Source organism: Nelumbo lutea, chromosome 1 (genome assembly GCF_056320005.1).
Source record: "Nelumbo lutea isolate HS-2025 chromosome 1, American lotus-T2T, whole genome shotgun sequence".
Lineage (NCBI taxonomy): Eukaryota > Viridiplantae > Streptophyta > Magnoliopsida > Proteales > Nelumbonaceae > Nelumbo > Nelumbo lutea.
In genome coordinates, this window is record NC_142684.1 from 215,452,408 (window position 1) to 215,596,586 (window position 144,179).

The window sequence follows — 144,179 nt, forward strand, 5'->3', positions numbered from 1 at the left end:
TTCAAAACAAAACATAGCCTTAGGTAGGGTGGATTCGAGTCAAGCCAAGCCGAATAGTACCAGGCTCGAGTTTGGCTTGAGACTATTCTACAAGGCTTGAGTAAAAAATTCATAAGCTCGAGCTCAATTTTGAGAAAAAAATATTTTATAAAAATAAAAAATTATATATAAAATATATTTTTATTTGATATTTAAAAAATTAAGAATTATAATAATTAATAATTATAATATTTTTATTATATATATTATTTTCTATAATTTTATTATATATATTTTAAATATTAAATATGTATAGATATATTCGAATTGGATCACGAACCGAGCTCTAATATGCTCGAGCTCAACTTGTTTAATAATCGAGTCAATGAATTGTGCTCGAACTCAATTTCAGTTGAAACCGAGCCGAACTGAGTTTGAGCAGCTCATGAAAAACTCAGCTCGTTGCCACCCCTGGCCTTAAGGTAAGACTGCTACCATTGCTTAAATATGCAACCTGACTATAGTTAACGGAAAGTCAAAACTTCTCCTTTATCACTTCATGATGGACAAAATCCTTTCAAAGAAAACCTTAGTTGAAAGAGGATGAGCCTTAGATCCAACATGCTTGATGTGTGGTTAGGAAGTAGAAGATTCCCTTCATCTTTTTACTCAATGCAGATTGGTTAGACAAGTATAGCAACTTATTGATCAATTCTCATTAGACCCGAAATATGATAAAAACATTATTGATTGGCTGAAAAGAATTGTTGAATCTTCAAAGGCGAAAAGTTTTTGAGAGAAAAGAGTATACATAATATCGAACATTTGGATCCAAAGAAACAAAGCTTTTTTAAAAAGAAATAGGTGGATTTAACCAAGCTTATTGAAAGGCGTAGCAATTGAACTTATAAAATATCAAAATACTAAAATCAACTCTCAATCCCAGCTTAACTAAAAAAGATCAATTATTTTAAATGGTCTTTTCCAAGATTCAATCAAGTCAATTATGCATCTTGCAAAGTGGGAGGCGAAGCTGCTATAGGATGGATGTTGCTGGGTTTCCACGGTGGAAGCTACTATATTCAAGATTTAGTAGTGTTGTCCTTAAGAATAGTCTCTTCTCACCATTAATTGTATTAAAGGGAAAATGACCCCACTTTGGAGCACAATCAATATTATAGAGGATGGCCTAAAAAGTATGGAAGCTATAAAAAATTTGTCAAGTACATTTACTAAGAAGCAAACCAACTGTTGGATTAATAGGATAAGATTGGAAGATTTTTCATTTTTAGTGTGGGACTACCGCCCGGGCTTTGCTACTGCTTTTCCCCCCTTTTTATATATAAAAAAGGGCAGTCCGATCAAGTAGGCACATACTATGATTAAGCTGAGTAAGCATTTAGAAGTTTTTTTTGACACTTGCCCTTAAGAAACCCTAAACAAGTGTTTTCAATCTGATGTCATAGACGCCTTGCCCCACTATTTTCATGAAAAAAATAAAAATCTCCTTTTTGCCTCAAATTACAATTTTTATTATTCTTATAAATAAAAAACTAAAAATTGAATTAAAAAACATAAATTAAATATAAAAATACACATAACATATTTAAAACATAATTATACATTATTTATTGATAAAATATATATTTATACACACACACATATATATGGGATAGTCGGATTTGTTCAACCTAGACGGCCGAACCAATGACCTACAACCTGGATGCAAAAATGGTTCGACTTTCTAGTCGGTTTTTAAAATATTGCCCCAAACCTATCCATCAAAAAGATTAAAATCTAACTTTTGATACCGATGTACTCATTCACTTCTTTGTTTACAATACTGTGCTTAGATTCAGACTCAAAAATAGACTTTTTTTCTTTTTCTAATGTACTCGCAAAATTCAGTTAATATTTAGTTTTTTTTTAATGTGCAGTTATTTGGCTGTCTCAGTCGAGCACACATTGCAAAGTGAGAAGCTGCCACGTAAAAGCCCACACATTGTTAATAGGGGTTTACTTGTTAATATGCTTTCTGGATAGGTCCTCACAACAACCTCACAGACACATCCCATCGTGCATTGGAGACATCTCCCATAAATAATAACACATAAGTACAAGAGATGTTCCCAATGCACGGTAGAATGTGCCTGTGAGGCTATGAGGTCAATGTAATGCACCATGTGTGAGGAGCAAATTCGGTTTCTAATGTTGGGATCTGCTCCTCATATAGAGCATCTCACAATGACCTTAGATGCACATCCCACCATGCATTGGGAACATCTCTTGTAAATAATACGGAGAAGTACGGATAGGCCCAAATTCTGACCCTACCATCATTCTCCCTAAATAATAAGTCATGTGTGAAAAGCAGATCTGGTCTCGTGTTGGTGTGGTAAGAGAAAATACCCTTTTTACCATTTTCTCTAGAGGTGTAAATCGGGCGACCTAGCATGGCACGAAGGCCTACGGGCCGTGCTAGGCCCGACACAAAGGTCCATGTTGTGTTAGGCCGAGGGTTCGAGGCCCATGGACAGGCACGACACGGCACGAAGCATGGCCTACTGAGGAATATAGCCATTGGGTCCCCCCAAAGGGGCCCAATGGCTAGTTTCAGCTTTTTGGGGGGGTTTACAGAAATACCCCCCAACAGCTATAAATAGCCATATTAGGGGGTATTTGTGTATTTTGCTTATGGGGGTTGAAAAAATTACATAAATGCCCCCAATGGCTAATATAACAACTAGTTTAGAGGGGTGTTCGAGTCATGGTTGAGCTGGTCCTAAGAGATACGTAGCCACCCAGCCATTACCCGACCATGTCATCCTATCTCGACCAAGCTACACTATTATTGTGGCCCCCATCTTATCCTTTCAGCCACATCAACTACACGTCACATGGATGAGCACAACTACGGATAAAGAGGAGTAAGAAAGACAACTTCGCTGGGGAGTAGGACTCTATCCCAAATACTTCGGCGGTTAACCTCATCCTGACAACCCCAGAAGCCCAATCCGACTAGGACACATATCTTCAGCTATAAAAAGGTACTCTATGCTCAAGGTAGGGGATCCAACTTCTAAAACCCATATTGCTACTTAGCTCGGACCAACATCCTTATAGCTCAGCCCGACCATCCACCACCTCTTACTGACTTGAGCGTTGGAGTACTTACCCAGGGATAACTCCTCGGGCCTCTAACTTCTCCTTTCTTGATTACAGGTCTTGTAGTGCGGCCTCGCCCTTGTTGCTCGGCCCTGCCCTACCAACAAGGACTATCTAGTTGCTCTCCTCAGTTTGTGCACCACCTCACATTGAGCAACATCAGATTGACATTGTCTGTGGGAAACACACAAAATCTTTTCTCGAAAATCTTTTCTTCCTCACCGTGCAATCAAGAAAACGATCCAGATGCCCAAGAACCAACCCGAACCATCAATAGGCCAATCCCCATCTCGGGAGTCTCGGCACCGCAGCCCTCCGCATCAAGAAATTCCACAACCTCCAGCTACGATTGATCCTGTGCAGTTCCGAGCAATGCAAGAAAAGGTCGATAAGATATTCGAAATGACGTGGAACCTAAGATCGTGGCACCGCCCAGCAAGACCGTCCCCTCTTATGCCCAAACGCGTATGAAGGATGATCCTCGCCTCGAGGACCCCAAATCGCGTCAAGCAAACAAGGGTGTAGCGCGGTCCAACCAAGAAAAGAAAGATACAACAAGAAGATCGGCCCCCTCTGCCCACTCTCATAGTAGGATGCACCAAACCACACGAATCCCCAACAGGGAAAGGCTCGGAAAACGAATGCCACCTCGCGTGGTCTCCATTGCCAAGTCTAGCTCCGTAAAAGACCACATCGTGCGCCCCAAGAAGGAAAGGGTAACGGACATTGCAGTTCCAGGCCAGAAGGATAATGATATTCGAGAACTCCGATAGTGCTTGGAAGAGCTGGAGCGCAACTAGAGAAGCACAACACCGGATGTAGATCAGCCCGCACAACCAGCTGCACCCACTGCCAAGGAACCCCCTTCACCCAGGAGATTGTGGACGAGGTACCTCTCACAGGATGGTGGGTACCTCAGCTTGATAAGTATGACAAAAACACTAATCCTGTCAACCATATCGAGGCATTAAAGGCTCAATTAATGTTGCACGGATATTCCGAGGGCTTGATGTGCAAAACCCTGGTAGCCACCCTCACAGGTCCAGCCCTAACCTAGTATTCCTCTCTGCCTCCACGCTTGATAACTCTGCATTTTGATGCCTTAAGGACATCATTTCAGGGGTACTTTCGGTCTTAGAATAGTCAAAGTATGCCCTTTTCCCAGTTAAGTTCATTGTTGTGACCTCTAAGGATCTCTATGCAAATTATGGGGAAAACTATGAAGTTTTCATGGCTAAAATGGAGATTTTGGGTAGCTGGAGTGAAGTCCAACTGAGAGAGGGGTGTTTTTGTGAAAAACTGAAAGCAGGAGGACGCCTCCTATCTGTTAAACCCAGTTTGGCACCCCTCCTATTGTATTAGCATGCTCCCCACGCCTTAGCAAACCCTAAGTCATCTTTTAACCCATTATTTTCATTCTTAACAAACCCTAGCCATCCCTATTTGTTAAATGCTCACCTTCCATCCCTTCTAATCTCCACCATCCATTCTAGGGCACTCTCTTTTTAGCATTCTAACCCTATGAGCCACATAACTTCTAATCTTCACCATTCAACCTTTAGCCGATAAATCTCAGCCCTACATAATATTGGGTGTTTTCCCCTTTTCTTCTCATCCTTAGGATCACCCTAGAACCATCATAACCCTTCATTCTAAACCTTAGGGCACCCATATTTTTGCTAAAACCCAGCTGCCACCCCCCTCTTTTTCTCTATTCCCAGTTGTGTCCACCCTTCTCTATAAAAAGAACCCAGGGGCCCTGTAGAAGGGTTGGTCAATTCACCCAATTAATAAGGCTAAGGTTTCTTGAGGAGCTCAAGGGTTGTAGAAGGGGAGGACGCCCAAATCTTGTGAGGAGGGGTTCCTACAAGCTGTTTAACCATTCTGCAACTACTGCCACTATATCTGATAAACCATTATTTTCTTTTCTGTTATTTTTATTTCTGCAATCTCTTAGATTTAATTCTTATTTGTTTCTCTATATTGCAGATCTGATTTCGCCCGGTTCAAGGCTAAGGTGTCTCGAGGGTTTCGAGGGTTGTAGAAAGGAAGGACGCCCAATTCTTGTCGGGAGGGGTTCCTGTAAGCTATTTGGCTGATTTATAGCTACCACCACCGGATCTGGACTCTGGATCATTTTTGTTTATTTCTTTTGTTAATTTTAGAACTCTGTTAATTTTTGAATTTTACTTATTGTCTTGTTTAATTTTTGAATTTTTAATTTCAGCATTAATAAATTTTATTTTATTATTTTCTACAATTCCCAATTGTATTCTCTTGTCTGGATCTAAGTATATTTTAAAATTTCACTTGCTTCCCTGTGGATACGATCCATTCTCACCCATTTACTACGTTAGTAGTTGTTTGAGAAATGGTAAAAATTATAAATGTTTAAACTGGTGTTCCAAAGTGTTTAGCGACGCTCTTTTGTACACACCAACGCTCAATAGCGTCGTGAGAGCAATTGGAAACTCAGTTTAGTGCATAATTCACAGCGAGTCAAAAGCATTGGAAGACCTCGTCCAGCCTCATGCAGGTGTGATAGAGGAAAAATGAGTCTCTCAGGGATTACCTGGTGAGATTCAATAAGGAAACACTACATGTCAAGAACATGAACCAATTCGTGGTTATCACTGCTATTCAACCCAGCCTCTGCCCATCTCCATTCAACTTCTCCATCTCCAAGAACCCTCCGCAAACCTTGGTTGCACTGATGAACCATGCGCAGAAGTATATAGGCACAAAACAAGCACAAACACAACTGTAGGACGAGGAAGAGAGGCCCGACAAGAGGAGGAGAGAGACTAAGGAGCGAAAGTCAGGAAGATCAGATCGGGACCATAAGAGACAAGATTTCTGACCCGACCATAGACAACGAACACCCCCACCGATCTACCAGAACTTCACGTCACTCAATTTGCCATGGTCTGAAGTCCTAATTCAAATCCGCGACTGCAACTACGTTCGTTGGCCCGAGAAGATGAAAACACAAAGCAACAAAAGGAGTCGCGTATTGCGAGTTTTATAGAGATCATGGCCACGACGGAGAGCTGCTTCGACCTACACAACCACATTGAATACCTAATCAAGCACAGATAACTCGATGGGATCACCGACAAGAGCGAGAAACCAGCACAGGAGGAACAATGCATGGAGGATGCTCAACCACTGCCTCGAGCTCCCCTGTTGGTGTGGTCCACGTCATATCAGGTGGAATTGCCGTAGGAGGGAAGAGTAGCTTGGGGAGCAAGAAGTATGTGCGATTGTGCAAGATCGATAACCGGGGGCACAAGAAGAAGCACAACCAATCTATCACATTCGTCGACGATGACCTCTGGGGGGTTCAGACCCCGCATGATGACGCCTTTGTAATCACAGCCGAGGTGGCTAACTTTGAGACAAGACAAATCCTGGTTAACACGGGTAGCTCCGCCGATGTACTCTTTGAGGACACATTTGAGAAGCCCGGCATCAACAAAGAGCGCCTCACCCCCATCAACACTCCCCTAATGGGCTTTTCTGGAGAGTCCCTCCTGCCTACTGAGAGAATAACCCTTCCCCTACTGATCGGAGATGGTGGCATTACTACGACGACCATGGTAAACTTCATTGTGGTTCATTGTCCCTCTTCGTACAACGCCATCCTCGATAGGCCGACCCTTAATGCTCTACAGGCTATGGTCTTTACATTCCACCTCGCCATGAAGTTCCCCACTGATAATGGCATAGGGGTAGCATGTAGGGACCAAAGAACTGCATGACAGTGCTACTTGCGCTCCTATTGAGGACCACACCCGGCCGTAGAAACATTAATGGTAGAAGCTTATGATCTAAGGGACGATGTGAGAGCACAACGTGACCAACCTATTGAAGACCTCACCCATGTGTCGCTTAATGATGAAGACCCCGAGAGGGTGGTCCAGGTCGACTCTCTCCTAGATGACCGCCTTCGGGAAGAGCTTATGCAACTGCTGAAGGACCATGCCGATGTATTCTCCTGGTCGGTGGCAGATATGCTGCGAATCGACCCCGAAGTCATCATGCACCATTAGAACGCCGACCCCCGATACCAACCTATCAAGCAGAAGAAGAGGAGCTTCGCAATAGAATGGTGGCAAGTCATCGCAAACGAAGTGCAAAAGTTACTCGACGTTGACTTCATTCGGAAAGTCAAATACCCCAATCGGCTGACCAACATGGTAATGGTGAAGAAAGCCAATGGGAAGTGGAGGATATGCACCGACTTCACCAATGTAAACAAAGCCTGCCCCAAAGATAGGTTTCCTCTACCAACGATCGACCAACTCGTCGACGCAACGGTGTGCCATGAACTCCTGAGCTTTATGGATGCCTTCTCAGGGTACAATAAGATCCGAATGCATCCCGATAACCAGGAGAAAACAACATTCATCATTGACCCGGCTTATATTGCTACAAAGTAAGGCCCTTCGGCCTCAAGAATGCCGGCGCCACTTACCAATTGTTGGTGAATGAGGTGTTCAAGGATCAGCTTAGCTGAAACATAGAAGCATACATCGACGACATGCTAGTGAAGAGCAAAAAGGCTGAGCACCACCTTGCCAACCTAAAAGAATTCTTTGGTACCCTCAGGAAGTATAAGATGAAGTTGAACCCGACCAAATGTGCTTTTGGGGTCAGTTCTGGTAAATTCCTAGGGTTCATGGTGACATAAAGAAGGATTGAGGAAAATCCAGAGAAAATATAGGCCATCCTCGACATGCAATCGCCCTGAACTCACAAAGATGTACAACAATTCACCGGTAGGGTAGCCGCCCTTAGCAGCTTCATGTCCAAATTCGTGGACCAGTGTCTGCCCTTTTTCAAATCCCTCAAGCGACCAAAGGACTTCCAATGGACCAAGGAATGTGAATGGCCCTTTCAAGAACTAAAGCGGTACCTAAGCTCACCACCTCTCCTCACCAAGCTGAGCCCAAGGGATGAAATATTGCTCTACCTCTCATTCGGGGATGAGGTCATTAGTTCGATGCTAGTCAAGGTGAAAAATTGGGTACAGAGGCTGATCTACTACACTAGCAAAGTCCTCAGTGGTGCAAAAACTCGGTACTCCAACTCGGAGAAAATGGCTCTAGCTCTAGTCACCCCAGCCGGAAAACTCAGGCCATACTTTTAGGCCCATAGTATTCAAGTGCTCACTGACCAGCCACTCAAACAAGTCCTCCAAAGGTTGGAAGCATCTGGCCGCTTGATCAAATGGAGCGTAGAGTTGAGTGAGCTCGACATCGAATACGCACCCCAGCTTGTGATCAAAGCTCAATCCCTGGCCGACTTCATTGTTGAATGCACATTCTCTACCGAGGATCCTGCCTCACCACCGCAAGTACGGACCCTGCATGTGGATGGACCATCCAACCAGCAAGGCAGCGGGAACGGCCTCATTCTCCTCAGCCCAGATGACACGGTATTAGAACATGCTCTCAGGTTCGAGTTTAAAGCATCCAGCAGCGAGGTTGAGTATGAGGCCTTGATCACGGGACTATACCTCACCCTAGACCTAGGAGCTCGGAGAATAGAAGCCTTTAGTGATTCTCAGTTGGTAGTCAACCAAATCCATGGATAGTTTGAGGCACAAACGCCTACAATGGAAAACTATCTACAAAAGGTACAAGAGCTCATCCACCGACTTGAGCACTTCAACATCCAGCAAATTTCTCGAGCCGAGAACATACGAGCAGATACGCTATCCAAGTTATACAACTCTCCAAAAATTGACTTCGAAAAGATAGCATGGTTGGACACACTGGCCCAGTCGAGCATTGCAACGATAGCTCTCCTCATCCTCCCTGTACAGCATGACCCATCTTGGATGGACTGCACCGTATAGTACCTTCGAGAAGGAACACTTCCAAAAGATCGAACAGAAGCGAAGAGACTCCAACATAGAGCAGCCCGGTACTATGTTATCCAAAGTCAGCTCTACCGTCACTCACACACTCTCTTCTACCTGAAATGCCTCTCCCCATACAAGGTAGACTATGTCCTCAAGGAGATCCACGAAAGTATTTATGGGGACCATTTTGGCGCACACACCCTGGCACACAAGGCACTCCAACAAGGCTATTTCTAGCCGACGATGAAGCAATATGCAACCTAGTTAGTTTGGAAATGCGACAGTTGTCAACGACACTCCAATCTCCATCACCAGCCTGCAGTCCCCCTGAAGCCGATCACCAGCCCATGGTCATTCGCACACTGGGGGATGGACATCCTCGGCCCCTTCCCCACTACTGTTGCTCAGAAAATTTTCCTCCTGGTGGCGGTAGGCTACTTCACCAAATGGGTGGAAGCCGAAACTCTGGCACGTATTGTTGCACACAATGCTTGGAACTTTTTTTGGCAAAGTATTGTTTGCTGATTCGGTATACTGCACATCCTCAACACAGACAACGAGATAGTTCACCGATCAAAAGTTCGAGGCCCTCTGCTCTGACCTGAAGATCGACCATCAGACCACCCCTGTACACCGACCCCAAAGCAATGGGCAGACCAAGGTAACCAACCAAACCTTATTACACGGCCTGAAAACTTGGTTAGACTAGGCCAAGGGGAGGTGGGCCAAGGAACTGCCGAGCATACTCTGGGCATACAGGACTACTCTGCCAACAGCCACCAGTAAGACACCCTTCAGGCTGACCTACGAAGCCGAAGCCATGGTACCTGTAGAGATTGGCTCTCCAACCCCCTGGATCAAGCTCTTCGATGAAAACCAGAATGACGAGGACCTCTGCGCAGAGTTAGACATGATCGAAGAAGCCCGAAACTGAGCACATGCCAGGATGGTAGCACAACAGCAGAGGATGACAAAATACTATGACACCAAACTGGGGAAGGAAAGCTCAGACAGGTGACCTCGTCCTCCGCAAAGTCATAGTGCCCGCGTTGGGGAAGGAAAGCTCGGACCAAACTGTGAAGGGCCATATAGAGTCACCAAGGTTCTTGATCCAGGTACCTACAGGCTCGAAGACCTAGATGGCCAACCAATATTGAGGAGCTGGAACACAAGAAACCTTTAGATGTACTATCAATGATTCGATAATAATAAAGTGCACCTTGTTCAAATAAAGTGTTGAGTGCCCGACAAACCACATGCACGCACACCACCGCACGAGCATCGCACTACGTGACCAAGCTACATGACCGAGCTATATGACCATGCTATGTGACCACACATGTGTAGCTCGATATAACTCATTGACTCGGATGACCTCCGAACGGCCTGAGCCCAGAACACATAGCTTGATAGCATATTGCTAACTCACCTGACTCAGCTGACCTCCGAATGGCCCGAGTGCACAACGCATAGCTCGACAGTGTATTGTTGACCAACTTGACTTGGCTGACCTCTGAATGACCTAAGCCTAAAGCGGAGAAGAATGCCCCACCCATCAGGACCTAAGGACGGTCAATCAAACTCCGCTCACCTACCGACTAAGTCAGCCGGAGCTGGCCGAGCAATGACTAGCCCTCAAAGGGCCCCAAAGGTTCCCGAGGCCAAAAATTGAGTATCCCAAAGATGAGAGCTTGGAATGCACTCCTGCTTCACCAGTCGGAGGCTGAAGATCTCGGCCAACCCAAAACTCGACCAAGGCAAGGCTGAGGAACAAAAAAATTGGTTGCACACAAGTTTATAACTTAAAAATTTCATTAAGTTAAATAGCAAGTACAACAGGTGAAAGCTCGACATACTGAGCCATTACAGGAGCTACAAAAAGAAAAAAGAGAAAGGAACTCACAATAGTTCAATTTGTGGAAGGGAAGTTGGTGGCCTCGTCATCTCCATCTTCATCATCATCGTCGCCTCTGCCTTCCTCATCAACAAGCTCATCCAAGGCCAGGGGCGTTTCATCATCGTAGGCATTCCAAATTTGTGCAACATCTTCATCATCATTGTCGCTTCTGCCTTCCTCATCAACAAGCTAATCCGAGGCCGGGGGCGTTTCATCATCGTAGGCTTGGTGCAGTGCTCTCCACCGGAAGACGTTGAAACCTGCTTCGTAGAAGGTTGAAGAATACTAATCCGTCTTTCCGAAGCTCCATCGAGTTCTTGTACCGCGCCAGTGCCACTGCCTCCTCGGCATCCTCTTGTTTCAATCATTCCCTCTCTGCCTTCAGCTCGATAATTTCGTGGTTCAGGTCTTGGATCAGGTCCACTTACTCGGCCACCTCTTTCTCTATTGTGGCGGACTGCTCCCTTGCCACCTGAAGCTTGACCAATTGGTCCTTCACCTAAAGGTACTTGCTATGCTCTTTCTCATACAATCGCTGCAACTGACGAAGACGATCAACCATGGCAATAGTTGAGCATGCGTTCTACAGACACAAGGAGCATCATTAGTACGGAGAAGCGTGCTCAAAACAACAAAGACAAGTATGAGCTTACTTGAGCTGCAACCCAAATAAGTGAGCACTCCAATGTGCTGTTTCCAATACTCCCAGCCTCTTCAGTGATGTAGGTCGTCATCATCCACGGAGCAGCTGCTCGGGAACTTCGAGGGTCTCTAGCCCAACCCGACTACAAACTGTCTAGCGTGGTATATGAATGTTCGAGCTATTGCTCCCCACCTCAACCTGCGGAGGGAAAGTCGCCTGGCAAGCTTCCCCGGGTTCCATGACCACAACATCCTTGTCGTCATTCCCCGCCGTCGAGCTCTCTTTTGCTGACGAGGCGCCCTCTTGGAAGATCTCGGAGGAGGAACTACCTTAGGATGGACCTACAGTGTCACGCCAACCCAGTTCTGCCTCTAGCGATTCTCCTTCATCCGACGTATGATCTCCTCTTCACTTGTCATTTCTACGCTTGCACCGCAAAAGCATGACAGTAAGCACAAGATCAAAGAAGCAAAGAAAGTACAGGCAGATAAATCAAAAAAAGAATGGACTAGCCACCCTATGTATCAGCCCGCTGAGCATCAGCATCTCCGAGCATGTATACACAGCTACGTCTATCTCGTGGATCATGCTCAGAGCTGACCTTTCCTCCCAAATAAGCCTAGACCATTGAGGTTGGGGCACTCTCATTCTCGGCTCTTGTAGCACGACTAAGAAGGGGAGGCCCCTAGAACAATGGACAAAGAAGAAAGTCTCCTTCCAGTGCTTTACAAAGGAAGGGGCCCCAACCAACACTTTGACGTTCTTCCTAGTTGAGAAGTAGTAATAGCTTTGCTGGTGAGGTTTGAGCTGAAGAAGGAAGCTCACCATACCCAGGGTCAACTTGATATCACGGATAGCATAGTAGGACAGAAGGCTGACCAAAAACCTAAAGGAGTTCAGCATCAGTTGCATCGGCAGTACTCGTCGGTACCATGCAAGTACCTTGGCAACCCCTTCATTCAGAGGAAACCTTAGCCCGACTTCCAGACTGTTCTCATACACACAAAGTTCGTCAGGCCAAGCATCGGTTGCCATCTCATCGTGCTGCAGGCACCTCATTCGAAAGTCCTTGGGGATGTCATACATAGCTTGGGTTCGAGCCATGTCCTTGTTAGACAGTTCTGTATGCCCTTAGCTTCAATCAAAATGATGTACTTTATGAATTTATTGTAAATGAATAAAAGTGCATATTTGATTCATGTTCCATTGGTATGTTTCTGTGTAATACCCTTAAACTGGACACTTAATGAGACTCGTGTTAGTTTAGAATGTTCACAGCCAGTGGGTCGGTCTGGGGAGACCTATCCTGACAAGGCTGACACTATGGTACCACCAAGTCGGTTGGGGTGGCTTGTCTCAGCTACAGGGTGAGACCCTAGGCACACACAGTGTGAGATTAATTGAATCTTTGAACTGGACCAGATTTTTAGTATTGCCCTGGACCTTGGAGATTGATGGGCAAAATTGGAAAGTTACACCCGACCCCTAGACTCGATTATGATATTGCACTAGGTGTCGGATTGGGCTGTCTTTGATGTACCAATCAGTGATATCCTTAGCGTGGGTCAAAACCTGGGTATGTTGGGATAGTCTGAGAATTCATCTGAGTGGGTGATCATAGTGACAGGATCAGCCCCTTTGTCGGACAAAGGTAATGAGATATAAAAGTATAAAAATTATGGTTTTGAAATGATTTGCAAAAGGTTTTAATTCCAGGGATCCATACATGAGAGAGTGCAACACTGTTCCTTGCAGCCGAGGGAGAGATCCTCTCTTGTCAGGCAGTGTATGATCATTATGGGCTGAGAGGTTAAGTGTAAGGCCATTGAGGATAATACCTGATGGGCTAATCTTGCATCTGCCCACAGTCCCTGGGTGTTACAAGGTGGTTTGGCCCGGGTACCACTTAGGGTAAGTGTTGGGCCCATTGAGCCCATCTGATGGGTTTCAGGGGGTGCACTGTCCATAACAATGTATTCAGCCAGGCCTTGTAACAAAGGTTGGGCTGAACCCATGTGGCTGATGTGTAGATCAATGTTTGGGTGCCACACCATACAAGGAAGCCCAACTGGGCAGCAGTTTGGAAGGCTTAATGAATACATAACCCTAAATGGGCCTTAAGCCCATTTCAAACTGGGATAATTTGATTAGTCTTTAAGGGGCGAATTCTGAGATAAGATCAGCTGATAGGATTGGGCCCACAACCTATCCACTCAGAGAGTCCAAGATCTAAATGAGATTTAGATTTGGAAACTTCTTAATTAGATTAGGAGCTGGCTGATCTAATCTGTAGATAAGATAAGGATTATCCCTTATCTTAAAGGGACTTTTAATCTAGATATGATTTGGGTTAGCAACTCCTAATGGGATTAGGAGCTGATCCCTTTAAGTCTATAAAAGGAAGAGGGGGCGACAGCCTTTAGACATCCAAAAAGACTCACCATCAACAGTCTTGTCTTCAAAGCTGAGATCACAGAAGAGAGAATTCTGCACCTTGCAAATTCTCTCTAGCCGCTGCCTATAGCAGTTCGATCTCCATTGCTTGGGAGAAATCAAGATTGGATCTTGATTCCAATCTTTTGGAGAAAAGATTGGTAGGAGTTGTATTCACAAGCCGTCCAGGTGATTTTGGGGAAGAATCAAGTTCTTAGGAAGGACACGGGTGATTCTGCTCCTCCTTGCACTGCGCCATCTTTAGTGGGAGCAGATTTTGGTTTTACCTTGGGCGTGAACACCTCCATTGAGAGATATTATTTCTCTGTATCAGGTATTATCTCTCTCTCCTCCTTTTGGTTCAGATCTGGTTCAATTTATGGTTCAAGAATGATCTTTGAAAATATGATTTTCTAAATAGGGAATTTGATTCCCAGTTGAAGGGAAAGAAAAATTTTTGAAATTCGCCCCCTTTATTCCGCAATCTTGGGCGTCAATGTGATGGATTTCATATCCTTTCAGTCCTCGAGGTTCAACATGCAGGGTGTGGTCCCAAACTGGCGACCGGCCCACAATGGAAGCTCGGCTTCTACCATTGACATACTCGAAATCCCCAACCTCGGACTCATAATCGGACCCACTAGAACAAGAAGAGCTAGAAGCGGAAGAAGAATGAGAATATGAGGAAGACATCTTACCGAGCTTGAAGTTAAGGAATAAAAACAAAGTGTCGAGCAATGCTAACAACACCCCGCCGAGTTATCCAAGCAACTCCTCTCGCAAATGGCAAAGGGGAAATGCCCGTCCACCCTTTCTTATAGCCCACAAGAACGCGAATCGACGCTAGATCTACGGTGAGGATCAAGCACCTTCCTAACAAAGCTCGAGAAGACCAATCGACGCAATTGTTACCACATGCGCAAAGCCTTGGGAATCAAAGTGACGACCTTAACAAGCAACAACCAGGGCATTAATTGCTTTGGTCCACCCTATAGTAGTGGTCCAACCACCAACGTAGGTGCTCAAGGTTCGCCCAAGCCTACTAGGTCAACCAATTCCTCTAGATTCCTCGGGATGCCCAATAGCAAAGGAGGCCTCACTCTGCCTCAGTCGAGCATCCCACTCTTCGATTTCAAAACTGGGGGAGTGGTGCTCGGATCCCGAAATTTCAAGTACAAGTTCCTTAACCAAAGAGCATAGTCCCTGACATCATAGCTCGGCACACCGTAACTGAGCATCACAATAGCTCAGCACCTACGAGGCCCCCAACTTCAAAGCTCGGCAGACTACAACCGAGCATCACAATAGCTTGGCACCTGTAGGCCCTCAACTTCGAAGCTCGACAAGTCATAGCCGAGCATCGCAATGGCCTCAGTTCCTCAGCTCAATACCCCTAAGGTCCCTGACTTCGTAGCTCGATGCATTGTGGCCGAGCATCACAATGACCTCAACTCTGAAGCTCAGCCTCCCACCAGTAGCAAAATGCCTTTCCTTGGCTTTCGACTGAGCTAAGCTCTGACTTCGTAAGCTCAACACATCACGGTCGAGCATCACAGTGACTTCAACTCCGAAGCTTGGCCTCCCATTGGCAGCAAAAAGCCTTTCCTTGACACCCGACCGAGCTAAGCTCTGATTTTGGAAGCTCACACATCACGGTCGAGCATCACAATGGCCTTAATTCCAAATTTTGGATCCAACTCCAAAGCTCAGCACACCATGGTCGAGCATCACACTGACCACGACGCCAAAGCTCGACTTCCACTAGGAATCAGAGTCGTTCCTCGGCTCCATCAGGAGAATGGACCTTGAAGCTCAGTTCAACACCTCGGCGCTTTGTCGAGCTACGCAACCGTGCAACACTTCGGACCGAGCACTCCCCCTCCTCGACTCTAGAACTTGGGGAGTGGTATTCGGATTTCGATGTTTGAGCTCTTAGAGTTCTGTAGCCGACGATGGGAAGATTCTTCAGCCACATTTCATATTGCCTGGTCCTCAACTTGGAGTTCCTCAGTTGAAGAACGAAATGAACTATTTCATTCCTCAACTTCAAAACTGGGGGAGTGGTATTTGGGTCATGGCTAAGCTGGCCCTGAGAGACATGTGGCCGCCAAGCATCGCCCGACCACGTCAACATAACTCGACCGAGCTATGCTATTATTGTGACCCCCCATCTTATCCTTTCAGCCACGTCAACTACACGTCACATGGATGATGACAACTATGGATAAAGAGGAGTAAGGAAGACAACTCCGCTAGGGAATGGGACTCTATCTCGAATACCTCAATGGCTAACTTCATCCCGACAACCCCAGAAGCCCAATTCGACTAGGACATGGATCTTTGGCTATAAAAAGGTACTCTATGCTCAAGGTAGGGGATCCAATTTATGAAATCTGTACTGTTACTTAGCTCAGACTAGCATCCTTATAGCTCGGCCTGACCATCCACCACCTCTTACTAACTTGAATGTCAGAGTACTTACCTGGGGATAACTCTTCAGGCCTCTAACTTCTCCTTTCTTGATTACATGTCTTGAAGCGCGACCTCATCCTTGTAGCTCGGCCCTGTCCTACCAGCAAGGACTATCTGGTTGCTCTCCTCAATTTGTGCACTACCTCGGATTAAGTAACTTCAGATGACATTTTGGGTAAAGTTATAAGTAACTTTACAATGATCAAAATACCCCTCCCAAGAACTAAATAATATCTAGTTTTTTGGGTATTTTGGCCAATTGAATTATGTTAAATTCTTATAAATAGCCATATCCTCCACCATTCTCATCACACCAATTTAACAATTCTCTTAATCTCTCTCATACTCATACATTCTCAATTATCTGCAGTATGAGAAATTCTAATTAGTTGATTGTCTGATTCTGCATTCTCCAATTTTCCAGTTTAAACTTTATCAAAGTTTCGACTTTCAACAAGAGGAAGGCTTGCTCAACTAGCTCAAGTATCTCAATTCGGGAGGTTTGGATGTTGAAATGCTTCAACTTTTGAAATCAAGTTGGAATTTTGAACTGGCAATCCGGATAAGTCGAATTAGATTAATTTTTATATTTTTAGAATTAAAAAAAATGGTCGGCTTTTCTAAAAACCGATTCCCCACCATGTTCAACATGTATGACATTCAATCACTAATGCGATTGATGTTCATGGAAGTGGAACTTTCACCCTCGGTAGTAGTGATAATAGGGGAAAAAGGAGGGCTTCTAAGTTGAGTAGCCCGGTTTGGAAAGTTTTCAAAGTAGAGGATATTGATGGGAAGGGAAAAATGACCGTTTACAAAAAATGTAGGAAAGATTTTAGTTGTTGTAGCAATGGTGGTATGGGTTATTTGAGTAGAAATCTACTCACACATGAGCGAAAGGAAGATGAAGGGAGGGAAACAACCTAAACACAAATTGGGATGGGGACTAGTTTTGGTACTTTTAGATATTCACAAGAAAAAATGAGATAAGAACTTGCTAAGTATATTGTACATGCAGTACAACCATTTATATTAACTGAAGAACCAAAGCTAGAAAAATGGTTGTGTAGTTTTGTGAACCCACAATATAAAAAAGTTTCTAGGAATACTATAAAAACTGATGCTTTAAAAAATTTCTATTGATATAAAAACAAAATTAAATTTCTTTATTAGCAAATCTTAATTCTAAAGTTGCAATTACTTCGGATGTTTAGACATCTAAATTTAATATTAGTTATATTTGTATTACCGGTCATTTCATTAATAAAAATTGGCTTTCGAATAAAAGAATTTTAAGTTTTACTAGGCTTGAATGGTCACATAGTGATTTTACAATAAATATTTTAAATCTCAATTAAAACCATGCTTAAATGGTAAATTATTTCATATTAAATGTGCATGTCACATCTTAAATTTATGTATTCAAGATGCCTTGAATATTATTTCCACTCATATTTCAAAAATTAGAAATTATATTATATATATATATATATACATATTTGCCAAAACAAAAATTTAAATATTTATGCCCAAATTATTGTTTAAAATATAAACATTTTATATTAGATGTAAGGCATAGGTGGTATTCTAGCTATGCTATGTTAGAAAGTTGTATATCTCATAAACAAGTTTTTTCTGTTTTTTATAATTTAAAGTGCCTAATGATATGATATTTGAGAAAGACTGGGAAATGGCAGCCTGTATAAGAGATTTTTTAAAACATTTTTATGATACAACAAATGAATTATTTGGAATTTATTATCCAACTAGTTGTAATTTACCATATTAACTAATGGTAATTAGTGATTGTTTTGTTAAATTTAGAAATAATTCACAATTTCAATGTATTGTTGAAATTATAGAAAGTAAATTTAAAAAATATTGGGAGAACGTTTCTCCCCTTTATTGTTTAGCTACAATATTAGACCCTAGGATTAGGAAAGATGGTTTAGATATTTTATTTGAAACATATTGTGAAAATATGAATATTGATATCGGAAATAAAAAAGAATAAATTAATAATTTATTATTTGAAATGTATAGTTTGTATGGATTTGAAGTTGTAGGCTTGAGCCCAATAGTAGAAGAGAAAAACTTTTTTATTTAATAAATAAAAGGTAGAAATCTGCTAGTTCTATAACAAGTTCATTTACAAGCAAAAATTTTTAATTTAGGTGAAGTATCAAATAATTTTGATATTTGAGCATGGTGGAGTGAACATTTGAAAAATTATCCAGTTCTCGCCGCCATGGCACGTGATCTACTAATCCCTCCGATGTCTACAATCCCACCAGAGTCTTGTTTTAGTGCAGGTACTAGGGTGTTGGATGACAAAAGAAACTACATGAACGATGAGAGCATAGAGATGTGTGTCTGCTTCAAGGGTTGGTGTGATGGAGAAGATAGATTACAAGACAATGGAGGGCATAATACAACACCGGACATTTCACCCGAAGCAGATAATGAAAGTCATGAATGATGATTCATGAATTTGACTACTTGTATAGATTTTTTTTTTCAAATTATTGTAATTTTTTTTAGTTTATTTGATATATTTTTTGAATTTTTAACAATATAATTTTGTATTTTCAATTTGTAACCATATTGTATTTTTATGTTTTATTAATTTATTCCATTTTTATATTTTATTCATCCAAGTATGCAATGATCTAATCATTGTATTTGTAATTCACTAATTTGTACCATTCAAATTTAAATGTAATAAAATTCTTATTTTTCTTCCAATTTATTATTCCATCATTCTTATTTCATTTTGGTTAAGTATTTTTTTTATTTATGTGTTAAATAACTTAGATTTCTCATTTCTTAATTTTTTAAATAGTTCCCAATTCCCAAAGTCATATGAAAGTTAAATATTTTAGTTTTACAAGTTTTCTTACAAAAGAAATCAAAATTTTCAAAAAAACAAAAAAAAAATGAAGAAAAAATAGTGCAGCCCGGTTTGAGCCTGCCCTGTGGCCCAGCCTACCACAACCCAAGACCACGACACGGCTTGCAGCCCGGTCTGGCCCAGGCACGGCACAGGCCCACGTGGGCTGTGCACCCAAAATTTCCACCGGGGAGGACGACACAGCCCGTGGCGGCCCGCGAGCCAGCACGGCACGGCCCACTTTACACATGTAGTTTTCTTGGTTTTTATATTGTTGCCCTGGAAAACGCTTATGTGACAGTAACGGTAATGGCAAATGGAAAATCCGAAAAAACCTCTTTTTTTTTTTTTTTTATAAAAAAACACCATACATATTGCTCACCGTTTTCTGAAAAAACGCCTCTTAGAAAACGATATTTGTTACTAACACCGACTCTAGCCTTCAGCGTTTGTAAGTCGCGTTCACTGAACCTAAATCGCTTCTGTTGTGAGTCGTGACTTGTGAGACCAGTTAGGTCATCGTCTGCGTTGCTCGCCGCTGTTGAAGCTCCATCGTGCCAGCGGGAAATCTTTCGAAATCTGCGGGAGACGAAATGAGCAAGGAAAGTGATATTTGGGATGACTCTGCTCTCATTAACGCTTTCAATAACGCCATTACGAAATACAAGGTACATTTCGTTCACTCTATCATAACATGTGCGTTTAATCTTTCCGTACTGGTGAAAGCTTCAAATTTCTCCGGTTAATATTTAGTGGGTACCTTCATTCCTCTTCTTCTTCTGGTTTTCTTTGAAGAGTTCATACGAGCAATTGATATTTTTCTCATACATTCGTGACTCGTGCATGGAAGCATGTAATTAATCAACGTTGATAGACAGCCAATATAAATCTCTACACATATGCATGGAGAAAGAGTGTTTTTGGTTGGATTTTGTTAAGCTGGGTTCATGTACAATGAATTTTAATCCGGTTTCTCATAACATTTTTGTGATAATGTCCAAAAGAAGGGTGATGACAAAGTTCATGCTTCTCTATTTCGTTGGTTGGTTACTTTATGCTCCAGTTATTTTGTTTATTAGCTGCTATATTAAGTGGGTTTGCAGCTTGAATTTTGCTATTCCTTGCTTTAAAATGTTGATTCTGAAATTGGTTCCCAATATCTCGATGACATGGGTCTGCTAGTACTTCTAATTTTAATGTAAGATTGAAGAAGAACGTTTTTCCTAAACCAAAAGGAAGTCCATTTTCATGTTATAGATCTTACCTCTTTTTGTTTATTGTTCAAATATACAGAAATTTCTCCATAAACTATTCTTTGAATCAGTGCTTTTGAGCACTGTTGCATGGACTAGCGGATGAAGTGTCCATGTCAAAGACATGTGAGATTGGGACATTCTGTAGATTCTTGATGGAACCTTCAACATTAGCACTTTCCTCTGTCTACTTGCTTATAGACATAAATGAATAACTAATGTCCAAAATGAATGACACTTTTGTTCCAGGAACCGTTACTAAGTTACAAAGAAAAGGTTCCAAATCTTTTTTATAGGTATATAGTGTTAAAATTCAAAAAAATAATGGACTCTTTTAATAATTTATACTTTTCTATGGATTTCTCCATGGATCTTTTTTTTTTCCTTTTTGCGAAATACCAAGTCAGACTCCCAGACACGTGTGTCATATCTTGATTCTTGTGTTTGTCTCCATGCAATACTGATCTTGAGTTGGCCATCCATACCTTTCTGAATTCTTGTTTTAGTTTTTCCTTGAAATTTCTTAGTTTTGATTGCTAGGATCAGTAACTTTGTTTTTGGTTGACAGATCATGCATAAGAAAGGGTACCAAGAAAGTTCAATTGAGAGTGAAAAAGTCATAAATGGCAATATGGATGATGCACCCGTTATTACTGATGACTGTTGTGATGCTGCAAGGTTAGTAAATTAATCTTTTTTTCCTTTTGTCTAACTTAAATTTCTCAAATTTTCTAGAAGAAATAAAAGGGTCTAAACTCTAAAAGTTCTTGGAAATCACAAGAAACTGGGAGGTGGATACGAGCTAATACAAATTACTTTGGGTTTTCACATCTTCAGCAGCTTGAAATAATTGTGTCATAATGGTACATGTTCAGCTTGTTTTTGCCGTTCCAACTTTGCATTTTTTTTTTCTGTAAATGTGGGGAAAGAATTACATAATTTGGCTAATGAAGCATCTACCATCCAGTGTTTCTTTTATAAGTAAAAATTCATTGAAATAAATCAATATGGATAAGCAATGGTAAAAGCATCCCAGGGAGAGGCACAAGGTGCAATCACTCTAAAAGAAAGTACAACAAAAAATTACAATTGAGCCCAGTAGAACTGATCCTTAAGTACCCCCTGCTTAGCTAAAGAACCAGCCAATGCATTTGCCTCCCTCCCCACCCATTGTATAACCAGATTCATATTTCTTGATACCCAATTGAACTTCTTCATTTTGTCCCTATAACACCATATCACTGAATCTGCTTCGAGTCCCTTTCAACTAGGGGTGCTCAACAAAAACCGAACTGAAAAATCTGATTAGCTGAACTGATTGGTTCGGTGTTTTGCAAAAACCGGTGGTACTAGTTTGGTTTTTGGTTAACCTAAAAGAAAAATGTTAGGGGCTGCCTAACTCATGGACTCTTTCGAGGGAGCCTACCTCCTGAGGAGAGAGAGAGAGAGAGAGAGAGAGAGAGAGAGAGAGAGAGAGAGATTGTATTCCCAAATCGATAATCCCCTCCTAACTTCCTTTCCTTATTTATATACTGCTGTTACAATTCTGTTATACCAGCCTCTCCACTTGTCCAGTCCACTTGTCTAGTTTGTTATTTAGTTTGTTCTAGTGGTTGGCTGTTAGTTACATTCTTTAAACGCTGGCGTGGCCTTTTCTTGTACACTTGTATTCCCTTTATTTGTGTCTCAACAGTCCCTCCTCCCTTGAAAGCGACCTTGTCCTCAAGGTCAAGATGTGGGAATCTATTATGTAAATCCAAGTAAGGTTCCCAAGTTGCATCATCAATTGGGAGACCTGACCATACCACCAATGCCTTTGGTTCGATGTGATTCCCTTTACGTATCCACCTGAAATCTTTTATTTGAGTGGGCTCAGTTTGAACTTGGCCATCTTCCGAGAATGATGGGAGGGTGGTTGTTGTTATTGCTTCTGTTTTTGGCCATTTCTTCAATAGGGATACATGGAATACAGGGTGTAATTTTGATGTTGCTGGGAGGTCAAGCCTATATGCCACCGACCCAATGCGTTCCACAATCTGAAATGGGCCGAAGTACCTAGGGCTCAACTTGTTCCATCGGTGGCCTACTACTAAAATTTGCTTGTATGGTTGTAATTTAAGGAAGACTTGCTTTCCAATCTGGTGTTGGATATGCCTATGGCTTCTGTTGTATGAGTTTGCCATCCATTGTTGGGCTCGATGAAGGTGGGATTTGAGATCTTGTAACACCCTATCTCGTTGGAGGAGTTGGTCTTCTACTGCTGCTACTGCTGTAGACCCTTTCTCATATGGGAGTAGGGGAGGTGGGTCCCATCCATATAGAGTCCGGAAGGGAGTCATTCTTGCTGCACTATGATACGTGGTATTGTACCACCATTCTGCCCAATGAAGCCACTTGAGCCACTAACGTGGCCTATCCTCTGCATAGCACCTTAGATAGGTTTCCAAACTCCGGTTGACCACCTCAGTCTGCCCATCTGTTGAGGGTGGTAGTTGGTAGATTTGAAGAGTTTCACTCCCTGTAGTCAAACAAGTTCTGCCCAGAAATGACTCATAAAAATAGGGTTGCGGTTTGAGACAATAGAGTTAGGGGTACCATGCAGTCGTGCCACCTCCTTAGTAAAAATCTCAGCCACCATGGAGGCTGTAAAGGGGTGGGACAGAGGGAGAAAATGGCAGTATTTGGTGAATCTATCAACCACTACGAGAATGACGGACTTGCCATAGGAAAGGGGGAGCCCCGTTATAAAGTCCATGGATATATCTGCCCACACTTGTGTAGGAATTGGGAGTGGTTGTAGCAGTCCTGCTGGAGACTGGGTATCTGCCTTATTTTTCTGGCAAATGACGCATTTGGCTATGAATTTTTGGACCGAATTTCGCATGCCTTTCCAGTGGAATTGGGTGGCTAGTCTCTTGTAAGTGCGTAGGATCCCTGGGTGTCCTCTTGTTGGGGATGAGTGGAATACTTCCAAAAGCTGCTGAATCCTATGGTATCACCATTTGCGTTTATACAGCAACAAGTTATTCTCCACTGTGTACCCTGGGTGGCTAGTAGGGTCCTCTTGGACCTGTGAACGTAGCTTGCTCAGTTGTGGGTGCCTTTCAGCTTCTTCCCTTAGCTGACCCATGATGGAACATGTTGAGCCCGTGAGAAGTAATGGAAATAGTTGTGGCTGGCGTGACAGTGCATCCGCCACCTTGTTAGTGTGCCCTGCCTTGTATTTCATGACATAATCGTAGCCAAGTAATTTGGCTATCCATCGCTGCTGTTCCGGGGATAGTACGGACTGCTCCAACAGAAATTTCAGGCTCTGGTGGTCAGTTCGTATGATGAACCTCCTTCCTAGAAGGTAGGGCCGCCACTTCTGAACTATGAGAACAATTGCTATCAGTTCACGTTCGTATACTGATTTGGCCCATTTCTGTGCTGCCATTGCTTTGCTGAAAAATGCTAGTGGCCTTTCTTCTTGCATGAGGACTACACCAACTCCTTGGCTTGACGCATCACATTCAATGATGAAGTCCTTTGAGAAGTCTGGAAGTGCGAGCGTCGGTGGGGATGAGATAGTTGTTTTGAGTGTCTCGAAGGCCTGTTGGGCCTCCCTAGTCCAGCAGAACCCATTCTTCTTAAGTAAACTTGTCAAGGGGGCAGCAATCAGTCCATACCCTCTAATGAATCGCCGGTTGTACCCTGTTAAACCCAAGAAGCCTCGTAACTCCTTAACATTTTGAGGTCGGGGCCAATTTATCATGCTTGAGATCTTTTCTGGGTCTGCTGCTATAATGTCGTTTTCGACCACATGCCCTAAATAGTGTACTTGTGTCTATCCAAATGTGCATTTTGACCCCATTGCAAGGAGTTTATGAGTCCTTAGCAGTTCCAAGGTGATTTGTAGATGTACTAGGTGTTCGTCCCATGTAGCGCTATATACAAGTATATCATAAAAAAAACGAGTATAAATTTGTGCAAATGGGGTCGAAATATGTCATTCATAAGGGCTTGGAACGTAGCTGGCACATTGGTCAACCCAAACAACATAACCAGAAATTCATAATGCCCTTTGTGTGTTAGCAGTCTTGTGGATGTCTCCCTCATGGACCCGAATTTGATGATATCCCGATCTCAGGTCTAGTTTAGAGAATATGGTGGCCCTGCCGAGTTCATCTAGTAGTTCATCGATTTCCGGTATGGGAAATCGATCCTTCACAGTAATGTTGTTCAGAACCCTATAGTCTATACAAAACCGCCATGTCCCCATCCTTCTTTTTCACAAGTAATACCGGCGAGGAGAATGGGCTTTGGTTGGGTTGTATAATTTTTCTGTCAAGCATATTTTGCACTTGCCTCTCAATCTGTAGTTTTTGAAAATAGGGGTAACGATAAGGCCTTACATTTGTGGGTGCGGTTCCGGGCAGCAATGGAATGCAATGATCATGGGCACGTTTCGGTGGTAGTTCCTTAGGTTCTTGGAAGATCACTGAGAACTTTTGAAGTAGCTGCTGTAGTTGTGTGCGACCTTCTTCGGATCTGCTTCCTTGGGCTAGAATGGGGCCGTTCCTATGGGAGTCTATCTGCATTAAAACGATGTGGGCTGGGTCTGCTGCCTGTTTCCCTAGGGAGGCGAGACTAATAGGTCTTGGACCCTTGGACAACTGCCCTTGAATATGCACCTGTGAGCTGCCCACTTGAAAATCCATGGTGAGACGGGCTCGATCACATATCATCGGCCCTAGTTGCCTTAACCATTGGACTCCGAGAACTACATATGCTCCACTGATTTCTGGGGGGTGTAGATTTACCTCGAACTCATGTCCTTGTATCTTCATCTTTAATTCTGTGCACGTACTGTCGCACACCAGGTTGCTCCTATTAGCTACGTGCACCCGGAAGGCTGTACATGGTTGGACCGGAATCCCTAGTTGTCTGACCAATGTTTGGGTAATGAAATTGAGGGTGCTGCCACTGTCTATCAGAACCGGCACATGGCACCCTTGTACCAGTCCGGTTACTCTCATAGTTTGAGAAGAAGCACGACCAGTCAAGGCTTGCAGGGATACTTCCGGTTATTCCTTTGTCCATTGCCCCCATTCTTGGTTGTCCATTGGCTCTTCAATGTCTGTTGATTGCTCGACATATTCGGTTTCAGGTTGAAGGAAGAAAACTTAAGGGATCTTACAGCGATGGCCCGACCCGAATTTGTCTTCACATGCATAACAAAGGCCCTTTTCTCGTCGGGCTTACATCTCAGCCCAGGTTAACCTCTTGGCTGAGCCGGGGCCTGAACCATAGTTGGTGTCCTTGCCTGTGATTCCTACTCCTGATCTGTGCTCCGGTTTACCCAAGATACCTGGTTCTGGGTTCGGTATACCTGGTCTGATTGCAACTCCCAGAGGTTGATTAGTCCTTCTTGCCCAATTCAGTTTGTCTTCATGTAGTCGAGCTAATGCTGCTGCTTCAAGAACGGTGGTGGGCTGCATGGCTTTTACCTCCAGCCGTAATTCTTCCCTGAGTCCATCATCAAAACTGCTGACAAGCGCGTTTTCTGGCCAGCCTTGCATACGCACAGCTAATCTTTCAAATGCCATCTGATAATCTTGGACGGAGCTAGTCTGTCGTAACTTAGCGAGGCTTTCATCATAGTTCTCAAAAGCCGAGACTCCAAATCGCATGGTTAAGGCGTTGGTGAAGTCTGCCCATGTGGCTCTTGGGTGCCGTCGCCGGTACCATTGGTACCAGACGATCCCCTCTCCTTCCAGGTGTGTAGAAGCTAATGGAACACGATCAGGTCCTTGTGTGTTGTGGTAACCGAAGTATCTTTCTGTTCGCAGAAGCCAGGATGTGAGATCTTCCCCTGCGAAGATGGGAAACTCGATTCTTGCTGTTCTTGGTCCACTTCGATGATTGGTGTCACTGCACTCTTCCCGATTTGGCACAGGTGGTGCATGTGCCAGTCGTTCAAGCAAGGATGCAAAGCTTTCTTTGATTTCTTTGACGTCAGCCGATATTCTTTGCATTTCTCCTTCCATGTTGTCGACTCTGTTCTCCATTGCGGATGACCTTGTGCTTGGCATCTTGGCTCTGATACCAACTTGTTAGGGACTGCCTAACTCAGGGACTCTTGAGAGAGAGAGAGAGAGAGAGAGAGAGAGAGAGAGATTGTATTTCCAAATCGATAATCCCCTCCTAACTTCCTTTCCTTATTTATATACTGCTGTTACAATTCTGTTATACCAGCCTCTCCACTTGTCTAGTTTGTTATTTAGTTTGTTCTAGTGGTTGGCTGTTAGTTACATTCTTTAAAGGCTGGCGTGGCCTTTTCTTGTACACTTGTATTCTCTTTATTTGTGTCTCAACAAAAAATTGACAGTTAACCGAACTGAGAGGTGTATATTTATATATTATTTATAATATATTATATTATATATTTATATATTTTTATAATATTTGCAATATAAAAAATGAGAAACTGACAAACCAAACTGGTAAAAAATCGAACTGATCAATCAGTTAACCGGCAATACTGGTTTGGTTTCAAAAATTAGCTCATGATTTGGTTAATCGAACTGTGAGCACCCCTACCTTCAACCACTAAATTCTCCAAGTTCGTCTCTTTTGCAATCTGAACACCTTGTAGAATTCCATGCAGCTGTTTTTTTTTTTTTTTTTTTCTTGTTCAAGAAGGTAAGGTAAAAATTTTATTGATGAAAGGCGAAAATGATACAAAACTTCCTGGAGCCCCTCACACAGGAAGAAGACACATTACAGTGCAGACTCCAAATAGACTGAGTACAAAGCAGTGAAACAGGTTCTGAGATTTAAACTCAGGGGTAACAGACATCCAAGAAGGAGGTTTAGACACTGCTTCCTGAATTAGTCCTCTGGATTTCTTGCTTTGTTGTAGAAAATCCTGTTGTTTCTCTCAGTTCATAAGGTCACTAAAACAGCTGCAGGAATAGTTCTCCAGATTAGATTACCCTTTTTGTTCAGACCAGGTAACTTCCAGCAGTATAAAAGGTCCCTGACAGAACCAGGCATAATCCAGCAAACCCCAGCCACCTTGAGAAAATGCTCCCAAACTCTTGCAGAGATCGAACAATAGATGCCAAGGCGATCAACTGTCTGGCAAGATCCCACATAGGCCACCGCAATCTGAAATCTGTACCCCTCTTCTAACCAAGTTAACCCTCAACAAACACTTATTTAGTGCCATCACCCAAACCAGAAAATTATGCTTAGATGGGCAGACAGGATTCACACTTGCTTACTTGGGAAATCAGATATGTTTGTTCTACTCAGATTTGAGAGGCCAAGGACTTAACAGTAAAAACACCATCACCACTCCATTTCCACCTCCATTCATCCTCCAGATTAACAGAGATAGGTTGCCTCTGTAACAGTTGCAGAAGGCCAACAGCTGGTCCATCTCCCAATCAAAAAGATATTGTCTAAAGAGGGGGCACCAGGAGATTGAGTCCCCAATCACATCATAAGAATCAGCAACTGAGGCCTCAGGATGAAGGCACATTGAAAGAGCAGAGGAATGGCTTCAGCAAGAGGGATTTCTAAACACCAGGAGTCCTTCCAAAACTTCAACCTATCTTCCCTACCAATCTTGAGAGCTAGGCCACCAGAAAAAACCAGAAAGGATTTCATAATTCCTTTCCAAAGGGAACACCTCCAGCTCTGAAAAGGATCCAATGATTTCCAATTACCCTAGTCTACCCCATATTTGGATGCAATTAAGGTCCTCCACCAAGCATTCCTCTCAACACCAAACCTCCAAAGCCAGTTGCTGAGAAGAGAGGAGTCAAAAACCTTCAACTTCCTTATTCCCAAGCCTCCGCTCTCCACAGGAAGGCAAACCTGAGTAGAGAGTGCCACTACATTCCCTTCCTTATCTCTTATAACCCCTCCAATTTCCGAAGAGCCTGGGTTTTTAGGGTATCAGATAACTATGTTTAAGATTCTTTATTTCTTTTCTTATTTGAGAAGTTCTACCATTCGAAACAGAGAGTTGGATGGGAGGAGAGTTTAGGTTTGAATATATAATCAGTTGTAACTCAAGTTTACATAAGATTATCAATGAGCAATATGGAGCTGAGAGTGTGATGGCTCAACCATTCAGTAGACCATTAAGGGGAAAATTCTGTCAAGTTAAATTCTGATGGATGCTCACTTTGAAACTCATGTCCTTCAGTTACTGGATGCACTTTTGAAGATTGTTTAGGTGCAACAATTCTAAGTTATTCAGGACCAGTTGGCCCAGGGAATTCTCTAAGAGCAAAACTTTTGTCATTGATCTAATGACTTGGATTCTTGGTCTTTATGGGACTACAAGAAATAGAGGGTTATGCCCATATTGTTATAGGTTGTATGAGGGCGGGGGGCTGTCCAGTAGCAGTTGGTATCTCTGTCACGATAAGAAAGGAAATATCTTTTGTTTCCACACTCAACTTCTGTTTTTTTTAATGCTTTATTGATTCCTAAATCTGCCAACTCATTAGCATATGGTATAGTTAGGAGACAACGAAGTTTGTTTTTGCATCTAATTCCCAAATTGGGTGTAAGTTTTCCTATAGTCTAATGCAATAAAATACTTCACCCATTTCCAAAAAAAAAAAAGGTTTTCCTATATTTTGTACAGGGAGTGGGTATCTCTAGAGTTGGATCTTGTCATGAGCTATGGGATACCCATCTCTGTGGCCTGTGCCTTTCTCCAGGATTTTGGGAAATGGAGAGTCATCAAGTTGTGGGACTTTTGCAGGAAGACATAAGAAAATGAACAACTGTGATCTAACACATAAAAAGAGACTTTGATGCACTTTATCTTATTTCTAGGGTTATGTGGATTGAATGTGGAGTTCTTTAGGCATGGATGCCTCTCTAGCATTTGAGATGAGAATTGATATTGGTGGAAGTGGTGCATATACATGTCATGTTTGTTTATGAGAATAAAATCTTTGTCAAGTCGGTTTGGGGGGTTTGGACAATGGGTTGTGTGATTTTAGATACTGGGTACAATGTAGAAAACTAGAAATTGAAAGGCAACCGTACCCATCTGGGAATGGATGTAAAGTAAACATGCATTATGGATTATGCTATTTAAGGAATTTTTGAGGAAAGAAATGCTGGGACTTGGGATAGAGGCAGGGGAGGGGGACAGGGATTATGGATTATGCTATTTAAGGAATTTTTGAGCCATGTCCCCTGTCCCCAAAGTTTGGAAGACACCCTTCATATATGTTGGGGGGCGGTGATAGGAGCCTTGGAGGTGCCCCTATCCTGATAAAGTAGTCCTCCATAAGCTTTTTAAAGTTTATGTAGTGCTCAATTGGTGATTCCTGAATGAAGAATCCTGCTTTCTCACCCCTGGTTGGGACCCTTAGAGGTGCAAAGTGGCTGCCCCATAAAGAGGTGATTAATTTGATTTTGTAAGTTATATTCACAAGGATTAAGGAGTTGGAGTATCTTTGTCAATTCCTAAGTCAGAGAATGGTCTCAAATAGCATGATGTGATCCAGCTGTAATTATTTCTACTTTTGAATGGAGCTCCGTAGTGAATCTCTTATGAACTTTGATTGTAGTGGCTGTTCATTGGGTGGTTAGTGTAGGACTGGTTTGGTGGAAAGCAAGGTTGGTGGCTAGTCTTGCTTCAAAAATCTAGCCAAGTAGCTTTAAATCTAGGGAAGAATCCAGAGAATGGTTGCTGGTTTTCTTTAGTAGTAATTAACTGTAGGGAAATATGAGAAAAGAAGAAAACCACATGTTTCTCTAACACTGGCTTCAAGAGGAAAAAAGAGTGGCTATTATAGAAATAAAAATTAACTCATTCAATTCAACTGTTCCGGATAGATTCACATGTATATATAAAACTCCTTAAAGCTTTGACTGAAAAAGAAATTTGACAATTACTAAACAGCTGATTCCTAATCAGACCCAAAACTCCTAAGAATAGAGACTTGGCAGAATAGTTTTTGACTTAAATTATTAGTTTCCTTAACAAAACAGGAAACTACTAATTGTAAACTTAAAAAATAGGAAGCTCCTTAATGAAAATAACTGCTGGTTTTAAAAATTAAAATAGAAACCCATCAGCTTCAAAATCTAGGTGCAACCATTGGTTCCTCCTTTGATATGTTTTAGTGACTGTTGAGGATTTTGTGGTTTTTGTTAATTGATTTTAGTTATTATTTGTTTAGTTAGTGAGTGGGGACCACAGCACACTATTTGGAAGCTTTTAGAGTAGAGTTTTTAATGTTTTTATTGAGATTTTTTTGGAATCAGCCGCCCTATAAGGGCATATCAGTCATTGTACACTGTTTTTATTTTAAGTATAAATACTAATGGAAGAGGGCAGCCAGATCTGATTACTTTCTCTTCCTTTCTTCATTCTTTCTCTTCTTCTCTCCTCTCAAAAACTTCTTCTTTTCTTCCTCTTTTCTTACAGTTTTTATTTCAGCAAATTTCTACTATAACTTAAGGATGATTAATTTTTAGAGAAATTGACGTATGTTAGGCTTCAGTTGAACTAAGTATTTATTGATGACATGACAAAAATCTAGTAAATGGTTAAAGGAGGGGGATAGAAACACCAAATATTTCCGTTCAATGGCAAATGGTAGGAGAAAGAAGAACTTCATCTCAAAATTGGAAGTAGGAGGAGTAGGCATATCCAACCCGGTAGAAATAGCAGAGGCCTTTGTAAATCATTCAAAATCTATTTTTAGAAGACCCTTAAGTGAAAGGATTTGGTTGGAGGGTTTGGAATGGGTGATTCTAAGTGCAGAAAACATAGAGTGGTTAGAAAAGAAATTAGAGATGGAGGAGATTAAGGAAGCAGTCTTTTCTATGGATAGGACAAAAGCTCCAGTCCAGACGGTTTCACAATGGGTTTTAATTAGGATTGTTGGGATATTGTGGAGAAGGATCTTGGGTCAGTTTTTGAGGAGTTCCACAGAAGGGGAGTAATTAATCTGGGGTTGAACTCCACATTCATTGCGTTGGCACCAAAGAAGAGAGAGGCATCACAACTAAGGGACTTTAGACCTATTAGTTTGGTGAACACTTTGTATAAAATAATTGCAGAAGTGTTGTCTCTAAGGTTAAAGAAAGTTCTTCCTACCATTATTGCACCCAACCAAGGAGCTTTTGTGAATGATAGACAGATCACTGATCAAATTTTGATTACAAATGAGAGTATGGAGAGCTTTAGGAAATCCAAGAAGAAGGGAGTGATTTGCAAATTGGACCTGGAGAAGGCTTATGACATGGTTGATTGGTCTTTTTTGTTGGAAGTGTTGAAAGGCTTTGGATTTGTAGATACTTGGTGTAAATGGATTTGGGGCTGTATTAGGAGTCGTTGATATTCTATCTTGGTGAATGGAATTGTGGTGGACTTCTTCCTTGCATCGAGAGGAATAAGACAAGGAGACCCACTATCCCCTTTTCTTTTTACTTTGATTGTAGATGTCCTTGGGAGATTGATCCATAGAGCGGACTCGAGGAATTTAATAAAAGGATGGAGAGTGGGAAGGGAGAAGGTACCACTTACACATATGTAATTTGCAAATGACACACTCTTGTTTTGGGAAGGTGGAGACATAAATTGGATCCGAAATTTAAAATTGGCAATACAACTCTTTGAGCGGATGTTTAACCTCAAGGTGAACTTTGATAAGAGCAGTATGGTGGGTGTGAATTTGAAGGAGAGGGAGCTAAGTGAATATGCAGGTGTATTAGGTTGTGTGATCTCGAATTGGCCTTTGACTTACTTAGGCCTCCCTTTAGAAGATAATCCTAAGAAGGAATGCTTTTGGAACCTGGTATTGGAGAGATTTGAAAAAAAGGCTTGTTTCTTGGAGGAAGAATTATCTTTCCTTAGGGGGGAGAGTTACTTTGATTAGGTCTACCCTTGCTAACCTACCTGTTTACTTCCTGTTACTATTTAAGATCCCCACAAAGTTTTCTAACATTTTGGAAAAATTAATGAGGGATTTCTTGTGGGAGTCAGGAGAGGAAAAGAAGGACCATAGGGTGCGTTGGGAGGTAGTAACTAGATGCAAAAAGCTAGGAGGCCTTGGGATTAAGAATATCAGGAAAAGGAATATGGCATTGTTGGGGAAGTGGTTATGGAGGTTTCCATTGGAAAGAGATAGGTTGTGGACAAAGATTGTGGCTAGCATACATGGGCTGGAAGACAATGGTTGGGAACCTGGAATTATGGCAAGGGCTACAAATGCCCTCTCCTTGGAAAGCCATTCATGATTTGCTTCTAGTCTTCTCCCCTTGGATCAAGTATGGTCTTAACTCTGGTAATAAAATAAAATTTTGGGAACACCATTGGGTTGGGGACTCACCACTGATGGACCAATTTCCTTCTTTGTATGCTTTGTCAGATTTGAAACATGAACCCATCTCATCCTTCTTAAGCCCTTCTGTTTCTTCTTTTGGTTTTGGGTGGAACCTAGGCCTAAGAAGGGCAATTAGGGATACGGACTTGGGATGCATAATGTCTCTGCTAGCCATCATTGAAAATGCCTTCTTGGACCCTAATAAGGAGGACACCAGATTTTGGACCCCTTCCTCCTTAGGTACTTTCTCCCGTGCTTCGTTTTTTGAGACATTAACTCAACCTTCTGTTCCTATTGGGTTGTCCTTTCTGATTAAAGAAATTTGGAGTAAGCCCATTCCTCCTCGGGTTAGTAGTTTTTGTTGGGAAACTTTCCTGGAAAGAATTAACACAAATGACCTACTTCAGAAGAAAGAGACCCAATTCTTGTTTACTTCCTAATAGATGTACTCTCTGTATAGACAGTACAGTTGATGGGGGAATTGCTTATCACCTCACGATTACTTGCTCGGTTGCTAAAACAGTTTGGGAGTGGGATTATCCCTCTTTGGGTGTATTTGGACTCCCCCTGGGAGTGTCCAAAGCTTGTTCTCTTCTTCTTTTTTTTTTTTCAGATGGCTTAAGAAAAAAGGGAAGATTATGTGGAGAAGCATTAGGGCAGCAGTGTGTTGGTCCCTATCGGAAGAAAGTAACACCCGAATCTTTTCAGATAAGGAAAGAACCCTGGAAGATTTATTAAATATAATTCTTGTAAGGGTAGTCCACTGGCTGAAAACCATGGAGTTGTTCTAAGGTTATTCTGTGGCCAATTTGGTAAGAAATTGGAAAGAGATAGCTTCCTCTGCCCTATGTAAGAGGACTCGTAGCCTTTCTTGGACCCCTCCCTCCTCTGGGTTCATAAAACTGAATTTTGATGGTAGTTGCTTAAGGAATCCAAGGCTTTCTGGGATTGGGGGAGTGTTCGGGAATGAGGATGGGGTTATTTTTGCCATGTTCTCAGGCCCAATTGGAGAAGGAGGCTCTCTTAGGGCTGAGATTCTTGCTGCCCTGGAAGGTATCCAAAGAGCGAAAGATTTGAACATCAGATGTTTGGTTCTTGAAGGTGACTCGGAGGTGCTGATTAGATGGCTAAAAGAAGAAAGTGGTTTACGGAGGTATAACAGGGAGAGGAAAAAATTCAAATGGCCGAGTAGGGATATGGTAATGCAATACAGCTGGGTGAAAAGGACTGCTAACTCAGTTGCGGATGGGTTAGCCAAGAAAGGGGTGAATAGGGAATCTATATTTTGGGCTAATTTTTAACTTTACTCCATCGTACTCTATTGGTGGGGAGTTAAGACATTTTACCTCCTCCCGCCTCTTGTTGTAATTAAAGTTTCACATCATTAATAAAGTTTCTTATTACTGATAAAAAAAAAACCAGAGCCTCTCTGTTATGGTTGTTTTCACTCAATTTTCTTAGTTGGTTTAATTTCAGATAACTTTTTTTTTTCCAGTTCTCCTGTCTTTGTATTTTAGTTATACCATAATACTAAGTTTTGTGCCCTTTTGCTGTCTTTTATGAAAAGGCAATTGGAGGTGGATGATAACAACAATGTCACATCAAGCAGTTCAATAGGTGTTGGAGAAGCTAATGATTTTCCTGCAAGCCAACAAAATCACCATGCAAGCTCACCTGTTCTGCAATCCAACATCCATGCGACTCCTGAGGGAAATCTAAACTCACAAGGTGCATCTGAATATACCCATTTGCTTAACCAGTACTATGAGCTGGAGGGGCAGAGACAACAGGTGCTACAGAAACTTCATCAACTGGGTTATTGGAATTACCAAAATCCATGTGAAGGATCCGGCCCCTGTGGGCAGTGGTTTAACTGTTTTTCTACTTCTCAAGAACCAGTCTCAGCATGCCAGGCATCCTACCAAGGGTTCTCATCTTGTTGTTCATATGTTTGTCATTGCTTGGCAGCTTCATGCCCTTCATCTACTTGTACCTCAGCTGGAACATGTGAAAATAAATTCACTGCTGATGTTAGTGCTGCCACATGTGCATTGGGCCCTAAAAAACTATCCCCCCTTGAAGATATTGGTGTCGTTAAAACCGCAATGACAGCTGCAGAAAGAGCAATATCTTCCATGAAGATGAAATGTCCTAGCACATACAACGCATCCGAAGGTGGGCAGGTGTATTCTTAGCAAATTTATAATATGTAGATATATTCTTCTTGGTTATGCATATGGACTTCTAATATTTGTTTTGTAGTTTCACTACATGGCACATTGATACCTTAGTCCTGATGGTCCATGGTTGGTATATGTAGGCTGCATATAATGCTTTTGGTTAATGTGGTCTATCTTGTTAGTACCTTGGGTTTCCTGCAATTAGTCTATGCTGCCTTTGGTTCATGATGCTATTTGGTTAATGCCTTTGGTTAATGTGGTCTATGCTGCAATTAGTCTTGGTGTTTTTGCAATATTATATTTGATTCTTTTTGTTTTGTCTTAGATCTTAATATTTGTATTGAACCATGCTTTGCATGACCTAGTGATTGATCAAAGATGTCCATTATTGTATGATTTAAACCTATTCAGTTAGTTTAACAAGATGAACCACAGATGCACTACTTCACATGCTTTAATTATTGCACCTTTATTAAGGGTGCATCAGGCCCTGTTGGGCTGGGCCTCTTCAAATTTTAACAAGCGCTCAACCTGAGTCCACCCAACTTACATCCCTACATTTCAAAACTGTTTAATATGTAATCATAATTTTTTTTGGATGTGGGCTTATATCCATGATGTTTAATTTTTTAATTTTATAATTTTGAATGAGAACTTGCTTGGTTGTGTAGTAGGACTACAATCAGTCCTAGTTGTAATGTACAATAAACAAGAAAGAAAGTTTGAGAATGAGAGAAGAAGACGAAAGAGGAGAAGAGAAGGAAAAGACGAAGAGAAGAAAGTCAAAAAGAGTGTGGGTCATGACTTAGATTGTCGCCCCACTCAGCTATTTATATTAATAGTTTAAATAAGGTAAATAACCAAAATTGCCCCTATTGTTTACATAAGTTAAGAAATTATAGAAAACAGAAAATAACTACCAACTACCACTAAGTAACATAAGTAGCATAAATTGACAAACAATAGTGGGGACCACATTAATGTTCTACATCTCTACACTCCCTCTCAAGTTGGGAATAGATATTAGTCATTCCCAAGTTGCATAGATCTGCCTCTAACTTTTTCTTTGAAACTGCCTTAGTGAAGTGATTTGCAAGTTGCATATTGGAGGTGATATATGGAAGACACACTTCTCGGGAAGCAACTCTCTCTGATAAAGTGTCGATCCACTTCAATATACTTAATTCTGTCATGTTGTACCAGATTACAGGCACTATTAATAGCAGCCTGATTATTGCAGTACAACATTAGGGGCTTTTCATGAGAAATACCTAGCTCCTCAAATAGGGATTTCAACCATAACACTTCAGCCACACCATTCGGCATGGACCAATATTCAGCTTCGGCACTGGAGCGAGTAACAATATTTTGTTTCTTACTCCTCCAAGAAACAAGATTTCCTCCTACAAAGGCACAATACCTAGAGGTAGACCTCCTATCATCAACATATCCGCCCAATCGGCATATGTGTAAATTTCTATTTTCATGTGACTATTATCTTTGAAGAGTATATCTCTGCCTGGACATCTCTTCAAATATGCCAATATCCTCTCAACTACAAGTAGGTGAGTGGTTCTAGGGGAATGCATATACTGGCTAACAACATTGACTGCATAAGAGATGTCTGGTTGTGTGAGACAAAGAGAAGTTTTCCAACCAATCGTTGGAACATAACTTTATCTTCAAGAGTCAATCCACCTTCTGCATTGATCTTGTGATTTTTGTTCAATAGGTGTGTTAGCAGGCTTAACACCTAGGTTCCCAGTTTCTTGCAACAGATCATGAACATACTTCCTTTGGGAAACAAAAATCCCATGTTTAGACCGTGCTACCTCAATACCCAAGAAATACCGTAGCTCTCCCAAGTCTTTGACATCAAATTCTTGGTGAAGGAGTTGCTTAAGAGAGTCAATCTCACGGTACCACTCCCTGTCACCACAATATCATCCACATATACAGCAAGAAGTGTTAAGGAGGAATCCACTTTCTTCAAAGCATTGTTACCCTCTCCCCCTATTGGATCATCTTTCCCTGCTAAAGAAATGTGGTGTCGACCTATACCTCCAAAGGTTGGGAGTTTCTGTTGGGGAGCCTTTTTGGAAAGAGTTAATACAGGGGATCTACTCCAAAGGAAAAGACCCAATACTTGCTTGTCTCCTCACTGGTGTGTTCTTTGTAAATCCGTTGGTGAGTTTGGATACATTTACTAATTTCTTGTCAGTTTGTTAAAGTTATTTGGGTATGATTTATTTCTCTGTTTGGGTGTAGGTGGGCTCCCCCTTTGAATGTGCCAAGCTTATTTACCTCCATGCCTAACTGGCCAACCAAAAGGGACCAAGATCATATGGAGGTGTGGTAGGGCCAAGATCATATGGTGGGCTCTCCCTTTCAATGGAACCATCAACATTATGCTTCACTATAAACACCCATCTACACCCAACCGGTTTCTTTTGATCAAATAACTCCCATGTATTGTTCTTTAGAAGAACATTCCTTTCTACCTTCATTGCATCCTTCCACTTAGGTATTGACAAGGCTTCTTGCATTGTTTTGGGAATGGGAATAGCAGCAATGGATACCAAAAAAGACTTGTAGGATGGAGACAAATGATCATAAGACAAGAACGGGGAAATACAATGAGTTGTAGATGAGGTACAACGATGCTTCCCTTTATAGACTGCAATGGGAAGGTCAAGATCATCCAATGGAGGTGGAGGCTCAACAATGGAAGGTATCTCATCTGTAATGGAAGATAAAGGAATTGTGGTACCTGGATCTGGATACATAGAAGGAATTGGAGCTAGCCTGGACTATTGATGACTGAAATCGACCTGTCTCCACCGCCTGTGATATACTCTCAAATCTTGGCACTTCTGACAACCCTCCTCACTACACTCCCTTTCAGTGATTGGGACAGGTAATGGAATTTTTGATGAATGAGCCCACACCTCACTACTCTCCCCCTAAGAAGAAACCATAGGATAATAGGTTACATCCTCAAAGAAAGTAACATCCATAGAAACAAACCACCTCTCAGAAGTAGGTTCGTAGCAACAATATCCCTTTTGAGTTTGTGCATAACCAAAGAAAATGCATTTTGAGGCTTTATGATGAAATTTGGAATGATGAGGTCCAAGAATCTGAACAAAGCAAGTACATCCAAAGGTTTTGAAGGGAATAGTAAACAATTCTTTATCAGGATACAAAAGGGTGAATGGAACTTTCATGTCTAGAACCTGTGAAGGAACTCGGTTGATGAGATATACAGTTGTATGGATAGCATCTCCCCTGAAACGTATAGGCACATTGGAGTTAAGTATAATGCTTCTAGCCACCTCCAATATGTGTCTATTCTTCCTTTCAGCAACCCCATTTTGCTGAGGTGTATGGGAATATGTTCTCTGATGGATAATTCCATGGTCAAGGAAATATGAGGCCAATGGTTTTGCAAAATACTCTTTCACATTATCGGATCTGAAAATTTTGATTTTGACCCCAAACTGGGTCAAAACCATTTGATGAAAGATCTGGGTTAAGGTAGGAACCTCCTTTTGAGAACGCACAAGGTAAACCCATGAAAAACGAGTATAGTCATCAACAAACAACAAGAAATATTTGTATCCCTTCATAGCAGTGATGTGATAAGGTCCCCAAACATCAGTATGCACAATTTCAAAAGGAATGCTACTTCTTTTATTACTCAAAGGATATGTTGTCCTACAATGCTTTGCAAGCTCACAACTTTCACATTTCAAATTAGACATCTGGACTGACTCAAACAAACTAGGAAACAAACTCTTCAAAGACCTAAAGGATAAATGACCTAATCGATCATGCCAAAGCATAACCTGACTAACAGACTGAGAAACAAAAGACCTCCCAACTTCACTATCTTCCCCATGTGAGCTCTCTCCAAGCAGGTAGATTCCATTCGTCTCACGACTAATCCCAATCACCTTCCTTGTCTCTAGATCCTGAAAAACACATCGATCAGGAAAAAATGTCACTGTAGCTGTGGATGGTTTGTTCTTACCAGTGTGGTTAGTGTCCTCCATTGAAGCTACCCTTTGGAGAGAAGCAAGGCAGGAGGAAGATGAAAAGGTGGAGGAATTGAAGCTACATGGCAGCTTGAAGTTGGTTGGAAAAAAGAGACAAGGAATTTTCACCAGAATGAAAACATAACTTTTGTGCAACCCAAAAGACTGATGTGTTAAACAAGGCAATGGTGTGACAACCAACGTTACCTTTGCTCGGTTAATTGCTTGTGGTGCTAAGCAAAATATGTTGAATGGTTCAAATGAGGGGAAAGATTTGGGTGCAGTACAGAATGAGGGAGGTGAATCATCGGGTTAGGCGGGAGTCTTGTTAAACCGTATGGTGCCCACCTAGCAGGCCCAAATCCAATTTCAACTTTTATTCCTGGGCCTAGTAGGCCCGAAAAGTTAAGTGGGCTAAAATCAACTGACCCAGGTTTCAAGTTGGTGCTGACGACTTAAAGGAGCATGTGACGGGGGAAGCACCTCAAGTAGACAGTAAACAAGGTCTACCATCGTCTTCCTCTTCCTTTCGCTTGAATAGCCTCAGCAAAGGTCTCCAGCTTACAATGCATACCTTCGAAGAAGATGATTCGATTTGAGCAGGAGCGCCATAACCCGAGGTATGTGAAGAGCAGTGAGTTATTTGACTCAGTATTGGACAGGTTGACAAATGATGAAGAGTTGTCTGATTCGGATTCAAAATCTAGAGAAACCATCAGTCTGGGAAGTATTGACCTCCAAAAACCAAAAGATATCTTGGAGGAGGGTAGTATACACACTGAACTCCTATTTCTAGAGGAGGAAATGGACTTGCAAGACTCTGGCAATGTCAAAAGGCAAAGAAGGTTGAGTCTTAACAACGACGAACATATATCTTCTAGCCCGGGTCTTCCATACGAAAAACAGATGGAATTGGAAACACTTAAAGAGGTCTGGTAGATTACATCCCCGCCAATAAACGGGTCTACTCCATTTGCACAACCTAGTTAGGATATCGGGCCAGAGACATGAATCAGATATGGAGCCTTACCTAAGGATTCACGTAGAGGGAAAAACTAGTGAGGCATCTTTGATTGTAGGTGGTGTAAAAGTATTGGGTGAACCTAGTCCACTTCCACGACTGAGTCAGGAAAAGGGAATGGATCTGGTCCTGACTCCAAGAATTGATACCCAACATTTGGTCCATGTGCAACCACCTCTGTTACCTTCAAGTAAGCCTGTCCATTTGGTTTTAGATACTAATATGGGTTCTGTGCCTGTAACAGATATCTTGGAATCTCAACCAGACCAACCAAGTGGCAGCAAGGAAGTGACAAATGTTAATGCTGGAATTCGAACTGAGAAGGGAGTTTGGTTGGTAGAGAGGAAACATGAGGAACTAGAACTGATTTGGGAGAAGATTAGTACCCTGTTGGAGGAATATAAACAGAAAGAGGAAATGATAGAGGTGATTCCAAAAAACCTTGAATCACATGCAAGCCCCAATAGATTGGGGCAGGAAACAGTAAATAAAGGGCTGTCTAGGAAGTCAGTGGGTAGGAAAAAGAAGAAAAAGTCTCAAGTAGAGAGACTAATAATGGACATTGAAGGGGATATCGAATTCAGTGGTAGAGTGGAAAGGAAAAAGGTTTATAAATGAAGGAAAATACTATCTTTAAATTCATGAAGGTTAATGAAGATAATCAATTGGAATGTAAGGGGTTTGGGCAGTGCTAGGAAAAGGAGATCGATTAAGGAGTTACTTAGGAGAGAAAGACCTGATGTTGTGATGTTACAGGAGACAAAGGTAGCTGAACTGGATAGGTTGTGGGTCAGAGAGATTTGGAAAGTAAGAGGGGTAAGATGGTGTTCAGTTTCGTCGTAGGGAGCTTCGGGGGGAATAGTAACTTTGTGGAGGGAGGACTTCGTAGAACCAATAGAGGAGCTAACAGGAAACTTCACTGTATCCCTAAAATTCAGGATGGTGGAAGATGGCTTCATTTGGGTGCTAACAAATGTGTATGGGCCAACTAAGGTTTGGTGGCTAAGGTCCTACCTAGGATAACCTTTGATCATTGCCCCATAGAAGTAGGACAAGAACCTCTTGGTAATGGACCTAGACCATTCAGATTTGAGAATATGTGGTTAACACATCCGGATTTTTTGTCTAAGGTTAAGGAGTGGTGGAGTGAAGAGATGAGGGAAGTGAAATGGAATGGGGTTAGATTCCATAAAAAATTAAAAAGGTTGAGAGGAAAAATAAAAGAATGGAATAGGGATCAATTTGGAAGAGTGGAGGAGGTAAAATCTAGATTAATGATTTTGATTGAGGACTTGGATGCAAAAGAATCCCAAGGGTGATGGATGTGCAAGATGGAGAACTGAGAGGGAAATTAAAAAAGGAGTTAGAGGAGGTTTTGTTGAGGGACCTAGACCATTCCGATTTGAGAATATGTGGTTAACACATCCGGATTTTTTGTCTAAGGTTAAGTAATGGTGGAGGGAAGAGATGGGGAAAGTGAAATGGAATGGGGTTAGATTCCACAAAAAATCTAAAAGGTTGAGAGGAAAAATAAAAGAATGGAATGGGGATCAATTTGGAAGAGTGGAGGAGGTAAAAGCTAGATTAATGATTTTGATTGAGGACTTAGATGCAAAAGAATCCCAAGGGGTGATGGATGTGCAAGACAGAGAACTGAGAGGGAAATTAAAAAAGGAGTTAGAGAAGGTTTTGTTGATGGAGGAGATATTGTGGAGACAAAAATCTATACATAAGTGGATCAAGGAAGGGGATGGGAATACCAAATTCTTTCATGCTATGGCTAATGGGAGAAGAAGGAAAAATTTGATACTAAAGCTTGAAATTGATGGTGTGGAGATAACCTCTCAAGAGGAGATTGCTAGTAGGATTGTGGATCACTTCAAATCAATCTTCCAAAGACCCTTGGAGAATCGGTTAACAGTGGGGGAGGAGATTGGCCAACTTTGAACCAGACAGATAGGGGATGGCTAGAAAGAATGATTGAGGAAGAGGAAATTAAACAAGCTGTCTTCTCTATGGACAGAGCTAAGGCACCGGGCCCAGACGGATTTACAATGGCATTTTATTAGGATTGTTGGGACATAGTCAAAGAAGACTTAATTGGAGCCATTAGAGAATTTGAGGATAAACATATTGTGAGTCCTAGAATCAATGCCACCTTTCTAGCTTTAGTTCCTAAAAAGACTGATGCCAAACATCCCAAAGATTTTCGGCCAATCAGCTTGGTGACGAGCATCTATAAGATTTTAGCAAAAGTGCTCTCTAGGAGGATCAAAGCAGTTCTCCCTTCCCTCTTTAGCCAAGCACAAGGATCCTTTGTACAGGATAGACAAATTATAGATCAGATCCTCATTGCAAATGAGTGTGGAAGAGATGAGGAGATTGGGCAGAAAAGGCTTTGTTTGCAAATTGGATTTGGAAAAGGCTTATGATTTAGTGGATTGGAGTTTCTTGTTGGAGGTGTCAAGAAGACGTGGATTTGGGAATGAATGGTGTAATTGGATAAGAGGATGTTTAAAGTCATGTCATTATTTAGTCTTGGTGAATGGAGTGGTTAAGGACTTCTTTCCAGCCAATAGAGGTTTAAGATAAGGTGATCCACTTTTCCCTTTCTTTTTTACAGTTGTTGCTGATGTTTTCAGTAGATTGATCTCCAAAGCAGATGAGGAGGGCCAAATAAAGGGCTGGAGAGGCATTCCAGTAACTCACCTTCAGTTTGCTGATGATATTGTTATTTTCTGCGAAGGGAATGAGTTAAGCAAGGTGGAGTACCTTAAGAATTTAATAAGAACCTTTGAGATTGCCTCCAACTTGAGGGTAAACTTTGATAAAAGTTGTGTGGCTGGAGTAAATTTGGAGGATAGGGAGATTGGATCCATTGTAGAGTGCTTAGGTTGCAATACCTCTTCTTGGCCTTTGACCTACTTAGGACTACCCTTAGGAGCTAACCCTAAAGAAAGTAGTTTCTGGGCCCCTGTTGTGGAGAAATTTGATAAATGCTTGGTGGCTTGAAAAAAGAATTACATCTCAATAGGGGGTAGGGTGACTTTGATTAGGGCCACGCTTGCCAACCTTCCAACCTACTTCCTTTCAGTGTTTAGGATTCCTCCAAGGGAGGCTAAGAAACTAGAGAAGAGAATGAGGGACTTTGGGAACCAGGAGAGGTGAAAAAGGATCATCTGGTTAGATGGGAGATAGTTAATAAACCAAAGGAAGAAGGGGGTCTAGGGATAGGGAACATAGTGCTGAAGAATGTAGCCCTCCTAGGGAAGTGGTTATGGAGATGGCCCCGAGAGAGAGAGAGAGAGAGAGAGAGAGAGAGAGAGAGAGAGAGAGAGAGAGAGAGAGAGATTATGGCATGAGGTAGTGGCAAGCATTCATGGCTGCTTAGGAAATGGTTGGGATTCCGGGATATCTCATTGATCTACCCTTACAACACCTTGGAAGGCTATACATGGTATTCTCCCTTGCTTCTTATGTTTTATCAGGTATGATGCTTGTTCTGGTGTTGCTATTCGGTTCTAGGAGGATATATGGGTGGGTACTCGACCCCTCAAAGATCGATTCGCCTTGCTCTATTCCCTCTCCCTTCATAAAAATGAGCCAATTGCAAATTTTCTCTCGAACCCGTTAATTCCTTGTCTTTAAACTGGTTCGGTTTTCGTAGAGGGTTAAGGGATGGTGAATCGACTTGTGTTATTGAGCTAATTCATTTACTAGAGTCCGTTTGTTTGGACCCCACATCTTCTAATCAAAGAGTTTGGACTCCTCTTCCAAAAGGTACATTTACTTGTTCTTCCTTTCTAAAATCCCTCAGTTCTAACCCCAATTCCCAAGGGTTCCCCTTCAAAGAAGTTTGGGCGTGACCTATTCCCCCAAAAGTTGCTGTATTCTATTGGGAAGTCTACTATGGGAAAATCAATACCTTGGAAAACTTGCAGAAAAAGAGACCCTCTCTTTGTCTCTCCTTGAATTGGTGTTCTTTGTGTAAGGCCCAGAATGAGGACTGTTTCCATTTGCTGATATCATGTTCCTTTGCTACAGCTTTATGGAATTGGAGCCTTTGTTTATTTGGAGGTAGGTGGTATCTGCCATCTGATTTGAGTTCGTTATTTAACCCATCTTGTTTTGTATGGCACACTAGAAGAGGCAAGTTCATGTGGAAATGTGTCAGGGCAGCCACTTTATGGACTCTCTGGGAGGAAAGGAATGCAAGAGTCTTCTTAGAGAAGGAAAGAAGATTAGATGAAGTGAAGGATTGCATCCTAACACGAGCAATTCATTGGCTGAAAACCTTGGATATATTTGATGATTTTTCCTTTGATGACTTGTGGAGGAATTGGTTAGTAATAGCTAATACTTTGACAAAAAAGAATAGAAGTTTGTCAGAATGGGTTCCGCCTCTAGAAGGTGTCATCAAGTTGAATTTTGATGGAAGTAGCCAAGGTAACCTTGGGCCTTCAGGTATAGGGGGTGTCTTGAGGAATAAGGGTAGCAACATAATTTCCTTATTCTCAGGACCGGTGGGAGTGGGGGACTCTACAAAGGCAGAAATACTAGCCGCAATACAAGGAATTCAGATCACTAACCAGCTTGGTGTGGAACATCTCCTAGTTGAAGGGGATTCTCAGGTGGTAACTGGTAACAAGGTGGCTTCTAAACCCAGATACTACCATTTGTGGCTACAAAGGTCTCATAAAAAAAGTAAATTGGTTAACTAGTAATATGAGAGTTGAGGTAAAATGTGTTAGCAGGTCTGCCAATACTATGGCTGATTCTTTAGCCAAACAGGGGGTTTCCAGGGAAGATCTTTTTTGTGCTACTTTGTAAGTTATTATTTTGGAAATCAGTACTTAAGTAGCTTGGAGATGTTGCAGCTCGTGCCTCTCCTTGGGGACATTGTATTACTTTCCATTGCTGATTAATAAATTTCTTTCAATTAAAAAAAAAACAATTTTGTGTTTTAGTGAGGCTACTAATTGAAAGCAAATTAATACTAAGTTTAGGAACATGTAAAATTGGACAAAGAAATGGCATTAGACAATTTAATGTCTCCCTTGCCAGAAATGGGAATAAGGGAGCCATCAACAATAGATACTATCCAGTCATGTGGTCGGGTGCACTTGAATCTATCATCCAACAAGGTTCAATGTTACATGGGGCTGAGGCATGATATGCTGAAGCCCGTATATTTGAATGAGCAAATGCTGAAGTGGGAGTAGCAGATATTGTGACTAGTGGCTGAGATAATGGTGCTGAATTCCCAGCTTCACTCTCCAACTGAGTCAGAGCAGCCCGGACAACAGCTAAGGTGTCTAGGGATGTGACTCTTGTGCTAGATGAGGGTGCACCATCAGTAGTAACAGCCACATTGGCATTTACCCTTTTGTTTTTGAGCTTTGCTGGAACTAGATGTGGATGTAACTGCCAATAGGTGTCTTTAGTATGCTTTAGTTTCTTGCAATGTTCACATTACTAGCTCTCTCTCATCTTCCTTTTTCATATCCCTCTCCTTATCACCCCCAAACTTTGGTTTCATTGTAGCTAAGGCTGATTCCAATGATTGATGCTGCAGCATAACCTTTCTCCTACTTTTTTCACTATGCACTAAAGAGTAGGCTTGTGACAAGGTCACACTTTCTCTGGTAAGGAGTTGTTGTCTCGCAATATCAGAATTCAGACCAACTAGGAATTCAAATACCCTATTGGTTTCAACTTGTTTTCTGTAAGTTTGGGCATCCATCTGACTTTCCCACTTAATTGTCTCTAGGTGGTCAATTTCATGCCACAAGGATTTCAAAGTGGAGAAGTAAATTAAGACTGGCTTATCTCCTTGCTTAAGGTTGTTTACTTCACATTTCAGTTCATAGGCCCTAGCAACATTAAGTGGTCGGGAGTATGTTTCTTTCATGATATCCCAAATCTCCTTAGCAATTTTGCCCACAAGTAGTTTCGGCTGATCTAAGGCTGCATGGAGTTGCACAGCCAAGCCATAATCAAATAGTTCTCTTGAACCCATTTGGCATAGGTTGGGTCCTTCTTAGTTGGTTCCTTCACATCCCCCAACAAATAGTTCAGTTTTCCTCTACCCCCAATAGCCATCATGGCTGACTGAGCCCATTCCAAGTAATTTGATCCATCAAATTTGACATTGGTAATCTGAATTCTGAAATGTGTTCTCAGTCATGTTACCAGAACCACCAGCCCCCCAAACACTTTCCCCTTGATACTTAAACTCCATTCCTGCCAGCCCTTTCAAGAGATTGATAAAAAAACCCCTTTTTAGTGCTGAAACAGGTGTAATTGCACCCAGAACTTGCTAACAGTCGACCTAGAAGGATGAAATAGGTTCGGCAACCACCCAGAAATATTGGAACAGGTCTAATAGTTTTCTAGAAAACAATATTACTCAATTTGAAATACTGTAACAGGTCTAACTATTACCCAAGAATTAGCAACAGTCATAAACTTAGGGTTTTAAACTGAGAACTGGGCGTAGGTCAAGAGAAAACCCTAAAAAATCAGGAGAAAAAAATAGAAAACTCCCAGCTGCACCTTCCAGATTATTCAAAAAAGGTTTTGATTGAGGTTGACCTCAAGAACAAATACAAACTCACTCATAAAAGTCTGGCCGCCACCTCCAAACCACAGTCTGAACCCTAATCTTGAAGTTTCTTCCCTTCTGATTCTTCCTGATCACTGGACACCCTCCAAGGCTCTATGATCCCTTGGGCATCTGCTGCACTCTGCCAGCAATCTCCAAGAATCAGCCGATTGACTTATCTCTGCTGAAACTTCTTACCCTAGGAAGTTCTCATGTTGTCGGCCTGATTAGACTCACATGAGGAGCCCTAGGTTGGCTTTGATACCAAGTTGTCTAGTAGGACTGCAATCAGTCCTAGTTGTAATGTACAATAAACAAGAAAGGAAGTTTGAGAATGAGAGAAGAAGAAGAAAGAGGAGAAAAGAAGGAGAAGACGAAGTGAAGAAAGTCAAAAAGAGTGTGGGTCATGACTTAGATTGTCGCCCTATTCAGCTATTTATATTAATAGTTTAAATAGGGTAAAAAACCAGAATTACCCCTACTGCTTACATAAGCTATGAAATAATAGAGAACATAAAATAACTACCAACTACCACTAAGTAACATAAATAGACAAACAGTAGTGGGGACCACATTAATGTTCTACATCTCTACAATAATGTTTTGCCTTGGTGGTATATTGTTTAATAAAACATGTAAAAAATTTCACGTTCTTGTTCATAGACAAAGAAATAGTGAAGAGTCTCCCAATAGAAAAGAGTGATTGGAAAGCAAACAGGAAAAAGTACAAATAATTAAACCACCTAAACAAAGCTGAATGCACACAAGACAACAGGCACAAAGGCAAGGAAAAGCCACTTCATTAGCCAATCCAGGCATCTACTGGAATGAGATGTTGAAAGTGCTGGAAATAGTCTTTCCCTCCCTCCGGCATGGATAATTCTCTCAAGGTCCTTCACCACTCTGCAGACCATCCTTGACCTTGACCAAGAATAATCCTCCTCAACTAACATTCTTTGAAAACTAAACTCAATAGTATATCCAAGATCTGGTAGCAAGAAAATTATGCTGCCCATCCATTCTGCATGAGGGTGAGAAGATCCTATAATCTCCAGTTCATGGGAAGATATGGCAGTCAAATTCCAGAAACAGGGCTTCAGTTGAAGCTGAGGGAAAAAAGTGGAGGACTTATTGGTTGGAGGAGAATGGGAGAGGTGGTAGTGGTTGGTGATGGTGTAGGAGTTGAGGAGGTGAGTTGAGAAGGACATGGGTGTTGGAAAAAAGGGTCTGAATTGGCAGCAAAATCTAAGAACCATACGAGAATGGATCCTTTATGAGGATAGGGGAGCCCTAATATTGAAGGTCTACACACACCTCCCTTGCTAGCTTATTGGCAAGACAGTGGATCTCATAATGGAAGAGCAAGGGTGTTGATCTTTTGTCCCTTGGAAGTTGGAACATAAAAAGTTTTCATTTCTCTTCCTGTAATTTTATCAATTCTGTATTACATGAATAATTTATGTTTCTTTATGGGATATTAAAGTGTGATCTCTAATTTTCTGTCAGATGTTAAATACTCTGTGGTCTTATTCCATGCTATCCTGGTGCAACATTGCACTACTCTACAAGGATAGATTTAGTATTCTTTCATCATCAATGTAACCTCCCTTTATTTTATTTTTGAAAACAGAGAAAGAGAAGAAAGAAGGCCCAAGTTCATTAGATGGTGCAGTGGTACAACCTATGAACTCCGAGACAGATCTTAGTGTAGTTCTTAGTGCTTGGTATTCTGCAGGCTTTTACACGGCAAGGTAAGGACTTTTCCGTCCTCTTCTATTCTTTTATTTATTTATTTATTTATTTTTTGGAGGGGTGGCCGGGTGGGTAGAAAGATGAGATGATACCAGAAAAAATGTCCAGAGGTGGCAGCATGAATTCTTGTGGTATATCTCCTCTTTTAGCCACTTGGAATGTTAACTGGCCAGTTCTCATTTTCTGTTTGTCATGCAGGCCCTATAATAGCCACATGTGAATGATGGTTGAACTTTTTTCTAAATATTTTTGTTTTGAAATTATAGATGGTGATAATAGGAAACCCTTTCTTGTCACATGGAAGTGGACTATAGGGCTGAATGCTGCCACATGAGTGGTCAGCCAGTGAGCTTGTAGATCCCCTTTGGACTACTGCATTCTTCCCATATGAACTGCTCCGGATGTGTCATCCAGAAAACCCCTAACCGGTTATAACCAATGGAATGCTGAAAAATGTAACTTCCAGGGCAATAACATGCTACTGTTCCAATAAAATACAGTTCTCTGAGTTGATATTTTCAGCTTGTTTTTAGCACATATGATGAAGGTCACCACTTATCTATCAAATTTTAAGTCATGTATTATATACCCAACCACATTTCCTTTTAATCAACAGTCTGAGTTCTTCAGCTATAATATTATTTTGAAGCAAAAAAAAAAAAATACTACCTTCTCTCAGAAAACAATTATCCTCTTTTTCATTCCTTCTTTTAGGTCTTTGTAATGCATATAGCATGCTTGAATCTGATTGATCTGCATTGGCCACATGGAAAAAGCTGACATTGTTTTGGAAAAAAACATGGGTTATTTTAGGAGCCCACATGACACGCTATCATTTTATTTGAAGATAAATAAAGAAAAAATATTGCTCAATAGAAAAAAGTACAACATAACTAGGTGACAAGGTGTCGCCCCCTCCAGAATACAATTGAGACAATGCAAGACCACAAAAGACAAAACAAAACAGACATCAGCACTCCTTTTATGAATTCAGAGTAGTCCAGAAATGAGCACCAATGTCTTCTTTCTTCAGCCCTTGAAACTCTGGAAGCAGCAGCACACAACCAATAACTGTCGAACTTATGACAGCCACCACCTCCTCCATACTTTCCTTTTTCTCCTCGAAGATTCTTCTGTTTCTTTCCTTCCAGATCTCCCAGAAAACAGCAAAGGGAATACAGGTCCATAAAATCTTCATTTTAACACCACCTTGGATTCTTGGCCAACCAGTAAAGATTTAAGCCGGATCTGACATAAAGCACCTGTCCACCTTGAACAGCTTGAAGAAATATGACCAAACTGGAGATGTAAAGCTGCAATTAGTGTGATTAAAAGAAAATTTGCAGTCAATATCCTTTTAGTCAAAAACACCAGCAATGACCTCTGAGTTAAGTAACATGTAATGTGCAGGAAGTTGGAAAACAGCCCAGACTGTTTTTTCCAAACAGCTGAAGTTTTTCCGTCCAAATGAGTAGGAGTTTAGGATAATGCAATACAGAATGTTGCTGCGCTTGGGGAATTTTCTAAGCAAGGCTAAATAATTGCATGAACTGTAAAAATCTAGTTCATGCAGTTATTTTGGTAGAAAAATTAAAATAAAACAGGAATTGGTAAAAATCAGAACCAGAAACTGATGAAGTCCTACCGTGTTACAAATAGGATCTGCAACTTTAGCTATTTCTCTTAGAGCCTGTGACCTTGATGGGTTCTCTTAGAGTCTGAGAACTAGAATACTGACTAGTGTTGTCTTCTTCCCTTCTGCAGGTATCTCTCAGACCAGTCTATGGCAAAGGGAGGGAGAGACTAAGTCTTGATGGTTATGTTACAAATTGTGTGCATTGATGTCTCTGTTTAAAACAACATATACAGAAACAGACAAATTAGAAACTGAGACCATGAAAATTGCATTGTAATTTACTGATAAAAATGGATAGTGAGCATTATAGACAGCTATAGGTACTGAAATCATTTTTCATGTTTTGTATCTAGCTTCTAGTTTTTCCAGAACAAAAATTTGTTGATTTTGGAATGTCTCTTGAACAGATGCCCGTCTTTTTAATCGAATTGTTTAGCGGGTTCTTATTTGTCTTGTTGTATATTTTACATGTTTGAGCCAAGTTTCTATGAGGCCCATCGTTACCAAAACATGTGGCCTCTATCCAAGGTGTAAGATACGATCTAGATTGAGGAAAGTAATGCAGGTTATCGTTTTTTTTTTTTTTAATTTTTATATATATTTTTTAACTTTTGGGCTTAAATCAGCATAATTTTAAAACTATTGCATGATGTCATATAAGATTTGATTGGTATGGTACATTTGATGTGTTGATTGAGCAAGCCTCTGGATGCCTTCTCATTTGGGGAGTACGTTCTCTTTCTATATCGGACTTGGAATTTTATCAATAACCTTGTTCCATCACTCTCTAACTACCCCAAAGGTTTATCTTTGCAGGAAACAATTCCCTTCTTCATTTCCAATGCAGGTGTCTTATATTTGTACTTAAATTAAAACGGCTTTCTGGATAGGTTGCCTGGACAAACCAGGAAGCTTCCCAGATGGATGGTGGCCCAAAAGCTCCAAATGAACTACATCTGCCTCTTTGTGATGCAACTGACTCCTATATGGCAGATGGAGCTCCCTTTCCTGTCGAAATTTGGGAATTCAGAGGCTGTTGGTACTTAGAAAGGGATCGGTACTAGCAAAGTGAACCAGAATGGAGGGGGATTCTAGTTGTGGGCCTTTGTCTCCAGAGCTTTGGATGATTATATTACCATCACGGGCTGATCTCAACTCAATTGCCGAACACCCTATGCCTGTTTTGAGTCTGGAAACATACAAAAGCAAGTGTTAGAGAAGCTGTAAAAAACAGAGAAACCGTCAAGAGATTGAGAGGGGCTGGGAGGGAGCGGGAAGAGGAGGGAGTGCGACAGAGAGGGAAAGGGAGGTAAAAACCTGGAAACAAAATTACGTTTAATAAGAGGGAAATACTCAGTTATCACTCTGGTCTTCCTCACTAGAACTCGAAGTTCCAAGGCTTGCTTCCCTGTTCCCGGTATGGAGCCAGCGTCACTTCGTTTCAGCGTGCCCTGCCGAGTCAACACTGTTTCCATAGCCAACTCGGGTAAGGGCGATGGTGGTAGGCTCGGTCTCCCTCCTAAGGTAGGGCACACAGGTTCTTTTTACCGGCTTGCATGAGGGCAGGGTGCCCATCGAACATAAGCATAGGTTCGCGAATGCTTCGGCTCGCCCACTGCCACCGGAACCCCAAGTTATCTGCTATCAATATACGATGCTACAACGCCAGACATTGAGAGTATGAGAGTATCTGAATAACCACACAATAAACCTAATTAAGAGGCCAAGTTTAAGGGTTTGCCTATAACCATGATATGTACTCTTACGTAGGAATGGGATGGGTTTGGGCACGGGGGTCATATTTTCCGTCCCCGACCCCAGTCCACATTGGGGGATAAAAGCTATCTTCCATCCCTAGTTCCTGATGGGATGGGTTTTGATGTAGCCGTTTTCGGCCACGTACCAATGTTTTGTGATGTAAAATTTTTTTGGCAAAGTACCTCGTTATTCGACCCGGTGGTGGCGTACCTTAGTAACGAGCTACTTGGTGGCGAACTGCCTTGGTGGCGAACTGCCTGGGGGAGAACTGCCTGGTGGCGAACTCCCTGGTGGCGAACTGCCTTGGAGGCTAACTCCCTGGTAGCGAACTGCCTGGTGGCGAACTGCCTGGGGGCGAACTGCCTGGTGGCGAACTCCCTGGTGGCGAACTGCCTTGGAGGCTAACTCCCTGGTGGCGAACTGCCTTGGAGGCGAACTCCCTGGTGGCGAACTGCCTGGGGGCGAACTGCCTTGGAGGCTAACTCCCTGGTGGCGAACTCCCTGGTGGCGAACTGTCTGGGGGCGAACTGCCTTGGAGGCTAATTCCCTGGTGGCGAACTGCCTGGGGGCGAACTGCCTGGGGGCGAACTCCCTGGTGGCGAACTCCCTGGTGGCGAACTGCCTGGGGGCGAACTGCCTTGGAGGCTAACTCTCTGGTGGCGAACTCCCTGGGGGCGAACTGCCTGGTGGCGAACTCCCTGGTGGCGAATTGCCTTGGGGCGAACTGCCTTGGTGGCGAACTGCCTGGGGGTGAACTGCCTGGTGGCGAACTTCCTAGGGGCGAATTGCCTGGGGGCGAACTCCCTGGTGGCGAAGTGCCTTAGAGAATGTTGGAGCTCCCTGGTGCGGTGCAATCCGACTGCCCTCAGCATGAGGCGGTCTTCTTTCCTTTGTAGGCTACGGGAGATGAGGGACCTGCGAGAACTTCATCTTTTCCTCCTCTTTGTAGGTGGCGGGAGCTGAGAGACCTGCGAGAATTCCATCTTTTCCTCCTCTTTGTAGGTGGCGGGAGCTAAGGGACCTCCGAGAACTCCATCTTTTCCTCCTTGTAGGTGGCGGGAGTTGAGGGACCTCCGAGAACCACTCTTTTTTGACTTTTGCCCGTGCTGGAGAGGTGATCGGGTCTTAAGCAGTAATGTGGCCCGTAGGCTTTTGGGAGTGACTCGTAGTCTACTCTTTTTTGACTTTTGCCCGTGCTGGAGAGGCGACCGGGTCTTAAGCAGTAATGTGGCCCGTAGGCTTTTGGGAGCGACTCGTAGTCTACTCTTTTTTGACTTTTGCCCGTGCCGGAGAGGCGATCGGGTCTTAAGCAGTAATGTGGCCCGTAGGCTTTTGGGAGCGACTCGTAGTCTATTCTTTTTTGACTTTTGCCCGTGCCGGAGAGGCAACAAAGTCTTAAGTAGTGAGGTGGCCCGTAGGCTTGGCCCACATCAATTTCGTAATGCCGGTCACCTACTCCTACAAGAAGCTACTAGGGGCTCGACCTTCGGGGGCAACACCACTAACTTTAGGTTGCCAGCTCACACGGGAGCTCATCTTTGTAGGGGGGACCTTGCGGAGAGGACTGATGTGGCATTATCTGAATTGAAAGTAAGGTTGGTAGAGCTACTTAGTCCGTTAGCTCCCTGCATAGTCTCAGAGTTCATAAAAAATGTAAACCATAAAGTGATAGCTTCAATTTCTAAAAAGTGAGGACTTAGTTTTGGCAAGATGAGGACTTAGCTTTGGTAGGATGAGAACTTAGCTTTTTGTAGCGGGTTCCCACAGACGGCGCCAATTGATGTAGCCGTTTTCGGCCACGTACCAATGTTTTGTGATGTAAAATTTTTTGGCAAAGTACCTCGTTATTCGACCGGGTGGTGGCGTACCTTAGTGACGAGCTATTTGGTGGCGAACTTCCTGGTGGTGAACTGCCTTGGTGGCGAACTGCCTGGGGGCGAACTGCCTGGTGGCGAACTCCCCGGTGGCGAACTGCCTGGTGGCGAACTGCCTTGGAGGCTAACTCCCTGGTGGCGAACTGCCTGGGGCGAACTGCCTGGTGGCGAACTCCCTGGTGGTGAACTCCCTGGTGGCGAACTGCCTGGGGGCGAACTGCCTTGGAGGCTAACTCCCTGGTGGCGAACTGCCTTGGAGGCTAACTCCCTGGTGGCGAACTGCCTGGGGGCGAACTGCCTTGGAGGCTAACTCCCTAGTGGTGAACTCCCTGGTGGCGAACTGTCTGGAGGCGAACTGCCATGGAGGCTAACTCCCTGGTGGCGAACTGCCTGGGGGCGAACTGCCTGGTGGCGAACTGCCTGGTGGCGAACTGCCTGGGGGCGAACTGCCTTGGAGGCTAACTCCCTGGTGGCGAACTGCCTAGGGGCGAACTGCCTGGTGGTGAACTCCCTTGGGGCGAACTGCCTGGTGGCGAACTCCCTGGTGGCGAACTGCTTGGGGGCGAACTGCCTTGGTGGCGAACTGCCTGGGGGCAAACTGCCTTGGTGGCAAACTGCCTGGGGGCGAACTGCCTGGTGGCGAACTCCCTGGTGGCGAACTGCCTGGGGGCGAACTGCCTGGTGGCGAACTCCCTGGTGGTGAACTGCCTTAGAGAATGTTGGAGCTCCCTGGTGCGGCACAATCCGATTGCCCTCAGCATGAGGCGGTCTTCTTTCCTTTGTAGGCTGCGGGAGATGAGGGACCTGCGAGAACTTCGTCTTTTCCTCCTCTTTGTAGGTGGCGGGAGCTGAGAGACCTGTGAGAACTCCATCTTTTCCTCCTCTTTGTAGGTGGCGGGAGCTAAGGGACCTCCGAGAACTCCATCTTTTCCTCCTCCTTGTAGGTGGCGGGAGTTGAGGGACCTCCGAGAACTCCATCTTTTCCTCCTCCTTATAGGTGGCGGGAGTTGAGGGACCTCTGAGAACTCCGTCTCTTCCTCCTTGTAGGTGGGGGAAGCTGAGGGACTTTCGAGAACCGCATCTTTTCGTCCTCTTCGTAGGTGGCGGGAGCTGAAGGACCTGCGAGAACTGAATTAGAGGTCCCGGGGGTACTTCCTCGGTGGGGGCTCTCCGATGCTTAAGTTAGCACTCTTATTGTAGAGAGCTTTGAAGATAATATGAGAGAGCTAGAGGGCAGGGTTACTTCCCTTTCTTTTCCATCCCCTTCTCCTTTGGGGGGTGAGGTCTTTATATACCGGAGTCTTCGCGGGTTAGGTGGGTGAAAAGCCTCCAAACTGTAAGACTCGTCGCATCCGGTCAGAACCGGGGTACGGTGGTGAACTCCTCAAGGTCGTTAGGCTGGCGCTTGTGTCAGGCGGCCAGGTCGGCGCCTGGGCCGGGTTGTCAGAGGGGTGCCTGCGTCAGTCGGCGGGTCAGTGTTTAGGCCAGGTCGTCAGGTCGGCGCCTGTGTCAGTCGGCGGGACAATGCCTAGATCAGGTCGTCAAGCTGGCGCCTGTGTCAGTCGGCGGGTCAGTGTCTAGATCAGGTCGTCAAGCTGGCGCCTGTGTCAGTCGGCGGGTCAGTGTCTAGATCAGGTCGTCAAGCTGGCGCCTTGGTCGGATCATGCGCTAGGCTGGTCCAGGTCGGCCAGGTCGCGCAGGCCGTGCACAGTTCATGCAGGCCGCGCGCATTTCGCGCAGGCCGTGCGCAGGTCGCGTAGGCGCGCGTCAGGCCGCGCGCAGGTCGCGCCAGGCCGGCCAGACAGGTGCCCGGGTGGGTCACCAACTTCATAAGTTTGTTGGCTGGGTGTTTTCCTAGTTGTCACGAGGTGCCACGTGTCACAATTTTACTGGAGGGCCAAATCTGCCCTCATCAGGTTCCTCGTGGGGATTTGAATCCCTGAGACTTTTTAGTTAATGTTACTTTTAAAAAAATAAATTTATGTAAAATAAATAAAGAATTTCTCCATCCCCAACTCCATCGGGGATCCCAATTAATCCCCATCCCTGTCCCCGCCCCACTAAGTTGGGTACCTGTTAGGGGAATGGGGAAAATTTCCATACCTACTCTTATTTGTTTCGAAATTTGTATTTTTATCCAATTGTATGGCTTTGCAAAATTTTCATATAAAAAACTGGTGCAAAATTTACTCCACTTTCCTCCAACCTTAGGGGTGTGTTTGGTTGCAATGCAAATTTATTTGTACTAATACAAATGTAAGAGACGACAAATGTTAAAAAATGCAAATTCTTGTTTAATTTTGTTTTGGATTTTACTTTATTCTGTTTCACGTGTTAATTTACTTCATTTATACTGCAGTCAAACAAAATAAGCTAAAATTTGAAACAAAAATATGTCAGAATTGACACTCAAATAATTTGCACTGCCATGGTTTTGCATCAGTGCAAATTTATTTGCATTGCTACCAAACATAGTCTAAGGTTCAGTTTGGAAGGAGTAGAAATACAAATATATAGAGTGCAAAACCTCTAATTTTGTATTATTTTATAATATTTTACTGTACATATCTGTATTTATACTCTTTCCAAATTAAACCTAATTCTCTCAGATAAAGTGGGGATCATGTCATTTTACTTCTTATTTTAATCCTCTCATACAAAAGACTTTTCTCTTGCCTTCCTTCTCTTTAAAATCTATACTATCTATAAAAGTAAGAATAAATGTGGTTGGCTTTTGGAATTTTCACTATACTAAAATACCCCATATCTAAGGTATTAGAGATAAGTCTTGTATGAGAGGATAAAAATTGAAGGGATGAGAGATCCATCATATGGATAGTCGAACACTACAGGTAGGTAGGGCGAAATTTCAAAAATTTTTCTCTTTTTCATATGAGAATCACATTCCCTATTTTAAAAAATTGTATTTTCAAGGATTAATCTTGAACCTAAACCGGACCAGATCTGAAACCAAAAGGTGGGAGATGGATGTACCTGATACGAAGTAACAGTAACTCCCAACGAAGGTGTTCACGTCCAAGGAAAATGCCAAAGACTGCTCCCACTGAAAATGATAGTGTAGGGTGGAGCAGAATCAACAGGTGATTCTTCAGCAAGAATTCGATGGAGGGTGAGTGAGTACGACTTTAGATCAGTTTTTCACCAAAAACTGATATCAAGAACGCTTTTTGGTCGTTCCTACAGGTGGAGATCGAACTAGCTATGGTGGCAGCAATAGAAGGAGGCAAGAGTAGAAGATAGTGTCAGTTTGACTAGAGCTGTCTTCTCCCTTGAATCTGCAATCTGATTGTTTGTAGTAGGGTTCACCCTCCTCTATTTATAACCTTAAAGAGAGAAGCTCCTAATCTCATTAGGAGTTTCCTAATCCAAATTTGTATTTGGATTTGGACTCTCTTTAAGAGATAAGGATAAACCCTTATTTTATCTGCAGATTAAGATTAACCCTCTTAATCTAATTAGGAGTTTCCTAATCCAAATCATTATTTGGATATGGACTTTCTGAGTGGATAGGGATAACTTCCTATCCTATCTGTTGATCCAAATCCCAGAACAACCCCTCTTTAATTAATCTAATTAAACCAATTCGATTTGGGCTTTAGGCCCATTAAGTCAATGTGCTCATTTAGCCTCCAAACTGTTGCCCAATTGGGTATCCTTGTATGGCGTGAGATCCAAACATTGATCTACACATCAATCACATGGGTTCAGCCCAGCCTCTGTTACAAGGCCTGGCTGAATTCACTGTAGGAAACAGTGAACCCTTGAGCCCATCACCATGGACTCTTAATGGGCCCAACACTTACACTAAGTGGTCCCTAGGTCAAGACACTTTATAAAAACCCAATGACTGTGGGCAGATGAAGATTAGCCCATCAGGTATTTCCCTCAATGGTCTTACACTTAACCTCTCAGCCCATAATGATCAAACACTGCCCGACAAGAGATGACCTCTCCCTCGGTTGTAAGGAACAGTGCTGCACTCTCTACTCACATGGATCCCGGGAATTAAAATCTTTTGCAAACATTTTGAAACCATAATATATAATATATATATATATATATATATATATATATATATATATATATATTTTGCAAAACAAATTTCAACGATTGAAATCGGTTACCGGTAGCTTTGGTTTCCATCAGAAAGAGTGCATCCCCGATCATTACCTTTGTCCGACAAAGGGGCTGATCCTGTCTCTATGATCACCCACTCAGATGAATTCTCGGACTGTCCCAATATACCCAGGTTTTGACCCCCTCTAAGGATCTCACTGTTGGCATATCAAAGACAGTCCAATCCGACACCCAGTGCAGTATCATAATCGAGTGTAGTTCAGGGTTTCAAGAAAACCCACACTTTATGTACCTCATGTCTCACCCTGGTAGCTGAGACAAGCCACTCCAACCAACTTGGCAGCACATTAGTGTCAGCCTTGGCAGGATAAATCTCCTCAGATCTATCCAACGGATGTGAAGATTCTAAACTAACACGAGTCTCATATGTGTCCAGTTTAAGGGTATTACGCAGAAACACACCATAATAACATGAATCAAATATGTATTTTATTCATTTACATTAAATGTCATAATGTACATTATTCTGATTGGAGCTAAGGGCATACACTGTCTAACAGCTCCCATTTGCACTTAGGTCCAATCTAATATAAGCCGGAGTCCCATACTTTCCACGTGTTTCTCAAACACTTTCTGTGTCAGTGGTATAGTCAATGGGTCTGCCACATTCTCCGCTGATGCTACCTTTTAACATCAATCTCTCGTAGATCCAGTGTTGTCACACAACAGTGGAATGGGTGATGTGCTGAATTCCAAATTCCAGAATGAACACCTTCATTCATAAGGCAGCTTCACTTACGACAATGTGTTCGGCTTGGGTTGTGGACTTTTATTCTTACTACTTAGGACCTTTATTTGCTGACTTTCAGCAAAACAACACACGATCCTATCGTGAAGATATAACCAGATGTAGACATTCTACCATTTGGATATGACTGGTAGTCGGTATCAGTATACCCCTGGATCTGTAGTGATCTACCATCAAATGCCAGACAAAACTCTTTTGTCCTTTACAGCAGTCCAATGCTCCTGCCCTGGGTTGGCATGAAATCTGCTTACTACACTCATTGCCTGAGCGATGTCAGGACAAGTGCACAACATGACATACATGATGCTCCCTACGACTGAGGCATAGGGAACGTCCTTCATGCCCTTAATCTCCTCGGGAGTCTTGGGAGACATGCCCTTGGAGAGAGTGACTCAATGCCTGAAAGGAACATTTCCTTTCTTGGAGTTCTTCATGCAGTATCTTTTGACTATTTTGTCAATGTAAGCAGATTGGAATAATCCTATTATCCATTTCAATCTATCTCTATAGAGTCGAAGACCCAATATATAGAAGGCTTCTCCAAGATCTTTCATGGAGAATTGCTGTGAAAGCCACACTTTCACTGTAGTCAACATTCCTACATCATTCCCAATGAGTAGAATGTCGTCTATATACAGAACCATAAATGTAATCTTATCACCACTGGATTTCCTGTAAACACAGGGCTCATCTGGATTTTACTCAAAGCCAAACCTTTTGACAGTAGAGTCAAACCAGATGTTCTAACTCCTAGAAGTTTGCTTAAGTCCATATATGGATTTATTTAACTTATATACCATGTGTTCCTGACCTGCAGCTATGAAAACTTGTGGTTGCTGCATGTAGATATTTTCACTAAGATCTCCATTCAGGAATGCAGTTTTGACATCCATTTTTCAAATCTCGTAATCATGGTATACTGCTACAGCTAGCAGGATCGTAATGGATTTAAGCATGGCCACCGGCGAAAAGGTTTCCTCAGAATCGATTCTTTCTTTCTGAGTGTACCCTTTCACCACAAGATGAGCCTTGTAGGTTTCAACCTTACCATCGGAGCCCTTCTTCCTCTTATAGATCCATTTGCAACCAATTGCTTTTACCCCAGGGGGCGGATCTACCAGAGTCCTGACTCCATTGGTCTCCATTGAGTCCATCTCAACTCTCATGGCATCTACCCACTTCAAGGAATCTATGTCCAACATAGTTTCTGTATAAGTCACGGGATGCTCCTCACTAGTTGTAGCTTCCACCAGGTAACTATCTTGGTCATAGCCGAAACGAACTAGAGGCCTGGAAACCCGGGTAGATCTTCTAGGTTGGTCATTACTTGGAACTTGTGGGACACCTCCCACTACCCCTGAGCTCTCCTCATCAAGAACAATTTCCCAATGATGATTGTTCAGGATGTAATCATCTTCCAAGAAATGGGCATTTTGGCTATAGAACACTTTATATTCTCCTGGGTCATAGAATAGGTAATCCACGAAGCCCTTGGGGGTAGCCTACGAATAGGCAACAATTGGTTTTTGATTCCAATTTGTCCGCACTCGTTCTTTTAACATGTGCCAGACAACCCCAAATGTTCAAGTGTCTCACACTTGGTTTCTCACTGGTCCAAAGCTCATAGGAAGTCTTCAGAACTGATTTGGTTGGAACCTAGTTTAGCACGTATATCGCAGTCTCCAATGCGAAACCCCAAAAAGATATGGACAACTCTGAGTGTACGAGAAGTGATTGGACCATATCCAATAAAGTCCGGTTCCTCCTCTCTGACACACCGTTTAGTTATGGCATAGCATGAGGAGCTAGTTGTGATACTATCCCGTTGACATTTAAGTAGTCCCTGAATTCGTCAGAGAGATACTCGCCACCTCGATTCGATCGAAGGGTCTTAGTTTCTCTCCCTTACTGTTTCTCGACCTCTTGTCTGAACTCTTTGAACTTTTCAAATGATTCAGACTTGCGTCTCATTAGATAAACGTAACCATACCGAGAGTAGTCATCAGTGAATATTATAAAATAAACGTGCTTGTTACATGTTCTAACACTCATGGGACCACATACATCAGAAAGTATAAGGTCAAGCGTGCCTGTACATCTTTCAGGCTTACCGTTAAATGGCCGTTTCGTCATCTTACCCTGGAGGCAAGGTTCACAAGTGGGAAGATCTTCTACAGTTAGAAAATCCAAAGGACCATCCTTTACCAACCTTGTGATACGATCTATGTTAATATGGCCAAGTCGGTATTGCCACAGGCACGTGGGATTAATTGTATCACAGGTTCTTTTCTTGGGGATGCCATCCAATGTAGTTTCGGATATGTTAGTTTCCAGAGAAGGGTGAAAAACATAGAGACCATTCTCAATTTCTCTGTATGCGAGGAATTTGTTATTTCTTTTAATAGTAATCGTATTATTAAAAAGAACAGAATATCCATCCGCACACAGTTTTGAAACAGAAATCAAATTTCTTCTCAAATTCTGTACATAAAGACAATCTTTTAGTACAATAGCTTCTTCTCTGAAAATTAACTCTACAGTTCCTGTAGTTGTAGCTGCAACACTTGCAGAAGTCCCCAAGTAAAGAGTTACTTCTTCGTCACTTAGTCTTTTGCTTATCCTGAACCCCTGTAGTGAGTTACACGCATGAGTCGAAGCCCCGGAGTCAATACACCAAGAAGCAGAAGTTACCAAAAAATTGGTTTTTATGACACAGGATTCGAGACTACCTTTCTTGGATTCCAAGTATTGAGGACAATTCCTCTTCCAGTGGTCGGTCTATTTGTAGAAGTGACAAGCATTTGATGCTCTGTCCTTCTTCTGCTTCTTGGACTTGGTGGCCTTCTTCTGGGGCTTTCTCTTAGCCTTCCTCTTTTTCTTGCCTGACTTTCTAGCTTCAACAAGAGCCTGAATGCTGACATTCTGCTTGTTCATGTTATAGTTCATGATGAACTGATTGAAGAAAGGAGGCAGAGAATTTAGGATGGCGTCTACTTTCGTGACATGGTCAATGTCGGATCCAAGAGCCTCAAGTTCATTTATGTAACCCATCATCCGAAGACAATGGTCATGAGCCTACTAGTTCTTGGACATCTGCGCGGTCATGAACTGTTTCAGGACCTTCTGACGAGTAGAATGATTCTGCTCCTCATACATTGTCCTTAGACTATCCAATATGTCCTTCGACAATTCGATCTGAATGAACTGCCTCTGTATTGGATTATCCAAGGAGGCAATGATGTAGCAGCGGGCTAGGGAATTCTTTTCTTCCCATTCTTGGTAGTCCCTCCTTCGGGCCTCAGAAGCCCTATCACCCGGATGCTCCGGGGTAGGATTCTTAGCTACTTTGTCTAATTTTTTAGAGGTCGGGACCAACATAAGATTATGGTACCAGTCAGCATAGTTTGGGCCCTTAAGTTTGTTGTCGTCCAACAGCTTAGCGAATTGTTCGTTTTTCATTTCTGATAAAAGGCAAATATTAGTCCACAACCTAATTTGATTCATGTTATTTACATAGATATGACTTTTAATCTATGTTCCATTTTCATTTATTCATCTCCGAGATTTTCCTCCTATCTCAGTCACGGAGACTACGAATTATGTCTTTGAAAATGTGGGAAATCACATAGGGTGCATGGAAGGTTCATTGCCATTTAGGTTAAACTTTTCTGTCTAGTGAGTGCTTACCCATCATATTCGTGAACGCCAAGGTACCGTGAGAGAGTTTTCCATTTTAGGATAGGCCCCTTCCACATCGGTTTTTGCGCCCCTATCATCTTATGAAACATTCCAACAGATCCAACAACAAATGGATAAACCAATTTTATGGTGCGTTTCCTTATTACTGAAGGATCCATCTTCATGCTAATGATGGAAGGCCTTTAGAGAGTTCATCATATGAATCTCCCTATCACATGCACCTATATTTCAGGAGGGAACAAAAGTTATTACGCCCTAGTTTAATTTAGGTCAAACCAAAGTGGCTCCCACTGACTTTCATAAAGCCAGATTTTGGTTGGCCCTAAACGGCTAAGGTTCCACACGGATCCTCTTTATGGGAGGTGTGGGGCCCATCATGAAGGGAGGATCATCCAATGATCTTAAGGACACCATGGCAATGATGTGCATTCAGTCATGGTGTGCGCAAGAGCCACTATCGTATCAACATGGGCCAAGTACTTATGGTTCATGAATGTTGCACATCACACATACATCACATGCAGGGATAGAATTGATCCAATCAATTAATATCTGCAAAGCCCATCATTAAAGCCCAATTTAATCCATTATATTACTAATTAATATTATCTATGTATATGGGCTGAATAGCATTAAGCAGTTCAACCCATATAGCTTTTCTGCAGTTAGTGGGCTTAAGTAGTTTTAACATCTTAAAACTGGGCCTTACAGGTGTGGGCCGAATTAGGTCTTGCAATTAAATATCAATCTCTTGACATAAGAGTGGGAACTTAGGGCTGAGATAATCCCCCATCGAACCACAGATTCGGTCCAATCTGGTTCGAATGGGTTCAGGGTTTGATTTTTAATTCAAGAAATAATTCAAGAATTGATCTGAAAAATTAAATCACTGATCAAAGACAATAAAAAATCAGAACTAGGGCTGTTTGTACATCTGCAACCTGCAAAACAGATGTTAGATCACAGTTTGCAATTACGCAAACTGCAAATTACAGATAGCGATTTCTCCATCTACAAAATCTCCTTCTCTTGTGCATCCAACTTCGATCTTGAAATAAAATAAATAGAAAAACCCTAATTTTCTATTAATATTACATCAGATCGAATTCATATACATTCAGTCTAGAAAATTAAAATAAATTAATTACAGACCAAAATTTAAAGAACTACAAATCGCAGTTTTCCTACGCCATTAAAGAATTCGATCTCCACCGTACGAATAATCCATAAATCAAGAAAATATAAAGAACTATTCTAAATATCATTCAGATTTATAAAGATTTAATTTCAGATCAACAACCCTTAATCTGAGAACCAATTTCCTGAAAAAACAATTATCTGCGCAAATTGAAATTGATTTCAGATCAAGAATTTTCTCTGTAAGAGAGAGAAGCATTGAAAAATTGATAATTCTGATTCACATAAGTGTGAATTTATTCACAGACTTTATAGTGGATGGCCTATTGAGAAAAAGAGATGTTGCTAGTTGTGCCTAGGTCAAAGAGGGCTTAAGTCTATCTTCAACCCCTCCCCTCATTGGTTTATAAAGTTGAGCTTTAATGGTAGTAGTATAGGAAACCCTGGGCAGTAAGGCATTGGAGGTGTATTTAAGGATGAGAACGGGAATATTTCAGCCTTGTTCTCAATCAAAATTGGGATATGTGACTCTCTTAGGGCCAAGATCTTTGCCGTCTTGGAAGGCATCTAAAGGGCAAAGGAAATGAACAATAGGAAGCTTGTAATTGAAGGGGATTTAGAGGTGGTAGTAGGATGGATAAAAGAAGACATGGTTGGGTTATGGAACTACAACAATGAAAGAAAAAAATTCAAATGGCTGGTTAAGGACATGGAATTAAAGTTTAGTTGGGTAAAGAGATGTGCTAACTCGTTTGTTGATGGGTTAGCCAAGCAAGGGACAATTAGGGATTATATTTTTTGGGCTCAGTTGTAATTTTGGTCTTTATCACTTTGGGGACTCTAGCCTCTATTAGGGGAGCTAAGAGAATTTATCCCCCCCTCCCATGTAATCAATTATTCTGTTTGTTTAATGAAAGTTTTGTTGTTGATAAAAGATAGGAATTAAAGGTATTTTAGGAGATAAATAGGAATTAGAGATAGCTTAGGAGAAAGTGGGAGATAGTGATGCCACTTGACTAGATATTAAAAAAGCAAATCCTTTTTTATCTATCGGTTGTTAGAAATGATATTATTTAGGTGGGGGAGGTAGTTTAGGAGAAGAGATTATTTAGATCATTGGGAACGAGAGAGAGAGAGAGAGAGAGAGAGAGAGAGAGAGAGAGTAATGCATTCTCCTTACAACCTTAGAAACAATTGTCTCCTACTCTTTTTTTTTTTAGTGAAAAGTTTTATATGATAGCTGTTCGAATCAAAATAAGTGAAAGGTCAGAAAAACAATCCTTTAATCTATCCTTAATAAAAAGAGATGTTCTGCTATATTAAAGTACACATATCAAGTGATATTTATTAATAACTTGATTTTTGTGATAATTTGTAAAATACATATGCTTGTGATAAGGAGGATTGGTCACAAGAAATCTTTGAATTCTTATTACTATTACTAATATTAATATTAAAAGACGGTTTTTTTATAGGCGAAATAAAATGAATTGTATTTTCATTTGTTTCATCAATTCCTTCTTGATTTGTTTCATCATTCTAAATGTATTTATCAATTTTTTTTTGTTGATTCAAGGAAAAGTTGTGCATTGATTATGGGAACATTAATCATCATAGGCTTTCAATAAAAAAATCATAAAAGTGCCATTTACACATTAATCGGGCACTTCTTTTGAATATCTTCCAAATACAAATATTTTTTGGTGATTATGATCTTTTTTTATCACAACTTGTTTCCTTAGCATGAATGTTTATCTCTGGGGCTAGTAATGTATTTTTTTTCTTTTCTGATTCTTTCTATTTGATTTCTAATTGTACTTGTTCTATCAGCCAAGTCCTTTATTTTATTTTTCTGTTAGTGAATATTTGTCCAACCCGTGGGCATAATTTGAATCGATAGGCTAGGAATAATATGATTATTGATAGTAGTTATAGAAAATTTTCCGTTTTTATTTTCATTTAATTCATATACTTTTTTCAATCCAAATAATGGAATTGTTATTTACTTATGTAAATTCTTTCATTATTCTTTATCCTTTTTGTTATTTTGAGACCTTTTAGAAACCATTTTTTTTCTTTCGTTTAAAAATCTTAGAACTAGAAAACTTTTCTTTTTTGCCTTTTTTTTTTTTTTAAGTTCTTTCCAAATGGGTTCAAGAAAAGATGGTTGTTTGCGGGGAGAATCAAAAGGGAGTTATGTTAAATAAACCACAAAGTTTTTGTCTTCTATAGTGCATATAAGGATTAAAATATCAACACGATATGCCCCATTGGGTGTATTGTATTGGTATCGGTAGGGGACGATATGAGGTACAACACGACTGGCATTGTATCGATATTGTGCCAATTGTGTGTATCAGTCTGATATGCCATTGTATTGATGCGTATCATATAGTATCGGCCGATACGCACTGTTACAGAAGCATATCAAACCTTGAGTTTAACAACATAGTGCTTCACTATAGAAAAGGGACTTAGCATGATTCAAACCCTAAAACCCAGATCACCTAGAGCCCAAGAGCACAAGGATCTTAACCACCATGCCACCTTATATTTCGTAATAACAAGTGAAATAAATTATCTTTTATTAACATTAATGCTTACATTTAATCTAAACAAATAATATATTCAATAACTCCATGTACAAATTAAAATGAATAATAATCAAAATTATTATTTTATAAACCAATAGAATAAATAATTGATCAAATCCACATATATAAATGATTTTTAGTTTCCATAAACTTATACAAATAAAAATATTATTAATAGAATAATTATTTTAATACTTGAAATTATTTATGTAGACTTGATAAATTATAATAATTATTTATAAATTCTTAATCAATATTTTAATTTGCATTAAAGAACAATGTATTTATTATTTACAAAGATAAAATATTGTTTACAAAGTATTTGATAATATAATATAGATAGGATCTATCAAATCCACTAATCTACATTTATATAAAAACTAATTTTTATTTTAAAAAAATTATAAAAATAAAAATAGTAATAATGGAATGATCGTTTTAGTAATTAAAATTTAAGAATTTACATATGATATGCTTCTTCAAAATTTAAATAGATTTGATATATTTTAAGTTACGATTATATATTTTTATAAATTATTAATTGATATTTTCATTTATATATTATATAAATATATTTATTTTTATAAAAATGAAATTATTATTTATTGAAGATTTGGGAATTAATTTTTTAGTTGATGTTAAAAATTAAAATAGAAAAATAGCAAAAATGATATAATGATACAAATATATAGTTGCATATGTTTTGTGCCTTGGATTTTATTAAAAATAAAATGATAATGACTTTATACTTGTATTAATTTGTAAAATCCATATAATATGTGTCTTAGTCTTGATTGATGCATTATCAATAAAATTGTATAGTATCTATGCATCCCATTATATTAATCATAATATATTTTTTCAGATATACCATTAAAATATACTATTCCTATATATACATTATTTATAGTTATTTTGACATTAAACTTGACATTATTAATATATTTATGAAATTTGTATGCATTAACTTAACGTATCCAAACATTTCTATATTTTTTTGTTCGTATCCATGTGTTTTCCAAGCATTTTTTGTATCTAAGTTCAATAGAACAACTGATCCAATCCTTTAATCATTGAATGCATATCGAATATGTATTGATGGAACCACTAAATAAATCATGGAGTTGTCTTGTTAAACCAATGATAAGATTTCATAATAGTAATAAATTCATGGGCCCTACCATAAAAAGACTCCAATCTCCAGTCCATAAGAACTCTACCTACGTCTACCCAACACACTACCCCCGTATAATACTATTCAAGAAGATAAGATATTTTCCATTTGTGAATGCGATATTATGTGAGTAGACGCAGGCACTAGGCAGAGTTCTTGTGAACAGGAGATCCAGACTCCTGTAAAAGGTATGGATTCTATGTTTTTTGTTATTGGTGTAGAATGGGGAACCTAATCATTGGTTTCACACCTTGCTGAACAGCCTTCACATTCAGCTAATCTTTGCTTGGTAAATGACTTAAAACCCTTCAAACCCTATTTCTCTTTACCCACCACCAACCCTCCTCGTACATATCTCATGAAATTTAATTGCGATTCCTACCTGAACCAAACAAACAGAGAGAATGGGTGATTCCAATTCCAAATGCCAACCAAATGGGCCCTTAGGCTGTGTTTGGTTGCAATGCAATTTTATTTGCACTAGTACAAACGTATTAGAGTGCAAATAAAAAACATGCAAATTTTGGTTTAAATTTGTTTTAGATTTTACTTACTCTACTTTGGGTCTTATTTTACTTAATTTTCATTGCAATCAAACAAAGCTGTGTGAAATTTTAAACAAAAATAAATCAAAACTTGCACTCAAATCATTTGCATTACCATAGTTTTGCATCAGTGCAAATGAATTTGCACCGCAACCAAACACAACCTTTAGGGCTGTTCATAAGAAGGCCCAACCCGACCAATCCGGACCGACCCAACCCAAGTCGGTCAGGTTTTCATCAGTATGGATTGGTTTTGGTTGTGCAAATTCCCAAACCGATGATTCGGGTCGGTTTTGATTTTCACACAAAAAAACTGAAACCGACCCGAACTGAACCGACTTAGTTCCTAGTTCAAACATGAAGTTCCAAAGCCTATTAGGCCACCTAATTTTTGAATGATTGCAAGAAACTTTAGATTAGTGAATAGTGATTAATGAACAACTTTTGTGATTAAATTTTTATTTAAATTTTATCATAGGAGATGGCTGAAATGATGTTCAATTTATGACTGTTTTTAAAATTAGCAAGATGTTATCACAGGGATGAATTTAAAACCGAAACCGATCCAAACCGACCAGGTCGATTTTGCTTAATACTGGGTCGGTTTCAGTTTCTATGTTAGACAACCTGACCAGGTCGGGTCGGTTAGAAAAACCACAGTAAACCAACCCAACCTGACCCGTGAACAATCCTAACAGCCTTAATGTTTTATAGAGTGTATCATTCACACAATCACACCACATAATGGAAAAAAAACTTTGTTTTACTCGTGATACATGTCAAAACAAATTGGATGGACATAAAACAAAGCTTTCACTATACAAGGAGTGGAGATATTCCAATCTGAAAAAGTGAAAATCTTCAATGGAGAAACAAAAGCAGCCAGTCTAAAGAAAAAAAGACATACATGTTGATTTAAGAGTTTTACATCAATAATATTATATAATACAGTGGGAAAAGGATTTGAAAATTGTATGGCTCAAGGTCCGAAGGTGCAGTACATCCAAAGGAACACCAAAATGCAAATCTCGTAACTCATGATCGTTCAGTTTACAAGAACCCTAAAGCACACCGAACTGTTTTCAGATATGGACCTTCAAATTCAAGGAATTATATTTTTGGTGTTTCTCAGATGTGTAACTATTACTGACAATGGTTGATTCTAGTTAACATACCCACTCACACCTTCACTTTAGCAGCAGCTTCCTTGATTTGCTCAATTGTGAAGACACCAAAGAAGTCATCATCTGTAACTGCATTTATTACGGCAAGGGCAATGTTATCAACACTTACAGGTGGGGCCAGGAAAATATCAGATGCCGGAAGAGAATTTAGTGGTTTGGTAAAGTTTTCGGTTGCACGAAGAATTCTCTCCACTGGTTCTCCTATCAGATCAAGTGGGATCTCAAAACCATTAACCTTTCGTTTCCCATATATGAAACCTGGTCTTAATATCACACCTGCAGATCTTTCAGAGGTGAGAAAACAATTCAAAACAGCAAAAGCCAAGAACACAGATACATGGTCAAGCAAAAAAAAAAACAGATGTAGGAGTGACAAGTCGAGTACCCATCAGGGGGAAATTACCAGAGTTTGGGTATTTGGAGAGAACTTCTGACTCTGCTTTCCTCTTTCCAGTGAAGTATCCGGAAGAAAGTAAAAAGGATGGTAGATTGTAATCATGAACTGAGATCAAGATAAACTTAGGAATTCCTGCATTGAAGAGCATAGAGAAAATATGCCTGATATCCTTTAAGCATTACAGAGAAAAATAGTATCTTGTGCCTTGGTGCTAACTATTTGGAATCAGCTACAAGAATTCTCCACCATCATTGTGGTCTACCAAGAACATAATATCTTGTGCCCTCAATCTCATAAATGATTGTGTGACTTGAAAATTCAAGCATCAGGTAATTGGTCTTGTGTTTAAACATCCATACCCATAACCTCTAAAGACAATATTCTCCATAGGAGATGACATTTCTGTTGGCCATCCTACACCAGGGATTTGAAGATACAGGATCCATGGATAAACTATTTGCAATTGTTGTTATTATCTTCATGCACTACTGTTATAGGAACGATCACACAAAATACCACAAAAGGTTTCATATAATCAACCACTATTATATAGCACATCCAACAGGAAAACGGGAAATGGAGCAGTCCTTACCAAAATCCTTAGCAGCACCAACAGCCAAGATGTTGGCCTCTCCATTTATCCTCTCCATTTGCTCCTCACTACCAAAACCTCCAAGAGTTGAAACAACTGCGGTAGCCCCAGCTAATACTTCATCCCACTTTGCATAGAAGACATCTCCTGCATAAACAACACAAACAGTTTAGAGAAAGCAATATTAAATATATCAGGTAATCATCACTTGAAAAGTTGATGCAAATATGTATCAGAAACACAAATGACAGAAAACTTGAGGAAAAAATCATACTACTACCAAACTTGTTTTGATTCCAATGGATGCCCCTCTAAAACACTGTTTGAACCTTTTCAGACTTCTCTCCTCTTCTTATTTTTTCTTTTTTCATTCTGGTTAGGAGAGAGATCTTTGGAGACAGAAAAGGACCATCAATTGCCTCTGTCCCTTCTGATAAGACAACTGATGCACCAAGTAAAGATCACTAGCAAGCCATCCTACAAGATCAAGAAGATCTACCTAGACAATGATCATCTTGCTCTTATTAGTACCAACATTGGCTGATGAAGGAAGACCATAATGCTGAAGGTGTGGATTCACCATATCATTCTTGTGTTATACAGTAAACTATACTTCTTTTGATTATAGCAATACAATTTTACATTACCCTTTCAAAACAGAAAAGATTCCAGGGCATCTCAAAGTTTTACTATCATTTCCCTTTTGCTTTATTATATAATTTTTTTAATTGAAAAGGATGGAAGCTTTATTAGCAGAGGGTAAGATAAGATAAGACAGAGAATATATAGCCTCTGGAATATAATTCCACCACTGACAAGAACAAACTATACATAGAGGAGTAAAATAGAAGTAAGGAAAAGAAATCAGTCTATAAGATGGTAATGGGATTCTAAATAGTCCCTTAAAGGTGCTGAATGATGTAAAGAGTTGAAACCGCATATAGGAGTTTTAATTTTCCCCTTCATTTTCCTTTTTTTCTTTTTCAGTAGCAGTGTCTTGTTAGTTCAATCCCATATGGGAGTTTAGTTATTTTCCCCTTTATTTTCCTGTATTTTTCAGTAGCAATGGTTTTCTTGTTCTATCCATAATACAGAGCCTAGACATAGATATCCCTCTCTCTTTTATAGTCATGTATTTTTCAATTTACCAGAACCAATTTATAAGTTAAAGATTATTTAGTTCTTTATTTATTATTTTAAGGATATCACTAGATGCTTTGTAATGAGATTGAGAATTATGCTAACCCCAGGATGTAAGAATCTAATTAGGAAAGCAAACTTAAGTAACATGAGGTGTTGCAAATAAGATTGATAATTGTGCTAGCCCCGGATGATACAAATCTAGCTGGCCCTTAAAATAGATTCACCTTGCTTTAGGAGCAAACCCTAAAGCTATTGAGCTTTGCAATCCAGTTGTTCAGACATTTAATAAGTTAATTGCACAGAAGAAGAATTATATATTTTTTACTTTAAGTGATTGTATCACTCTCATTATATCAACTTTCACTTTATGGTTTTCTTTGTGTCAGTTTTAAAGCCTTGGCTAGAATAGCTGATCAAATTGGAAAACTGTGCAAGATTTTGTTAGACAGTGTATGCCCTTATCTCCAATCAGATTGATGTACATTATGACATTTATTGTAAATGAATAAAGTACATATTTGATTCATGTTATAGTGGTGTGTTTCTGTGTAAAACCCTTAAACTGGACACTTATGAGACTCGTGTTAGTTTAGAATGTTCACAACCGTTGGATAAGTCTGGGGAGATTTATCCTGCTAAGGTTGACACTGATGGTGCTGCCAAGTGTTGGGGTGGCCTATCTCAACTGCCAGGTTGAGACCCGAGGTACATGCAGTGTAGGTTTACTTGAAATCTTGAACCGGACCAGATTTCCAGTATTGCTTTGGACCTTGGTGATTAGTGGGCAAAACTGGAAAGTTACACTAACCCCTAGACTCGATTATGATACTGCACTAGGTGTCGGATTGGGCTGTCTTTGATAAGCCAATCAGTGAGATCCTTAGCGAGGGTCAAAACCTGGGTATGTTGGGACAGTCCGAGAATTCATCTGAGTGGGTGATCATAGTGATAGGATCAGCCCCTTTGTCGGACAAAGGTAATGATTGGGGATGCACTCTCTCTGATGGAAACCAAGGTTGCTGGCAGCCGATTTCAATCGTTGAAATTTGTTTTGCAAAATATATTTATATACGGATGTACATATATATACTATGCTTTCAAAATGTTTGCAAGATGTTTTAATTCCCGGGATCCATGTGAGTAGAGAGTGCAACACTGTTCCTTGCAGCCGAGGGAGATGTCCTCTCTTGTCGGGCAGTGTTTGATCATTATGGGTTGAGAGGTTGAGTGTAAGACCATTGAGGGTAATGCCTGATGGGCTAATCTTGCATCTGCCCACAGTCCCTGGGTTTTTATAAGGTGGCTTGGCCCAAGGGCCACTTGGTGTAAGTGTTGGGTCCATTAGGAGCCCATGTGATGGGCTTTAGGGGGTTCACTGTCTTTTCAGTGAATTTGGCCAGGCCTTGTAACAAAGGCTGGGCTGAACCCATGTGACTGATGTGTAGATCAATGTTTGGGTCCCACGCCATACAAGGAAGCCCAACTGGGCAGCAGTTTGGAAGGTTAATGAGCACTTAGACTTATTGGGCCTAAAGCCCATTTCGAACTGGTTTAGTTGGACTAATTAAAGAGAGGGGCGGATCTGGGATTGGATTAGCAGATAGGATAAGGTCTTACCCTATCCACTCAGAGAGTCTAGATCTGAATATAGATTTGGATCTAGAAACCTCCTAATGAGATTAGGAGAGAGCTGATCTAATCTGCAGATAAGATAAGGTCTTATCCTTATCTCTTAAAGAGAACTCCTTATCCAAATATAGATTTGGATTAGGAAACTCCTAATGAGATTAGGAGCTCTCTTTAAGGCTATAAAAGGAGGAGGGGGCGAACCATTCAGCCCATCCCAAATTCCAGAGATCAAATCTCAGTTTACACAGAGAGAAGACAACACCAGTGTGACTGCGCCATCTTCTCCCTGCGTTCTCCTCCAGTTGCCGCCATAGCTAGTTCGACCTCCATTGATATAGGAGCAATCAAGAAGCATTCTTGATATCAGTTTTTGGTGAAAAACTGATTGGGAGTCGTGCTTGCCTACCCTCCAGCGAATTCTTGGTGAAGGATTTGGTTCTTTGGAAGAACACTGCTGATTTTGCTCCACCCTGCACTGTGTCATCTTCAGTGGGAGCAGTCTTTGGATCCTTCTTTGGGCGTGAACACCTCCATTGGAAGATATTATTTCTTCGTATCAGGTATATCCCTCTCATATTGTTTTGGTTCAGATCTGGTTCGGTTCTTGGTTCAAGATTGATCATTGAAAAATGAAGTTTTTCTAAAACAGGGAATATGATTCCCAGATGGGAGAGAGAAATTTTTGAAATTTCGCCCTACCTTCCTGCAGGGTTCGGCCATCCATATGATGAATCTCTCATCCCTTCAGATTTCCTTGGTGATCATGGGAGCTCAAAAATCCAGTGAACTGGTGATAGGTGATGAGTAAATCTAAAGAGGAGGAAAATATTGGAAATTTGGAATTGGTCTTGTGAATGGGACAAGCATTTACCTCTGTAGAGATTCCCTGGCATTTAATTTCTCTCTCCTGTTCTTAACTTGAATATTTTTTTAAATTTGCAAATAGACATTTTATTCAAAGAAAAAGATAAGCTACAAATGGAGAAATCTACAGGACACCCAGATCCATGGCTTAGAGCCCCCAACCACAAATGACAACTCCTTATCATACATGAAGGTTAAACCTTTGGACTACACTTTTACCATCTCAGATTAAAGCAGTAAGTGCAACCAAGCACCCTATGGAGGGAAACCAATAAGGTTCCAAAAGCTCCAAAATTGTCCCCTCCAAGAATAGGATTAACTTGAGGACTAGCAACCTTCATTTGCTAGCTTTTGTATATCATTTCCATGGTGATAAAATTCAGATGTAGTGTCCATACGATCTCAGATAAGAAGAGGAAGAAGAAAAGGAGAGAAGAAAAAACTGCTCTAGTCGAACTAGAGAGAGAAGTCAATCTTCTCTAGTCGACCAGACTTTATTTATACCTTTCTAAACAAACCAGAATTACACTTATACCCTCACTTAAGTGAAAGCCATATCAGCTAACTTAAGATCTACTCATAAGTACAATTAACATAAAACTTAATGTAAAAAGTCTATACTACCCTTCTACAGCCGACTCTAACACTCCCCCTCAAGCTGGTGAGTATATGTCATAGAGTCCCAACTTGTTACATATGTAGTCCACTCTTCCCCGACTCAACCCTTTAGTGAACAAATCTGCCCATTGATTTCCTATGTTCACAACTGCAACTTGATTATCACAACATAGCTTCATAGGAGTGTCAATCAAGTACCCAATTTCCTCTAGGAGATGCTTCAACCATACTAGTTCACATGTTGTGTGTGCCATGGCTCTATATTCAACCTCTGCACTACTTCTTGATATTATTGTCTGCTTCTTACTTTTCCATGTCACTAAGTTCCCACCAAGAAAAGTGCAATACCTTGTAGTGGACTTTTTGTCAGATAAGGAACTGACCCAATCAGCATCCGTGTATCCCTCTATCTCAAGACTTCCTCCACTCTTATATAACAAACCACGACCTGGAGTTCCCTTCAAATACCACACAATCCTTAGAACTTCCTCCCAATGTGGAATTCGAGGATTCTGCATAAACTGACTCACTACACTGAATATAAATGAGATATCGGGTCGAGTGATGGTTAGGTAATTCAGCTTACCTACCAACCTTCTATAGCTTCTCGGATCCTCAAACTCCTCACCTGCATCACTACTCAACATTCCATTCCATGGGTGTTTTAGCTGGTTTGGCACCTAACAACCCTATTTCCTCTAGCTGATCAAGGACATATTTCCTCTGACACAAATTAACACCATTCTTGGACCTCGCTACTTCTATCCCTAGGAAGTATCTTAATTTACCAAGATCCTTTGTCTAAAAGTTCAGGCAAGTAAGTCTTCGACCTGTCAATCCTTGGTCTGTCACTACCTATGATAACAATATCATCTACATATACCACCAATAGAATCTTCCCAGCATTGGACTCATAGCTGAACACGAAATGGTCAACTTGACATTGTTTCATGACAAACTTCTTCACCACTTTGCTGAATCTACCAAACCATGCACAGGGGGATTGTTTAAGCCCATAAATAGCCTTCTTAAGTCTACATACCTTATCACCCTCCCCCTGAGCAACAAACCCTGGTGGTTGCTCCATGTACACTTCCTCAAGATCACCTGTAAAAAGGCGTTCTTGATGTCAAGCTAAAACAAGGGCCAATCAAACATAGCGGCAAGAGAGATCAGAACACGAATAGAACCAATTTTGGCAACTGGGGAGAAGGTGTTTGTGTAATCGATACCATACAGTTGTGAATAACCTTTGGCAACTAACTGAGCTTTCAACCATTCAACACTCCCATCAGGAAAATATTTAACAGTGTACACCCACTTATAGCCTACAACATGCTTACCAGGTGGAAGAGTGGTGAGGTCCTACGTATGAGTACAAGTCAGGGCCGAGAGTTCTTCTTCTATTGTTTGGTGCCACCTTGGAGAATTGAGAGCTTCCTGGACATCCTTGGGAACAGAGACAGATGATAACATAGAAACAAACTGGCGATGGGAAGCCGAAAGGTGAGATATAGAAACATAATTGGAAATGGGGTGAAGAGTGCAACTGCATTTACCTTCACGCAAAGCAATGGGGAGATCAAGGTTAGAAACGGGGAGTGGGGCTGGGGTGGGAACTGCCGGATCTGTCGGCGTGACGAAGCCGGAGGAGGAGCCGATACCTGACGATGCGTATACACTTGCCTGATGGGTGGTCATTCCGTAGGTAGTTGCACTAGAGGCAAAGACTTGGTCACAACTGGAACAAGAGGAATGGGGTCCTCAACTGGAACTGAAAAGGGAGGTGATAGTGACGGAAGAGAAGAAACATCCGATCCAGAGAAAAAAGGAACAAACTCAAAGAATGTAACATCAGGACACACAAAAGATCGTCGGGAACTAGGATTATAACACTTATACCCTTTTTGAGTCATGGAATAGCCAAGGAAAATACATTTGGTGGATCGAGCATCTAACTTGTCCATTCCAGGCCCAAGATTATGAACAAAAAACACACATCCAAAAGCTCTAGGAATAAAGGGAAAAGGAGACAAAGTGGGAAACAAAACAAGAGAATGGAGCCTGGCCTTCAAGGATAGACATGAGCATGCGGTTAATAAGGAAGTAGGATGTAAGTAAAGCATCACTCCAAAAGTGTTTGGGAACATTCGTATGATGTAAGAGGGACCAAATAGTTTCCAAAAGGTGATAGTTCTTTCTCTCAGCCACCCCATTTTGGTGAGGGGTGTAGGTACACGAGGTTTAATGAATAATGCCATGTTCCAAATATTCTTGAAAAGGTGTAAAAATACTCACGGTCATTATCAGAACAGAGAAATTTAATGTGTACACCAAATTGATTGCGAATCTCAACATAAAATTTTTGGAAAATAGAAAAATTCACTCCTTTCTTTCATTAGGTAAAGCCATGTCATCCTTGAATAATCATCAACAAAAGTTATAAAGTATTTGTAACCAGTATAAGACACTATTTTATTTGGACACCAGATGTCCAAATGGACTAAAGAAAAAGGACTCGACATACAACTATCAACTCTAGGACTAAAGGGAACACGATGATGTTTCCCAAATTGAGGTGTATAAGGACTTGCCATTACTCCATTCTGGTGAATGGTAAGGTGATTGACCACTTTCTAGCTACTAGGGGTATTAGGCACGGGGATCCCCTTTCCCCCTTCCTTTTTACCTTGATTGCTGAAGTCCTGGGTAGGCTTATTGAAAGGGCAGATTTCAGGAGCTTGGTGAGAGGTTGGAGAATTGGAAGGGATAGTGTTCTAATCACACACTTGCAATTTGTGGATGATACAATTCTTTCTGTGGAGGGGATGAAATTAGGTGGGTGAGTAATCTCAAACAGGTGATCAAGGTGTTTGAACAAGTGACTAACTTAAAAGTTAATTTTGATAAAAGTTGTGTGATTGGTATCAGTATGAGTTTGAGAGAAGTGGAAGAAAGGGCTCAAATTTTGGGGTGTGAGATCACACAATGGCCCTTGAAATATTTGGGGCTTCCACTAGGGGATAATCCGACTAAAAGGGCTTTTGGAATCCGATGATTGATAGATTCACAAAAAGGTTAGTGTCTTGGAAGAAAAACTACCTATCTTTGGGGGGTAGGATAACTTTGATTAAGTCCACATTGGCTAATCTCCCTGTTTACTTCTTGTCTGTGTTTAAAATTCCTATGGGAGTGTGCGGAGTTTTGGAAAAATTAATGAAGGACTTCCTATGAGAAACAGGGGAGGAAAGGGATCATAGAGTTAGGTGGGATGTTGTTACCAAAGCCAATAGTGATGGAGGGCTCGGATTGGGTAATTTACAGAAAAAGAATGAAGCCCTATTGGGGAAATGGCTATGGAGATTGACAAAGGAAAGGGATAGTATGTGGGCTCATGTAATTCCAAGTATCCATGGGCAAACAGCGGATGGCTGGGATGTGGGAATCTCATCTAGGGCTACAAGAGCTTCCCCTTGGGAGTCCATCCATGCTATTTTACCCCCATTCCTTCCGCTCATCAGGTACAACGTTTGTTTGGTAATTCTGTGAAATTTTAGGAACATACTTGGGTAGGAAACTCACCTTTGAAAGAGCAACTTCCAGCTTTGTTCTCTCTCTCTCTCTCTCTCTCTCTCTCTCTCTCTCTCGTTTTAAAAATGAGCCTGTTTCCACCTTTATATCCCCTACCTTGTCTGCTCTTGTTTGGAACTTAGACTTTAGAAGGGCTCTTAGAGACTCTGAGTTGAACACCATTTCTGATTTGCTTAAGATCCCAGATGAGGTGGTTATTGATCCCTCTAGAAGGGATAATAGGATTTGGGTACCTTCCCCTTCGGGTGTCTTTACTTGCCATTCCTTTTTCAAAGAGTTAACCCAGTCCCAACCGGCTCTAGGACACCCTTTCCCAATCTTGGAAATCTGGGGTAGACCCATAGTTGTCAAGGTGACGCCTAGGCGCTTTTCAAGGAGCGCCTCGCCCAAACGCCAAGAAAAAATGTATTAGGTGCATGCTGTGGGGACTGAAACACATATATAGTATACAATATTTTATTAAATAAAATAAATATATAATACATAATATTTTATTGGTTGGTTTTAGTTTTTATAATAGGAAATGTTGCATGTTATCATTTTTTGTTATGAGGAAAGTATAAACAAAATAATCTCAAGGGTTTTCATTCACTTTACAAAAGAATCGAATGAGGAAGAAGAGAGAAGTCAAGGTGAGTTAATCAGTTTCCTCCTTTGTTTTGTTCTCTTTTTCCACTGGTTTAAAACAGTGGTTACGCCCAATTGTTCTCCTCTTCCTTATTGGACTAAAACCATTCTTCTTTCCTGGTTCGAATCATATTATTGAACTAAAACAGGGGCTCCGCCCCCTTCTTTTGTTCTGAAATTTCATGCATGTTTTCAGCTCCTTTTCCCTCATTATTGGTGTCTGAAATTCTTCAGTCTTCTTTTATTTGAGTATTTTTTCACCAGCTTTTCTGGGTCTAGAATAGGGGCTCTGCCCCCTTCTTTTGTTCTTAGCATCTTGCATTTTTTAGCCCTTTTTTTGTTCTCATCATTGGTGTCTGAAACAGGGGCAGAGCCCCTTCTATTCTTCATATTTTTTTCTTTTATTTTAATATTTTTTCACCTTCTTTTTCTGGGTCTAGAACAGGGGCTCCACCCCTTACTTCTTCATTTTCTTATTTTATTTTAGTAATTGTTCTCATCAAGCAACACTGCATGAAACACAAGCACAAAAAGTAAGTGCAGAGTACATAAAACCAAAAAAAAACTAGTACAAAAGGGGTAGAAATCCATCGGCTTCTTATTTTTAAATTCCATCACCTAGGCCTAGGTGCCTGGGCGCCCCAAGGTCGCCTAGCCTTGCCTTGGAGCCATGAAAACTATGGGTAGACCAATTCCCAGTGGGTGCTTTCTGCTGGGAAGCTTTCTTGGAAAAGTTTAACACTTGCGATTTACTTCAAAGGAAAAGGCCAAATTGTTGTTTGTCCCCGCACTGGTGCATCCTATGTAAGGAGAATGGTGAGAGCTGCTCTCACTTAATGGTTTCCTGTCCTTTTGTATCAGAAATCTGGTGCTGGTTTTGTTCTCTCTTTGGTTGTAGGTGGTCCTCTCCTCCAAGTGTGCAGAGCTTGTTTAACACTACATTAGTGAGGGTTAAAAAAGAGAGGTAAATTTTTGTGGAAATGTGTAAGAGCAGCAATATGTTGGATAGTGTGGGAGGAAAGAAATCAAAGAATCTTCCTTGAAAAAGAAAGAAATAAGGAAGCTATCATTGAAGTAATTTCCATTAGGGTGTCTCATTGGGTTAAGACCTTGAAGCTTTTTGAAGATTACACAGCAGGAGATATCATTAAGAACTGGAAAGTGGCTTGGTTAGCTCCCTTGAAATCTACCCATTCTCCAGTTTAGGTGCCTCAACCCTTGGGTTACACTAAGTTGAACTTTAATGGAAGCAGCGAAGGAAACCCAAGTCCTTCAGGTTTAGGTGGAGCTTTCAGGGATGAAGAAGGCCAAATTATTGCAATGTATTCGGGGCCTATTGGTTGGGGGGATTCTCTGAGGGCTGAAATACTGGCAGTCTTGGAAGGAATTAAAAGAGCACAACAGCTGAATATCAAAAAATTGATGGTGGAAGGTGACTCGAGCCTGGTTATTAGGTGGCTGCAGAAGGAAGACTTCAATTTGTGGAAATACTTAAATGAAAAAAAGAAAATTAAACATTTGACTCAAAATATGGAAGTTCAGTTTCAGTGGACTAAAAGGTGTGCCAATTGCCCGATAGATTCTTTGGCTAAGCAAGGGGTGGGAAGAGCTTTTCTTTTCTAGGCAGCTTTGTAATATGAAGTGAACTTTTAGGGAGGGTTAAGAGACTTTACCCCTCCCTCTCGTTGTATCTTCCTTTTTAATCTTTTTATTAACAAAAGTTTCCGTTATCTATCCAAAAAAAAAGTTTCCCAAACTGACACGACTCACAATTCAAAGTAGAAAGACGACTAAATGATAGAACATGTAACTGAAGAGCTTTAAGAGACGGATGACCAAGTCTGTAGTGCCATTGATGAGGAGAAAGAGATGTCTGAGGGGCTGTTGTCGAACCACCTCCATCAAGGTAATACAGTCCACCAGCTTCATGCCCTCCACCAATCTTCATCCCCGTCTTAAGATCCTAAAACACACAAGAAGAAGGGTAAAAAGTAATAGAACAATTAAGAGACTGAGTCAATTTACTAATAGACATTAGGTTAAAGGGAAACTGGGGAACATATAAAACTAAGGACATGGATAATGAGTCTGTGTCAACATTACCAACACCACATATGGCAGATGTAGAGCCATTGGCAAGAGTAACAAATTGTGATGTGGACGACGGAGAAAGGGATGAAAACACACTTGGAGTCCCAGTCATATATGATTGGAAGCTCCATAATCTATAATCCAATGGGAAGGTTTGGATGCTAGACAAGTTGTACCTGAGTGTGCAAGGGTAGTTGTGTCTTGCTGAGACGTACCCTAAATGAACCGCTCATACTCATCTCGTGGAACACTCAACATCTCCTTTCTAGAGGCATCTGTAGATGTAGAGGCTATCTGATCAGTATGCTGAGATTCTTGTCTCGAACCACCACTAGTTGCGGCTACATGATTTGCCCAAGTTAAAGGTGGGCCATGTAGATCATATATCATAGTAGAAGTTGATAGTATGTCCCTCCATACCATAGTGTGTACACCTCCTCTGACCATTACTACGTCCTCTACCATGAGCTCCTCCTGAGTCTTGACCTCCAACACGACCACCACGATGATTGTACATGCCTCCACCACTACCACGGCCAGGTTGACCTTCTCTAGCTCCTCCTCTACCTCCACGGCCTTCCCCTCTCGTTACTGCAAATGCATACCTATCTGATATAGTGGAGTTCTCTGTGGGTCCAACTGAGGTCCTTCGGAGACGAGAAAACACTTCCTCAAGAGAGGGAAGAGCAGACCCACCTAGTATTTGTGCCGTTACCGGTTCATATTCAGACTTCAACCCTACTAAAAATTGGTCACATCCAACTGCTCTCTCTGTTGTTGCTGAATTTTGACATCAGGTGTACGAGGGTGAAACACATTCAACTCATTTCGTAGATTTCTCATACTTGCATAATAGTCCTCAAGACTCTGATTCCCCTATTGCAAATTGAAATACTCTTGGTATAGTTGGTAAGCCCTAGTAGTGTTATTTTGTCTAGAATAAAGCTTCCTTGCATGATCCTAAACCTCATTGACTGTATCTAAAAACATGAAGTTCACACTAATTTTGGGTACCATACTGTTCCATAGCCATGTCATAATTTGTGCATCCTCTTGCTCCCACTCATCATATCCCTAAGAATCAATTGGGGGTTTATCTTTCCTCACATGCTTCACTTTCTTCTTAGCTTTCAAGAAAAACTTCAACAGATTTAGCCCAAGGCACATAATTCTCACCATTCTGTTTTATAGAAGTCATCTACACATTCAAATAATCAGAAGGGACCATCACATTTGACTTGCATTCACTGCTATCTCCCGTGACAGCACAAGGGAAAAGGGAAGAAATTCTACCACTAGGTTATCACTCTACTTCACTAATTTGTCACCACATTACACACTAACGACTGAATACTACTAGGGTACCTACTATCATAGGTTTCAGCAACAACACTCACAATTCTTCACCACTTTTAGCAACAACACCACTGCTGTCTTCCACTTTCAGCACCATAAACCCTCACAATACATCTCACGAATAGGACAATTAGTTTTGCAACATATCACAATTTATTTTTCACTGCTACACAACACAATTTAATTCAGAAATCATGTACCTGTTTCACCAAATCTGCACTGTCACCATCCTCCCAAAACCAGCCCTCTTTGAACTGCCGAGTAGAGGGTTCTCTACCAACCACACAAAACCACAACAACTTCACTCATTGGAGGCATGAAAACCCCCAGAAGGAGAAAACAATCAGTCCTTTTTTTTTTCTTTCTGAGAAACTCGTAGATATCAATGAGAATTCTGCAAAAACCCTAGGAGAGTATGCGCAGAACAGAGAGAGAAAAGAAGATTGATCTGAACTAGTTATCGTGGCTCTGATACCATGATAAAATTCAGATGTAGTGTCCGTACAATCTCAGATAAGAAGAAGAAGAAACTGTTCTAGTCGAACTAGAGAGAGAAGTCAATCTTCTCTAGTCGGCCAGGCTTTATTTATACCTTTCTAAACAAACCAGAATTGCACTTATACCCTCACTTAGGTGAGAGCCACATCAGCTAACTTAAGATATAGTCGTAAGTACAATTAACATAAAACTTAATGTAAAAAGCCTATACTACCCTTCTACAGCCAACTCTAAAATATGGCAAACTTTGAATCTAAGTTCCTCTAGTCGTAATTAATGGATTGACCAAAATTGCTCATCTCCCTCAGCTTTATCTAGCTTTGGGCCTCAAGCACTGCAGAACAATTCCTTTGCCACATTCCTGTTGTCAAAAAAAAAAAAAAAAAAAGAAAGACATCAACCAAATAAATAACCTCCATTGTGTTCTATAAAGTCCAATCAAACGCCTATTTGTGGCATGTTTCCTTGTCTTTGGTCCATGATCATAGCAACCGCAAATATAACTTGATTCTCTGGAATATCCCTATGTAATTGATCTGACATCATTTGACAAAGGAGTTAACTCAGGATTGTCACCTGATTGGCCTGAGAAATGTGATTCCTTGCAGAACTTTAGCTCAGTATAGCTCCCCCGATCAGGGATCATCTCCCTATTCTCACATAACTTCAACTCTTCACCAAGTTTTGACCTTCTTCTGGGGGTTACAGTGGTTGACTTTGGGTGGCAACAAAACTCACCATAGAAGACGACTCCCCCTGAATTATTGTAGAGAAGGATTGGAGTGCTCCAAAGTAGAACCTGAAGATGGTCTATAAGAGTCCTATCAAATACCCTGCCTAAAAAGACCTTTTTTTTTATAAATAAGATGAGCTTTTATTAGACTTTAAGATAAGACTTTACAAGCATCCTTTAGAGAGGCATGAGATGCTACCTCTCTAAAAAAAGCAAAGAGCAAAGAAATGTGATTCCTTGCAGAACTTTAGCTCAGGATAGCTCCCCCGATCAGGGATCATCTCTCTATTCTCACATAACTTCAACTCTTCACCAAGTTTTGACCTTCTTCTGGGGGTTACAGTGGTTGACTTTGGGTGGCAACAAAACTCGACATAGAAGACGACTCCCCCTGAATTATTGTAGAGAAGGATTGGAGTGCTCCAAAGTAGAACCTGAAGATGGTCTATAAGAGTCCTATCAAATACCCTGCCTAAAAAGACCTTTTTTTTTTATAAATAAGATGAGATTTTATTAGACTTTAAGATAAGACTTTACAAGCATCCTTTAGAGAGGCATGAGATGCTACCTCTCTAAAAAAAGCAAAGAGCAAAGAAAATTACAATAGAGCCCAAAACAATACATCCCTATTCACCCCTTGCTTAGCCAAAGCATCAGCCATCCCATTTGCAGATCTCCTCACCCACTGTATCCTGAGATTCATATTCCTAGTAAGCCACTTAAACTTCTTCATTTCATTTCTGTAGCACCAGGTTATAGAGTCCGGGTCCTTTAGCCAGCCCACCACCAGTTTTGAATCCCCCTTCTATCATCAAATTTACTAACTGTAACTCATTGGCAATCTGCGCCCCTTGTATTGCTGCCAGCAACTCTGCTTTGAGAGAGTCACCCAAGCCCATGGGGCTGGAAAACAAGGCTATAAGTTTACCTTCTGAATCCTCCTATACCCGAGGGTCCTGGATTTCCTTGGTTGCTCCCCTTCTATCACCAATTTACCTCTGTCAGAAAATCTTCTCTCCATCACATCATTTGCACAAGGCACCCTACCGGGTGCACTAGCTTCTTAGACTCTCCTGACTAGAAAGATAAAGGGAGAATGTAAAAGAAGAGTGAAGAAAAGTCTAATAAAACCTGCCTCTGTTTAAAAAAAATAAAACTCCTAAATATGTGTTCTAAACTAAAAAAAATCCTCAAGTTTCAGAAAATACCTGTAGAGGAGATGGGCCGAATGGCCCATAGACTGTCATTTCATGTTATGTTATGTTTCTCTTTGTTATGGGCCTTATTCTGGGACCATACTCTGTAATGTTCTGTTTTTTGTATTTTTCTGCCCATTCAAGGGCCTCTCTGTAATTTATCAAAGATTAACACCTTAATAAAATGTTTAGAGTGTTAGAGTGAGGTTAAGTTCGAAACTCTCACTCTCTAACACTCATTGCCGCCAGCTCTCTCTCTTCCCTTCCTCTCTTATTTGTTTAGTTTCTGTTTTGCATCTAATCTCAAACAGTTCCATACATCAAGTGAACTGTTTTCAACTTGGTATCAGAGCGGGTCATTGCTTGGCGTGTCCCTCATGTGGTTCTAGTTCAGCCAACTGCATGAGGAGGTTCTAGGGCTGAATGTTTACAGTCATTCGCCTGGTTCTTGGAGGTCATTGGAGTGTGCCCAAGTTTCTATACACTCGGAGAAGGGTTCGGTGACCAGGAAGAATCAGAGAGCAAGTTTTCCAGCCTGATTTGAAATCAGAAAAAGGGGATTTCGAAGCTAGTTCAGAGAGCAAAGTGTTCGGCCTGGTTTGAAGTTCAAACCAGAGATACTGTAAGTTGTTTTCTCAGTTCTTTGCTGAGTTATTTTGTTATTTGGGAGGACTGTTAAAGCATTCAAAGCACACCTCCATTCGGCCCACTGTTGTTGGACTGATTCTACTCAGAAATTTCTGGGTTATTCTGGAAGTGTGGTTCGACTGTTATTGGACTTCCAAAACTACTGAAAACTGATCTAAACTAAGTGGTACAAGCCTCTACTTTAGTTCAGCTACTTCTTGGACCTAGACGAAGTGTTCTTGAAGTGATTTTTGCTGGGTTAACAGTGAAGTGTTGACTGTTGCATACATAGTGTTTGTAAAAAGTCCTCTTAGGTACTGTGGACTGTATTTTTTGTTCTCCTTGGGAAATTATTGTTGGGAACCAATGTTACATATTGTTTGGAGGCCTGCTGGTTGTTCCTTGAAGGCTGAATCAGGGTTTCTTCTTCTTGAAAGTGCTGCCACTGAACTTGGTTCTCACGGCTGTCAGATCTGAACTGAGTTTGTGTGTTGTTGTGTTTGCTATTGTTTCAACCTAATCTGAGTTCTTTGAAATCAGGTCACTTTTGAAAGGCTTGCCGAAACCCTAATTGAAGCTGTTACATAACGGACTTCTCAGAAATTGAGAACAAGAGCACTTCTGAATATGGACATAATTTGGGAACTACAATTGATTCCTTGTTGGCTGTAACTACAGTTAAATTGGATGGAACCAATTATTTGGCCTGGTCACAATCCGTAAAAATTCATATTTGTAGTAGAGGAAAGGGGGGTTTATCTCTAGGAGCAAGAAAGCCCCCCCAGAGGAGGATCCCTCTTATGAGAAATGGGTGCAGGAGAATTACACAGTGATTGGGTGGCTTGTGAACTCAATGTAGCCACAGATTAGCCAACATTATCTATGGATGAACTCGGCTAAAGAAATCTGGGATAGTGTTGCAGAGACTTACTCCCAGAAGTTGAATGTTGCCAGAGCCTACAAACTAAGAAGTGATGTGAAGAATCTAAGGCAGGGGGAGAAGTCACTTGCAACATACTTCTCACCCCTGAAATCTCTATGTCAAGAGATTGATTTGATAAAGGTTGTGACATGGGATACCCTCAAGGATGCTGAAACATACAGGAAATTGGTTGAAAAGAATAGGGTCTTTGAGTTCTTGACAGGGCTGAACTCCGAATATGACATTACAAAGCAAAACATCTTGCTTCTGCTAACCATGCATCCACCTCAGGCAATCTCAAAACCCCATGGATCATAGACTCAGATGCTTCTAATCACATGACCAACCTTTCCACTTTGTTTTATATGATTTACTTCCTGGTCGTGACAAAATCACCTTAGCTGATGGTTCTCTTGCCCCGATTTCTGGCAAGGGAACTGTCAAGGCTACAGACTCCTTACTCTTGTCTTCCACTCTTCATGTACCTAAGTTAAATACCAACTTATTATCTGTAAGTAGTTTGACCAAGTCATTGAATTGTTGTGTAACATTTTTCCCTTCTTACTGTGTGTTTCAGGACCTGAAGTCTCAGAAGGTGATTGGGAGTGGCCATGAAGCGAATGGAATATACTTGCTCGACACCCCTGGCCAATGCTTTGATCATCCCAAGAATGTTGCTTTTGGTTATACTTTTCCAGAGTCTGCCAGTCAAATTATGTTGAGTCATTGTCGGTTGGGTCATTTACCTTTTTCTGCTTTAAGCCATTTGTTTCCCAAACTGTTTAAGGGAGTCAGTGTGTCTAGTCTCAATTGTGAGTCCTATCAGTTGTCAAAGCATTGTAGAAAAAATTATCTTGTGAACAATAAAAGATCCTCTTTTCCTTTTCATATTGTGCACTTTGATGTGTGGGGGCCTTACCACTTATCCTCTATGGGGGGTTACAGATATTTTATCTTGTTTATTGATGACTTTTCTAGATTCACTTGGATATATTTAAGAAATCCCGGGATGAAGTCCCAAGACTTGTGAGGCAATTTCATGAGCTTGTTTTAACTCAATTTGATACCAGAATTAAGGTTTTCAAATCTGACAATGCAAAAGAGTATTTTGAGAAGAGTTTATCCTTGTATCTCTCTGATATGGGGGTTATTCATCAAAGCTCCTGTGTTAGAACCCCTGAACAAAATAGAGTTGCTGAGAGGAAAAATAGACATATTGTTGAAATTGCAAGGAGCCTTTTGTTTGCCTCACATGTTCCTACAAGATTTTGGGGTGATGCTGTACTTATTGCTACCTATCTCATAAACCATATGCCATTTAGGGTTTTAGGGTTTAAATCCCCCTTATGTCTTCTTCATCTAGACAAGGATCTCTTCCCAATTCCTCTTCGTGTGTTTGGCTGTACCTGCTATGTTCACATTCCAAGTGTGTAGAGACATAAGTTTGAACCGAAAGTCCACAAATGTATCTTCCTTGGTTACTCCCCCACACAAAAGGGTTATTGTTGTTTTGATCCAAAGACTGGCACCCGACATGTTTCTATGGATGTTACCTTTGATGAACTTTCTCCATTTTATGGTTCCTCTCAGGAAGGGCATTGTCCACAAGGGGAGAGTCTGTCATAAGTTTTTCCTCTTCCTCTTCTTGTCCCAGTTGACCCTCTTGACAAACATGTATCCTCGCCAAATGAATCAAATGATGATCAATCACTTCATACCTCTTGTCCTAGTGCCCCTATTTCTTTACCTCCTCGTCCTACTCATAATCCCAAAGTGTATCAAAGGCAGAGATCCAGGAATGAGCAAGTAGTTTCCCTTACAACAGATGAGGCTCATACATTCCCAATCACAGATGAGATAACAGGTACTGCTTCAGCTCCTTTGGAATCATCCTTCCCAGACCTTGATGTCCCCATTGCTGTTAGGAAAGGGAAGCGAAAGTGTACTGCGCACTGCATTTCCAAACACCTTTCTTATGACCTGCTTTCTCCTTCATACTTTGCCTACCTCTCTTCTGTTGCTTCTAACCCATTCCTAGGTCTGTCTTAAAAGCTCTTAGGATTCCAGAATGGAGAGATGCCATGAAGACTAAAATGGATGCTCTACATGCAAATGGTAGTTGGGAGGTGGTGGATTTGCCTGAAGGGAAGGATCCGGTTGGGTGCAAGTGGGTCTTTACCACTAAATACAGAGCTAATGGAACTATTGACAGGTACAAGGCCAGACTTGTTGCAAAAGGCTACACACAGACATATGGGATTGACTACCTGGAGACTTTTGCCCCTGTTGCCAAGATGACATCTGTGAGGGTTCTTTTATCTCTGGCAGTTCACTTTGATTGGCCTCTCTATCAGTTAGATGTAAAGAATGCATTTCTGAATGGTGACTTACATGAGGAGGTCTACATGTGTCTTCCTCCAGGAATGTATGTGAAATATATGCAAGGAAAGGTAATGTAAATTGAAGAAATCACTTTATGGTCTTAAACAATCTCCTAGAGCCTGGTTTGAGAGATTTAGAGCTGCACTTGTTAAATTCGGTTATGTTCAGACACAGTCAGATCATACTCTGTTTGTAAAGAAAAGTGGATCTCTAGTAGTGTATCTCATTGTGTATGTTGATGACATTGTAGTGACTGGTGATGACGCCCCAGGCATTCTGGCTCTTAAGTCTTTCCTCCGTACAGAATTTGAGATTAAGGATCTGGGGGAGTTGAGATACTTCATTGGCATAGAAGTTGTCAGATCCAAGGATGGGATTCTTATTTCCCAAAGGAAATATGTCCTTGATTTGTTGTCTGAAACTGAAAAACTGGGTGCAAGACCAGCTGCAACTCCCATTGATATGAGTTACAAACTTTCAGCTTCGGATGAAACTTTGTTGGAAGACAAAGGGGTCTTTCAGAGACTTCTTAGGAAGCTTCTGTATCTGTGCATGACTAGGCTAAATATTGCGTATGCTGTCAGTTGCATTAGTCAGTTCATCCATGCTCCTAAAGATACTCATATAGCAGCAGCAGAACGAATTTTGTGCTATTTGAAAGGCTCTCCAGGAAAAGGAATTCTATTTACCAAGCATGGTCATCTGAAACTTGAAGCCTATACTAATGCTGATTGGGTTGGAAATATTGATGATAGAAGATCTATTTTAGGGTATTGCAGTCTGGTGGCTGGTAATGTTGTCTCTTGGAGGAGTAAGAAACAATCTGTTGTGGCCCGATCCTCCGCAGAAGCAGAGTATAGAGCCATAACACAAGGAGTCTCGAAATTGTTGTGGCTAAGGTCCTTAATGGAAGAACTTGGGATTGATCATGACAAACCCATGATGTTGTACTGTGATAATCAGGCTGCCATCAACATTGCTCACAACCCGATACAACATGATCGAACCAAACATATTGAGGTTGATTGACACTTTATTCGAGAAAGAAGTATCCTCCGGTGAAGTGTGTCTTCCATTCATTACTTCCGAAGGACAATTGGCAGATTTTCTCACCAAGGGCATTTCCAAGGCAAGGCTTCAACATGATACTGGCAAGCTGGGCATGATTAACATCTATGCTCAGCTTGAGGGGGAGTGTAGAGGAGATGGGCCAAATGGCCCATAGACTGTCATTTCATGTTATGTTATGTTTCTCTTTGTTATGGGCCTTATTCTGGGCCCATACTCTGTAATGTTCTATTTTTTGTATTTTTCTGCCCACTCAAGGACCTCTTTGTAATTTATCAAAGATTAACACCTTAATAAAATGTTTAGAGTGTTAGAGTGAGGTTAAGTTCGAAACTCTCACTCTCTAACACTCATTGCCGCCAGCTCTCTCTCTTCCCTTCCTCTCTTGTTTGTTTAGTTTCTGTTTTGCATCTAATCTCAAACAGTTCCATACATCAAGTGAACTGTTTTCAACTATACCATTTGCTCTGCTGCCATGATTTTATAATTTTGTTTTGTTGATTTGCTAATTGCATTATGATAAAATTTAGGAAAAAAAGAAGAAAAGAACTACACAGTTATACTCTTCCTAAATTCGAAGTTTAAAAGTTGTTAATCAACATATTTAAGTTCCAAATTGAAGGTAACATTTGAACAACAGAAACGTACCTGCCATCCACGTGACCTGATTGACCCATGAATCTGAGTAAGGAGGCCGCCCTGTCCTGTAATTATTGCCCAATATTTCAGAATTTGAAATTATCCAGCGTAAACATGAGATAAAAAATGCAAACAATACCTTGAGCAGCTTCTAACAAACATTAAATTGTCAGTAAGTTTAGTGTTTAGGGAAATGAAAAACAAACAATCATGATACAAGTACATATATTCCCATATTAAGCTTTACATTCACCTGCTTAGGCTTACAGCCTCTATGCCCTTTGAGACTGCAGCTTTGCATATTGCAGAACCGACAAAACCACTGCCTCCCAAAACTACAACCTACTAAGGACAACTTCAGTGAGATTTCAAATTTTCTGGAATGAATTTTCATTAAATGAATGATGTTGAGGAAAATAAGTAAACTTTGAAATAATTCTTGAGTCCAAACCCGTTCAGTTTTAACATCAGCTACAACATCTATTGGAGCAGAGGTATAGTCCTCCTTTATGTTTGTTCCGCCATAACTACACCTTATACTGAACCTACACAAGCTACAAGACATGAAGAATATGTGTTAGTACAAAAGCATCCATATTACCATCCTCTTTAAGTTTCATAACAATAAGTACATGGTACAACGCAGAGCAATGAATAAAATGAGCAAGTAACTGCCAATACTTGCAATCATTTCATGGTCAGCATAAGTAATTGACATTTTTGCCCAACCATGTTTACAGTTTCAGCTGAACTGGTCCTGAGTCCTGACACAGTCAAGGTGTCCTAATGTCAAGGACTCAAGGGATTCCAATACAACTCATGAAGTAAGCAACTCCAGTGAGTGTTCCTACAATATTAATTTATTTTTGATGCGGGTAAGCCGTATCAAACTAAAGCTACTCAAATGGAATACAGTACAGGATAGATACCTCAACTATCTCTTCTCTAATCAGGATAGATTTGATGTAGTTATTATTACAGCTAGAAAGTTGACCCTGTGGAAACCTCATGCAAAATGATAAAGAGAACAATCTCAGCCTTCAGTGGGTTGTCTCTTGAATAAAGTTAAATTCACTTAGGTAACAATATTTTGGCCTAAAGCCAAAGGTCTAGACAAAACCAATAACAATAAATGTCATCAAAGATAAATCCTTTGGCTCAAATGATGGTTCTCTCTCTCTCTCTCTCTCTCTCTCTCTCTCTCTCTCTCTCTGATGTGGGACCAGCTCAATTCTAGTCCCAAGAGAATGTTGAATGGTATTCTTTGAGCAGAAATTTATAGCTGTTGATGGATGTAATTGGCTTCTTGAAAGAATAAGAAAGAAAATAGGGGGAGAAAGAATAGAGAAAGGACCAGGAATCATTCACGGGGTGCCTAGAATCACTCTAGGGCATGGGAAGTCATTCATCATAAATAGCATAAGCTGAAGAAAACTCAATAAACTTCATTTCTTTTTGTGTAAAATGTCTATACATATTTATAGCCTCTAAACTCATAATAAACCTAGGAGTAACTGTTAGACTCTAATCCCAGTAGGATTCGAACCAAACTATCATTATCTTATTTCAATTCAAAGAAGACTCAATAATTCTAATCCTACTTATAAAGTGACTCTAAAATTTTGAACATAAACAAACTACAAATAGACAAGTTAGACCCTATCATTGGACCCACAGAAAAATTGTAAAACACCAAAAATATTCCCAGTGTCCATAAAACAGAAATGCATTAGTTTTCACGAATTTCCAATTTTGACTCTTTGGCTCCTCTCTAATACCGTTTGGTCCATCTTTGTTGGCCGTTTATTCAAATCATACTTGTATATTATAAGAATAAGGAAGCAATGAAGCACATTGATTTGGCTGTCCATTGGCATGCCCAAAACCAAATATTAATCTGAGTTATCTAATAGTTACAAAGATCTTTTTTTCTTTTGAGAGAAAGAGTAACTGAATTTATTAAGAAACAAAGGTAAAGTACATGAGGTGATTTACAAGACGAAACCCAACACAGAAATTACAAAGGCAAGTTTTTACCACTATAAAAAGTTTCCCTAAGGGTGCCAAATTTAGACAAACTATCAGCTAAAGGGTTCAACTCCCTGGGAATCCAGCCATGGAAATCAAAATATCTCTTGCCTAGTAAGCTAGCCTCCAAGGACCACTATCCTTCTCTCCTAACCATTTTATGGTGTTGACAGAATCTCCTTTGAAAGCAAGAGTATTAAGTCCCTGTTCTTTTGCAATACAAAGCCCATTGAGCGCAGCTAGAATCTCAGCCTTAGTGGAGTCAGTAATCCCAATGGGTCCACTAAAAGCCCACCAAATGTTTCAATCTCTTCGTCTGAACACAACTCCAATTCCAGCTGTGCTGGGATTTCCCAAAGCACTATCATAAAAATTTAAAACAAATGCCTCCCCTTCCCTATCAAGAAGGTGAAAGCTAAATTATTGTAGCCGAAGTAGTAGAAAAGAGAAGAAGAAGAAGAAGAGATGTTGGAATGTCGAACTGCACTGCTCAATCGACAGTACTATTATTTATATTATGATGTAGTATAATGATACAAGAAGTTACTAGAATGCCCGTGATTAGTGATGGGACACCCAGACAACTTAAAACATTAAACAGGATTAGGCCCATTAACAAAGGCCCAGTACAGGACAACTTAAACTTAAGTATAGGCTAATAAGAACTCTTATCAGCCGAATACTCATACATACAAAGACTTCAATCCAACATTCCCCCTCAAGCTAAGCATGGATATCAATCATGTTTAGCTTGCCAAGCATGTCCCTAAACTTCGCTGATGCTAGCCCTTTAGTCAGTACATCTGCAATTTGCATCTCAGATGGAGTATAAGGCACACAGAGTTCACCCGAGACAATTCTTTCTCTAACAAAGTGCCGATCAATCTCAATATGTTTTGTCCTGTCACGCTGCACGGGATTGTTGGTAATGTTGATGGTAGCTTTATTGTCACAATACAGCTTGAGAGGACCTTCAGCCTTAATGCCAAGTTCATTAAGAAGAGTTCTGATCCATAAGAGTTCAACAACCCTGTGGGCCATAGCTCGATACTCTGCTTCTGCACTTGATCTAGCCACTACATTCTGCTTCTTACTGCACCATGTGACCAAGTTTCCTCCCACAAATGTACAGTAACCCAAGGTTGACTTCCTGTCTCCAACAGACCCATCCCAATCTGCATCAGTGTAGGCTTCAATTTCAATTCTATTATTTTTTCTGAAGAGAATTCCCTTCCCTGGGCAAGTCTTCAAGTACCTGAGAATCCTTTCAACTGCTTTCATATGAGGAATCTTTGGAGAGTGCATAAATTGACTGGCGACATGCACAACATAAGCAATATCTGGCCGAGAGAGGGATAAGTATATCAGCTTCCCTACCAATTTTTGGTATTTCTCTTAATCACAGTAGTCCTCCCCTACTGATTCCTGCAGGCCATGATTCTGTTCCATTGGAGTATCTGCTAGCCTGCACCCCACCATGCCTGTTTCCTCTAGGAGGTCAAGAACATACTTCCGCTGACATATGTAGATTCCCTCTCTTGACCCGGCAACTTCAATCCCAAGAAAATATCTCAAATGACCCAAGTCTTTGATCTCAAATTCATAAGCTAGAAACTCCTTTAGTCTTTTTATCTCTTTCAAGTCATTCCCGGTAATTACCATATCATCCACATAAACAATGAGTGCAGTAAGTTTGCTATCCTGTCTCCTTATGAACAAGGTATGGTCTACACCACTCTAGGTGTACCCCACTTTCTTCATGGCTCCACAGAGCCTCTCAAACCCTGCATGGGGAGATTGTTTCAACCCATATTATGCTTTCCTCAGTTTGCACACCTTTCTACTAAAGTCATAGGCTGATGGAGGTTCCATAATACCTCTTCATGAAGGTCACCATTTAAGAAGGCATTCTTCACATCCAGCTGATAAAGTTCCCATGAAAAATTTGTTGCTAGTGACAATAGAACCCGAGTTGTGTTGAGCTTTGCTACTGGGGCAAAGGTTTCTTTGTAGTCAATCCCTTCTTTCTGAGTAAACCCCTTTGCCACAAGTCTGGCCTTGTACCTTTCAATGGACCCGTCCTCCCTATGCTTTACTGTAAACACCCACTTGCACCCAACAGTGGTCTTGCCCTCTGGCAGATCCACTAATTCCCAAGTTCTTGTTTTCATTAGGGCTTTCATCTCTTCATTCATAGCTTCTTTCCACCTTGGATCAGACACAACCTCTGAGTACCTAGAAGGAACACGCACAGAGGAAAGAGTAGACACAAAGGAGTGATAGGCAGGAGATACCTGGCAGATCCACTAATTCCCAAGTTCTTGCTATCATTAGGGCTTTCATCTCTTCATTCATAGCTTCTTTCCACCTTGGATCAGACACAGCCTCTGAGTACCTAGAAGGAACACGCACAGAGGAAAGAGTAGACACAAAGGAGTGATAGGCAGGAGATAAATGTGAGTAAGAAACAAAATCAGCAATGGGGTGCCGGGTGGTGCAAGAGCGGATAGGCTTACGGAGAGCAATAGGAAGATCCAAATCAGAAGTATGAGAGTTGAAATTACCTTGGATTGTAGAGACAGATTGATCCGAGTCCAACTGGTTGTTGTCATGAGGTTGAGGGCCCCTTTTTCTTCTGTTGTATGTAAGTATCTCTTTTTGTTGCCTACTAGAGCCTTCAGGAACATCTGCAGCATCAGGAGAGGTAACCGACACAGTGGGAGCCTCACTGAGTTGACCCGGAATGTCACAACAAGGACTAGGAGGAGAGGATGGAAGACCCGAGGTAGATAGGGGAACAAAAAAGGAGGGAGAATGAGAATCCTCTTCCATCCCACTAGTCTCCCCCTGAAGAGGATTCTGAGAAGACTGAAAATAAGGTTGAGACTCAAAGAAGACCACATCTCTGGTGACATACTTTCTCTTGGAGATAGGGTCATAACACTTGTAACCCTTTTGTGTAGGAGAGTACCCCAAGAATATTCCCTTTGTAGCCTTAGGATCCAGCTTGGTTTTCTTTGGATCCTTCACATGTATGAAACATATACAACCAAAAACCCGAGGAGGAAAGGGAAAGTCTGGAAGAGTGGGGCACAAAACAGAGAAAGGGGTTTTCATACCCAACACCTTAGATGACATCCGGTTTATCAGATATGATGCAGAAAGTACAGCTTGAGACCAGTATTACTTGGGGACTTTGTGCTGGAATAGTAAGGCTCAAGCTATCTCCAATAGATGTCTATTCTTGCGCTCAGCAACCCCATTCTGCTGAGGAGTATAAGCACAGGATGATTGATGTAGTATGCTAGCATCTTCCATGAATAAGTTCAAGGATTTTTCAAAGTATTCAGCAGCATTGTCTGACCTGAATTGCTTAATCTTCTTATTAAACTGTGTTTCAATCATCTTGCAAAATGCCATGGTTATCCGTGGTACTTCATCCCGTCCTTTTAACAGGTACATCCATGTACAACGAGAGTAGTGGTCAATAAAACTGATAAAGTATTGGAAGCCATCAAAGGAAACAATGGGTGAAGGGCCCCAGACATCAGAATGAACCAAATCAAAAGGAGCACAAATTTCATTGCTGGAAATTGGATACACAGTTCTACATTGTTTTAACATTTGACATACTTCACAGGTTAGACTCTGACTTGGAATGCCCTTAAACAATTTGGAAAACAACATTTCTAATGAGAAAGACACATGACCTAGCCTAGCATGCCAAAGATGCAGCTTAGCTATTGACTCCACACTTTCCGAATTACTAGTAGCAGATGCTTGTAAGGCTGAGCCGATGTCTGCATCAAGGTAGTAAAGGCCTCCATACTCATGACCGCACCCAATCGTTCTCCTTGTCAATCCGTCGTGGAAGACACAATGAGTAGGAAAAAAAGGTTATACTACAGTTCAAATTTTTGGTAAGTTTTGAAACAGACAAAAGATTTGAGGTAGGACTGGGAAAATGTAAAACTGATTTAAGAGAGAGAGGTCCTTGCTTAGGTCAACAATTCCCTTTTCAAATATAGTGGAAAAAGACCCGTCAGCAACTCTCATCTTATCCTGACCAGACAACAAATGATATGAAGAGAATAGGGAAGACATATGTATCATATGGTCAGTAGCACCGGAATCAATAACCCAAGAAGTAGAGTCAATAGAGCCAGTGGCACTGAAGGCAGAGGCTGTACCTGATCTAGCAAGAGATGTAGAAGCAAAAGAATTATTTCTTAGACGGGCTAATGCCCTGCTAAGGACCTCAACCTCACTAGCAGTGAAGCCCAAAGTTCCAGTTCCAATTCCAGAGGAATCAGCAACCTGTCCCATAGGAGAAGAAGACATTGTTGGTGTATTTTGTGAGTTGTCATCATTGTTGTTGGTGACAAAATTCCCACTTGCCGCAGGCCTGTTATCTCTAGAAGAAACATCTCTGGGTATTGAAGACATCTTGACTGCAGCCACTGTGTAGGTAACACTAATTAAGACTAGCCAAAGCAGTTCTGAAGGTTCTGAACCAGTTCTGGAGCAGATCTGATTAGCTGAAATGATCACAGCAGGTTCTGACAGCACTCGACACAGTTTCAGACTTGCCGAGACTGTCACAGTTCAGTTACAACAGCAAGCAAGGAGTTATGGGCTGGTAACCGACCTGAAGCTAAGGGTTCTCAACTATTGTGCTATGCAAACTCCACTTGAACTTCGAGTACTGCAACTGTAAAGAGAGTGCCCTTCCTTGCGGCCAATACTAGGACTGCTGACATCAGTCCTCAACTAGGGTTCACAGTGCTGAACAATCTGGAGCTGGCAGCTCCCTAGGTAATCTCACAGCAGTGGTGAGGGGTCTCGGACTGATAACCACCCTGAGCTTGGAGCTGTTTGCCACATTGCTATGCTGGTAGAAGTGTTCACAGTGCTGGTAGAACACTAAATAGACTTCACTTGGGCTGGACCAAAAACTGCAACAGTTCGGGTACAGTAGCGAGTGAACAGTTCGAGGCTGCAATAGTAGCAAGTGAACAGTGGGCTCTGTAGAAGAAGCTAAGTCTGTGCGAGTCTTGCTGGAGCGCCGAAGCTGCAACTGTAGAAGTAGCTAAGCCCCTTTCGGCTAGTGCTAGGATGCTGAAATCAGTCCTCAACTAGGTCTGTCCTACACAGACCTCTCTTAGTAGCCAAATAGCTACTATTTGCTGGAAATAACCTAGTAGGACATCTACTTCTGGGTCTTACTTCCCTTGAGTCCTACAACCAAGAGAAACCCTAGGTTCGAACTTGCTTTACTCTCTTACACCCCTAGGTCTTCACTGCAGCAACCCAGAAATGGAAGAGAGAAGATGAAAAGACAGCAAGAGAAGAGAGTGTGTGCCGGCTGAAACTAGGAAGAAGCTAATGCTCTGATACCCATGAAAGCTAAATTACTGTAGCCGAAGTAGCAGAAAAGAGAAGAAGAAGAAGAAGAAGAAGAAGAAGAAGAGATGCTGGAATGTCGAACTGCACTGCTCAGTCGACAGTACTATGATACAAGAAGTTACTAGAATGCCCCTGATTAGTGATGGGACACCCAGACAAAGGCCCAGTACAGGACAACTTAAACTTAAGTATAGGCTAATAAGAACTCTTATCAGCCGAATACTCATACATACAAAGACTTCAATCCAACAGAAGGATTCTGGGAATTCTTTGAGGGATAGGGGAGGAAAACATGATCACCACATTCATCTGTAGATCATTCAAAGAGATCCCTTTGAATTAGGGCTGTCAATGGGTTGGTTTTGGGTTGGATCTAGGTAGAATAATCAGTCCTGAACCAGTCTATCAGGTCTGAGCCCAATAAACCCGATTATACTGGAAACTATATTTGTTTTTTTAAACAATAACTTAAAATCTAAATTTTGATTATATAACCTTAATAAAAATGACATAAAAATATTATATTATTTATATGTTAATAAAATAAACATTTAACTAACATTCTCTTATTTATTATCTATCAAATTTACCACTTCGAACGTAAAACATGATAGAAGTTATAAGAAAATTAAGAAAATATTATATATATTTAATAAAATAATCAGTTCCAGGTCTGAATTGGTTTGGGACAGGCAAGAACCAGAATCAACCCAATTGTTAATATGCACAAAATCATGGAACTAGAACCGTTATAATCAATTTGGTCAGTTTGGGTCCGTCAAGTAGACCCCACCCATTGACAGCCCTACTTTGAATTCCGTAGAATTCGGCACCCACAAGTTAATATCTAAATGTTGATCATGACTGCCCATTTAATGCACCAATGCTAATATGTCCTTATGCTCAACAGTTTGTCACTTCTGGGTCCCTCATCTGTATGTGTGATAGGTAAAATAATATGTATAATAGTATTTTTTGCTTGCCATTCAATAGAATACCTCTAACAAGGGGTTCCTTGGAGGTATCTAAAGTTAGAGGAAGTTTTAGACATTGTTATTAAAATGAAGGTTTCAGATAATTCCTCTTCCCAATAATTGCTATTTATAGTAAAATCATGATTTGCCATTTTTAATAACTTTTTGTTTGCTTACATAAGTTAGATTTACCATTTTTAGTTTTGGAGCAATTAGAAGTTGTTTTGGGTCAGTTTCCTGGTCCAAATTGGAGTCTACAAAGGGACATCTAAGTTTTTACATTTAGGCTAAAATAGAGTTATTGTAATTGTAATTTGGGATATTTGGTTTGACGAAATAAAGTTGGGTTTAGTGAACATTAGATGTTGCTAGGTATTTTTCTCTATTTTATTCCATCTCTCTCAGTTACTTCTAATATCTCTTTGTGGTTTACTCTAACAGCAAAGTTCTCCTTCTTTCTAATATTTTGCACATTTTCTGGTGAACAAACTGTTTACTTGTTTCTCCATCTCTAATTTTCATCATTAATCACCTAAATTACTTTCTTCCACCCTAAAAAACTGACCACCAAATATGAAAGTTGTAGGACCCTCAACCTGTCCTACATTACCTTTTCAAGTATTATCTATAATATGCAGCTTCTCTCTCCCACCCAACAAAGCCCACCACCGGATATGAAAGTTTTAGGACCCTCTACCTGTCCTGCATCTCCTTCTCATGTATTTTCTATAAAATGCAACTTCTCTATTCCATTTCTCTATTTCAATCTTAAATTTAATATTCTTAGATCTGAAACATTCATCCCACCATTGTTGAGCCTTGTAGGTCTTTTTCCCTACTAGTCCTACATCAAGGTGGTGTTTGGCAATCCTAAGTTCACCTAATCAGGTTTTCAACCAAGTAACAATCACATATTCACATTAGCTCCCTCCTAAATAGAAAATATGCTATCAAAGCTTACCAAAGTTTTCCAATTGAACTATCATCACCCTCCAGTTTTATTTACCCAGACAACAAAGTGGGCTTGATATGTGATCCATTAAGATATATAGAGAAGAATGGAGCACTTCAATCATGCTTCCGCAATACAGGGAGACGAATGAGGACCTTAAAGAGTAAGGATATCTCATCATGATCTACACCTTTGAGAGGTATATTAAAATTAATATTCCAAGACAGCGCACACCCATGAGTTGAAGTCAAGCACTATTATTTCCTTAATGAGATGAGGAAAACAAAGTTTAAAGTAGAGCTGCAAGTCGGGCCGGGTTAGGTCGGGTTGAGGCCAACCCTAGCCCAACTCTAAGTTCTAAACCCCTAACCCTAACCCGACCTACTTCAACCCAAACCCAACCCAACCTGAAGTCAACTTCGGGTTGGGCCCAACACAACCTTCTTCCCATCCCTTAAAATCTTGTACAAACTTCTTAATCTCATACCTTAACTCAACATTCACACATATATTAATCTTATGTTTTATTAGTATTTGTTTGTTGATGTTTTTATTGGTACTTTAGGCTCAGTTTGGAAGGAGTACAAATACAAATATGTTATAGTGCAAATGCATACAAAATAGTACAAAATACAAGGTTTTGCACTCTACATATTTGTATTTGTACTCCTTCCAAACTGAGCCTTAAGTACAAAATTTAGAAAAAAAGTGTTTGAAATGACTATAGTTTATTATGGGTGGCAAACAACAAAGAGGAGATAAAGAATAAAATATTCAAAAAAACATAAAATATGTTATTAAGGTTTTAATATTTCCAATTAGGATTAAGTGAAGTGATTATCTTAAAAGAAATAAATGATAGTATGTGGTGGGGGCTATACAACTATCATGCATTTAAACAAATCAGTGTATGATATATTATGTATATAACATATATTTACATATGATATGTACTATAGAATTGGGTTTGGGTTGGGTCGGGTTGCCTGAGGGGTCAACCCTAACCCTAACCCCACCCAACTTTTTCGGGTTGGGTGGTTAGGGTTGGGTTTGGGCCAACCTGGCCCAAGTTGCAGCCTTAGTTTAAAGGCGTAACCTCTCTACTGAACCCCATAAACTTAAAGTTTCAAGTTGAAACCTCCAAATCCATTTCGCAAGTCTACTCTGGCACCACTTCAACACAATCCTGAACTGTTTTTGTGTGTATAATCTGAAAACTGACAGGAAAAAAGTACCAGTTGTTTTGACCATGTAGACTTAATGAAGGTCAATCTTCCAGGTTTCCTTTGAAAACACCAACCTTGTCTCATGCTTTTCTATGATTAGATCCCAAGAGAAAGTTGAGTTGGAATTTTGTCTAGTGGAAGCCCAAAATTTCTTATCAGTCATTGTTCCTCCTTACATCCCAAGACAATGCCTACTTGAACCTTTCCATGAAGGTTGCTCCATTATGAATTCCCATTAAGCTACTTTGCCTAGATTGATCCTTGATACAATTTCAAATCAGGTGGTTAATGCACTTGAGAGTAGCTAAATTCTCCTCAGCCTCTATGAAGAGAAAAATATCTTTGGCTAACTTCAAAATGAGGTTACTGTTCCCATTCTCTACCCACTTTAAACCCCTGATCATCTGTTGGGATTTCACATTCTTAAGCAAGCAGATAAGTACATCAGATGCTATGGTAGATGGCAGTGTCAAGATATGGCAACCTTGGTACAACCTAGCAGATGATTTCTATAAGCCTGATGAAGATCCAATTCATCATTTCCAAAAGATGAGCAGAAGTTATGCACCCTAACTTCAATAGATCTATCTCTTTTTGTATTTTAGTTCAGAGCTTTGAATTGACATTATGTTCAATCCTGTAATGATCATTCTTGAGATGAAGTTTGTGAACCACCTTTGGAGAAGCAAGTCATGCAAAGCCAGCCATTATTGCTGGAACTGGTTTTGAGGTTTATAATGTTAAGTCTAGGGGATTATGGAATTGGCAAAGGTACTCTATCCAATAACTCCTGTTATGGAACACAATCATATCATAGGATGCAATATCCAAATTCATGCATCTACTAGACCCATAAATGGTCCTGGCAGCATACCCATACTTCCAACTAGGGGTGAGCAAATGGGTAGGTTCTACCCAGAATCAAATGGAATTGACCTCGAATTGGCCTTGAACTGACCCTATCCAATCTATTACAAGGTAGGGTCTAGTTCCAAATTCTTGGAACCGACCCCCACCCAGGCTGTTTCCAGGTCTAGGGGTTTACCCTACCCGCACTGACCCGATGAACCAGCCTTGTTGGAACTGACCTTGGAACCGAATATGCCTTGAAATTAACCCCAAAATACTTTTAGGGATGTGAGGATTTAACCCAAACACTCATGGTTACAAGGCCACGATCTGACTTGAAATTTGGTTACTTAAGTTATTTGATCATTTGATCATTTGTTTTTATTTTAATATTTGAGTGTGTACAATAAGTAATGTAAAAGGTAATATTTACAAAATTGAAATTTAAATTATAAGTTTTGAACCATATAATGATAATGTACATATTAATTAAGTTACTCAATTTAATCAATAAAGATAATATAATTTTTAAAATATATATTATATTTATTGAATATCAAGTTTTAAAGAACATGCTTCTTTTCTTTTTATTTTTATTAAGGGGGAGTAAAGAAAAAAACAGGTTCCACAGGTAGACCCTGGAACTGACCCTGGAACCACCAAGGCCAGAACCAACCCTGGAACTGGCCTTCACAGGGTAGGTTCCGGTTCCAAAAACCTAGAACCGATCCCTACAGAGTAGGTTCCAGGTTCTGCCATGGAACCGAACCGGCCCATGCTCACCCCTACTTCTAACCACATCAGTAGTTAACATATCAACTTCACCACCAAGACAACGACAAAATGTCCACTTCTTCATTATTTAAACTTTAAAGTGCTTCCTGTTAAAGAATATACATTGTGTTTGTATATTGTCATCAAGCTTTCATGTTTGTTAATTATCTATTAATCCTAAAGGAGTAGTTATGATGAATGTATTACCCTAGAGTGCATGCTTTAGATGTCTCTCTCAGTCTCTTAATTGTACCTTAAAATACATCAGTTTTGAAACTTAGTTCCTTGTTTGGTTGTTATATAACCCTTACATTTTATCCCACCTTCCAAGTAGTTTCCAATCACCAAATAATACTTTTTCTCCGTTTGAAAACCTTTCCACAGAACCTCTTTACAAAACATTTCAAGAATATAGTAACTAAAGCCAGATTTGTGATAAAGGATTAGAAATATGTTTACAGGCTAGGTAAGGTATATTGGATCAAAAGGATCCTTCTGAGCTATCACTTTTAGTGGAGCATCTCTCCTGCTCCCATCTATTCTGTCCTTTTCTTTTCCTTTTCTTCTTTTTAATCATTACCTGGTTTTATATTTTCTGTCTTATCATCTGTTAGTATTGGAATGATTCCAGTAAGATCAGAGACTGGATGATACAGATTGATGCCACATAAAAATTACTTTTCTTTGAGATTTGGGTGTTTTAGGAACCAAAAAAGAGTCCCTTTAAGATGATAATCCATAAACTCCAAAAAAGAACACAGAAGGGGGATTGAACATCACCTCGATCTGGAGTTCAGTGAAGGCCTTCACAGGACTACACTTGCCAAATTAGATATCACAAGAGAGACTTATAAGCAACATGCCAATATTTGCGGTCTTATCCCGCTTAAGCATATCATTTGGGACTTAAGCCAATATACAACTTGAATCCCAGAAAACCAGTAAAAGTGATCAAATTATGGAATGGGACCACATTTTTTAGTAAGCCAAAGAAAAATGTACAAGGATTATATATACGAAGCAGCTTGAATTTCTTTTGGCACTAAGTCCTGAGTTTCAGCAGATTGGGAAATAGGTTCTATACAGGTATCAATTTCTGATATAGATTCCAAGCATGCATTTCATTTTGGTTAAGAAGCACTTTTCTACAAATAAATGCCTTTCCCCATATTCTAACCAAATTGATGTATTTATACCAAAGTTCTTACTTCTTAGCCCAAGAATTTATTCTTTGCTTATAGAAAGATTACCTAACATGAAGCTCATATGATCATAGAGTTCGGCCGTCCAAAAGATAGAAAAAAAAATGTTGACTGCTCATACACAAGAGGCATTGTTCTCAAATCCTAAGCGTATGCCGCAACCATTTCATTCAATAGGACTCAGAATCTAGACATCAAAAGAAAAGACTCTAGTATGAAGCTTTATTTGTGGCCAATCCAGAATCTTGTCTAATATGTGGAAAAAACTGCATTAAGAACCAATAATGTCACATTCTTTTCGATGACCTCGACAATCAATAATTAAAATTCATTGTTAACTCTCCGTTAAGGAAAACAGAAACCCGACCATTGATAACTAAAATCCAAAGGAAAGAACTCCACAAACGCCGGCAGTTCAGCAAAAGTATGTTGAATAGAAACCAAGAAGAACAGGAAAATTAACAGCAGAGATTCAAATAAGAAAACGAAAGCATTACAAAGATGAAAAGAAAAAACAAGGGAACAAACCGATTCAGAGAAGGATATCGGCAATATGAATTCGTCCGGTTAGAAAGGACGAGTCTCTTGAGCGAGGATGGCGGTTTGGAAGTGGCAGCGAACGACGAAAGAAAAGACATTTGTATTTTGTGGTTAGTCTGCAACCCTGTACTGCGTTCCTCAGTATTATAGTAGGCGGAGGATATTTCGGTTGTTGTGAATTTACATTAATACCCTTATACCGGTACACTTCGTCTCTTCTTGATTTTTGCAGCATTACGTGTCCGTGGTATGAACACACATGGCGTGAAGTCCACATCTCCACAGAAACCGCCCTGCACTTTGTTCACGTGTTTTAGGCAATGTTTTAAAACCCGACTCGGAACAGGAACCGTTCTGGTTTTTGGATCGATGGTTCCACTTTCCGATTCGAATGAATGGCTTATTTTTAAAAATTAAAAAATAAAAATAATTAAAATAAAGAATGGTCAAAATTCTTTAAAAGAGAAACAATTCAACGATTTAAACTGCCTGAGTCAATAGGTCATTGACCGATTCAACATTTTTGGCTAGAGACCGGATTTGAGATTTTCTCGGGCCAAGCGGTCCAATCAACCGGGTCAATGGTAGTTCAAAAGCATCGATTTTAGGGCTTTGAGAAAATATTTTAGTCTGGGATTGAACTGGATGGTTGAGCCCATCAAATCGCCTATTGGTCTGGTTATGGGTTGGTCCAACCTTGATTGGTTTGTTTTACAAAACCGCTATCTGAAAAGCAAGCCGTTTGGAGTTTGGGCGGACCAGTGTCAATCCATGAACCCGTTGTTCAAGTGTTCAACCAACAAAGGGGTATCATAGTCTCTTTGTTCATTCCTATCTTAAAAACTGAAAAACAGAAAAATTTTCAGGTGCAAGTGAATTTCCCTAAAATAAATCTTAGACAACACTGATCTTAGGGCATGGTAAATTTCTATGCTGAGATCCATTGAATAGTGGGTCTCAAAGTGATACTTGCCAAGTGGTAAATTATGGCCCCCCACATTACTATGAAATTTTTATTGGTTTTTTTTAAATATATTATTCCAAATCTCCACCTATATCACCCCTCTTGAATTATGATGGATTCTCCCACTTGCTATTGTTTCCAATTGTATAAATTCATAAAAATTTATGAGATGGAATGAACAATAAAAACCCCTAAAAATTAATATCTAAAAAAAAAAAACAATCACATGCAAGCAAGACACCAAGGCCTTGTTTATTTTCTGATGTTTGGAAAGGATAAATTGCTCAATCGAAAAACTAACCAACCTATTTGCATTCATTTTCTGCTATTATTGGGTCTCACACTAAGTGAAAATACCAAGGTATCAATTACTCCTCCGACTTGTGTAAATGGTTTCAAGGTTCAAAGTATCGATACAAGCCGATATGTCAATAGGGTGTATCGGCTTGTATTGATACTTTTTTTTTAGGTTTTACTTTTTTTTTTCAAAACCGGTTTAGAGGGGTCAGTTAAGGCCCAGCTATCCTCTGAACCAATGGTTGACTCAATACAATCCTTGGAGGGGCGTATCAGGAAGCCATTGGCACGATACGGGTCGATATGTATTGATACTTTGAACCTTGAATGGTTTATCATCTAGAGATAAAATTACTCTCTCTCTCTCTCTCTCTCTCTCTCTCTCTCTCTCTATTTGGGTATATATTTTACCTAAGATTGGCTTCGATTAGGGCAAACCCGTGCTCACACTATGTGAACAGCCTCTTACAACTTTGCATTGGGAATATATCTCCATGAAATAAAACATATAAGTACGGAGATATTCCCAATGCAAGGCTGTAAAGACTGTTTGAAGGAATGTTGCCCTAACCAAAGCTGAACTCACGGGGAACACTTGCCCAAGTAAAATAAAAGGAATGACATCAGTGAAGGTGGGACCAAACAAATACCATTTATTGTATAATACATGATTTCCCATTAAAAAGTGTTACATTGGATCATTTATGGGGTATTGCTTGAAACACCTCAACCAAACATAAAAAGAAAAAAAAAAGAAAAAACATTTATTATAAGCTGAGGTGGCAGATGGCTTTATAAGTGTCACTCGATAAGGCCCTTCCTAATTCGGTCCAAGCTTTCCAATGCTAGGTTCGGGTACCATAACTTTCCGAAGGACCAGGTCGCCAACGCGGAAGTTCCGCTTCCTGACCCTAGTATTATAGTACCGGACAACTCTTTGTTGGTAAGTTGCAGTTCTGATATATGCGAAGTCCCTTACTTCATCGAGCAGGTCAAGGTTGGTACGTAGCTCGTCTTCATTTGCCTTGCCGTCGTATGTTTCCAGTTGTAACGAGGGAATCTCAATCTCGACTAGGATGACTGCTTCGGTGCCATGGGTGAGGTTGAAGGGAGTTTCTCCCGTGGTAGTCTTTTTTGTAGTTTGGTAGGCCCATAAAACATTGGGTAGTTCGTCTGCCCACAGTCATTTAGCTCGATGTAGGTGTGCTTTTAGTCCACGAAGGATAGCTCTGTTTGTAATCTCTGCTTATTCGTTCGCTTGAGGGTGTGCAACCGAAGTGAAATTCTGTCATATTCCCATATCTTGACACCAGTTCTGGAATTTTATGTCCTCAAACTGCTTGCCGTTGTCAAAGATTAACACCCGAGGTAGACCAAAGCGACACACTATGTTCTTCCAAAAGAAGTTCTGGACGTTTCGGGCGGTGATCGTTACAAGGGGTTCAACTTCTACCCACTTGGTGAAATAATCAACCGCTACCATTAAGAACCTCCTCTGGCATGCCGCTGGTGGGAACGGCCCAAGTAGTCGATACCCCATTGTGTGAAAGGCCATGGGCTGGTTAGGTATTTGAGGTCGGCAGCGGGCTGATGATGGATGTTGGTGTGCTTCTAGCATTTGTCACACTTTCTGACGAACTCAACAGCATCCGCTTTCAACGTTGGCCAGTAGTACCCCTATCGCAGTGTTTTTTGGGCAAGGGCTCTGTTCGCTAAGTGTTCACTGCACATGTCTTCATGAGTGTCGTGGAGTACGAGCTCGGCTTCGGAAGGTTGCAGGCAGCGCAAGTAGGGGAGTGTATAGAATCTTTGGTACAACCGCCCGTCTATTATGACGTATTTGGTTGCCTGATGCTTTACCCTTCTGGCAGCATTGCGGTCTGCGGGGAGGGTCCCGTGTAGCAGGAAGCTCACAAGCGGGTCAATCTAGCTCGGATCTGCTTGAATGACAGGAGCGACCTCCTCTGCCCCCCCGAGAATGCTAGGCCGAGGCAGCTTCTCTATGTACATGGTCCTCATGGTGATGTCGCTGGTGCTGGCTAACCGTGTCAGAGCATCGGCCTCAGCATTCTCCGACCTCGGGATTTGCGTGATGAAGTGTGACTGGAAGTTGAGCAGAGCCTCTCTTACTTTGGCTAAGTAGGCAATCATGGTTGGTACGGGAGCTTCATAATCTCCTGTGACTTGGTTGACTATGAGCTGGGAATCGCTGCAGATGACGATATGCTTGGCTTTTACTTCTCAGGCTAAAGCCAACCTGGCTATCAACGCTTCGTACTCCGCTTCATTGTTGGATGCTGCGAACTTGAAGCGTAGTGCGTACTCCAGTTTTGTGCCACTTGGGCTGTGCAAAACTATTCTAGCTCCGCTGCCCTGCTGGTTCGAGGAGCCATCTACGTGAAGGATCCAGGGCTGCTCATCCCAATTCGCACTTGGCCTAAACTAGGAGAGATGCCACACTGGCTGCTACCTCACGGGGCTCAGGTTCAACTGGCTTGGGAGTTCCAGGCTTGCCCAAACTGGGGGCCTCGGGCTCAACCGACCTGTGGACTTTGGAGCTGAAAGTGCACTCCGCAATGAAATCTGCTAAGGCTTAGGCCCTAATAGCAGTTCACAGCTTATATTGGAGGTCGTACTCGCTGAGCTCAATGGCCCACTTCGTCACTCGACCAGAGACCTCAGGCTTAAGTAAGACTTGCCTAAGAGGTTTGTTGGTGAGAACGATAACAGTATGAGCTTGGAAGTACGGGCGGAGCTTTCGAGCTGCGGTGACTAGTGCATAGGCTAGCTTCTCTATCTCTGGGCATCTCATTTGTGCTCCCTACAATGCTTTACTAACATAGTAGATGGTTTGTTGGACCCAGTCTACCTTCTTTATCACTACCGAGTTGACTACTTTGTCACTTGCCAAGAGGTACAATTCTAAAACATCGCCCTCTTCGGGCCGGGTTAAGATTGGCACACTAGCGAGGTATTTCTTGACCTCGTCAAACGCGAAATGGCAGTCTTGGGTCCACTCAAACCCTTTGCTTTTAATTGCCTTAAAGAAAGGTAGGCAGCAGTCTGCTGATTTGGACATAAAGCGGCTCAAGGCAGCGATGTGGCCATTCAACCTCTAAACCTCCTTCAATTTATGGGGTGATCTCATATCTAGGATGGCCTTAGCTTTATCCGGGTTGGCCTCAATGCCGCGCTGGTTGATGATGTACCCTAGGAATTTACCCGAGGAAACACCGAAGTCACACTTGTTTGGATTTAACTTGATGTTACATTTGTTAGACAGTTTTGTATGCCTTTAGCTTCAATCAAAATGATGTACTTTATGAGTTTATTGTAAATGAATAAAAGTGCATATTTGATTCATGTTCCCTTGGTATGTTTCTATGTAATACCCTTAAACTGGACACTTAATGAGACTCATGTTAGTTTAGAATGTTCACAGCCAGTGGGTCGGTCTAGGGAGACCCATCATGGCAAGGTTGACACTGTGGTGCCACCAAGTCGGTTGGGGTGGCTTGTCTCAGCTACCGAGGTGAGACCCTAGGCACATACAATGTAGGATTAATTGAATCTTTGAACTGGACCAGATTTCCAATATTGCCTTGGACCTTGGAGATTGATGGGAAAAACTGGAAAGTTACACCAGACACCTAGACTCGATTATGATATTGCACTGGGTGTCGGATTAGGCTGTCTTTGATGTACCGATCAGTGAGATCCTTAGCGGGGGTCAAAACCTGGGTATGTTAGGACAGTTTGAGAATTCATCTGAGTGAGTGATCATAGTGACAGGATCAGCCCCTTTGTCAGACAAAGGTAATGATCAGGGATGCACTCTCACTGATGGAAACCAAGACTACCGGCAACCGATTTCAATCGTTGAGATTTGTTTTGCAAAATATATTTTATATTAGATACAAAAGTATACAAATTATGGTTTCAAAATGATTTGCAAAAGGTTTTAATTCCCGGGATCCATACAAGAGAGAGGACAACACTGTTCCTTGGAGCCGAGGGAGAGGTCCTCTCTTGTCGGGCAGTGTATGATCATTATGGGCTGAGAGGTTAAATGTAAGACCATTGAGGATAATACCTGATGGGCTAATCTTGCATCTGCCCACAGTCCCTGGGTGTTACAAGGTGGCTTGGCCCAGGGACCACTTAGGGTAAGTGTTGGGCCCATAGAACCCATCTGATGAGTTTCAGGGGGTGCACTGTCCATAACAGTGTATTCGGCCAGGCCTTGTAACAAAGGTTGGGCTGAACCCATGTGGCTGATGTGTAGATCAATGTTTGGGTCCCACGCCATACAAGGAAGCCCAACTGGGCAGCAGTTTGGAAGGCTAAATGAATACATAACCTTAAATGGGCCTTAAGCCCATTTCGAACTGGGCTAATTTGATTAGTCACTTAAGGGGCGAATTCTGAGATGGATCAACTGATAGGATTGGGCCCACACCCTATCCACTTAGAGAGTCCAAGATCTAAATAAGATTTAGATCTGGAAACTTCCTAATTAGATTAGGAGATGGCTAATCTAATCTGCAGATAAGATAAGGGTTATCCCTTATCTTAAAGGGACTTCTAATCCAGAAATGATTTGGGTTAGCAACTCCTAATGGGATTAGGAGCTGATCCCTTTAAGTCTTTTAAAGGAAGAGGGGGCGGCAGCCTTTAGACATCACAAACAAGAAATACATAGTCTTGTCTTCATAGCTGAAATCACAGAAGAGAGAATTTGCACCCTACAAATACTCTCTTGCCGCCTCCTTCCTGTAGCCGCCGCCTACAGCAGTTCGATCTCCAGTTCTTGGGAGAAATCAAGATTGGATCTTGATTCCAACCTTTTGGAGAAAAGATTGGTGAGAGTTGTATTCACAAGCCATCCAGGTGATTCTTGAGAAGGATCAAGTTCTTTTGGAAGAACACTGCTGATTCTGCTCCACCCTGCATTGTGCCATCTTCAATGGGAGCAGATTTTGGATCATTCCTTGGGCGTGAACACCTCCATTGGGAGATACTACTTCTCTGTATTAGGTATTATCTCTCCCTACTCCTTTTGGTTCAGATTTGGTTCAGTTTATGGTTCAAGAATGATCATTGAAAATATGATTTTCTAAATGGGGAATTTGATTCCCAATTGAAGGGAGAAAAAAAATTTTGAAATCCGCCCCCTTATTCCGCAATTTTTGGGCATCCATGTGATGGATTTCCTATCCCTTTAAAATTGTCGTAGAATTTGAAAGACAGAATGTAAGTCTTGTATTAATTCATGTGAGAATTGGGTTTTGATGACCATGTCGTCTACATAACACTCTATTTTTCTACCAATTAATGGCTCAAATAGATTATTTACAAGCCTTTGAAAGGTTGCCCTAGCATTTTTCAATCCGAAGGGCATAACCTTATAACAATACAGACCAAACTCTATTATGAAGGCAGTTTTTTCTTCGTCCGCCGAGTCCATCCTGATCTGATTATAGCTCGAATAGGCGTCTAAGAAACTTAGCAACTCATGCCCCGAGGTCGCATCCACTAGGCAGTCGATTCTGGGGAGGGGGAAATAGTCTTTTGGCATGCTCTGTTCAGGTCCGTGTAGTCGACGCACATGCGCCACTTGCTGTTAGCCTTCTTTATCAAAACGGGGTTGGCTACCCAGCTCGGGTAATGGACTTCTCTTATGAAGTCGGCTATGAGGAGCTTCCCGACCTTCTCATCGACTGCTTTCCATTGCTCTGGGGTTAGGTTGCGTTTCTTCTGTCTAACGAGCCTAACTACAGGATCAGTATTGAGTTTGTGAGTTATGAGATTAGGGTTTATGCCGGGCATCTTTGCCGTGGACCATGCAAAAACATCTAAATTTTGAAGTAGGAAACTTAGTAGTTCGGATCGCAAGGGATCTTGGACAAAAACTCCGATCTGAAGTGTCCGAGCTGGGTCTTCCACTGAAGCTGGAATAGCAACAGTTTCTTTTGTGAGTACAGCTCGTTCTTCGCCTTGCTCCGTAGGTCGCTCTAGTTCGAGATTATTGGCCATCTTGGTTTTTCCCTTGAGGGCGGAAACATAGCACTTGCAAGACTCAAGCTGGTCGCCCCGCGCTACCCCCACTCCGAAGTCTGTAGGGAACTTCATTGCCAAATAATAAGTGGAAACCACCGCCCGTAGGGCATGGGTGATCGGCCGACCTATTATGATATTGTACGGGGAGGGGGTCGCGACCACTAAGAAGTCATGGTTGAGCCTTACTACGCTGGGCTATGCGCCGACTTCCACAAGTACTGTTATTTTCCCCAGGGGCCTAACTTCTTCTCCGCAGAAGCCTACCAAGGGAGTATTCGTGGACCTCAAGTCACTTCCCTACAGTTGAAGCTGGTCGAACTCGGCTTTGAAGAGGATATTCATCGAGCTACCTGAGTTAACGAGGATGCACCTGACCTCGAAATCATCGATCCTTACTTTTGTGACGAGCGCATCATCGTGGGGGTAGTGGACCCTGCGCGCATCATCCTCCACGAAGAAGATCAGTTCCTCTGTCTTCAGCCACTTTGGAGGATTCTGCTATTCTCTGGCAGCTTCGTAAACTGATGTCCGAACTGCCGCCAAGGTACAACCCGCAACGATCGGGCCTCCAACTATCATGTGGATGGTGCCCCAAACTGGCCTCTCTTCCAGGGGCTGCCTCTATGACTGCTCTGCCGGCCTGTTGCTAGACTCGGGAACATCTTTACCGTGCTCCCCTTGTTGACCTGCTTTATTATTATTATTATTATTATTATTATTATTTTGTACAAAATTTCTTAGATATCCGCGATGAATGAGTTCCTCTATCTCATCGCGGAGATTCTTACAGTTCTTGGTACTGTGACTGTGGTCTTTGTGAAAGCTATAATATAAATTTTTATTCCTTTCATTAGGATTCCCCCTCAGGCGGGTGGCCACTTCACGTACGGGGCATCCTTGATTGCCATCAGAATTTTGGCCCCGCTTAGCATTCAATGGGGTGTAGTCGGTTCGGCCAGCTACAGGGGCTCGGAATGGCTGACTCGACTTTGCCCCCTGAGCTAAGTCCTTATTTCGGCTGTCTCCTTGGCTAGAAGGTTCCCCTTCTCTCTTTCTCTTTTCGGGCGCGCTTTCGCCCTTCTGGTTGATCTCCTCTTCCGTGGCTATGAACCTGTCTGTGAGCTTGAGGAATTTAGTTATGGTCGCCGGCTGGTTGACAACCATGTGCCACTTGAATTCCTTGTGCGTCACGCCCTTATTGGCTGCTGCAAGGCGCACTGTGGGGTCTAGGCGTGGTATCTACGTGCATGCGTCATTGAACCGCTTGATGTAGCCCCAGATGGACTCTCCCTCTCTCTGTACTTTGCTGAGAAGGCTTTCCTTAGTTTGCGAACACCGCTTGCTGGTGACGAAGTGGGACGTGAAGGCTTGCGCGAACTGTGCCCAGCTTCTTATCGATTTGGGTGTAAGGTTCTGATACCACGTGCGGGCCGCTCCTCTGAAAGTGGTCGAGAAGGCCACACACATGCAAGACTCACTGGCCCTTGCCAGGTGCATCTGTGATTGGAAAGCATCTACATGATCATTTGGGTCGAACGACCCGTTATACTTATCGAGAGGGGGGAGCTTGAAGTCCTTGGGCATTGGAACGACCAGAAGCTCGGGAGACAGGGGGATGGAACGGAAAGGGGAGGAGCTTTTACTTCACCCGAGCTTACCTCTTCCTTGCCTCTGAGTTCGGGCAGGTCGTAGGTGGCAGTTCGGCGAGTTCGGCGGCAGCGTCTTTGCTTCTTGGTGGGCTCCGTGTTGGTGTTGCTCACCTCCGTACTATTAGGGACAGTTTTCACAGGAAGCGACTCGGGCTGCTGGTGATGGCTGTAGACGGAGGGGTCCTGCTTAGAGTCTGTAGCCAGGATCTCAAACCGGTTCTCCTGAAGCGGGGCTTCGAACTTCGATTGCTGGGGCGACGCAGGCCTGGGAAGCTGGGATCCTCCCGACCTGACTGCCCGCGGCGAGACCGGAGTGGCTGATCTTTCCTTCTTGTAGCGGGAGGAGGCTTTGCTCTTAGGGGGTCCTGGGAAGCCTCTTCTTGGTGGGAAGGGCGTTCATTCTGGCGACGAGGCCTAGTTTGTCGCGAGGTCGGGTGCCGAGGTGGGAGCTGAGGCAGAGGCAGAGGCAGCTGAGGGAACTACTGCTGATAATGATATTGAGAGACTTGGTGCAACACCTACTGCTAGTAGAGCTGGAATTGCCGAAACTGCTGCATCTGGGCTTGCATGGCCCGCATGGACTGCACCAGGTTGTCGAGTTGGCTCTGGCTTGTCGTTGGAGGAATGATGGAAGGCTTAGTGAAGGTTGTCCCGACTGAAAAAGGTAGGGGGACGCTCAAGGGTGCCATTACCTGCGGCACGTTCAGGCTGGGGACTCCATCCGCGAAGAGGGGAATAGTGAATTGCCCAATGCAAACCACGACGATGTCCATTTGCATGCTGCGTCCAGTGTTGCTTGAAGAAGCCATGGGTGCTAAGTCTTAAAAAGGGAGTTGCGGAAACTAAGGGGAGGCTTTTTGAAGCTATTCCCACAAACGACGCCAAATGATGCGGCACAATTCGGGCACTCCTAATTGGCTGCGGATTGGCTCCTTGCTGGCAACGAGCAACACTTGAGAAGATGGAAAAGAAGGATTCCCGGGTGTTTACCCAGTGGGAATACTCCGACACTTAAGTTAGAACACAGGGGAAAGAGAAAAGAAGAGTGTGGAAGCTAAGAGTGTTGGTCGTGCTTTATCACTGTGCTCAAGAGATTAGCTCACGAACAAATATGTATTCAGTTAGAGTATGAAAGTGCGAAAGTATTCAAAAGTCTGAAGATCCTTTTCCCTTCTTCCTCAAGGGCTTTTATAGGGACCTTCTTGTCAGATTGGGCATAATTGCCATTAGGCCCTTGCCACAGCTGTTACCTACTAGGGCTGCGTAGGTGGCTGTTGCGACGTACCCCTTGCTCGGATGGGTGACATGTCTCCAAAGGGCATGCACGCCTTTGCCTGCTGAGAGACATGGGTGTAGATTGTTGAAAGGACAGGGACTGCGCCATCAGTCAAGGGACGTGGCGCAGTCTGACCGGTACGGTCTGTCAGATAGAAGCTTCCTGAAAAACGCTCACGCTACTCACTTGCGAGCTGTTTTGTAGTGAGCTTAGGAATACTTCAGGGTTACCCTTCTAATGACTTATCTACTTAGGGGCTTAAGTGAGCTGGTTTCCCTAGCTCGCGAGCTAAGGTAGCCTTGGAATATCCCCTTCGGGGTAGCTCGGGGAACCCGAAGCTCGTGTTGTAGCGAGCTCCTTTTATAGTGAGCTACAATATAGCAAGTTGCTTTATAGGCTCGTTATTTAGCCATTGCCAGGCTATGATGCTGAGTTGTTGCTCGCGCTGAATCAGGTCCACGTGTCATCGTCTCGTAGGTCGGGCCAAATCATCCTCCATCAATTCCCAAATTGGAAAAAGTTGCAACACTTGAATGAAATAATATTACCCCTTTTAATAATGGTTTTTTATAGATAATCATCTAAGAAATAAAAGAATACGAATAATTATATTTATCCAAATAAATATTCCCCAATAATAAGTAAGTTCCCGAAAACGAAAGGCGACTATATATTTATGCTACAGATTCAAATAAAATATCTGAATATATAAGCCAATTGAGCTCCAATCGTAATCCTACTGTTAAATGGCTGGATTAATACAGCTTGTGATTTTCAACCATCAAGGAGACAAGGAAAGCACGAAAGAAATAACAATCTCTCGGTTCCGGAAGATCACGAAGCAGGATTTAGAGAGAGAGAAGGTGGGTTTCTTTCGATTCTCATTAGAGTAAAAAAGACTAACTTAATAAAAGAGGACGAAGAGAAAAAAATTGAAATTGATGGAGACAAATTTGGAAAAATAAAACACCATCATGGACGAAAGGTATTTCGGAAGAGAACCTGAAACTCTCTCTTTTATATAAGGTACTACGAGAAGGTATGCATGTGCATTAGTGTGAATATATATATATAATAGTAAAAATTATTTAAAATAAAATCAAAAGGAAAAGTGACATTATCAAAAATTAGATTTTTTTCCAAAACCCTAATGTACAAAGATTATTATAGCTTCAAAGAATAATTGATTAGATGATAATTATTTTAATCAATAATTATTAATAATACACAAAATAATCTAAAGAGTGGATAATCACTTTCAATAGTTGGATAAGCATTATGTCTTTTACTTTTTACTTTCTCATAGAGTTTTTTCTTGGCAACTACAAAGAACAAAAAAAAGTTCTTGTGCTTAGAGGCAATATAACGACAATTATACAACGAAAATAAAACTGTTACTTCTCTACGAAATTAGCAATATTGCAATGATTATCCACCGTCACCTTGTTTATCAAAACATTGTTTCTCTTCTCAGTCATTTAGATCAGGAGTTGTCAACAATAATGCCAAGTTTCCCGCGTTGTTTCTCTTTTTATTTATTTTATCATCTAAAAATAATAATAAACAATAATAATAAAAAATTTTGAGAAAACCGGAAAATAATCAATAAGGTATATTAAGGAATCTACAACTATACATTTAGAAAGTATGAAGTAGAAAAGCCATACAATATTTCTGATAAAGAGTTACTCAAGTCAAACTTGTATGGACTTCAAGATACAATCTGTTCCAAATTCAGCTAATTCAATGATGTTCAACTTTGTTGTATGGGTAGGGATAGCAACGGGGCGGGGCACCCCTCCCCATCCCTGCCTTGTGGCTAAAATCCCTGCACCCGTCTCCAATATCGGAGTAAGTATTCAACTCCCATCCCCGGCCTCGTTGGGGATGGGGAATCCCCAACATGTACCCGCCCCGCAATATAGTGAAGATTGAAGAACGAAGGGAGACGGGGAAGTCCGCTGCTACGGCGGCGGTGGTGCCTGGCGGTCTGTTATCGCTAGAGCAAGAAAGGAAGAAAAAGCTAAGAACCGTTGTTGATCTATTACAAACTGGGCTATTAGGTCTGTTACAAATGGAGAGAGAGGAAGAAGAGTGAATCGGAGGGATGGAACAGGGCGGGGCACCCCCTTCCCATCCCCACCCCGTGGCTAAAATCCCCACACCCATCCCTGGTATCAGGGTAAATATTCAACCCCCATCCCTGGTCCCATCGAGGATGGGGAATCACCAACATGTACCTGCCCCGCAACACAATGAAGATCGAAGAACGAAGGAAGACATGGAAGTTTGCTGCTACGGTGGTGGCGGCGCCCGACGGTCTGTTATTGCTAGAGCAAGAGAGGAAGAAAAAGCTAAGAACTGCTATTGATCTATTACAATCTAGGCTATTAGATCTATTACAAACGAAGAGAGAGGAAGAAGAGTGAATCATTGATTCACTGTGAAGATCAAAGGAAGACTGCTAGAGTGAGAAAGTGAGAAGTCTTGAAGATGAAGATTGAAGAGTGAATCACTGCAGCCGTGCGACGGTTAGTGGTTCCTCTGTGCTACGACGGCGGCGGTGCCTAGTAGTTGGCGGTTGTGCGAAGGTTGAAGGAAGACTCAGTGACTCTCTGAGTCTATATATATGCGAAGGTTGAAAGAAGACGAAACAGGCGGAAGTCCTAACTCCTAACCTAATACCTTAATACATTATATATAAAAGGGTATATTTGTAATTCACAACCGGGATCGGGGTGGGTTTGGGGATTTATAAGCAGACCCCATCCTCGCCCTGTCCTTAGTTTGGGGCAAAAGAAAATTTCTCGAACCCAACCTGTATGCATTTGTGACTAGGGACAATCCACTTCGTTCAGGGTGGGTCGAATCGGGGACCCAGTTTTGTGGGTAAAATTACCATCCCTATGTATGGGCTTCAATTCAATCCTTCACAATTTTATCTTTTTTTTTTTCATTTTATGCATGACATGCTAGTCTATATATAAATTCATTTCTACTTGGATTACCATTAATTTGGTCGACAAGTTGTGGATAAAACAATTGATTAAGGGAAGCCAACAAGCTTTATACCTAAAATTTTGCATTCAATTGCGGTATTCATATAATATATCTTCCTAGAATCAAATCATGGTATTAATCAACATTGGAGATTGAAAATAACCAATATTTATATTGAGTTTCAACTGTTAAGGTCAGCATCTATTGAATAAAATTTTTCCTTTTCTTTCACATTTGTAGGCAGGGTGCAATTATATTGTTTCATGCATGGTCAAGGTTTTTTAAAATCAAATTGGACAACAAATCATTTATGGTCTAGTTCCTGGGTCAAATGGTCTGATCATTTGAACCGAATGGACGGCCTGTTCTAACAAAAAAATTAAAAAAAAATTAAAAATACAAAACAACCAAAAACCATTGGACAGTTCGAACAGTTTGATCGCCCGGGTCAGCGGCTTGCTGACCAAATCTTTGAGAATAATAAAGGGAGAGAGAGAGACGATTGTGAATAATGGTTGAATTGAATTATTCGACTTTCATTACTGATATTTATAGAGTACAAGGATAAGTAAGTCTTATCTGATTAGGATAGGTTAGATGAAATCCTAATTAGGATAAAGCTTATCTTACTAGAATAAGTTTATCCTCTACAAAGATAATCTATAGAGATAAGGATTGTCTACAAGAGGGAGAAGTATAGTAGGATAAGTATTTACAGTACAAGATGAAATGGGAGTCTACATGGTGAAGGAGGAGTTCCATGTGCATGCGCCATGCACATTATCATTTACATCCCCCCTCAAGCACAGCGGGGGGAGACACGGTGAGCTTGTGATGAAGTACCTCAAATTGTGGAAGACCAAGGGGCTTGGTGAGAATATCTGCAATTTGATCCATCGAGGGTATGTACCGTACACCAAGAAGCTTAGTTGCAACTTTTTCTTGAATGAAGTGAATATCCAACTCGATGTGTTTGGAGCAAGAATGAAGTGTAGGATTATTATCAAGAAATTTAGCCCCCATGTTGTCGCACCATATCAAAGGAGTCGCAGAGAGGGAGATACCAAGTTCTTGGTATGAAGCCACAAAACCTCAGCAGCCGTGGAGGCTAAGCTGTGATATTCTGATTCAATGCTTGATTGAGCCACTATAGGTTGCTTTTTAGAACTCCAAGAAATTAAGTTAGAACCAAGAAACACACTAATCACTCTGGGAATGTTGATCCATAAGATAGCTACCCCAATCAACATCAGAGTAAGCAACAAGAGAGAAGGTGCGACACAATTGAAGAAGCAATCCATAACTATTTGTTCCTTTTAGGTATCGAAGAATCCTCTTTGTAGCAGCCCCGTGGACCGTAGTAGAGGATTGCATGAACTAACATAATTATTTACAACAAAGGCAATTTCTGGACGAGTAATAGTGACGTACTAGAGAGCACCAACAATGCTGCGGAAGAAAGTTGGATTAATGAGAGGTTCACCCTCTAATTTGGTGAGGCGAGTGGAGGCAGACATATAAGTGGAGAGAGTTTGGGCATCATGAAGTTGTGCTCGATGTAGAAGGTCATCAATATTCTTGTGTTAAGAGAGACAAAAACCATTGGATGATCTGTGAAGTTCAACACCAAGAAGATAATGTGCAGAGCCTAAATCATGAAGAGAAAACTGAGAAGCAAGGTGCTGAATGAGGGTGTTAGTGGCAAAGGAAGAAGATCCTGTAATGATGATGTCGTCCACATAAATAAGAATTAAAATGATGTCAGATCCAGAGCAAGAGATAAAAAGGGAGGCATCGGCTCAAGATTCAACAAACCCAACTGGTTGCTTCATATACATTTCTTCTTAAATGTGGCCATGTAAAAAAGCATTTCTAACATCCAATTGGCGAACATCTTAATTAAAGGAAATGACAATAGATAATACTATGCGAATGGTAGCCAGTTTGACAACAGGGCTGAATGTTTCATCATAATCAAGACCAGTTTCCTAAGAGAAGCCTTTGGCAACAAGGCATGCTTTGAAACATTCAATCGAACCATCAAGCTTGCGCTTGATTTTAAAAACCCATTTGTTGCCAATAATATTTTTATCAGGTGGGGCTGGGATAAGAGTCGAAGTTTTATTTTGAAGTAAGGCCCTGTACTCATCAATCATTGCAAGAACCCATCGAGGATCCTTATGAGCTTGAAAATAACAAGTTGGTTCAGATTTAGAAAGGGGACTAGCAAGTAAGGCATACCTTGGATTTGGCTTGAATATACCATGTCGAGCCCAAGTGGTCATCGGATGCAAGGCAGAAGAAGGGGTGGTAAGGCGGAAGCAATAGATTCAGCATGAGAAAGTGGGGACACAACATCTTGAGGAGACGATGGAGAAGATGAAACTTCACCTGGCAATGCGGTGTTTGAATCAACAACAAGGGGAGGAGCCCCAACTAGAGGAGGTTGAATCAAGGATGGTGGTGATTCAGTATTCGGGGTAAGAGAAACGAAAAGGAATCCTCTTTGAAAATAACATCGTGAGAGATAAAAATCTGTCCCATAGAGTGATGCAAACAAACATATCCTTTATGAGAATTAGAATGCCCAAGAAATCCACATGAAAGGGAGCAAGGTTGTAACTTGTGCTTATTATATGGCCGAACATGTGGAAAGCATTCACACCTAAAAGAATGGAGTTTGAGGTAGTCCGGAGGATGACAAAATAATTTCTCAAACAGGGAGCACGATCCAAGAACCAAAGTAGGAAGCTGATTAATGAGATAGGCTGTAGTAGAGAAGGACTCAAACCAATATTTAGGAGGGACTTCAGCATGTGTCATAAGAGCAAGACCGGTCTCAACAATATGGTGATGTTTGTGTTCAACTCACCCATTCTGTGCCTATGTATACGTACATAATATGCGTCGAGAGATACCCACATGGTTAAAATAAATTTCAAAAGTCTTGAATGCAGAGCCACCATCACTTTGAAAATATTTAATTTTAGCATCAAACAATAATTCAACATTAGCTTTGAATTTCAAGAACACATTAAAGGCCTCAAATTTGTAGGTGGGAGGAAAAATCCAACTATACCGACTGAAATCATTAACAAAAAGAATATAGTAACGATAGCCAGAAGCAAATGTCACTGGAGAGGGTCCCCATAAGTCATAAGGAATTAATTCCAAAGGGGATTTACTAATGGTATGTCTTCTAGAAAAGGGGAGAACATAACTTTTGGCCATTGAGCAAGCTGAAAAAAAAATAAATTCAGTACTAGAAATTATTAGTAAATGCTGAAAAGAAATAATATCTTGAGTCACTCTAAGAGCAGGGTGACCCAGTCGATGGTGCCAAATCGCAGGTAAACCTGTTCATGGGCCGGGTAGCCCGATGGCCCGGCCCACACCCTGGTCGGGCTTGGTTATGTAATTAGGCCTGCGGGCTTGACCTCGGGCCTAACACTGTAAGCCCAACTGCGTTTTGGGTCGGGCTCAGGATTTGTCAAAAAAGCCTGGCTCGAGCCCGAGCCAGTCCGACTCCGCATTATATATTTTATAAAATACATAATATGTATTTTATATATTATATAAAATATATAAATAATATAATTTTTATTGAAATATATATATATTTATAATTTAATATATACATTTTTTATTTTTTCTTTATAGTTTCTCTCTCTCTATTCAGCCGCTACAGTAGTAGTAACATCATGGGCTAAATTTCGGGCTTGGGCCCAAGTTGTAGGCCCAATGGTCGGGCCGGGCTCGGGCTTGGGCCTTAAAAAAATTTGTTAATATAGAGTGAAAGCCCAGCTCGGCCTGGCCCATGAACAGGTCTAATCGCAAGGCTGACACGAGTACCTACAAATGCAAAGGGGGTCGGAACTGGTATCTTGATTGGGAGACGTTGCTAATACAAACCATCTTTTTTCGACCCTTGAAGAATTATCATCCTGGTCATCGATGCTTTACAAAAAATTCATGAGGATAAAATTCAAACTAGACATTGTTATCAGCAGAAAATCGAGCCACAAATAAGAGATTGAAGGAGATCCGCAGAACATGTAGAATATAATTCATAATCAATGATCTAGAAGATAAAGTAGAAATAATAGAAGAGTTAGAATGAGCAATCTACAAACCTAAACCATCGCCAATAAAGACTCGATTAGATCCATCAAAGTTAGAGTGTATTTGCAGTTTATTGAGATCTGAAGTGAGGTGATGTGTTGCTCCAGAATCAGGAAACTAGATATCTGCATTCTGCTTGTCATGTTTGGATGCAATTGTAAACACTAGGGCTTAGTGGATATATTTGGAGGGCTTAGTGGATCCATTATTCGTTTGAGGCATACCAACTTTATTATATTTCTTAGAATCCTTCCCTTTAGAGGCAAGATTCGCAGAAGGGCAGGTAGCCTGTGTGGATATAGTTATTGAATTAAGCAAAAGATTTTCATGAGTGAGAAGCATAGCTTGTAAACTAGCAAATGATAATTCATCTGTTCGGGTAATTATAGCTATAGAGAAAGCATCACAGTCTGGATCGAGGCCATTGAGGGATTGATGAATTAGCTACGAATTTTTCAGAGGCTCTCCAATTGCGGCTAGCTTGTCACTAAGAGGTCATTTTTCTGCAGTGCGCCAAGGTCGGTCATGAAGAGATAGTCAGTCACAAAGCGGTCATTTTTCTACAGCGTGTCGAGGTCATTTCTGAGACCAATGGCACTAGATGTTCCTCGAGGAGAATAAAGATTCTCAAGAGTTTCCCAAACATCTTTGCTGGTTTTGCTTCCCATGACCTACGCTAGTGTTGTTTTCGTCAGAGAGGATAAAAGCTAGCTGAAGATATAATGATCCCGTTTAACCCATTGCGTATAGGGTTCTGTCATCGAGCGAGATGGACAAGGGGTTGTCCCATTGACATATCTGAGGAGCTCATGGCTCAAAAGGGCATTTTCAACCTGAAAACACCATACAATATAGTTGGAACCATCCAACTGAACCGAAATCAATTGAGGAATGTGATTCCCTGATGCTCCAAAGTTTATTTTATTGATCGAACTGATAGACATGCTGGAAGACATGACAAAAACCTGAAAAACATGCTAATGGCTCTGATACCATATGAGAATAATAAATGGAGAGAGAGAGAGAGAGAGAGAGAGACGATTGTGAATAATGGTTAAACTGAATTATTTGACTTTCAATACTGATATTTATATAGTACAAGGATAAGTAAGTTTTATCCGATTAGTATAGGTTAGATGAAATCCTAATTAGCATAAAGCTTATCTTACTAGGATAAGTTTATCCTCTACAAAAATAATCTACAGAGATAAGGGTTATCTACAAGAGGGAGAAGTATAGTAGGATAAGTATTTACAGTACAAGATGAAGTGGGAGTCTACATGGTGAAGGAGGAGAGGAGTTCCACATGCATGTGCCATGCATGTTATCGTTTACAAAATCAATGGTTTATGATGAATGGTCTAAAGGGATGAGAGATCCATCATGGATGCCCAAAACTTGGGTAATTAGGTGGGCGAATTTCAAAAAAAAATTTCTCTCCCTTCAACTGGGAATTGCATTCCCTATTTATAAAATCATATTTTCAAGGATCAATTTTGAACCATAAACTGAACCAGATCTGAAAAAAAAAGCAGTAGAAGAGGATTATACCTGATACAGAGAAATATTATCTCCCAACCAAGGCGTTCACGCCCAAGGAATGATCCAAAGACTGTTCCCACTGAACATGGCGTAGTGTAGGATGGAGCAAAATCAGCAATGTTCTTCTCCAAGAACCTGTTCCTTCGCAAGAAATAGTAAGATGGCATGTGAGCATAGTTTCCTATCAGTCCCTTCACAAGGAACTGATATCAAGATTGAATCTTGATTTCTCCCACTGAAGAGGAGGTCGAACTCGCAGGTGAGGCGGCGGAAGGAAAGAGGCGGCAAGAGAATATTTTTGCAGGTATGCTGAATTTTATCTTCTGTGATTTTAGCTCTAAAGACTTGCAGTGATTTGATGATCTTGTGATAATCTCAAGACTGCCGCCCCTTCCTTCTTTTGTGACCTTAAAGGATTAGCTCCTAATCCCATTAGGAGTTGCTGATCCAAATCTTATTTGGATCATACATCCCTTTAGGTGATAAGGATAAATCCTTATCTTATCTGCAGATTAGATCAGCCTTCTCCTAATCTCATTAGGAGGTTTCCAGATCTGAATCACATTCAGATCTGGACTCTCTGAGTGGATAGGGTTAAGACCCTATCCTATCTGCTAATCCATCCCATAATTCGCCCCATGTTTAACTAATTAAAATACCCTAGTTCGAAATGGGCTTTAAGCCCATTAAGGTCATGTGCTCACTTAGCCTTCCTAACTATTGCCCAGTTGGGCTTTCTTGTATGGCGTGAGACCCAAACATTGATCTACACATCAGCCACATGGGTTTGGCCTAGCCTTTGTTACAAGGCTTGGCTGAATACACTGTTATGGACAGCGCACTGGGCAGGCCACCCCAACCATTGTCCAGGGCAATATTGGAAATCTGGTCCGATTCAAAGATTCAATTAATCGTACACTGCATGTTCCTTGGGTCTCACCCTGGCGACTGAGACAGGCCACCCCAACCAACTTGGTAGCACATCAGTGTCAGCCTTATCAGGATAGGTCTCCCCAAACCGACCCACTGGCTGTGAACATTCTAAACTAACACGAGTCTCATTAAGTGTCCAGTTTAAGGGTATTACACTGAAACATACCAAAGGAACACGAATCAAATATGTACTTTTATTCATTTACAATAAACTCATAATGTACATCTTTCTGATTGAAGCTAAGGGCATACAAAAACTGTCTAACATGGTCACCTTTCCCCAGCCACAGGATTCAAAGATGACAAATTGAAAAGGGATTCAAAGAGACAACAGTGGTCGTTGTTGCTACTACCTGCGATTTCTTCAACCTGTAGGTGGATTGTGTAGATCTGAACCAAGATCTGAGATCATTTTTCTCCTATAGGCAAGTGGTTTGTGTAGTGGAGGAGAAGGCAGGCAATGATTTCTTCAACCGCCATTGCAAGCTTTGTTTTCTCTCTGTTCTTCCCTTCCATTCGTCAACAACGGCGATTTTGGTAACGTACCCAAAATGGCGGTTTCGGAAACATGCTCACCAAAACATTCCCACTAATAACATGGATGACTGTCACAGGCAACAACGGCAACCACCGGCGGATCTCCCCTTCTTTTTTTTCTTGTGTTTTGGCCAGACCAAGCAATAGGTCGAGTAGCGACGGATCTCCCCTTCTTTTTTTCTTGTGTGTTTTGTCTAGACCAAGCGATGGAGAGCAACGGTGAATCTTCTCTGTTCATCTTGTTGAAGCTCTCTAAAAGCCGGTGACCACTACAAATTCGATGTATCTTATTACTTCGGTTCCTTTTAGTGATGAGGTTCTTTGATTGGTACTACTCTCCTCCCAACCTCCGGAAAGCCTTTAGCTTGTCTTTGCCACCCACCAAGTGGCCAGAAACAATTTCCATATCTTGCTCAATTAAGAAATAATTGTTGTACCCAATCTCTCTGTACACTGAAGATTCTGTGAGGGAGTCTTGAGTGGTCATCCTGTTCCATTAATGCATCCATTTGCTAGGATCCTAGAGCAGAATGTGAACCAAAAGGATTGTGGCTCCTTAGAAGGAATTGAGCCTGTCTGTGATCCTTCGTGAAAGGAATCATTCTCGAGTTTAGACAGTCTGGTTACTCATGAAACATAAATAGTTACTATGTAGGTACCCGTCATCATTGTGTTATGGGCTAAGCTTTTGCTTATCCAAGCTCTTGTGGGTATAGTTTCGTTCAATCACGGCTTCTTGCTCCCAAAAGAGGTTGCTCTGGCCCATAAAAATCTCTATATTCTTCTATTTTGATTAGAGGGAGAGAGACAGAGAGAGAATTTCATGGACCTTTACTTTGTCTGGTGAATCCAACAACGATGGTGTAGGTAGGGTAAAGGCTAGATTGGGGAACGGTCTCTTTGAAAGACAGAGAACGACTGAGAGTTGGGGGGATTGGTTCTCAAGCTAGGGTATCGAGCTCGGGTGATAGAGTTTGAGAGTCGATAACAAAGGTACTTGGTTGCTGAATGAATTTCAATACGAGGAGGATCTCTATTTATGGGGGAGATCTCAAGATTCTAAAAGGAAGGAGATAAATGTGCTAATATTGGGTTTGTTGTCAATCATTAAGTGCACCATTGGGGTTTCGCCACTTACCCCATGGGGATCATTCCGAGGATCGACTTTCCTTTCCCTCGAGAACCCTCATAATTCACATGCACTACTACCTCTTGCGTGCCTTACTTAATTGACGTGTCACTAGTGATGTCACCGTCAAGCAGGTGATGTCTTGTTAGCCTTATGTGGCACCTCACCATGTTCGTCCCCTCGACATTGTGCGTGCAGGTGGCGTCTGGACACGGATCCTTGGCAGGACGTGGCATTGCAGCGGTTGAGGGTTTATCGCAGGCCCAAGTGTATGCGAACCTCATCGCGGGTTCAGATTAGGTTTGCCTTGGCTCGAGCTACGAGTGGGCTTGTTGAGAGCGTGCGATGAACCGCGGGTTTATCGTGGTTCTGTGATGCACGTTGTGGGTTCATCGTGAAACTGTGCTGCATTGCGAGTTCATCGTAGAGGGAAGGCTAATTATAGGCTAATCACAAGCATCCATGTGGTATCAATACAGTGTTTAATGTTCTCTGAGAGACTAAATGAACAATATATACCTACAGATGGGAAAAAGGAGAGAGAAAGAGGGAGAGGCTGGTTGGGGAAAAGAAGGAGAGAGAGAAATAGATCTAAAGGGTAAAATTGTCCTTTTATCTTTTTGTTAACAGGAAATTAAGGGGTGTTAACGGCAAGGGAAGTATTAGTTAATTGCCAAAAACAATAGGGGTAGCATTATTCAATTTTCAAACAGTAAGGGTACATTTAGTCAATTCGCTAAACCATAAGGGCAGTTTAAGAAATTTACCCTTCTTTTAATTCTCATCGTCCGATTAGATCTGGGCAAAGAGAGAAATTAGAAATTGATAGGGAGAAATTTAGAAATGGGAAAATTCCACTTTGGTAGCCTCAACTTTGGGGTAGTGTCAAGTTAACTTTTGAACATGTCACTATAATACCCAAACTTTCAAAAAAGTGTCAAGTTGGTCCAAAACCATTAACAAACATTAAGTACCATGTAAAATGACAAAAATGCCATTTACCTATCATCTAATTTTCTTATGATTGGTATCTGAATGCTTTTCCAAATTCTCTCCAGATTCCCTTTTAAGCAAGTTAAACCCATCCGAATGCATCTTTGAATGCCCCTCCCTGCCTTTTAAACACATTCAATGATTTTCTAAGGAACGAAAGATTTGGCAGTATTTTGCCTTTTGTTTCTTTGTTTTCTGGTTATCTTCCTTGTTGCCTGGGTCCTGAGTCTTGGGTCCTGACTACAAGGTTTTGTTGAGTTTAATTCAGTTCTTGCACCCACATTCTTGATTGTGTCTTTGTCACCAAAAAACGAATCAAACTCAGACTCAATAATGATTATATGGTTTTTGTAGAGAACAATGATGTGGACCCCACAGCTATGGTCCCCACATCAGTGTTCGTAGGACAGTATGTGTAATTATTTGTTTAAGTTATGGTAGTGTCAGTTGGTGGTCAGTTTCTTATTTCAGTTTTTTATTTGTTTTATTTGTCATCTAAGTACTAAGGGCAGATCTGCCCTTTTCCCTATGTATTGAACATAACCTATAAATACTAAGAGGGTGGCGGCGGCAGATCATTCTGAATCTGTCCCTTCTTTTAACCTTTGTTTTCTCCAGTTCTTCTCCTCTCTTTCCTTCCTTTCTATTCTTTTCTTCTACTTTTCCCAATCTGAAATCTATTAGGATTCAAGGCTGATTGTAGTCTTGATCGTCTACTTGGTATCAGAGCAATCTATCTAGGGTTTCTCATGTGAGTCTAGTCCAGCCGACCACATGAGAACTATCTAGGGCTGGAAGTTTATGAAGAAGTATACGTTGGCTGATTCTTGGAGGTTACTAGAAGAGGTTCGCAGTTGTTGAAGACTTGCCACGGCTTGCAGAGTGTTGGTAATCAAGAAGAATCAGAGAAGGCTAGGGTTCGGGCAACCTTGGAAGGTAGCGAACAACATTCTCTGGGTAAGTCTTTTTTTTTGTAGAGATTGCTATCAGTCAAGATAGGTTGGACCTATCTAGAAGGAGCGGCCAAACTGTTTTAGGGTTTTCTTTCTATTCTAGGGTTTGACATTAGCATTGCGACAAACCTTTCTGTTGGGCCAAACTCTTGTTATCTTCTTGGAAAGTGCTTGTTTTAGGGTTTTCTCCCAGAGGTGATCAGTTTTAGGATTTCACATTGACCCTACGACAAAACCTAACTATACGGATTGCTTGGTACTGTGATTGCCGATTGGTTTCAGATAAGATTTATACTAGTTTCATGCGTATACTATGGTTGCCGATTGGTTTCAGATCAGACCTGCACTAGTTTCATGCATATACCATGATTACAGATTGGTTTTCAGATCAGACCTGCATTGATTCCATACTAATTTCTGATTGGGATCGACTATCCAAGTGTTGTTTTCTGTTATAGTGACCTTAACAGTTCGTACCTATTGATTCTTAACCAAAGATGGAGTTTAAAAATCAGGGAGAAGGTAGTTTTGGGAACAACAGTTATGGTAGTATATCTGAAACTGGGTTTTAGATTACAACTGTGAGATTTGACTGGTCAAACTACTTGGAACGGGCCAATCAGCCATGATGGCTATTGGGGGAAGGGGAAAACTGGGCTACCTCTTGGGAAATGTGAAAGAACCTTCCAAGGAGGACTTGATGTACACCTAGTGGGTTCAAGAGAACTACTTGGTTATGGCATGGATGTGTAATTCTATGCAGCCACATATCAGCTGAAATTACTTGTGGGCCAAAACAACCAAGGAGATATGTGATGTTATGAAAGAAACCTATTCCCAACCCCTTAATGTTGCCAGAGCCTATGAACTGAAGTGTGAAGTGAATAGTCTTAAACAAAGAGAGAAACCAATTTTTGTCTACTTCTCTACCTTGAAATCCCTATGGCATGAGATTGATCACCTAGAGACTCTTGAGTGGGAGAGTCCCAGAGATGAACAGACTCACAGAAATCAAGTCGAGACAAATAGGGTGTTTAAATTTCTAGCTGGCCTGAATTCAGAATATGACATTTTGAGGCAACAGATACTGACCAGAGATAGTGTGACCCTCTTTCAAGCATACTCCCTGGTGCATAGTGAAGAGACTAGGCGAAAAAGTCATGATGCAACCTCAGCCTCTTTCCCCAGCCCTGACGACTGTTAAACCTAAGTCAGGGGGTGATACAGAAAGGGACAGGAAGAATGAAGATAAATGAGACCTGGTATGTGAACATTGCAAGAAACCCAATCACACAAAAGATACTTGTTGGAAGCTACATCCTCATTTGGTCTCAACAAAACTGAGAAATAAGAAGGGTAATGCTCATGTGGCTATGAATACTGATTCAACATCCTCGTTAGGCACAAAAGGCACACCCCTAGAGACCTTAGCTACAGCTCGGGCTGCCCTAATACAGTTGGAAAAGAATGTTGGGAGTTCAACTCAGCCATCTCAGTCACCAACGGCCCCTACACATTTAGGTACTCGAGCCTCAGCTTACCATGCTTCAGCTCTTGGTAATACTGAACACTGTTGGGTAATAGATTCAGGTGCATCCGACCATATGACTTACTTGCCATCATTTTTCACTACTTATCACTTGTCCTTCGGTAGAGATAGAGTATCCATTGCTGATGGCTCTCTTGTTCCCATTTTTGGCAAGGGTGACATCAAGTTATCAGATACTATCTCTTTATCTTCGGTCTTGGATGTTCCTAAGCTTGACACTAACCTGCTTTCAGTCAGTAGTATTATCAAACATATGAACTATTCAATAACCTTTTTCCCTAACCGATGTGGTTTTCAGGACTTGGAGACGAAGAAGGTGATTGGGACTGGCCGTAAGACGAATGGGATTTATCTGCACAGAGAGAGTTCTCGTTGGGAAGAGCCAGTGGATAAAAAGTCCTTTGTTTCTCAATTTGTGAGTCCGGTTATGCTTTGGCATAACCGATTAGGTCATTTATCTTTTCGGTCCTTGAAGAGTCTGTTTCCTGCTTTATTTGAGTCTGTTGAGCTGTCAAAGTTGAGACGTGAGAGTTGTGAGCTTGCTAAACATTGTAGAACATCTTATTCTTTGAGTAATAAAAGGAGTAATTATTCTTTTGATATTGTGCATACTAATGTTTGGGGGCCATATCACATCCCTTCTATGGGCGGGTACAGATATTTTTTGTTATTTGTTGATGACCATATCCGTTTTTCTTGGGTCTACCTTATGCATTCTCGAGATGAGGTTCCTGCTCTGACCCAAAACTTTCATCAGATGATTCTAACCCAGTTTGGGGCCACGATCAAAGTTCTTAGATCTTATAATGCAAAGGAATACTTCGCTAAGCCATTGACCTCTTACCTCCTTCATCATGGAGTTATTCACTAGAGCACTTGCCCTAATACACCATAGCAGAACGGAGTTGCCAAAAGGAAAAATAGGCACGTCTTGGAGGTGGCTAGAAGCATTATGTTTACCTCCAATGTACCTATTCGCTTATGGGGTGATGCCATCCTCACGACAGTATATCTCATTATTCGGGTTCCTTCCCGGGTTCTTGATATGAAAACCCCTTTTTTCCTTCTATACCCAGACAAGGAGTTGTTTACCGTTCCCCTTAAAACCTTTGGTTGTACCTGTTTCATTCAGCTTCTCGGGCCCCATCATTCCAAGTTTGACCCTAAGGCCTCCAAATGCATTTTCCTCGGCTATGCACAAATTCAAAAGGGTTATTGCTGCTATGATCCTATTTCGGGAAAGAAGTTTGTCTCCATGGATGTCACCTTCTTTGAGGAGACACCCTTTTATCCTAGGGTTTCTCCTCAGGGGGAGAGCAGTGAGAGTGGGGATTTGGGTCTTTTTCCTCAGGGGGAGCACAGTGGGAGTGTGGTTGTTCCTTTACCTATTCCATTGGGTGATGAAGGCTGTAATGGTGAGGGTGGTTAGAGGGATCAGGAGTTGAGAGTCTATCACAGGCAACACTGGCAGGTTGATCCCAGTCATCGGCAGTCCGGGCCAGCTCTAGTTTCTTCTACGGCTCTAGATCCAGGTATTACAGTCCTAGAGCCCACTGAGACGCCTTCCATTGTTCCTTTACCTCCTACAGATGACCTTGACGTCCCTATTGCCATCCGCAAAGGGAAACGACATTGCACCACATCTACAGCTCACTGCATTTCCCAGTTTTTATCCTATGATCGCCTATCTCCCTCTTACTGGTCCTATCTCATTTACATTGCCAATGTCCCTATTCCAAGAAGAGTGCAAGAAGCGTTATCAGTTCCAGAGTGGAAAGATGCAGTGCAAGTTGAAATTGATGCCCTGTTGAAAAATAATACTTGGGCGCTAGTTGACCTATCCAAAGGAAAGAAACCGGTTGGATGTAGATGGGTATTTACTGTGAAACACAATGCTGATAGCTCTATTGAAAGGTACAAAGCCCGACTGGTTGCAAAGGGGCTTACCCAAACTTATGGTATAGACTATTTGGAGACCTTTGCCCAAGTAGCCAAGATGACCACCATCCGAGTTCTGTTATCCCTTACAGCAAGTCATTCTTGGCCCCTGTTCTAGATGGATGTTAAAAATGCATTTCTGAATGGAGACTTACAGGAAAAGGTCTACATGCAGTTGCCTCCTGGATTCTATGATACAAAGACAAGTAAGAATGTTTGCCGACTGAACAAGGCATTGTATGGTTTGAAGTAGTCACCTAGAGCTTGGTTTGATAGATTCAGACTAACCCTTGGAAAATTCGGTTATGTATAGGGCCATTCATATCATACACTGTTCATTAAGATGGTGAACTCCTCTCTGGCCCTGCTTGCTGTGTATGTGGATGATATTTTAGTGATAGGAAATAGTAGTAGTGAGATTGAGTCCCTCAAACAGTTCCTTCATGTTTGAGGTGAAAGATCTTGGTACACTACAATACTTTTTGGGTATTGAGGTTGCTAGATCTAAACAAGGGATCTTTATATCTCAGAGAAAATATGTTCTAGATCTGTTGGCGGAAACTGGAAAGTTAAGTGTTAAGCCTGCTGATATACCCATTGAACAGAATCACAATATTAGTTCAGAGGGCGGGGAGTCTCTTGAAGACAAAGTTATGTTCCAACGGTTAGTTGGAAAGCTCCTATATCTCTACCTCACTCGGCCAGATATCAGTTATGCATTCCCCTAGAACTACTCATCTTCTTGTGGCAGAGAGAATATTAGCATACTTGAAGAGATGCCCAGGTAGAGGTATACTGTTCAAAAACAATAATCACATGAAGGTGGAGGTCTATACAAATGCCGATTGGGCTAGGAGTGCTGATGACAGGAGGCCTACCTCTGGATATTGTGCCCTTGTGGGAGGTAACCTTGCCTCTTGGAGGAGTAAGAAGCAGAGTGTTGTTTCTCGCTCTAGTGATGAAGCTAAGTACATGTCAATGGCTAACGAAGTGGATGAAATCCTATGGCTGAGATCACTACTTGAAGAGTTTGGTATTGATTATGAGAAGCCCTTGATGTTGTATTGAGATAATCAGGCGACTATTAATATAGCCTACAATCCGATGCAGCATGGCAAAACTAAACATATTGAAGCTGATCGACATTTTGTACCAGAGAGGGTCTCATCACAAGAAGTGTGTCTCCCGTATATCACATCCAACATGCAGCTCGCAGATATCCTCACCAAGGTAGTACTAAGGAAGAAGTTAGAGGCAAACCTATCCAATATCATTCCCAACTTGAGGGGGATTGTAGAGAACATTGATGTGGGCCCCACAGTTGTGGTTTGGGGCCCACATCAGTGTTCGTAGGACAATATGTGTAATTATTTGTTTCAGTTATGGTAGTGTTAGTTGGTGGTCAGTTTGTTATTTCAATTGTTATTTATTTCAGTTATTTATTTGCTTTATTTGTCATGCAAGTACTAAGGGTAGATCTATCCTTTTCTCTATGTACTGAACATAACCTATAAATACTAAGAGGGTGGCGGTGGCAGATCATTCTGAATCTATCCCTTCTTTCAACCTTTGTTTTCTCTAGTTCTCTCTTTCCTTCCTTTCTCTTTTTTTCTTCTACTTTTCATAATCTGAAATCTATTAGGGTTCAAGGCTGATTGTAGTCTTGATCGTCTACTGTTTTAATTAGACAGCTCATTTGCAGATCTTTGTAACAGGTCCAAGCTTTAAGTCAACACAACCTAGATAATCTCAACCATTCAATCAAATTTGGAGAGTAAATGTTTTTAGTTGAATCATGTAAAGCTTTTTGGTTCCAATCAATGGCTATATATCCTTCATTCTGATATAGATTACACTACAAAGGGTCCTATATACATTGGGGGCCATCAGCCATGTACTGGACGTTTGAACAGATAAGCCATTTGAATGGTCTGGATACTCCGAACTTTACTTATCAATTATTAGGTCAGGACTTAGGAACTCAGAATCTTGATCATGCCTTTCGGTTATAGTGATCTAGGCTCATTTGAAAGACAACGTATTCTCTCACTCACTCACTCACTCATTCACACACACACACTCTCTCTCTGGAGTCAGGTCTGAGGCTCTGAGTTAACTCAAATTAGTTTTTTTCCCTACTGGTCGGTTTTGTTGTAGCTGCTATAGCCTCCGTAAAGCAATAACATCAAGGTAAAAGACAATGAACAATATCTTTTTAAGGGTAGTTTTGACATTTTCAAAATTTTAAGTTGTACATGTCATCATGTGATCAAATAATTGACTGTCGGTTAATGGCAGAGACCAATTTGACACTTTTTGAAAGTTTGGGTACTACAGTGCCACGTTTTAAAGTTTGGATACTAACTTGACACTATCCCCAAAGTTCAAAGTACTAAAGTGGAATTTTCCATTTAAAAAAGAAGGGAAATTGTACAAAATCCACTATCACTTTTTATGAATTCTCTTAAACTCACAATAACTTTTCTAACCGTCCAAAACTCACCATGTGAGTGAGATTTTATTTTCTAAAACTCACCATCCGTTACAACACCCTTAAAGTTCATTGACCCAAGTTGTCCACGCCAACCTAAATGCAAGTTTCATGACCAAACTGCTCTTGAATGATGAATCACCTTATTCAATATTTTTTTGACTGAAATGCCTATAAGTGCCCAATCCTTTTTCAAAGGTTTCTAGGGAAGTGAGAACCCATGAAATAGAGAAAGACGTTGCTTAGAGTCATTCACTCACCGGCCACCACCACTGCTAACATACACTCCTATCCACTGCTCTTAGTTGTTGCTTCTCTCTCCCTCTCTCTCTCTTTGAACTTGTTGGTGATAAACTGAAGGCCTCGTAAGGCACGGGTCTCTCCTGACTTTGTTTGATCGACCCTATTGAACTTGTTGTTGGAAGTAATGCGTCGAAGCTCCTGTGAGACTTGTTGTATCTTCATGGAGAACTGGGAGCCCAGAGAAGGCGCCACTCCAGATGGCTGGCCAGTAATGCCGTCTCTGGGTCACCTCCCTTGACGTTGTGAACTGAAATCGTGTTGTCTCGGACGTCCAGTGTTATTTCCACATAGTATTCCTTGTCTTCGAACCTTGCACTTCGTCTGTTGCTACTTCTCTTGTTGTTGGTCAAGGGGCCGCTCAAAGGGCCACTAAACCCAACTCTTGCACTTCCTGTGTTCGACTTGGAGACTGGATCAGTTTGGTAGCCTGGGCTTCCCATTTCACTCCCTACACCCATTTTTCTGGAGTCTGATCAGTCGTCCTTAGAAATTGGGGTTGCCTTAAAAGCGCTTCCTAATGAATCAATTTTTGGTGATGTATCAATTTTTTGTGCTAAGTACCTCATCATTTGGTATGCTTCCAAGTGGCCGATGATTCAGAGGCCGAAGTGAACTTTTGCTCAATGAGGACTTAGATGCCGAGCTGACCAGGCCAAGCTGGGGGTAGATTAGGTGCCGAGTTAACTGGGCCGAGCTGGGCAGGTTAGGTGCTGAACTGAATAGGCCGAGCTAGACAAGTTAGGTAACGAGATGACCGGGCCGAGCTAGGCAGGTTAGGTGACAAGCTGACAAGAGTGCCGAGCTGCCTATTAGGTGCCGAGCTGCCTATTAGTTGCCGAGCTGACCAGAGGGCCGAGCTGACTAGAGTGCTGAGTTGACTAGGGGCCTAGCTGCCTGGTGGCGAGCTGGATTGATTGTTGAGCTTCGTAGTTGTTTAGAGACCTGCACGGAATCAATGTTAGAGGACCCGGGGTGGTTAACCCAGTGAGGTCACTCCGATGCTTAAGTTAGTACTCTCACATTAGACTACGAGCTAAAAATCACAAGTATGAGAGATATAATATGCTTACTTGCCCCCTATGCCATTGGGGTTGGTGCCTTTATATAGGCATTGTTTGGCGTGGGCTTCATGCACCGCATCCAAGATTTCCGAGAATTCGTCTAAGTGGTTCGAGATTCCCTGAAGCAACCACCATGCACGTTGACCACCCTCCAAATCGTTCAGCACGTGGGCCAACTTCCAAGGATCGTGGAAGTGTTAGGATATGCATGCCAAATTTGTTGACGAGCATGTCTCGCAGGTTGCCAGGCCGGCGCTTGTGCCAGGCCGCTAGGTCGGTGCTTGTGCCAGGCCGCCAGTTCGCGCCTGGGCCAGGCTGCCAGGTCGCGCTTGGGCCAGGCTGCCAGTTCGTGTCTGGGCCAGGATGCCAGTTCACGCTTGGGTCAGGCCGCCGGGTCGGCGTCCGTGCCAGGCCACCAGGTCGGCGCCCGTGCCAGGCCGCTAGGTTGCGCTAGGGCCAGGCCTCCAGGTCGATGCCTGTGCCATGCTGCCATGTCGCGCTAGGGCCAGGCCGCCAGTTCGGCGCTTGTGCTAGGCTGCTAGGTCACACCTGGGCCAAGCCGCCAGTTCGTGCCTATGCCAGGCCGCCAGGTGGGACACCATCAACTTGGCTAAGGCAAGCTGTTGCCTAAGTGGTTATGGGTGTCACCTAGTTGTTCCGAGGTGCCATGTGTCACAATATCATTGGAGGGCCAAGCTGACTAGAGGACCGAGCTGCCTATTAGTTGTCAAGCTGATCAGAGTGCCGAGCTGCCTATTAGTTGTTGAGCTGACTAGAGGGCCTAGCTACCTGGTGGCGAGCTGAATTGATTGTTGAGCTTCGTAGTTCTTTAGAGACCTGCAAGGAATCAATGTCAGAGACCTGGGGTGGCTAACCCAGGGAGGTCGCTCCGATGCTTAAGTCAGTACTCTCATAGTAGACTGCGAGCTAAAACTCACAAAGTATGAGAGCTAGAATATGTATAGGCATTGTTCGTCGTGGGCTTCATGCACCGCATCCGAGATTTCCGAGAAGTCGTCTAAGTGGTCCGAGATTCCCTAAGGCAATCGGCATGCATGTTGACCACCCTCTGGATCATTCGGCACGTGGGCCAACTTCCAAAGATCCTGGGAATGTTAGGATATGCATGCCAAATTTGTCGGCGAGCACGTCTCGCAGGTCGTCAGGTCGGTGTGCCAGGCCTCCAGGTCGCGCTTGGGCCAGGTCGCCAGTTCGCGCCTGGGCCAGGCCGCTAGATCGGCATCCTTGCCAGGCTGCTAGTTCGCTCCTAGGCCAGGTTGCCAGTTTGCGCCTGGGCTAGGCCGCCAGGTCGCACCTGTGCCAGGCCGCCAGTTCACGCCTGGGCCAGGCTGCCAGGTTGGCACCTGTGCCAGGCTACTAGGTCGGTGCTTGGGCCAGGTGATATCTATAAATATATAACCCTAGCAAGTGCACTAGTTATCAAGTAGTATAAAAATACCATTCCCACGAGGATTTAACAAAATAAGTATTAGAACTATAGACTTCCCTAATTATTTGGAAAATCGAATTTCAGATTTGAGGATAAGAACTAAAGAAAAAACAGAAACAGGAAAACAATAACAGAAGTAACAATGCTGAAGTATGTAACGATTGGTTGAATTCGCTAGGGCTTTTGGTCCACCTAACCATTCCAATGAATATTAATGGATGAGATTATCCAAGATAATTTGTCATTCTCATAAGCTGAAGTCTTTCCAGTTTTATTTAATATTCTCTCTCGAGATATACTAAAACTACTTCTATTAGGTAACACATCGATTTCTCGACTAGAGTTCTCAAGATAGAAGCGCATTAAGTCCAAGGAAAAACTATTATATTCATATGAATCATGTGTATATACCCCTATATACCATTTAATTCACACCATTTCTTATGTGGTCAGCTATGTGAATTTTTCTCTCGATTCATTCACATACGCCTGATCAATTAAGAGATTGTCACTCCTAATAGCATTAAGCAAGATAATTCATAGACTATATGGAAATCACGATCTTGAATAAACCAGAATAAAAATATATTCATTGATATGATTAGGCTTTCCACAACCCTACCTATAGATAAATTAGTTCATACTGAAGGGATGAGAGATACATCATATGGTCGCCCAAATATTGCGGAATAAAGGGGGCGAATTTCAAAAATTTTTTCTCTCCCTTCAATTGGGAATCACATTCCCTATTTAGAAAATCATATTTTCAATGATCAATCTTGAACCATAAACTGAACCAGATCTGAACCAAAAGGAGTGGGAGAGAGGTATACTTGATACAAAGAAATATTATCTCTCAATGGAGGTGTTCACGCCCAAGGAAGGATCCAAAGACTGCTCCCACTGAAGATGGTGCAGTGCATATTGGAGCAGAATTAATAGCGTTCTCTAAGAACCTGATCCTTCGCAAGAATAGCTGGATGGCACGTGAGCACTGCTTCTAATCAGTCCTTTCACAAAGGGCTGATATCGAGATCAAATCTTGATCTTTCCTACAAAGTTGGAGATCGAACTAGAGGTTTGGCGGCGGTAGGAAGGAGGCGGCAAGAAAGAGTTTTGTAGAGATTGCAGAAAACTTTCTTCTGTGATTTCAACTTTGAAGAGTAGAGATCTTTTCCTCTCTTGTGTTATGTGTCTAAAGGTTGTCACCCCCTCCTCCTTTTATAGGCTTAAAGGGATCAGCTCCTAATCCCATTAGGAGTTGCTGATCCAAATCTTATTTGGATCAGATGTCCCTTTAAGTGATAAGGGAGAACCCTTATATTATCTGTAGATTGGATCAACCCTCACCTAATCCTATTAGGAGGCTTCCAGATCTAAATCTTATTTAGATCTTGGACTCTCTGAGTGGATGGGGTCAAGTTCCAATCCTATCAACTGATTCAATCCCAGATCCGCCCCTCATTTAAATTGATCAAATCATCCTAGTTTGAAATGGGCTTTAGGCCCATTAAGTTGTGTGCTCACTTAAACTTCCAAACTACTGCACAGTTGGACCTCCTTGTATGGCGTGGGACTCAAACATTGATCTACACATTAGCCACATGGGTTTGGCCCGGCCTTTGTTACAAGGCATGGCCGAATACACTGCTATGGACAGTGCACCCCCTGAAACCCATCACATGGGCTCTATGGGCCCAACACTTATCCTAAGTGGTCCTTGGGCCAAGTCACCTTGTAACACCCAGGGACTGTGGGCAGATGCAAGATTAGCCCATCAGGTATTGCTCTCAATGGTCTTAATCTCAACCTCTCTGCCCATAATGATCAAACACTACCCGACAAGAGAGGACCTCTCCCTCGGCTGCAAGGAGCAGTGTTGCACTCTCTGCTTATATGGATTTTGGGAATTAAAGCCTTTTTGCAAATATTTTAGAAACCATAATATATATACTTTTATATCTCATATAAAATATACTTTGCAAAACAAATCTCAATGATTGAAATCGGTTGCCGACAGTCTTGGTTTCCATTAGTGAGAGTGCATCATCGATCATTACCTTTGTCTGACAAAGGGGCTGATTTTATCACTATGATTACCCACTCAAATGAATTTTTAGACTGTCACAACATATCCTGGTTTTGACCCCCGCTAAGGATCTCACTGATTGGTACATCAAAGACAACCCAATCTGACACCCAGTGTAATATCATAATCGAGTCTAGGGGTTGGGTGTAACTTTCCTGTTTTGCCCATTAATCTCCAAGGTCCAGGGCAATATTAGAAATCTGGTCCGGTTCAAAGGTTCAATTAATCCTACGCTGTATGTGCCTAGGGTCTCACCCTGGTAGCTGAGACAAGCCACCTCAACCAACTTGGTGGCACAACAGTGTCAGCCTTATCAGGATAGGTCTCCCAGACCGACCCACCGGCTGTGAACATTCTAAACTAACACGAGTCTCATTAAGTGTCCAATTTAAGGGTATTACACAGAAACATACCAAGGGAACATGAATCAAATATGTACTTTTGTTCATTTACAATAAACTCATAATGCACATCATTCTGATTGAAGCTAAGGGCACACAAAACTATCTAACACATACTAGCAGAAATAAAACAAACGAGAGGAAAGAAAGAACTCATGCTTTCGCCCTTGGAGTTGACTTTGATGCAGGCCGAATCTACAAAATCTCAAACATGAGTGTCTTTTTCTCTTATCTATTTAGTGGATCTTGAATCAGCCCAATCGGAGTTCGGATACGCGAGTTAGGCCTAGATTACTGAATGGTGACAAAATTGTGAAAAATCATTCGATTTGTCTTTCTTTGCTCCTGATGCCTTCTTTCATGCCCTGAACCGAAATACAAGAAACATGAGTCCAATTAAGTACTAATTAAGTATGCTAGATAGAATATTTGGGGATAAAAATGTGATAAATTCTACTCTCATCACCTGGCTGCCAGTTCGGCGGCTTGGTGCCTATGCCAGGCCGCCAGTTTGCACCTGGGCCAGGCCGCCAAGTTGGTGCCTGTGTTAGGCCAGCAAGTCACGCCAGAGCCAGGCCGCCAAGTTGCGCCTGTGCCAGGCTGCCAGTTCTCGCTTATGCTAGGCTGCCAGGTGGGACATCGTCAACTTGACTAAGGCAAGTTGTTGCTAAGTGGTTCTGGGTGTCGCCTAATTGTTCTGAGGTGCCATGCGTCACAATATCATTGGAGGGCCAAATCCGCCCTCATCATTTGGTCCAATCCTTTTAAGCGCCCAATCCTATTTCAAAGGTTTCTAGGGAAGTGGGAACCCAAGTAACAGAGAAAGAAGAAAAGAAAGAGGGTGGTGGAGAGAAAGAGAAAGGAGGGGAGGGAGGAGGTAGAGGAACGAGAGAAGGGGAGAAGGAAAAGAAAGAAGAAGGTGAAGAAGCGAAACTGGGGACTGAAGAGGAGACGAAAGTGGAGGTAAAGAAGAACGAATTTTACTACTACTACGCCCACCATTCCAAATATGTATACCCTCCTCGGATCTTCAGCGACGAATGTATGCTCTTGTCTTCAGGCCCTCCTTCTCCAGTTCTTGTACGGGTGTCTAAATTTCACTTGTAAAAGAACGGCGTCTAACTTTGTTCTTGACACAGGAATGATTCTCCCGTCTTCGCGCCCTCTTCTTGTAGTACAACTCATTCTCCGGTCATCTTCCGACGGAGTTCTCAGTGTAGCTCAGATCTGGTTTCTCTCCTTTCCTCTCCTCCACCACTCAATTTCTCTCTTCTTTTTGTTAAGATAATTGTTTTCTACACATTTATGTTTCTAGTTGTAGTCTCAGTCAATGAGTCCTAGTCTTTAGGAGATTAGTTACAGTACTTGAATAATGAGTTTGTTTAGAGTGAATTTGTCTATTTATTTAGGTTCAAGACTTCTAAATAAAGAGAGTGAGAAGAACGTATTTCTCTTATTCTGGGTTCTCTATTTTTTCAATTGCCTTTGTTAACAGTTTGCTCCCTTAATTTCTTTCATTGACAGTGGTATTAGAGCCTTTCAAAATGACTTCTAAAAGTTTTGTTCAACCAGCCATTCCACGTTTTGATGGCCATTATGATCACTGGAGCATGCTGATGGAGAATTTCTTGCGGTCTAAAGAGTACTGGCATGTTGTTGAAACTGGTGTAGCAACACCTGCGGCTGGAGTGGAATTCACAGACGCTCAACACAAGGAGTTTGAGGGACTGAAGTTGAAAGATCTGAAGGCAAAAAATTTCTTATTCCAGGCTATTGATCGATCTATCTTGGAAACTATTCTTTGCAAAGAAAGTTCCAAGGATATTTGGGATTCAATGAAGAAGAAATATCAAGGCTCTTCTAGAACAAAGCGTGCACAACTCCAGGTCTTGAGAAAGGAATTTGAGGTTCTACAGATGAAGAATGGTGAATCTGTAACTAGCTATTTTGCAAAGATCATGATTGTAGCAAATAAAATGCGGTTCCATGGTGAAAAGATGGAAAGATGTTGTCACTGTTGAGAAGATATTGTGGTCCATGGCACCCCAATTCAATTATGTTGTCTGTTCAATTGAAGAATCCAAGGATGTAGACACACTCTCCCTTGATGAATTCCAAAGTTCTCTGTTGGCCCAGGAACAGAACATGAATCGATATTCAACTACAGAGGAGCAAGCTCTAAAGACTTCTACCCCTGTTTCTTCCTCAAATTTTAGAGGTAGAGGCAGAGGAAGGGGTGGCAGTGATGATCACTCTCAAGGTAGAGGCAGAGGACGGGATCAGCAATCTGCCAAATCCAAAATAGAGTGTTTTCGATGTCATAAATTTGGCCATTATCGTTCTGAATGTTACACTAAGCTGCCTAATGACAAAGAAAAGGAAATGACTTCAAATTTTATTAAGAAAAAGGAGGCAGAAACACTGCTGATGGCTGTTCAAGATGGAAAGGAACCCGAGTAAGAAATCTGGTACGTGGATACATGATGCAGTAACCACATGAGTGGAAGTAAGTCTTCATTTTCTTATTTAAATGAAGATTTTCATTCTACTATAAGTTTTGGTGATAGTTCTATTGTGAAAGTGATGGGAAAAGGTGATATTAAGATAAGAACCAAGAATGGTCTTGTGGAAACAATCTCTAATGTGTTGTATGTTCCTGACCTGAAAAGTAACTTATTGAGTGCTGGTCAGTTACAAGAAAAGGGCTATGTTATCACTATTAAAAAGGGTCTTTGTGAAATTTATGATCCTGTTAGAGGTGCTATTGCAGTTGTTCAAATGAGTTCAAATAGATTGTTTCCATTAAAGATTGAAAGTATTCAATCTTGTTTGATGGGTGAAATAAAAGATCCTTCATGGTTGTGGCATTTTCGTTATGGTCACTTGAGCTTTGGTGGATTGAAGACCCTTCAACAAAAGAACATGGTCACAGGCCTTCCAGAAATTACTGCCCCTTCCCAAGTCTGTGAAGAATGTGTTATTAGCAAACAACATCGTTCTCAATTTCCCAGAGGAAAGTCATGGAGAGCAAAGGATGTTTCGGAGCTAGTACACTCGGACATTTGTGGACCAATAAACCCATCTTCTAATGGAGGTAAAAGATATTTTATTACCTTTATTGATGATTTTTCAAGAAAAACTTGGGTTTATTTTTTATAGGAAAAATCAGAAGCTTTATCTACATTTAAAAACTTCAAAGCTCGTGTGGAAAATGAAGTAGGAAAGACCATTAAGAGCCTTCGTATAGATCATGGTGGTGAATATTGCTCAAAAGAATTTGAAGTTTTTCGTTCAGAACATGGCATTCGAAGAGAGCTTACAACTGCGTATACACCACAACAAAATGGTGTGTCGGAGAGGAAAAGTAGAACCATTCTCAACATGATGAGAAGCTTATTGGCAAGAGGAAGAGTTCCAAAGACTTTTTGGCCAAAAGCAGTAAACTGGAGCATTTATGTTTTGAACAGAAGTCCAACTTTTGTTGTTCAAAATATGACACTAGAAGAGGCTTGGAGTAGGAGAAAACCAGCTATGAAACACTTTAGAATCTTTGGATGCATCGCTTATGCTCATGTCCCGGATGAGAAGAGGAAGAAACTTGCTGACAAGGCTGAAAAATGTGTCTTTCTTGGTGTAAGTGAAGCATCCAAAGCATATAAATTATTCAATCCACTGTCAAAGAAAATTGTGACCAACCGGGATATTGTTTTTGATGAAATGAACACTTGGGATTGGAATAGGCAGCAACCTATCCAAGTCCTTTATGACAACAATGATGAGTAGGAAGAAATTTCAGCACCTTGTATGCATGAAAATTCATCAAGTATAGCCCCAACAGCCACTGAAACTTCTCAAACAAACACTGAAGTCAATGAAGAAGAAGCTCAAACTCTTCGTCGTGTTAGAAGAAGGCCTGTTTGGATGGAAGATTATGAGGTTACTGGAATTCAAGAACCAATTACTCACTTTGCTTTTATTTTCAGATTGTGATCCTACAACTTTTGAGAGTGTTGTTAAAGAAGCAAAATGGCGAAAAGCGATGGATGATGAAATTGATGCCATTGAAAGAAATGATACGTGGGAACTATCTGACCTTCCAAAAGGACACAAAACCATTAGTGCAAAGTGGGTCTACAAAACAAAGCTGAAAGAAAATGGTAAATTTGACAAGTACAAGACACACTTGGTTGCCAAGGGATACAAGCAGCAATATGGGATTGACTATATAGAAGTTTTTTCTCCCGTTACAAGACATGACACAATTAGATTAGTGGTTGCTTTGGCGGCACAGAATTCTTGGCCTATTTTTTTAGTAGATGTCAAATCAGCATTCTTGCATGGGTACTTGAAGAAGCAGGTATTTATCGAACAACCCCCTGGTTATGTTAAGATTGGAAATGGGCATAAAGTTTACAAATTGAAGAAAGCTCTTTATGGGCTAAAACAAGCCCCACGGGCTTGGTATAGTTGCATTGAATCTTATTTTCTTAAAGTTGGTTTTAGAAAATGTCCTTACAAGCATACACTTTTTGTGAAGATTGGAGATAAAGTGAAAATGCTCATTGTTTGTTTGTATGTTGATGACCTTATTTTTACTGGAAATTGTGATAACATGTTTGAAGAATTTAAGAAATCTATGATGAACGAGTTTGAAATGTTTGATCTTGGTATGATGCATTACTTTCTTGGAATGAAAGTGGTGCAATCATGTGATGGGATATTTATTTCTCAGAAGAAATATGTGGGAGAAATTCTGGACAAGTTTGAGATGAAAGATTGTAATCCTGTAAAAACTCCATTTGAGGTTGGCTTGAAACTGCACCAAGATCATGAAGGGAAGAAGGTTAACAGTACACTTTACAAACAAATTGTGAGTAGTTTGATGTATCTAACTGCAACAATACCAGACATAATGTATTCTGTAAGCATAATCAGTAGATATATGGAGAAACCTACAAAATTGCATTTGTTGGCAACCAAAAGAATCCTTCGTTACTTGCAAGGAACTAGGGACTTTGGGTTGTTTTACAAAAGGGGTGCAAAGTCTAATTTGCTGGGATTTACTGATAGCGATTATGCAGGAGACCAAGATGATAGGAAGAGTACTTCGGGTTACATTTTTATGTTTGGGACATGTGCTATTTCATGGTCATCCAAGAAGCAATCGATTGTCACCTTGTCAAGCACAGAAGCTGAATTTGTTGTTGCAACATCTTGTGCTTGTCAAGCGATTTGGCTGAGGAAAATTCTTGAAGAGTTGAAATTCAAGCAACCAGATGCTACTACAATTTTTTGTGACAACAATTCGGCCATCAAGTTGTCCAAAAATCTTGTGTTACATGGAAGAAGCAAGCATATAAGTGTGAAATACTATTTTCTAAGAGATCTCGGCAGTGATGGCACCATTGATTTGAAGTATTGCAAAAGTGAGGAACAGTTGGTTGATATATTTACTAAGCCTCT

At 41.4% G+C, this 144,179-nt stretch overlaps 2 protein-coding genes across 4 annotated transcripts; one reads left to right on the plus strand and one right to left on the minus strand.

Moving 5' to 3' along the window:
• The first annotated feature begins 19,642 nt into the window (after positions 1 to 19,642).
• LOC148880940 (uncharacterized) lies at positions 19,643 to 50,632 on the plus strand. 2 transcript variants are annotated; one of them, XR_016104683.1, is made up of 5 exons: positions 19,643 to 20,016; positions 21,170 to 21,279; positions 34,522 to 35,137; positions 48,427 to 48,547; positions 50,313 to 50,632. XR_016104683.1 is itself a non-coding variant. In XM_088963059.1 (5 exons), exons 1-5 carry the CDS (start codon positions 19,942 to 19,944, stop codon positions 50,353 to 50,355), a joined length of 957 nt encoding a protein of 318 aa, XP_088819185.1. In that variant the 5' UTR covers positions 19,643 to 19,941; the 3' UTR covers positions 50,356 to 50,632. The 2 variants fall into 2 exon arrangements, 1 of the variants encoding a protein (XP_088819185.1); XM_088963059.1 differs by having other exon boundaries at positions 34,522 to 35,129.
• Positions 50,633 to 68,759: 18,127 nt separating this feature from the next.
• On the minus strand, positions 68,760 to 104,106 carry LOC148880941 (uncharacterized protein At1g32220, chloroplastic-like). 2 transcript variants are annotated; one of them, XM_088963061.1, is made up of 8 exons: positions 103,968 to 104,103; positions 90,480 to 90,582; positions 90,282 to 90,370; positions 90,038 to 90,093; positions 70,045 to 70,191; positions 69,459 to 69,584; positions 69,047 to 69,331; positions 68,760 to 68,932 (listed from the first exon to the last, which is right to left on the minus strand). In XM_088963061.1, exons 1-7 carry the CDS (start codon positions 104,075 to 104,077, stop codon positions 69,051 to 69,053), a joined length of 912 nt encoding a protein of 303 aa, XP_088819187.1. In that variant the 5' UTR covers positions 104,078 to 104,103; the 3' UTR covers positions 68,760 to 68,932; positions 69,047 to 69,050. The 2 variants fall into 2 exon arrangements, with proteins under 2 accessions (XP_088819187.1, XP_088819186.1); XM_088963060.1 differs by having other exon boundaries at positions 68,760 to 69,331; positions 103,968 to 104,106.
• Positions 104,107 to 144,179: the final 40,073 nt, after the last annotated feature.

Excerpts from the sequence above, each read along its gene's own strand:
- LOC148880940 (XM_088963059.1), top strand. The coding sequence starts at position 19,942 with ATGAGCAAGGAAAGTGATATTTGGGATGACTCTGCTCTCATTAACGCT. Across the intron at positions 21,280-34,521 it reads GACTGTTGTGATGCTGCAAG|GCAATTGGAGGTGGATGATA; the intron begins GTTAGTAAATTA and ends TTTTATGAAAAG. Across the intron at positions 35,130-48,426 it reads CACATACAACGCATCCGAAG|AGAAAGAGAAGAAAGAAGGC; the intron begins GTGGGCAGGTGT and ends TTTTGAAAACAG.
- LOC148880941 (XM_088963060.1), bottom strand. The coding sequence starts at position 104,077 with ATGTCTTTTCTTTCGTCGTTCGCTGCCACTTCCAAACCGCCATCCTCG. Across the intron at positions 90,094-90,281 it reads GAGGCTGTAAGCCTAAGCAG|GACAGGGCGGCCTCCTTACT; the intron begins GTGAATGTAAAG and ends CAATAATTACAG. Across the intron at positions 70,192-90,037 it reads TCAGGTCACGTGGATGGCAG|GAGATGTCTTCTATGCAAAG; the intron begins GTACGTTTCTGT and ends TTGTTTATGCAG.